We start from the raw sequence: 121,896 nt of genomic DNA on the forward strand, positions 1-121,896 counted from the left end.
CATCCAGCCCCCCTTCTTTGTTCATTCACTCTCCAATCTGGTCTGGAGCTGGGAAATAGCGTCTCGATCTGCCTTGCTTCCCCAGAGGGCTGCTTGTCTGGCCCCAGATCTATAGAGGGCCGGCCTGCCGTAGTGGCAGCATAGGAACTGCAGGACTGGCGGATGTCGCAAGGTCCTGCAGGTTCTCGGCCCCGCCCCCTCCCCATACGCTGTCCCTGTCTAGTATGGGATGGACTGAAGGGGTTGAAGGACGACAAAACCCCTCTCCCGTCGGTGGGTCCAGAAGGAAGACAATTGGCATCAGGGGAGGCAGGGGCTCCAGGTCAAGAGCTGGTGGCATGGCCTGGGCTTGAGGCCAGGGCTTACCCGGGGCTTACCGGGATCCGGCGCCTGGGAACCATAGGGGGCGGCCGGCTAATGGGTTCTTCCTGCTCTCCCTGAAGGACCGGGGGAGCCTTTCCCTTCTGGGGCCCAGCCTAAAAGAATTGTCTGTCTCTGTCCCAATTTTTCCCTCGGGAGGCAAGCCCTCATTTACCGGGGTTTCTTGGACAATATGTCAACCTAAACTTGAATATAAGGAATTTGATTAGGATGCCCTGGGCGGCCGTGTATGACATAATGGACCTGGCAGGCAGTGGTCAGATCAAAAGACCCTGCATCCGGCCACCCCTCCTGGAAAGTGGGCCACTCCCATTCACAGAATCGCTGTAAATCAAAAGCATTAACATTATAACCTTTAAATCTACCCTAGAACTTCAGTTTAATACAGTAAATTACAACCTAGGTAAGAGCAGCTGATATACAGAAATCTTTATTAACTAAGTGAGCTGATTCTCCTTAACAGTGAGCAAAAGACTCTGAGAAAAATAATTCTCGCAGCTGCCGAGAAACTATTTGCAGACTGCCAAGGGGCCAGCCCAAACGTTCAGCCAATCGTATCAACAGAAAGCAGAATAAATCAAAGTAGTTTTTACTTCATACAGACCAGTAATGATTTACACTTTCTTAATAGACCGGCCCAGGCTGGAGCTGTATCCAGTCTCCCTTCTCTGTAGTAATTTGGCCAGTCCCACACAAACAAACTTTGTCCCGACCCCATGATGATCGGTGGTGAGAGACAGACAAGGGAGGGGGTGACCTGTTTTCACAGATCCTCACTCAGATGCCTGCCTGGCCGCGTCCCTTGGGAGCTTAGATTCGTCGTAGCTAAGGTGCACCCGTATAAACCCCGGGCCTGGTCACCTCCACATGGGGGTGAGTCACCGTTATGCCATATGACGAATCGCGGAACCGCAGGTTGGGGCCCACTCGGACTCCGTAACCGAAGTTATGGAGCCACATAAAGGAGAGGAGAGGGCAGGGCCCCTCCCTCCACACTCACACACTTTCACCAGACATTCACTCAGAGTTTAAACAATCCACCCAATTCCTAACAAATTCCTAATTCCTGAGGGAGCTCTATAGCTTCCTGGGAGGTGATCAAGCTCCCCTTCCACTCACCCAGAGTGGGCCTGACCGATAGGGGGTCGACAAAGATGACTGACCCTATCCCATTTGACAAAGACAAAGACAACAAAGAACAAAGACAAAATAAATCAGCCAAATGCAACCTAAGGTTGCCCGGAACCTGCAGCTTGCTCCTTGAAGTCCTGAAAATTTTTCAAAAAACATTGCAGCAGGGTATACACAGAAGCAGACAACTTTTTGACAACAAATACCAGACAGACAAACCCAGTGCAGCCTACAGCCGCACGAACCAGGGACCCCGGCCACCGTCGTGGCCACGGGTCAGGACCAGGAGTACCGCTGCGTCCAGCCCTCCGTATAGGTCCTTCCGTGGGACGTCCCAATTCCTGTTTAACGACCGGTCCTTACCTCTCTCGAGAGTCCAGGTGGCTCGGTTTCCGAATTGAAAGTTTTGGGTGGACTGGAGGCCTCCTTGGTAGTCGTTCTCCACAGGTGTGGGGTATCTCGCTGAGTGCCCGGCGACAAGTGGGGGAGAGCCTCCTGCCTTGAATAGGGGGTCCCTCTTACTCCTGCTGGGGGAGAGCCTCCTGCCCTAAACAAGGGGTCCCTCTCACCCCTGCCGGGTATCTCGCTGCGGGCCTCCAAATGTTATGGGTTGGCTCAACGAGATAGACCACCGACTCAGAATTTAAATTTGAAAGCCTTTTATTAAGCTGGCCAGCTGACCACAGCCCATACCTTCCCCCTCTGGGAAGCCTCGCAGCATGTGGCAGAGACCAAGGGTACAGTATGATCCTTTATAGCAAAACAGTGTTACCTTAGAAGCTCACAGAAAGTTCATAAGCACAAAAGCGGGGGTAAACAGAGTCACACCTGACTGGTCTAAGACAATCTAGCAATTTTTCTTCCATGGTTCCTAACCCTGCAACCCCCCTCCATACGTCAGTCCCTCCTCCCAGCACATACACAATCCTTCTTCATATCCTGGCAACACAATTCTTCCTCCTACATCCCCCTCCCTCCGAGCACATTCAATTTCTCATGTCTTATTTCCTCCCCTTAGCACATTCTGTAACCTTCTGTAACCCTTCCATGCCGCAGTCCCTCCCCCTAGCACACTCCTATGTGGCTTTCTGGGCAAATACATTGATTGCTACAGTGGGAGCCAACTTGGGGGCACCTCTTTCATTTTATTTATTTTTAAAATATATTTTTACTTATTTCAGAGAGGAAGGGAGAGGGAGATAAAAACACCAATGATGAGAGAGAATCATGGATTGGCTGCCTCCTGCACGCCCCCCACTGGGGATCAAGCCTGCAATCAGGGCATGTGCCCTGACCCGGAGTCAAACCATGACCTCCTGGTTCACGGGTTGACACTCGACCACCAGAACCACACCAGCTGGGCTCAGCATACATTTCTGATCACTAACCCAACCTCTCCTTCTGGAATGCCCGTCCCATGGCCTCCTATTCTCCAAAACTCCGGTCAGAGTTCCTTCTTTTCCAGGAACCCTTTCCAGGCCTGATTTGAATCACTCTTTGCAGCTGATTCATGTTAATGTCTGCAGTGTCATTGTTATAATATGGGTGTGTTTTATTTTGAAATATTAACTCATTCTAGGAATAGATAAGATTGTGTATGTGGTTCAAAATTCAGAAGATCCCAAAGGGTATTTAGGGAAATCTCCTTCCCATTCCTGATCCCCAGCTACCCCATTCTCCCACCCCACCCCTCCCACCTTCCCACCTATCCCACCCCACCCCGCCCCACCACCCCCACCCCTGGCCAGGTGACACTAGAGTTTATTTATTCTTCCAGAGATGCTCCACCATGTGTAAGCATTTCACACAAATAAATTGTTTCCCATTTTTCTCCACAAAGATACACGTTACACACACTGTTCAGGTTTATTTTTATTTTTATTTTTTAAAATATTTTATTGATTTTTTACAGAGAGGAAGGGAGAGGGACAGAGAGTTAGAAACATCGATGAAAGAGGAACATCGATCAACTGCCTCCTGCACATCTCCTCCTGGGTATGTGCCCACAACCCAGGTACATGCCCTTGACCGGAATCGAACCCGGGACCTTTCAGTCCGCAGGCCGACGCTCTATCCACTGAGCCAAACCGGTTTCGGCGGGTTTATTTTTCTTAGAACTGTTTTATGTCAACCACTCAGCCACGCCAGATGGGCTTTGGGCCAGTTCTTCGTGGGGTCACCCTAAGGCAGTGGTTCTCAACCTGTGGGTCGCGACCCCTTTGGCGGTCGAACGACCCTTTCACAGGGGTCGCCTAAGACCATCCTGCATATCAGATATTTACATTACGATTCATAACAGTAGCAACATTACAGTTCTGAAGTAGCAACGAAAATAATTTTATGGTTGGGTCACAACATGAGGAACTGTATTTAAAGGGCCGGAAGGTTGAGAACACTGATAGACACAGTTGTTCCGGACAGTGCTGTGTCGGCACCCAGCTGAAGGACCGACAGCAGTGTGCTTAACCTCTGACACAGCACTTCCGCTGCTAGGAATTGATCTTCAGGAAATAATTAAGGATGTGCTCCAAGATTTAACTACCACGATGTTCTTATCAGCATTGCTGATTACTGTGAAATCTTGGCAATCACTAAATTTAACCAGGGGACTGGTAAATACTGGAACAGTAATACGATGGAATCCTATTTTGACCCCCAAAATCATGTTTTAGAAAAATATTGAATGCCGTGAGAAGTTGCTTACAAGATAGTGTTAAGTGAAAAATAACAGTTTTCAAACAGATCCAGAGACAAATGGCAGGGGAGGCGGGGCGTTAGAGAGCAAGCAAAGGACTTGTATGCATGCATACTAGCATAACCAATGGACACAGACACTGGGGCGGTGGGGGCTTGCCCAGGGTGGGACTGGCTGGGGGGGGGGAGGCATCAATCGGGGAAAAAGGAGACATGTGTAAAACTTTAGACAATAAAAAAAGAAAGAAAAATAACAGTTTTCAAAGCAGTGTACATAAATATAAAAATGCACATTTAGCCCTAACCGGTTTGGCTCAGTGGATAGAGCGTCGAAAGGTCCCAGGTTCGATTCTGGTCAAGGGCATGTACCCGGGTTGCAGGCACATCCCCAGTAGGAGGTGTGCAGGAGGCAGCTGATCGATGTTTCTCTCTCATCGATGTTTCTAACTCTCTATCCCTCTCCCTTCCTCTCTGTAAAAAATCAATAAAACATATTAAAAATATTAAATTTAAAAAATGCACATTTAAACATTTTGTATATGTGATATAGATACTTATATGTGTGTGTATGTGTGTAACAATGGTCTAGAAGACTGTACAACTGGGCATTCAGTTTTTTGGGTTGTGGATTTTTATCTCTTAGTTAATCTTTTTCTTTTTCTTTCTAATGATCTTTCTACAAGGACCAACTGTTGCTTTTGTAAAGAAAATTTCCACATTTATATTCTAAGTTCTGGGATTTACTACTCTAAATCCTTTTTTTTTCTTTTCTTAATCCCCTCTTTCTTTCCAGCATCAATTAGTGCAGCCCTAACCTTAATTCATTAGGTAGCACTTAATAAATGTTATTCACATATTTTTATTGAGCACCTACTATGTGCTGTGCCCTATGCCAGGCACTGGGGTAGAGCAGTGAACAAGACAGATAGGGTCTTTGCCTTTCTGAAGTCTAAAGTCTAGTAGAAGAACACCCTAGCTGGTTTGGCTCAGTGGATAGAGTGTAGGCCTGCGGACTGAAGGGTCCTGGGTTCAATTCCAGTCAAGGGCACATGCCCAGGTTTTGGGCTCGATCACCAGTAGGGGGCCTGTAGGAGGCAGTCAATCAATGATTCTTTCTCATCATTGATGTTTCTCTCTCTCCCTCTCCCTCTCCCTTCCTCTCTAATATATATATATGAAAGTCTAGTTGAAGATGAGCAGAGGCAAACAACACATGCATAAGAATTATTTAATTGTAATTATGACAAGTGCTTCAGGTTGCTAAATAAAGATCTTAATAATAGGAGCCCTGACATAGCCTAGCAGGTTAGGAAATGATTTTCTGAGGAAATAGCTTTTAGGTTGAAACCGCCCAAAACAGTGGTGCCAGATAACATTTCAAACTGTCCAATGTGGTAACCACTAGCCACATGTGGCTACTTCGCACTTGGAACGTGGCTAGTCAAACTGAGAAATGCTCTAAGTGTCCGACACACACCAAATTTCAAAGACCTGGTATGAAAAAAATAAGTGAGTAACATCATTGAATTAGATAAAATATATTTACATTAATCTTTCCTGTTTCTTTTTCCCTTTTATAAAATGTGGCTACTACATATGTAATTTGTGTTTTGTTTCTAGTGGATAGCAATGAGTCAAGAATGCTTATTAGTGACAAGGATTATTCTAAGTCCTAAATGCATAGCATCTCCTTTTCTCCTATGTGAGAGGTGGCTTTTATTAATCTTTTTTCTACAGAGGAGGAAATTGAAGCATAGAGAGTAACCAGCCTGAAATTTACCACCAGCAAGGAGTGTAGTTGGGACTTGAACCTGGGTGGAGTCAGTCCAACATTCTGTGTACTCAACCTCTACCCCACACTTTAAAATATATATATATTTTTATTGATTTCAGAGAGGAAGGGAGAGGGAGAGATAGAAACATCAATGATGAGAGAGGCTCATTGATCAGCTGCCTCCTGCATGCCCCCTACTGGGGATCAAGCCCGCAACCCAGACATATGCCCTTGACTGGAATCCAACCTGGGACCCTTCAGTCTGCAGGCCGACCCGACCCTCTATCCACTGAGCCAAAGTGGCCAGGGCTGGGCTCTTGAACGTTAATATAAGAGGATGTGGCAGCTACAGAGCTGAACCTCTTGGTTCTGCCTTCGGAAAAGAGCTTGTTGTCCAGCTGGAGGAATGACAGTTTCCAGGCACAAGACCACACTCCTCCGGGCGTCCCCAGCCAATGGCGGGACCTGGTGGGGACTTGCGGCCTGGACACTCCTGCTCATGGGGACTCCGCTCATGAATTGCTTTCTGGAGCTCCCAGCTGTGCTGGCCTGTCTGTCAGCTCTGAGTCTCTCGTTACTCAGTCCTGCTTCTTCCCCTTTCTCATTCACAGGCAGTAAGGCAGCTCTCTCAACATCTGCTTCCTGGAGGGTCTGGCCTGACACAGAGGGTCTTGGGGGCTGGATTCTTGGGGGAAGGGGAGCTGGAAGCTGTGTTTGCAGAGTCTTTTTTTTTTTTAATCCTCACCCAAGGATATTTTTCCATTGATTTTTAGAGAGAGTGGAAGGGAGAGGGAAAGACAGAGAGAACTATCAATGTGAGAGAAACACATCGATTGGTTGCCTCCTGCATGAACCCTGATTAGGGCTTGGGCCAGGGAGGAGCCTGCAACCAAGGTATGTGTCCTTGACCGGAATGGAACCCCAGACCCTTTGGTCTGCAAGGCTAATGCTCTATCCACTGAGCCAAACTGGCTAGGGCTGCAGAGTATCTCTCTCTCTCTATATATATATCTCCCTAATATGCAAATAGACCAAACAGTGGAACAACCGAACAACTGAGTAACCGGTTGCTACGACATGTGCTGACCACCAGGGGGCGCATGCAGAACATGGCGGGCATCGACCATGGCGGGATGGTGGAGCAGGTGAGCAGGGGTGCCAGACCAAGGCAGGGCGCTGGTTGCTATCATGGGGCAAGCCTCTGGTGGTTACTGAAAATTCTTTGCTGTCATGCACTGCAGTCCCGCCTGGTGCTTGCACCTGCTGCCGGCACCAGCCCCACTCGCACCCGCTGCCGGCGCCCAGCGCCTGCCCCGATCGCCTGGCACCGACAGCGGGTGTGAGCAGCGGCTTCTGGCTCCAATGGCCCCTGAGGGCTTCTTCACCTCCCCCTGCACCTGAGGGGCGATTGGGGCAGCAGCTGCCACTCGCACCCGCTGCTGGTGCCAGCCCCAATGGCTCCACGTCATCAGCGGGTGTGAGCGGGGCTGGAGCAGTCAGCTCCTGGGAGCTGCTGTGGTGGGAGAGGGGCTGCCAGCTGACAGGGGACCGGGCCACGGTGGGAGGGGCTGGGTGGGGGCACGGAGGATGGGCCGAGACCCGCCCCTGTGCCCACTGCAGCCTTGAGGCCCACAGCTCCTTTCAAGGTGCACGAATTCGTGCACTGGGCCCCTAGTTTTTATATAAAATTGACAAGATGTGGGGAAGGGCTGATAGTAATAACTACCTTTATGAGGATTAATTTAGATAATAGCCATATAGTATTTGTCACTTAATAAACAGCAGTTGTCATTATTACTCGATGTCCGAGTCTGTGGGAGAGAGCCCTCTGGGGTGGCAGTGGGGTGTCCCGGACACTGTGCCTGGCACTGGGTGTAATGTCCTTGTAGTTTTTCTCTTAATGTCTAAGGTGGGGTCCCTTCTGCTCCATGCAGAGTTCAGAAGTCTCCCCTGGGAGAGTGGGCATGTGGGAGATGGAGATACAGAACCTGCAAAGCATTGAATCTGCCCCAAAGGCTGGGCTGTGAGTTACAAGGTCGTGGGCCCAGAGGGCGACCCCAGGAAAGGTCCTCCAAAGGTCCCTGCTTCCTTGCCTGGTATGGATTCAGGGCTCTCCTGGGAGGGGACCTACTGGGAGACAGACAGGCAGACAAATCTGACTCTCCAGTGGACAGACATGTGATGAGTGTCTGGTGGATGGATAGACACAGATCAGACTGAGATAGCAAGACAGGCGATGGGCATGTGACTCTAAAGACTGACAGGAGGCTCTTTTCTGGCTGGAACCATGGAGGGTGCAGAAGAGAAGAAGAAGGTTCCTGCTGTGCCAGAAACCCTCAAGAAAAAGCGAAGGAATTGCACAGAGCTGGAGATCAAGCGCCTGAGAAAGAAGTTTGCCCAAAAGATGCTTCGAAAGGCAAGAAGGAAGCTCATCTATGAGAAAGCTAAGCACCATCACCAGGAACACAGACAGATGTACAGAACAGAGATTCGAATGGCCAGGACGGCAAGAAAAGCTGGCAACGTCTACGTACCTGCCCAACCCAAATTGGCATTTGTCATCAGGATTAGAGGTATCCATGGGGTGAGCCCAAAGGTCCAAAAGGTGCTGCCGCTTCTTCGCCTTCGCCAGATCTTCAACGGCACCTCTGTTAAGCTCCACAAGGCTTCCGTGAGCATGCTGCGGATGGTGGAGTCATACATCGCATGGGGGTACTCAAACCTGGAGTCAGTCAATGAATTGATCTCCAAGCGTGGTTATGGCAAAATCAACAAACAAAAGAATTGCCCCGACAGATAGCTCATGGGTTGCTCGACCTCTTGGTAAAGGTGGCATCATCTGCAGGGAAGATCTGACTCACGAGATCTACACTGAGGGAAAGGCTTCGAAGAAGGGAACTTCCTGCGGCCCTTCCAGCTCTCTCCTCCGCGAGGGGAGGAAGGAGACCACCCGTGCGTAGAAGGTGGAGATCTGGGACAGGGCGGACCAGATCAATGGTGAGGGGAAGGAGAGCTAAGGTATCTTCCATGCTTATTCTGTAATCTGCTCAGTTACTAAACCGAATCCTTCAAAACTGAAAAGAAAAAAAAAAGACTGACAGGAGGGTCTGAGGCCGGGGAGTCACGCACCTGTCGCCTGGGCCGCGAGGGGGCGCCGCCGCCCCGCCCAGCGTCGCCCCCCGTCCCGGCTGGGCGCGCGCTCGCGGGCCGCGGAGGGGGCGGGGCCGGGGCGCACGGGGCGGGGCCAGGGCGCGGGGGCGGGGCGCGCGTGTCCGCGAAGACGGCCGGGCGCGGGCGCGCGCGGCGGCGGCGCGTTCCGTTCCGGGCCGAGGCTCGCGGCGGAAAAGTTGCGGGCGGAGAGCGGCGGCCCCGGGACGGGCAGCGAGCGCGACGTCGAGCCGGTTCCCGGAGCTCGCGGCCCCGCCATGGACGACCTGGGTGAGTGAGCGGGGCCAGGGCGGAGGCGGCGGGGGGCGCGCGGCCCCGGGCCGGGCGGGCGCGGGCGAGCGGCGGGCCCGGGGATCCCACCCCCGGTGGCCGGATCCCCGCTGGGTCCCCGCCGGCCGCCGCTCCGCGGGGCGGGGATCTCGGGCCGGGCCTGAGTCCCGACCAGGCCGGCCCCGCGCCGCCTTCGCAGCCGCCACCCCAGCCTCGGGGACGACCCCACCTCCGGCCCCCGGCCCCCGGCCCCCGGCTCCGGCCCTCGGGGACTCGCCCCCATCTCCCAGACCAGCCCCAGGGACCGGCTTGCACCTCTAGGACCCGCCCCGCCCGGAGCCGACCCCCCCCCAGCTAGGGACCCTCGCTGCACAGACCGCCCCCACCCCACGCACCGCACAGATCCACCGCCCACTCGGGGAGCAGCTGCCGGGTCCACACAGGCTGGTCCCTCCATTCCAGGGCTGCCCCACCCCCGGAGGACCGCTCCCGCTCCAGGGGTAGCCTCTCCGCGCCCAGCCCGTTCATGTCAGATCCACAAGTTAGAGAGGGGCCTCCCCGACAAAGACAAGTTTCCCCTGCGTCCCACTGGCCCCCACTTCGGGTCTGGCCGCCCTGTTTCATGGACCGGTCACTCCATTTCACCGACTGCCGAGGTCTCCCCTCTGGGTCCCAGCCGTCCCCTTCCTGTCACAACCAGCCTAATCTTCGAAGAGTAAACTGGGGGGACAGAATCAGCACCCCACTCCCAGACGCTGGGGAAATGCCAGGGGCAGAGGAGGGAAGTGGGCCTCCAGGTATGGCCATCTTTGAACTTGTCCTGGCTGGCGGAGTCCGTCCCCCCCTCCTAGCCTCAGACAGGATGCCGGGGACAGTCTCCCTGTGTTCATGCTCCTGGAGCCCCAGAGCTCCTCTTCCACGACAGTCAAGGCCGGAGAGAGTGTCTCCTGGAACCAGACACTCAGCCCAAGGGGGTTGGGGCCAGGGTTCTAGGAATGAATGCCTCGAGTGGCCTGAACCCTGGCTGGGAGGGTTCACGCTTCCTCCCCTTCTCGCCTGAGGCTGCAGGGCCTCTGAGCCGGGAGGTGAGGAGGGGAAAGTTTCTCTGTGTAGGAGCCTTGTCTTCCCTCTCTGGACTGTGGGTGCCTTGTATGGCCATTGCTGCTTTCTCTGCCCCAGGCTGTGAGGAGTGGATTCACCCACCCCTTGAAGTGACGTCCCCCCCCACCCCCCTCAAGTGCACAGGCCACTCAGACTGGCTGTTTGTAGGCACTGCACTTCCAAGGGGACAGGGAGCAGGACTGGGACCTCACTACTTGCTGGCAGCTTCTTTTGGGATTGTTCCCCCACCCCCGTCCGGAGCTGGGGGAGCTGGGGGTGGTGTACGGTCCTGCCTGTTGTGCAGGGTGCGATGGCTGCCAGGCATAGTTCTGCCCTTGGGTCAGACTTGGCACCCATTTTCCCACACACTCAAGGTTGGCATGGCCTCCAGACAGGTATTTTTTTCACATAAAAATAAGTAAACTTTAAAGGAGGCTGGAGGGGGCGGTCCTTTTTTAATCGGGCTCTGAAAGCCTCCAGGCTCTCCCGGTGGGAACGGGGAGCAGTTACAGCTTCTAACATGCTCATGTGGCTCTGCTGCTTCTGCACATCCCCCCGAGCTGTTCGAAGGACTGAGAAGGTCTTTGTCGAGTTTGCAGTCCTGAGGTCCTGTCTTCTGAGAATCTTCCATGCGGGGCCAGGAAACTGAGTTTGAGTCTCTGAAAGGAAAGAGCGTGCACTAGCAGATTGCAGGGCTGTCAGTTTGCTGTGTGTGGAGGTCTTCCCGACTTCAGCCAGTCCTGCCTCCCAGCAGCCCTTTATAAAGAGCCTCTTCGGGCCTCTGTTGGCATCACTACCTGCCTTTTCCAAAGTGAGGAGACTAAGAGAGGCTGAGTCACCTGCCCAAGGCTGCACAGCCACTGAATTGACAAAGCCAGGACTGGAGCCCAGCCCCAGCTCTAGACCCGCAGCTCTAGTACGGGAGGCCTTTCCTCCTGAGCAGGGCTGAGCTGGGGGAAGGGAGGGTCGCGGCAGGGTGCTGGCTGCCACCTGTAACTTCTGCCGCCTTCCACCCCAGGCTCCCCGTTGTTTGGATCCTGGCTGCCCAACTTCCTTGGCCTCAGCTCCCAGGGGGCCAGCCGCGCCTGGCTGACCAGAGCCTGGGCGGGAGGAGTGGGGCGTGCAGGAGGGGAGAGGAATTTGCCTCTGTGCTCAGGCCCGTCAGCTGTCTGGCTGACTGCTCTGCACCCTGCCCGTCAGCTGTTTCCTTAGTTAGCGCAGACACAGAGGCCAGGCCTCGTTTTTATTTTTCTCCTGAGCGTGCCCTCAGCCGTGAGCCTCCTGGCCCCCGGAACAGGGGAGAGCGGAATAGGGGAGAACGTACGGTCTGCCCCATGGTGAGCCTGGAGGGGCAGGGGTCTGGGCTGGGACTTTGTTTTTTGGGTCTTAAAGAATGGGGAACTCTCCCCTCCCCATAGCTGCTAGTGACAGACTCACCATGTGCTATTTAATAAGTTACCAATCGCTCTTTGGGCAGGAAAACATAAACACAGCCTTTCCCTGTGTGTGCTCTCGGCCTGTGCTGTGGGGTGGCTGCTGGTGGCTTTTCTCATTACTGTTTAGATGCTGGTTTGGCCGGGAGTTGCCCTGTTCTCTGGCCGGAGTTTCCTGGACAGAGTTCCCCAGCACGGAGGAGCGCTCTGATTACGTTTTCTGACCTGACCCCTTGCTTTCCCCCTGTTCCCCTTCCTAGTGCGTGGCGGGGGTGGGGGTGGGGGATAGGGGGTTGGGGGGGTGAGAGGGGCTGTGACCACTAAGGATCACTCCTGCTTGATGGGAGACAGGCACTGGCTCAGCACTTGGTGCGCGTCCTCACGGCCATCCCGAGGGAGGGGTTTTATCTCTGCTCGCAGATGTGGAAACCCGAGCTCTGGAAACGTCCGCTGGGGGAGCTGGGATTGGAGCCTAGACTGACCCAGTTCTGGATCTGGTCATTTTATTTTATTTTATTTATTTTTTCAGAAAGGAGGGGAGAGGGAGAGAGAGATAGAAACATCAGTGATGAGAGAGAATCATCGATCGGCTGCCTCCTGTATACCACCCCCCGACTGGGGATTGAGCCTGCAAACCAGGCATGTGCCCTGACCAGGAATCAAACCACGACTTCCTGACTCTCAACCACTGGTCTGGATCTGGTCATTTTAATCATAACCAGGTAATAGGTGTGATCTGTGACTGACCAGGGGGCCTGCTGAGTGTTGCTAGTTACCTTTAAAAGTTGCGCCCGGAGGCCACCCCAGGACATGCCTCTGTGGTGAGGGCGGGTCCAGCACAGGCCTCCATAGCTTTGCCTGCCCCTCTCCCAGGGGAGCAGCCAGCTGTTGGCAATGCCCAGTTGCCGCTGGAATCTGGACATGTCTTCGTTCAGCTTCTCAGCAGTCTTGACCCTCTGGAAAACAGTGCCTCATTGTCTGTCCTTGGAGGGGTACTGGGGGGGAGTTGCCTGGGGCATTTGGGGCTGTGGAGCCTCCCTGTTCCCATGGAAAGTCTGGACTTTGGGCTTGGCTGTCTGTGGTGCCTCTGTGTTAGGCCGGGGTCAGGGCGCCCAGCTGCTGGGCCTGTGCAGGGCATCCTGGAGCGACATGCCCTCAGGGGGCCCTGAGTCAGTGCCAGGGCTTCTCTGGGGCTGTGCGCTGGTGAAGGCAGAGCTGGGCTTTAAACCCTGGGTGTCTGATTCTGAGCAGGTGCCCTTTCTGCTGTGCTGAGGGGTCTGCTGCCTGGGCAGCCACGGCTTAGGGTGGAAAGGCTGGGGCTTCTGGCGGCCATAGCCCCACCAGGATGGGTTTGGGGTCTTCCGCGGGAACAGCTCAGTCTTCCTTCCTTCCCGGGCCCGGTGATCCCCATGCACCAGTGAGGCTGGGTGGGCCCTTCGCTGAGGGGCCGATGGGAGGCCGGAGTTACCGCTAATGCGCTGAGCAGACCTCTGCCTCCGTTTATGCATGAGGTGTGTGACCCTCCAGATGGAGGATGTTGAGAGAACTTCCTCCAGCTTCACTCTCCTCCCAGCCCTTCCCTGGGCTGCTCTGGTCTCCTTGCCTTCGCTAATGATCACAAACCTCTGCGAACACTTCTGTTTTCACAGTGTCTGCAGAACTCTTACCCGTAACATTGAGCATGTACTATGTGCGGGCACTGTGCTGGGCGCCTTACATACGTGGCTTTGTTGAATCATGTGGGCCACATGAGGTGCAGGTTCTGTTATTGCTGCTACCCATTTATAGATGATGAAATAGGCACAGAGCGGGTGAGCTTTAACTAGCAAGTGCCAGGGCTGGGGTTTAATGCAGAGTGAGCTTGTAACCAGTCTTTACACTTCAGTTCATGATCCTGGATCCCATCCTGATTGCCTGTTGGTTTGCTTGCTTTCCATTCTCTGTTCCGTCTCCGACATCTGTGCTTTTCCTCTTCTCTGTGGCTTCTTCCTCCTCCTTCGTTCTTTCCTGGGGACTCAGGATGGGACGCTGGGCACCTGTAGCAATATCTCCGCCTCTGTGAGGGCTCCACTTCTCCACCTGTCCCCAGTCCCGTCACCTGTTACCTGCAAGACAGACTGGGGGCTTCCTGCACAGGGCTGTCCTCGGAGGCCTCTGTGCGCCCTGCCCCGTACACTCTCCTGTCTGTTCATGGCTGCCTTTGGAGCCAGCCCATGTCGAGGAGGAAGTTGTTGACACCTTTTCAGGTGGAGAACTGAGGGTGTCTTGTGGGAGGAAGAGAGTGAGCGAAAGAATTAGGAGGCTGAGTGTTCCCAGAAATCTCGACAAAGCACCTGATGGAAGGGGCATCCAAGATCATCTCCTCACCGGGGATGGGCCCGAGGCTCCACAGCCTCCAGCCCACAATGCCTTTCCAGTTGTGGTCTTGTTGGGAGTCTCGCTGGCCTCAAGCCTGCATCTGCGTCCGGATAAGTCTTCCAGCTCCCGAACCGATTGCCTAACCAGTGGGGCTCAGGGCCGGCCTCTCCAGGGAGGCCTTGGACGGGCCAGTGGCAGGCAGAATGTGTGGTTGGCCAGACTCGGCAGAGCCCTGGTGGCCAATTTTTCCCTTAAAGACGGCCTCTTAATGCTTATTTCTTGTGTGATTGTGGTATTGTGGTTTTATGGGAGAACATTGTTATTGTTAGGTGCATACTGAACTATTCGGGAGTAAAATGTCATCTCTGTAGCTTAGTTTTAAAGAATATAGTAACAAAAAGTAGGTGTGTGTGTGTGTGTGTGTATGGGGGATGCACACATTTTTTTAATACAAAATGGCAAAATGTTAACGATTGAATATAGGTAGAAGGTATATGTGCACTCATTGTAATGCCTTTCAGTTTCTCTATATGTTTAGGTATTTCCATGATAAAAAGTTGGAATAAGCCATAGTGGGCTCCGAGTCATTTGGCCAGGGCGCCCTGAGTGTCCACCTGTGATTGACTTGAGTGACCCTCGGCCTCCTGTGACTGCACAGATGGCGTAAAGCGTGGGTGGGCAGAGAAGGGAGCCACGCAGGCCTGGCTGGAGACGGGCGCCCACAGCCACCATGACCTGTGCAAAAAAAGTCAGGGTCAGCCCTGGCCAAAGAGCTTCAGGGATTGGAGGCAGACTCCGGCTTCCGTGGGTGTGGGTGTGGGTGTGGTGAGCAGGCCGGGGAGGGAGGCGCTGGGCTTGGAGGGGTGGCGGGTGGGTTGCAGAAGGAAGCTTCACAAAGGCAGAGAACAGCCTCCGGGCAGCTGGAGCCTGGGGGAGGGGATGAGATGCCATTCAGGCTACGTCAGGAGCCTCTTATCTGTGGCCCTGGGAGCACCACGGGCCTATGGCAGCAGCGGGCAGCAGGGGCCGGAGTGGCCCCAGGCTCTTGCTATCAGCTGAAATCTGGTCTCCAGTTCTCCCACTTGAGGCTCCCTCTCCTGGAATCCCCACTCGTAGGTCCCTCTTGTCTTGTTTTGTGCTGACTCAAAGCCGGGCGCTGGGTCTCCCATCTGAGAGAAATAGCTGGATTCCAACACCAGGGGCCCCTGGGCAATGGGGGTCCCGGCGCCTCCAGCAGGCCTTGTCAGGAGAGGGCCTCATGCGAAGGCCTCCGAGCCGCACATCTGTCCTCAGCGAGCCAGGACGCAGAGGCTGGCCGCTGTAGGGCTCATGGGATCGTCCTGTGTGATCTCGGATGGGGTGTCAGGCCTCACTCTGCCTGTTTGAAAAGCATGATGTGGGGTTCATGGGGGAGGGGTGGTGCCGGGAGGAAGCTTTATGTAATTCTTGGCTGGGACTCAGGTAATTGTTTTAATGAAATGGAATGCAGCTTATTCAGAACTCACTTGGCAGAGCAGCCATGTTCTGTTCCGTTTTCTTGTGGGGGGAGCGGGTCACACATTTCCAGCTGTTGCGAATAGTAGGACCCTGGGCCCTGGGCGAGCAAGAGCAAGTGGGGGAAGCCTCCGGGAGCTGCTTGCAGTGTCTTAGGGAGCCAGTTAGCTCCGGACCCTCAGGCACGTATCGCCTTCTCCTCTGGCCCCGAGTCTGTGTGTCTTTTTTGTTTTTGTTAAGGAGGATATTTTTTCCATTGATTTTTAGGGAAAGTGGGAGGGGGAGAGACAGAGAGAAACATGGATGTGAGAGAAACACATTGATTGGTTGCCTCCTGCACGAGCCCCGGAGGAGCCTGCAACCAAGGTACGTGCCCTTGACCAGAATTGAACCTGGGACCCTTTGGTCTGTCTGCAGGCTGATGCTCTGTCCACTGAGCCAAACCGGCTAGGGCTGTGTCTTTTGAATGAGGCATGGAGAATTGGGCCTCTTACAGAAATTAAAAACAACAAACACCTGTTGAAAGCAGGCTGTCAAATGGGCCCAAATCCGCCTTTTTTGATTGGGAGGCCCCACGGGATGAGGGCCACGGAGGTGTCTACACACGGCAGACAGACCTCCACGAGGCCCTCTGTCTTCATCCACTCTTTTTTTTTTTTTTAATAATTAAATCTTTATTGTTCAGATTATTACAGTTGTTTCTCTTTTTTCCCTCCATAGCTCCCCTCCACCTGGTTCCCACCCCGCCCTCTGCCCTCACTCCCCCCGCACTGTCCTCATCCATAGGTGCACGATTTTTGTCCAATCTCTTCCCACATCCCTCCCACCCCTTTTATCACCACCAAACCAGTCTTATATGAAATGCTGAACGGTATCCTTTAAGAAGAGGAAGAAGAAGAAAAAGGTAAAGATACAAATTATGAACAACAAATACACATCTATCAACAAGTGAATCTAAAAATCAAGTGAATAAATAATCTGACGAACAGAATAAACTGGTGATTATAATAGAATCAGGGGCATAGAAAGGGAATGGACTAACTATTCTTCATCCACTCTTTACTCCACCCCACATGTCTTTCTCCACCTCAGCACCTTTTATAACTCCCAGTGCCCTCCCACCCCATATCTCCCATCAGTGCAGGTTGTTTTTTTAAAATATATTTTTATTAATTTCAGAGAGGAAGGGAGAGGGCTAGAGAGATAGAAACATCAATGATGAGAGAGAATCATCGATTGGCTGCCTCCTGCACACCCCACACTGGGGATCGAGCCCGAAATCTGGGCATGTGCCCTGACCGGGAATCGAATCGTGACCTCCTGGTTCATAGGTCGACGCTCAACCACTGAGCCACGCCGGCCGGGCCAGTGCAGGTTGATCTTTCCCCCTTTTCTTCTGGTGTTTTTACCTTTCTGTTCTTCCTAATCTCTTGTTTGCCTCTTTTCTGTGTTTTTGGTTGCTGTTGTAATCTTCACCCAAGGATATTTTTGCCTCTGGCATATGCCCTGACTGGGGGCAAGGGGAGCGAACCCACAACCCAGGTATGTGCCCTTGACTGGGAATCGAACTCATGACCCAAGGGCCAGCACTCTAACCACTGAGCAACCAGTCAGGGCTCCTTTTCTGTTTTTTGTTTTTTTAATTTCTAAAAAGAATATATTTTTGTTGATTTCAGAGAGGAAGGGAGAGGGAGAGAGAGAGATAGAAACATCAATGATGAGAATCATTGATTGGCTGCATCCTGCACGCCCCCTACTGGGGATTGAGCCCAAAACCCAGGCATGTGCCCTTGACCAGAATCGAACCCGGGACTCTTCAGCTCCTAGGCCAACACTCTACCCACGAAGCCACACCAGCTAGGGCATCCTTTTCTGTTTTTAACTCAGCCTGGGCCGTTCTTTTCTTTTGCTAGGCACACCTCCCACGCTTTAGTGGCCATATTTCTCTTCCTTAAGATCCGCTTCTTTTGTGTTTTCCCAAAGTTTTCGCTGGGCTCCCTGTTTCTCTCCCAGATTCCTAGGTCAGTTTATCTACTTGCGTGACCTCTTCTCTCACTGTGTGTTGGCGACTCCTAAATTTATTTTTCCACCCTTGACGTGGATGCCATTGTCCAGATCCTTCCGGCCTGAACCCAACTCATTTCCTTCTCACTCTCTCCTCGTGGCCGCATCTATTGTCTGCTCCCTCTGTTGCTGTCCCCACTCTTCCTTGGCCTGTGAAGTCATGGGCTCTTCGAGGTTAGGCAACATTTTCACATGCTTTGTCTTTTTTTTTAATGCCTGGTGACTTTTATTAATAATAATAATTATTATTTTAAATCCTCACCCAAGAATATTTTTCCATTGATTTTTATTTTTTAAATATTTTTCCTTTTTAATATATTTTTATTGATTTCAGAGAGGAAGGGAGAGGGAGAGAGAGAGAAACATCAATGATGAGAGAGAACCATTGATCGGCTGCCTCCTGCACGCCCCCCACTGGGGATCGAGCCCGCAACCCTGGCATGTGCCCTTGACTGGAATCAAACCCAGGACCCTTCAGTTCTGCAGGCCATTGCTCTATCCACTGAGCCAAACCAGCTAGGGCTCCATTGATTTTTAAAGAGAGTGGAAGGGCAGGAGAGGGGGGGCAGAGAGAGAAACATCGATGTCACATCCATTGGTTGCCTCCCACATGTGCCCTGACCCTGACCCCTGCCGGGGATCTAGCCTGCAACCGAGATATGTGCCTTTCACTGGGAATTGAACCCGAGACCCTTTGGTCCGTGGGCCTACACCCCTAACCACTGAGCAAAATCAGCCTGGGCTGCTGTGTCATTTTTATATGACTGTGACAACAACCCTTCGGGGCAGATTGGAGTTTTTCCGTTTACAGATGAGGAAGGAAAACTGAAACCCAGGGGGCTGAGAGGAAGGGGACACACCCACTGTCGCAACAGATGATGTTGCAAGAACTTGATCTTGGGTCTGCAGCTCCCAGCCCATTCTCTCTTTGGTTCTTCACACTGACACCCGTAGGCAGAGATGGGAAGTCACAGGTTGGCCTGCAGACCCCTGTTGCTTGCCTTCATGGCATTTAAAAATATTCCAACTTGTCAGGCCAGCGAGGCTCAGTGGTCGAGCATAAACCTATGAACCAGGAAGTCAGGGTTCGATGCCCAGTCGGGGCACATGCAGGCTCGATCCACAGTGTGGGGTGTGCAGGAGGCAGCCCATCAACGATTCTTTCTTACCATTGATGTTTCTATCTCTCCCTCTCCCTCTCCCTTCCCCTCTGAAATCAATAAAAACATATTTTAAAAAAATTCCAAGTTATTCATTAACATTTAAAGCATCGGGAGCTCACACCTACCCAATCCCTATGTCGTTTCTTTAGGAAAGTCAGAGTTGGCTCCACCAGTCGCCTGTCTTCGTGGCGGCACCTGGAGGACCTGAGGCCCAGCCCTCGCCTAGGGCTCTCTGTCGCCTGCAGAGGCCCAGCTCCCCGGAGCACGTTCCCACCTGGCCCTGATGGGGGGTTCTCGGATGCTCTCTTTCCGTCCTGTATTACAGCAAACATACAGTTGGGGGTCTGGGATTTCTGGTGCTGTGTCCTCTGAGTTAGATTAGATTCCGACTGCTCCAGGCGCTTGCCTCTGCCTGGAGGCTGGGTGTTTGTCCACGTCGCAGACAATAGCCTCCGCCCGTCCAACTCCCTTCACCCTCCACCTTTGGGATCTCAGCTGCAGCCTCCTTCTGCAGAAGACTTGTTCCGGTTAAAACCCGCGACCTCTTGGCCCTCCCACTCTGGTAAAACTTCCCAGATTTTATAAATCAGGCTTCTTGCCTTTTGTCTCTCCCCAGCCCTGTAAGCCCCTTGAAGACAGGGCTCTCACCTGCCTTTCAGGTGTCTCTGACCGTCAAGTACGGCTCGGTTCTCTCTGCAGTTGCTTAATGAATGTTTGATGGTGGTTGATGATGAAATGGGCATGAACTGTGATGCCTAACCTCCAGCCAACCACTTCCTCCACCGGGAAGTCTGAGCGAGAAACCCTCTGCTTCCAGGCAGTTGGGGAGGCAGCTGGGGGCCCAGACAGGACACAGGCCCCGCTGTCGGCCACTCCTGGGCCTGGATCGATGCTGTCTGTCCCTTGCCGGCTGTGACCTCGGCGGATCTTACACCTGGGACTCAGGCCCCTGATCTGTAAGCAGGTGCATTTCCTGAAATGCTTCGAAGTGCTTGGTCAAGGGTAACGGTTATCATGGTTCATCCTTGGAGTAATCTGGAAATTGCTGTGGGGCTCTGGCTGTCTGTCACCTCTCCACTGCACAGACCTGCTGCTTGTGTTTGCCGCGGCCTTGGTGGTGGGCGTTTAATGCAGATGAACCTGGTTGGCCGGTCAGCTGGGCCCAGGGAAGGAATCTGACCTTGATTATCTTCCGAGTGTGATTTGGGACCCCTCGTGGCCCTGTGGGTTAGAGTGTTGGGCCTCTGATTTGCAGGGGATGCGGTGGTACCCCAGGGCCGGGTGTATTCATTGGTCATTTTCCTTGAGCCTCTTCGGTGGGTTTGAGGAGGAAGCGGCTGGGGGAGGAGGTGGTTTGGTGGCTTGGTTTATAGTAGTCGCTCACCTAAGACTAACAGTAAAGCTGCCGCAGAAGCCACTCCCAGAACCCTCAGGCCTCCTGGGGTCCAGGAGGCTGTGAAGGCTGCTCCGTGACATCTGTGAAGCTCACAGGGTGGACCTGGGCCAGCAAGGCTCCTAGTAGCAGCAGAAAAAGGGAGGGATGGTTTTCTAGACCATGAACTGTGGTTTTTGTCAGTTGAGCGGGCACAGCCATTAGCTAGAAGCCCACCCAGTGATGGGCAGCTCTGCCACCTCTGTACCCTTCTAGGGGCAGTCAATCTGTTTTTGTTTTTAAAATATATTTTTATTGATTCCAGAGAGGAAGGGAGAGGGAGAGAGAGAGAGAAACATCAATAATGAGAGAGACTCATTGATCGGCTGCCTCCTGCATGCCCCCACCAGGGACCAAGCCTGCAACTCTGGCACATGCTCTGACTGGGAATTGAGCTGTGACCCTGTGGTTCATAGGTCGGTGCTCAACCACTGAGCCATACTGGCCAGGCAGCAGTCCATCTGTTGGGCCAGCCCTGGCCCCGTTGGGGGTTTGAAGTGGCTTTGAGAGTCCTGGCCAGGCTTTTCCTTGCTCTGCTTCCAGGACCGTTCCTCTTCCTTCGGTGGGAATGGGTGTGTCCCTGCCCTTGCTTTCCTCTGTATCTGTCATCTCCCCATGGACTCAGCTCGCTGGCCCTCTGGGCGCTTTCTCTTCACGGTGAGCTCCAGGGCAGTGGGTCGGTGGCTCCTTGAGGCGGATGTGAGGGAGTGGCTGCGGCGCCTGGGGACTGCACTGTCCTGGGGACCGCCTGGGCTCACGAGTGGCCCTGCAGTCGCCTGGCTGCATCTTGGGGCGAGGTAGCTGCTGGGATGGCCGGTGGCCTCGTTACCTCAGGTGGCCTCTTCTGCTGTGTCCTGAGCTTCCCGTGAATTCCTGCCCTTCCCGCTCTTGGGAAGTGGGCACTTGAGGTCTCTTTCGCCTGGTCTGCTGAGAGGCGCCCGGAAGCAAGGGGGGAGGGAGGAGTGCTACCTGGAGGCGGTGTCATGGCTTCCTGTGGTCACTTCTGGTAATCTGCTCCAAACATCCTGTTTGTGCTCCCAGAGCAGCAGGACACTGACCGGGGACAGCTGTTACCTGCCTGACCTCCACAGCGCTGGGGGCCGGGCTGTCACAGTCCACCTGCCCCGGGACCCTTGGCTGCCTGGCCCCTGGCTGTCGATGGCCTGGCTGGTAGCAGCTCCTTGCGGTGTCGCTGGCTGGGGCTTCACCCAGCTCTGCCCTTCCTCTTCTCCCCGCTCCGACGGCCGGGGAGGGTTTTCCTCCGAATGTTCTGTCGGGAGTGATCAGTCACCACTCCCTTCTCTGTGGTTCTGGTCTGATTCTGGCTTCCTTAGGCCGCCCCCCCCCCCCCCCCCCCCGCCACTTCCAGAGCTTGGAGGAGCTTTAGGATGTCACCTGCTCCTGCGGTTCAGGTGTGGGGGTGTCTCCAATCATCACCTTCTTCATCAGTGCTGCTCATTTTTTATCTGTTTATATATTGGGTTTCCATTGAGGATTACAATTGCAAAAGGGGTTTTGTGGGTTTTTAAAAATCTGAAAACAACCCTGGCCCACATTTCTCAGTGGTCAGAGCGTTGGCCCATGCACCATATGGTTGTGGGTTCGATTCCTGGTCAAGGGCACGTACCTGGGTGGCAGGTTCAACCCAAGTTATGGCATGTGCAGGAGGCAACCAATCAAAGTGTGTCTCTCACATTGATGTTTCTCTTGCTCTCACTCCTCCTCCTCCCTCCCTCTCTTCCACTCTCTGTAAATATCAATGGCAAACATATCCTCAGGTGAGGATTAACAACAACAACAAAAATCTGAAAATAAACAATATAAAAACATTTATAAATCACTTAGGAGTTTCTACTCACCCATTTTACAGATGGACAAACTAAAGCCCTCTGAGGAGAAAGCACTTGCCCAGGACACTTAATAGCAGAGCAGGCCTGTGCTTTTCTTTCTAGCCCAAGCATGTCAAACTCAAAGGCTAACACGGGCCAAATAAACGAGGCTTAAGTTTCTGTGGGCTGCAAAAAAACAAAAGCTTCAATTTTCATAGAAACGTAGGTTTATTTCGCTAGAGACATGCTGAATACAAAGGGCTGAAATAAATGAGTTAACATACAATAATAGAACACTTTAATAAAAATTAATATTTTTTTCTTGAACATTAACTTACCAAACACTGAATTAACTGCACAAATTAATAAGCGTAACACAAATAAACCTATTTTTCTTGTTCTCCAAAAGCGAAATATTTCCTGTTGCACACACCAAACAAGTCAGTCCAAGACTAATGATGTCGCAATTGGCAGCTAAAATATTTGCTGCTAGTATTAGTGGAGAGAAATGGTGCGCCTGCACATAAGTCGCATAAGGGAAATGAATGCAACATGATTATAGTAATCAGTCATTAGTGAATGTTGTAGTTCGTTATTTTATTTTAATTTTTTTTAAAGTGGTAAAGTCATTTTAATTCCGATTCTTTTTTTTTTTTTAATATATTTTATTGATTTTTTACAGAAAGGAAGGGAGAGAGATAGAGAGTTAGAAACATCGATGAGAGAAACATCGATTAGCTGCCTCCTGCACATCTCCTACTGGGGGTGTGCCCGCAACCCAGGTACATGCCCTTGACCAGAATCGAACCTGGGACCTTTAAGTCCACAGGCCGACGCTCTATCCACTGAGCTAAACCGGTTTTGGCTGTAGTTCGTTATTAATAACTAGAGGCCCAGTGCATGAGATTCATGCATGGGTAGGGTCCCTAGGCCTGGCCAGCGATCAGGGCTGATTTGTGGGGCAACTGGCAGGGTGATCGGGGCCCCTGCTGGCACCTGCCTTGGCCAGCCTACGGGCTGGGGGCAGCTCCTGCGTTGAGCATCTGCTCCCCCCCTCAGTGGTCAGTGCGCATCATAGCGACTGGTTGTTCCACTGGTTGTTCTGCAGTTCGGTCGATTTGCATATTAGGCTTTTATTATATAGGATTATGTATAACAGGATATTGTAAAAATTAAGTTATGAAATTTTTATTAAGATGTTTCTTGTTTAAAAAAATATATTTTATTGAATTTTTACAGAGAGGAAGGGAGAGGGATAGAGAGTGATCAGCTTCCTCCTGCACACCTCTTACTGGTGATGTGCCCGCAACCAAGGTAGATGCTCTTGACCTGAATCGAACCTGGGACCTTTCAGTCTGCAGGCCGATGCTCTATCCACTGAGCCAAACCGGTTAGGGCTTAAGATGTTTCTTACATATTGTTATATTGGCTGGCCGCAAAAATATTCGTTGTGGGCCACATACGGGCTGTGAGTTTGACATGCTTGTTCTTGCCCTTTCTGGTGAATATCTGGGGTCCTAGTTTTCCTCATTTTTAGGACTACACATCTGCCACAGTGTAGCCTCAAGCCTTGTTTTTCTTTCCTAGAGACTTTTTAAAAATATATATATATTTTTATTGATTTCAGAGAGGAAGGGAGAGGGAAATAGAAACATCAATGATGAGAGAGAATCACTGATTGGCTGCCTCCTGCACAGCCCCCAATGGGGATCGAGCCCACAACCTGGGCATGTGCCCTGGACAGGAATTGAACCTGGGAGCCTTCAGTCCTGAGGCCAATGCTCTATCCACTGACCCAAACCGGCTAGGGCTTTCCTAGAAACCTTTACATGTCATTTTGTATCTGATATTATTTACTTTTGTTAAAGTCTTTATGTCAATGAAGATACATGCTCAGTTTAAGAAGGAAAGACAAAGGGACAGAAATGAAAGTCCTTCCTTCCTCATCAGGGGTAACTATTGTTAATTGTGTACCTTTTCTATTTATAAACATAGAACATGCATATGATATACATATCCTTAATTTAAAAAAAAAAATATCTTTACTAGAGGCCTGGTGCACGGATTTGTGCACTGGATGGGTCCTTCTGTGCCCTCTCGCAATCTGGGACCCCTCGGGGAATGTTGGGCTGCCAGTTTCGGCCCGATCCCCACAGGCCAGGCTGAGGGACCCCACCAGTGCACGAATCTGTGCACCGGGCTGCTAGAATGCATATAAGATCTTTGGTTAATCTTTCCCTCTGTTCCATGTTTCCATGCCTGTGTGTTGAGCGTCTGCCTGCTGGTGGTCAGTGCACGCCATTGCTACTGGTCAAACGGTTGCTTAGGCTTAGATTGCCAGTGATTTCCTTAGATTATAGATTGATTTCAGAGAGGAAGGGAGTGGGAAAGAGAGATAGGAACATCAATGATGAGAGAAAATCATTGATTGGCTGCCTCCTGCATGTCCCCTACTGGGGATCAAGCCCACAACCCAGGCATGTGCCCTTGACCAGAACTGAACCTGGGACCCTTCAGTCCGAAGGCTGACGCTCTATCCACTGAACCAAACCAGCTAGGGCCATATCCTTAATTTTTTAACTAAGATGAAATTCACAATGAACTGTTTTCCTCTATCTAGTTGCAGGCCATTTCTATCACCACCAAAGGAGACCCTGTACCCAGTAAGCAGTCTCTTCCCCTTATCCTTCCCCTAACCCCTGGCAACCACTAGTCAGCTTTCTGTCTCTATGGATTTGTCTGTTTTGTACATTTTATGTAAATGGAATCATACCATACATGGACTTTTGTGACTGGCTTCTTTCAGTTAGCATTTTCAAGGTTCATGTGTGTTGTAGCATGTCAGTGCCTCATTCCTTTTTATGGCCGCATAATATTCCATTGTAGGGACAGATCACATTTTGTCTCTCCATTCATCTGTTGATGGACATTGGGTTGTTTCTACCTTTTGGCCTTTGGGACCAGTGTTGCTGTGAACGTTTATGTTCAAACATTTATTTGAACACCTGTTTTCAGTTCTTTTGGGTTTATATCTTCATTGTTTTTAAATTTTATTTTTCTATATTATAAATGTCTGCTAAAAGGACTAAATATCTTCAAGTTCCTTTTAATAGTTAACTTTTTTAACTGATAACAATGTTATACATGTTCATTGTAGAAAATTTGAAAACTACAAAGGTGTACAAAAAAGGAACTAATAAAAAAACTCTTAGAGCTAATCATCCATTCATAACTACAATTATCATCTTAATGTATTTCTATGAAGTCTTTTCAGTGCACATATAGTTACATAGTTGGAATAATAATTGCTGCATTATATAATTTGCGCTAGGCACTATTTTAGGTGCCTCACTGCATTACTTTTTAAAAATATTTATTTATTTATTTATATGCTTAGGGAGAGATGGGAGAGAGAAACATCGATTGATTGCCTTCCTTACGCTCCCTGACTGGGGATCAAACCTGCAACCCAGGGATGTGCCCTGACTGGGAATTGAACCGGCAACTGTTTGATGCATGGGATGATCCTTTTTTTTTTTTTTTTTTTTTCATGGGATGATCCTTAATCAACTGAGCCACTCCGGCTGGTCACATTCCCTTATTTTTTCCTCACAACAACCCTGTGAAGTAGGTATTTTTTAAAATTGATTTTAGAGATAGAGGAAAGGGGGAGGGGGGAGAGAAACATTGACTTGTCATTCCATCTATGAATGCATTCATTGGTTGATTCTTTTATCAAACAATGACTGGGAATCGAACCCATAACCTTGGTGTATTGGGATGATGATGGCCCTGGGCCATCTTGACCTTTTATTATTATGAAATTTCCCTCTTTATCCCTAGTAATATTCCTGTCTGGAAGTCTGCCTTGTCTGATATTGACAGAACCACTCCATCTTCTTTGATATTAGTGGTCTGTGTTCTCCATCGTTTTACACATAGTAAACCAGTAGGTACTGTCTATCTGTGTCTTTGTATTTAAAGTGTTTCTTATAGACAGCATATATTTAGTCATTATCAGTATGATTGAGTGTGTCTAACATCTTAAAATTTGTTTTCTAATTGTACCATCTGTCTTTATTCTTTTTTATTTTTCTGCCTTATTTTGGATTCATTAAAAAAAATTTTAGGATTCCATTTTATCTCCACCACTTACTTATTTAGCTATACTTTATTGGTTTACCTTTTTTAGTGGTTGCTGTATGGGGTTTTAAAATTTTTTTAATTGAATTTATTGTGGTGACATTGGTTAATTAAATTATATAGATTTCAGTGTACAATTCTATAATGTATCTTCTGTATTTTTTATTGTGTTCACCACCCCCAAATCGTTGCTATATGTTTGACGGGTTTAACTTAGCATAGTCTATCTTCAAATTATATCATACTACTTCATGTATAGTGTAAGAACCTTACAACAGTATACAATCAAACCTCGGTTTCTCGAACGTCTCCGTCTCTCTTGAACAGTTCAGTTCTCTACCAAGTTGTTCACGGAAAAAATGTCTCGGTTGTCGAAAAAACGTTGGTTCTCGACCTGACAGCCCTTTCATGCCAATACCTGTATGAGCAGCCACACGTCTCAGGCCCAAACAAAGGAGAGAATGCGAAGCATGAGTCAGTTCGCAGCTAAACCTCCCATTGTTAACATCTCAGGAAATTGTGCTGTGAATATTTTCGTGGGTTTTTGTTTTATTTTTGCTTTTGTTGTTGCTTATTATTAAATACATACAGTAAGTCACCATGAGTCCTAAGAAGCAAAGTGAAAATAAAGTTGTGAGAGCAACAACAGAGATTTAAAAAATACTTGCAGAGTGTGATTGAGGTGTTCGCATGTCCGATCTGGCTACTGAGCGTGGCCCGGCCAAACTGACGATCAGCACAGTTTTAACGCGTGAAGAGCGCTAATGTTGCTGAGGGATGTAATCGCTCATGGAACAATGATCAAGGCAATTGAGAAAGGTTAAAACAGGGACTCGTTTGGGGGTCTGGAACAGATTAACTCAATTTACATGATTTCTAATGAGAAAAACTGATTCGGGTTTTAAACAAATCACTTCTTGAACAGCCTTCCGGAATGAATTAAGTTCTAGAACTGAGGTTCTCCTGTATTTGCACCCTCTGGTCCTCTGTCACTGTGACATACTTTTTATGTCTACATGGATTGTAAAACCACACTGCGTTTTCAGTCTTTTATATTCACCCGTAAATTTACTCTTTCTGGCAAAACATTATTTTTTCCCCTTCTCGTTGCTTCCAAAATCTTGTCTTCCTCTTTCTTTCCCTGCCATGGAGCTTCCCTCAGCACCTAATCCTCAGAGCGCTGTGGTTCATCCTGGGCCTAGTCACGGTAATCAATGATTCGATCAGCCACTCCCAGCTACGGGAGCCGGGAGCCGTGGCTGGTGTCGGTAACACATTCCAGTGACACAATTCCAGCTCCCTCTCCTGCCTCCTCTGCCCCCTGGGAGAGGTGTGACCGGATGAGATGGCAGGAGACGGAGCTCGCCATTCGCCTCCTCTTGCTAATGCTGCCTCCTCCAGCACCAAGTGGAAGTGCCACCCCGTCCCAGGGCCTGACTCTGCTGGGACCCCACCCCCTCCCAGCTGCCTCACTCCTGTGAGCCTAGCCCACCTCGCTGACTCTCACCCGCCCCCCCCTCCTGCCTCAGGAAGCCAGACAGGCCACACAGTGAGGTTCCACCTTCAGTACCCACAAGGGGCTGCGATGCTGTGGCCACAACGCCTTGTGGAGTGTTCCTGTGATGTTTTTTAGGTTCGGGTTGCTGCAGGCTGGGGAGGCATGCAGTAACTGGATCACAGCAGAGGGGGATTTCCTGGGCTAGAAGGGTAGGGGGCACTTGGGCCTGTTGGTGCACATGTGTTGCTGTCCCCCATGTGCTTTGCTTTGCATGTGAGCACCACGGAGACAGAGGTGGCACGGGCTGAAGTGGTGGCAGGCCACGGTAGCACATGGGCTTGGGGGAGGCATTCGCTCAGTAGTTGTCCATGGAGCACCTGTTATGCTAGGTACTGCCCTGTGCGAGGAGGTGACGATAGATGATAAAGCCACATCCCCGCCCTTGCTGAGCTGTCACAGGCTGGGGGGAAGGAGGCACGCAGGCAGACAGTTCCTACCAGTTTGATACGTGCTCTCAGAGGAAGTGCACAGTACTTTGGGAACTCAAAGGAGAGGGGTCTTGAACCCTGTGCAGGGAATGTGGTCAGGGAGGGCTTCCTGGAGGAAATGGTACCCTAAACTGTTGTGCATCTTTTTTTTTTTTAGAAGATATTTTTTTAAATTCTTTTATAAAAAAATATAATAAGTATTACAAACGGTATTACATATGTGTCCTCCCCCCCCCCCCCCCGCCGCCCTTGACAATCCCCTGCCCTCCCTTACCCCCCAGTGTCTTATGTTCATTAGTTATGCTTATATGCATGCATACAAGTCCTTCGGTTGATCTCTTACTCCCCTCCCTTCTGCCCCCCAACCCTCTCTGGCCTTCCCACTGTTGTGCATCTTAAGTGGAACCTTGACATTTAGAAAAAGCCCTAAACGTTCATCTTTTATATGTGATTAAGGATTTCCTTACTAAGATTTGGGATTTTCTTACAGAAGAGGCCCCTAGCATAAAATCTACACATTCCCTTTAGGTAGGCATGGCGGATCTTTTTATCCCTATGTTGCAGGAGAGGAAACTGAGCTGTGATAAGTCTCAAGGGTAAGAGGACAGGAGGGTGGTCTAGGCAGAGGGAACGGCATGTGCACAGGCGGAGGGAGGAGGCTTTTGTGTGTGTGTGCTAAGTTCATTGGCTAAGATTTGTACCTGTGACCTCCCAATTGGATTTACAGTCAGACCCAGCCTGAGCCCAAGGCCAAGGACGTCGGCAGCCTTGGCTTCCTCAGCAGAATGACCTTTTGGGGTGGCCTTGGTGTGACACTGAGGTGGAGCCAGCTTCTGGGGCTTCTGTTATCCTCCGGTCAGATGTTGAGCTCCGTCTGTGCAAACTTCCTGGACCCAGCAGGGCCGGGACCTGGGCCAGTTCTGAAGGGCATTTCCACGAGAGTTGGGGGCCCCCAGGGAAGACCCTGGGTTACCCCTTCTGGAGGAGGGCTGTGAGTGATGGGGGACTTTAGCACCTCGCTGGAGGGGGCGGAGGGAGGGAGCCCGTGCTAATCCCGGACGCTGAGACTTCCTGGAGCCAACAGCAGGAAGTTCACAGCTCCCCCACGGCCGCTGGAGGAACTACTCGTACTTGTTTTAGAGGAAGAGCAGACTGGAGTGGCAACCTGTTATCATTTCCCCCACTGCTGCTTTCTGGGCCCGCAGGAGATTCATCGGTGATGTGTGGGCCACGGGGTGGGGGTGGGGGGAGGGGAAGCAGGTCCTGGCTCGTGCTGCCCTGTGGCTCTGCCTGCCCCATGGCCGCCCTTGTCACCTGACCCTCCCATGCACTTCTTTCCTGCTCGCCCTCCTGTCCTCCCTGTTCCATCCTCTCACAGGAAACCAATGTGGGAGGCATCCTGCACGCCTCGCTCTCTCCACAGCCACTCGGTGCCCCGGTCTTGTTGATTTTACCTCTTTCATTTGGAGCACAGGGAGCTGGGTCTGCCTTGGGCCAAGCCCCGCCCCTCTCCAGCTCTCCAGCAAACTGCCCGAGTGACCTAACACACAAGCCTGGTCCTGCCGGCCGGCCGCTCTCCGGGGCTTGCCCTTGTAAGTCCAGACCGCAGCAGGCCCTGGGTCCTTCCCTCCCCTTCCACCAAGCTGGGACTTGCCCCCTGAGCTCCATCCCCTCTGCCTCTGCTCCTTCCTGAGGCTTCTGCCCCGAAAGCCCTGCCTTGCGGCCCCCCTGCCCAGTTTATGACGTCTCCCTGGTGAGTGCTTCCTGGGGAGACGGTGTGTCTTTGTCTCCCTCATGCCCAACACGGTGCCTGTGTCCAGGACTGTTGGGGCCGCCCCTGGCAGAGGATGCAGCCCCAGAGAGAGCGGGTTGGAAGGACGGAGGAAGCAGGGAGGGCAGGTATGCGGCGCTTGCGCTGTTTTTCAAGGTTGGCCTTGGATGCCTGAGTGCGTCGGTGCCGCCTGCTTGTGCTGTCTGTGCTGGAGAGGCGTGTGCTGCCTGCAGGGGTCGGTGCCCAGCAGGGCCCATTTCAGAAACTTCAGTCCCCTGGGGTCCCGGGGAGATGAGGCTGCTTCACCATCCCCCCCCACCCCCCCCACCAGTGGGTTCCGAGGTGCAGGGCAGCCACTGTTCGCTGCTGTCCCGGCAGTGGCCTCACCTTTGCGGATTCCCAGTTTCCTGGGCCGTGAACAGCATGGACCGTTCCCCAGCACAGTGTTGTAGGGAGATGTGTGCACCGTTTTGTGCGGCCCTCACAGTCCCTAGAGGGCCATCCCTGGATGCCAGGGTTAGGCCTCTGGTGTAAGGTTCCTTTGTCTCCGCCTCTTGCTCTGGAGCAGGGTGAGGAACCCTTTTGCCCCTGGGAGGGAGCCCAGCTGATCCGCAGAGGGAGGGGGATTGTTTACCAGATGCAACAGGCGCTTGTCATGCCTGACAGTCAGAGCCTCTGGAGTAAGTCCAGGGTGGCCCAGGTCAATGCTGCCCCAAAGGGTGGGCCCTCTGGCAGAGTCAGGAGTTAGAGACCTCAGACGGGCAGGTGCCGCAAGGACTCCCCTGGCCGCTCGCTGGACTCCTTCCTCGGAGCTTGGATTGTCAGAGCCAATAGCACTGGGGGCTGGGAGGTTGGCCTTTGAACCGGACTCGGGCAAGATGAGCAGTGCCCTTCCTCCCACTGGCTTGTGTACGGAGCTCCCCACGCCCCGAGCACAGGGGCCTCTGGATCTTCCGCTTGGCCAGTCTTGGGAGGTTGGGATGGCTTTGAAGCCGGGGAGAGAGATCAGTGGTCGCCCTGGTTCACTAGCAAACGGAGCTGGGGGCAGAGTGGCGGAGGTGGGCTGCCCACCGGGCACCTCTCAGAGCACTTTCTCTGCAGTAGCTCGGGTTTGTGCTGGGTGCTCTTTTACACCTGCTGGGGGGGGCAGTCAGGGATGGCACCTGGTGAAGTGGGCACTAATCACGTGTGCTTGGCACATGCCAGGCTGCCTCATGCCCGTTACCTTCCTGTTCCTCCAGATGGCGTGAGCGAGGCGTGGGAATCGCACTGTCCCTGTGGTGCCCGGGCTGTTGTTACATGTTCTGTGGGTGAGGGAACTGAGCTCAAAGAGGCGCAGTGTTAGCAAGTTCAACTACCAAGTCCACGCCGCGTTACGTTGCAAACTCATGGGCCTGCAGAGGCCAGGCAGCTGCTGTGAATGGAGGAGGTGGGCAGGAAGGAAAGGGACCTAGATTTCATGCTTCAGCCAGTGGTTGCCCTGCAGGGATGCAGGTCAGTATCGCTAGCTCTCCTGGGAAACCCCTGGATTTCTTAAGTCTAACCCAAACATGTCCGTGGGGTTCAGTCTGCAGGGCGAGGCTGGTGACCGCTGCCTGGCGACCTCTTTCACATTCGCTGTTGCCTCCCTCACCCGCTCCTGGTTCTGCTGCCTGTGGAATTCCCTCGGGGAGAACCAGAGTTCATTGCTGAAAGAGGTCTCGGAGGATTTATCTGGGCTAACCCATAGCCATTTACCATTCCTGTTTCACCAAAAAGATAGGGAGGGTGGGTGAAAGCAGACGGGAGGATGAAACGGGCGCTGGCATCGCTGCTTCCGGTTCTGAGCCCTCTGGGCTCTGCCACCAGGTCCCCGGGGCACCTCTGGAGGCCGTGGGCACCTTCTGCTCTGTCACTCCACACTGAGCTGCCCTGGCTCTGAGGGTGGCACGCGGCCTGCGTCTTCCCTCCGAGGACTGGACGCTGGGGAGAGTGCCGGGACAGCGTGGTGGCTGCGTTTTGAAATGTGTCCCCAGCAGCCACGGTTCACAGTCAGTGAGATCTGCCTCCTCTTATCCCAGCTCCTCCCTCGCCTAGGTGTGGGGTCAAACAGTGGAGGGTGAGGCACCCCCTTTGCTTGCAGGCCACCCCTCTCAAGGGACGGTGCCCCCAGAAGAAGACATTGGAGTGGGGGCACAGCAGGGAGGGGTGGACAGGGACAGAGACTTCCACTTTACAAAGGAGAAAAGTGGTGTCAGAGAGGGCAGGAGCCGGTGGCCCCGGCTGACTTCTTTGGTGACCACTTCCTGTCTGGTGTAGAGATAGGCAGGAGGAGAGGCAGCAGCCCAACAGGCAGTTTGGTTCAGATCAGAGGTTGCCGAGGTAACCACAGGCTCCCTGATTTCCGTGTAGCTGTTTGGGGACAGAAACACAGGATTTCTGGTCCTGTCTGTTGCCGGGCACAGAGCAGGCACTGAGTGCAGAGGGATGGGGTCCATGCTCCTGACCTTTTTTATTTTTATTGATTTCTGAGAGGAAGGGAGAGGGAGGGAGAGAAACATCAACAATGAGAGAGCATCATTGATTGCTGCCTCCTGCACGCCCCCTAGTGGGGGAATTGAGCCCACAACCCTGGCATGTGCCCTTGGCCAGAATCGAACCTGGGACCCTTTAGTCCGCAGGCTGATGCTCTATCCACTGAGCCAAACCGGCTCGGGCCATGCTCCTGACTTTTGCTGGCCTGCGCCTGCCCCCGTGGCCCTCCTCGGCCCCTCAGAGCGAGAAGGCATTCCATGTAGGCGCTGCAGAACCCAGGGGCCAGGGGAAGTCACCCGGCCCCCCTCTGAGCATTGCTTCTGTTAGAAGGGAGTCCCCACTGTTCAAAATCTACCGTCCTAACCGATTTGGGGGTATTCTGTGTGTGTGCACTGGGGACTCCCTGTGACGTTTTTGGCGTCAGGCCGGGCACTGCTCTTGCCATCTGCCCTGGCTCTGCTGGGGTGAATTCCGAGCTCCAGTGTCTCCTCCAGGAAAATCCAAATCAGGACTGAGGTGGGCCCCTCCCCCGCCCCTCTGTCTCCTGGTGTAACCACCTGGCCGCGCCAGGCTGGAGCCTGGGGACCCTCTGCCGCGGGAGCCCCAGGGCACAGGGCGCTGGCGAGGTTCTCCCGTGAGGCTGGCCACCTGCTTGGCTCTGCCTCAGCTCTGGGCTTGGTGGGCTTCTTGTAGGGAGATTACAGGGTCTTTTGGTTCTGTGCCCACCGTGTCCTCCTGCACTGTGATGCCCCTCCATGTGAGCCCTGCTGGCAAGACTGACTGGCAGCCCAGGTCTCTCTGGATCCTTTTTGTTTCAGGAAAGTCTGTCTTTCCTCCTTTTTTTCTCTTGTGGTTTCCTCGTGTGACTCTGGTTAGCCAAGGCCATGAGGACTGCGGCCTCCATCTGCTCCCTCCCTGCCAGCAAGAGGCCGGTTTCCCATGGGGAGAGTTGGCAAGGTCTGGGCTTCGAGAGAAATTTGTGTCATCAGGACAGTGGCTATAGGCACCCTCCTTTGTAGATCAGTGATACCATCCCACCAGGGCCTCGGTCAGTCAGCCTGCGGCCTGGGGACGAGCCTGCAGCCTGGGGACAAGCCTGCGGCCTGGGGACGAGCCTGCGGGGTGGGGACAAGCCTGCAGCCTGGGGACCAGCCTGCGGCCTGGGGAATGAGGGGAGCTCAGGAAGGCCTGGGAGAAGGCTTGGGGCTCCCGTGCATATGACCAGCCCTTCTTGGACCACCCCTTTCTCAGGAGGTGCTGAGTCAGTCGTGGCCCCAGGAGAACTTCGTCTTACCCAGAGCTGAGCAGATGGCTTCCAGAACGTGTGGGGCCGAGAAGCCCGGGGCTGGTGGTGTAGATGTGTCTAGGGAAGCGAAAGTGTCACTGGGGGTCAGCTGTGGGGTGAGAGGGCAGCTGGCTCTGGCTCTGGCCTCCCGCCTGCCTTTCCTTCTCAGAGCTCCTGACTGTCCAACTTGTGACCCACAGTGACATACCCTCCCGATGGCCTCGTGGCGGATAAGGCTCGTCTGCCGCCATCCCTCTTCCTGGCACACCTGGGTCTGTGCACTCGCGCTCCTTCTCTCACGCGAGGAAGCACGGGGGAGCCCTTGTGGCTGGGCCAGTGGGCCTGGTTACTCTTGAACTTGCTTCAGTCCATTTTCTATTTTTTTTTTTTTAATATTTTTATTGATTTTTTACAGAGAGGAAGGGAGAGAGATAGAGAGCCAGAAACATCGATGAGAGAGAAACATCGATCAGCTGCCTCCTGCACATCTCCCACTAGGGATGTGCCCGCAACCCAAGTACATGCCCTTGACCGGAATCGAACCTGGGACCCCTCACTCCGAAGGCCAACGCTCTATCCACTGAGCCAAACCGGCTTCGGCATCAGTCCATTTTCTAAAATGAAAAGCAAATGAGTTGCAGCTGCCAATACTTCATGACTTTGGCCAAGGACGGGCGGCGATGCCTCACAGCCGACTGCTCCTCAGGCTCGAGGCTCTGTCCCGCCCGCAGGTGGCTGCTTGGTGCTTTCAGAGGAGCCCTGACCACCTGTCGCCTCTGCCCGTTTCTGAGGGCCAAGGAGCCACGGATCTCTCCGTGCCCAGTCCCCTCCTCCGTCCACATAAGAAAGCTGCCTGGCAGTAAGAGGGGGTGAAGGTCAGTGTCTGGGGCAGCCCCATCTTGCATCATGCTGCTCAGATGAGGCCGCTGGCCATAGGGCACAGGAAGGAAACACTCCTGCAAATCGACCTGTGCAGCAGCGAGTTAGCCCAGAACAGGGAGCTCCGGTGCCACCAGCAGGGGCTCCGAGCAGTCAGGACCCTGCCTCAGGCCGAGGGTGAAGAAGAGAGGAGGGAGATGAGACCAAGGGCTCCGGGCAGTGGTAGGAAGGCACCCAGTGGCCAGGCTTTTTGGATTGCTCTAGGGACTCCGGGGATGGGTGCTTTGAAAGCTGGAGAGTGGTGGCAGGCAGAATGAGGACGGCTGACAGCCTCCCTGTAGGGTGTCATGGAAGAAGCGGATGGGCTCAGCCAGGCAGAGCGGTCCTGTGCGGACTCCGCCTGCCTGCAGAGCGCACTCATCCGGCACCCGTGAGCCTCGTTCTTCTCTGTAAAATGGGGGTGCCGCCAGGGTCCTGTCCTGTAGATGCTCGGAAGGATGACTTCCCTCCTCTCCCCGTCCCCTGGTCTGAGCTCTCTGCGCTGCAGCCCTGGCTCTGGCCCCCTTTGTAGCACTGCCGGGCCGAGCCTCCGTGGCAGGAGCAGAGGCTGCTTCCTCCTGGGCTTTCTCCACAGCGGCCACCAAGGCTGAGAGCCTTCCTAGCTTGGGCAGCTCCTCCTATTGTTCTCATTCCAGGTTCAAAGCCACAGGGCTCTCAGGCAGTGGTGACAGGCAGGAGCGCTGTGGTGAGGGCTGGGGCGCTGTGGTGAGGGCAAGAGCGCTGTGGTGAGGGCTGGGGCGCTGGGGTGAGGGGTGAGGGTATGGGGTGAGGGCAGGAGTGCTGGGGTGAGGGGGGGGCACTGGAGCCGACATTCTCTCTCCTGCCTCTGTCCTTGCTGGAGTTGGAGGCCTCTGGACTCAGTGATGTTCTCTGAGAAGGACTTGGCATGAACCCGAGGCAGGAGGGGCGAGGCCAGGGGTGTGCTCAGCAAGGAGGCCCGAGTTAGTGGCAGGCCTGTCACAGCTCCCAAGAGTTTTGGCCTCTGTCCCTGGCTCCACTTCCTCCTGCTCCTGTCCTTACGGGAGAGGAACGTCAGCGCCATCAGTGCCGGGACTTATTTACCCAGAGGCTCCCGTGTCACAGTGGGAGGGCACAGGCGTCTCCCAGCCTTCACGGTGGCTTGCGAACACTTTTTCATCGATTGCTCGTTGTGTGCTCTGTGAGGTGTCTGAGTAACTCGGTCTCCGAGGTGTTAGTGCTGGGGATCCAGCGAGGGGGCCGGGTCCCTGTCCACAGAGGGCCTGCAGCCCAGAGGGAGAAGCGAGAGTGATGTGTGGACCCACACAAAACAGATGGGCTTCCAAGACGTTCAAACTGCTGGTGTCTGCTTACAGTATCCGAGTGTGGGTTCTGATGCAGGTCCAAGTGGTCGCCTGCCTGTTATGAAAAGAAAGGGAGGAAAGTAATGGGGAGAAGGCCGATGGAGGAAGAATTGATGCGACTTGGTGACCAGTGAAATGTGGCGGCTGTTAGGTTCTATAGGCGAACCGGGAGAGGCAGGCAAGACAGAGCCAAGGCAGGGACGGGCTGCCTGAGACCGGGAAGCACCTTGGGCTGTGCTCATCGGTCAGAGCCTGACTGAGAGGGGTAATGAGTGCTGTGAAGTCGATAAACATGGTGCAAGGCTTCAGCTCATTCCTGGAACAGGCAAACTTCTGAATTCTCTTTTCCAGTCTCTGCAGGGAGGATGACTCCCTTCTGAGCCCCTCCGACCTCTGCTGGTGATGATCGGCGTGAGAGGCCAAGGAGCCCCTGTTGCTCGGCAGCAGATGGACTTGCCCAGAGGGGCCCAGGTCGCAGGACTGGACTGGACGGGTTTGCCAGAGCTGAATGTCCAGCACCTGAGCCTTCTGGGTTCTAGGCTGTCACCTGAGCCTTCTGGGTTCGAGGCTGTCACCTGAGCCTTCTGGGTTCTAGGCGGTCATCTGAGCCTTCTGGGTTCTAGGCTGTCACTTGAGCCTTCTGGGTTCTAGGCTGTCACCTGAGCCTTCTGGGTTCTAGGCTGTCATCTGAGCCTTCTGGGTTCTAGGCTGTCACCTGAGCCTTCTGGGTTCTAGGCTGTCACCTGAGCCTTCTGGGTTTGAGGCTGTCACCTGAGCCTTCTGGGTTCTAGGCTGTCACCTGAGCCTTCTGGGTTCGAGGCTGTCACCTGAGCCTTCTGGGTTCTAGGCGGTCATCTGAGCCTTCTGGGTTCTAGGCTGTCACTTGAGCCTTCTGGGTTCTAGGCTGTCACTTGAGCCTTCTGGGTTCTAGGCTGTCACCTGAGCCTTCTGGGTTCTAGGCTGTCACCTGAGCCTTCTGGGTTCTAGGCTGTCACCTGAGCCTTCTGGGTTTGAGGCTGTCACCTGAGCCTTCTGGGTTCGAGGCTGTCACCTGAGCCTTCTGGGTTCTAGGCTGTCATCTGAGCCTTCTGGGTTCTAGGCTGTCACCTGAGCTTCTGGGTTCTAGGCTGTCACCTGAGCCTTCTGGGTTTGAGGCTGTCACCTGAGCCTTCTGGGTTCGAGGCTGTCACCTGAGCCTTCTGGGTTCGAGGCGGTCATCTTTTTGTATGTAAAGCCGCACTTTACCCTTTGAAGGAACTGTGGGACGGGCCTGGAGATGCGCCCTAGACTCGACCTTAAAGTCTGGAGTCTCTGGGTGACCTGAAGAGGCAGATGAAATCTGACCAATGAAATGTGTTCACAGTTGTTCTGGGACCTCTGGGGGAGGGTGGGCCCGCTGGTCTTGGACCAGAGATGAGTTATTTACGACAGAAAAGAGACTGCGCTCCTGCCAGCCTGGACCTGCTCCCTTGCTGTGAGGTGGGGGCTCCTCCCACCTGCTGCTGCTGACCCTCCTGGGACCCCCTCAGATTGGGAAGCTGATCAGTGGGGGCCCTGGGTGGGGGCCTGGCGCGCAGGGTGACCTCTGGCGTTGCCTTTCTGCCTTTATTCTCTGAGCCTCTGGTTACTTGTGCTCTGTGACCTTGGGCACAAGCCAGGCACCCAATAAAGAAACCCAGCTTGCTGGCACACCCACCTGGCGGCAGCCCTGCCGGGAAGGGCTCCTTAGCAATGGCAGCACCTCCCGTGGCCACCCCACCTCTCCTGGCAGCAGATTGGAAGACACCTTCCCCTGTTTCCGGTGTCACCCCAGCCCACACTTCCTCCGGGCGGTGAGAGTAGAATGGCAGTTCCTGGTGAGTGAGGCATGAGTCAGCCACGGAGAATAGTGGCTGAGTCTTCATACCCTCCAGGCCTGGTTTTTAAATATTAGATGACACGACAGTATTGATCGGTTCTTACCCAGCCCCGAGGGAGAGCAGTTTCTGTCTGGGGCAGCGATGTCTTGGATATAGACAAACTCTGAAGAGCTCAAAGGTGCTGTCTCCAGGGGTTGGCAAAAGTAGGTTTATAGTTGTGAGTATAGGAAACACAGAGTTTATTCTTTTTTTTTTTAAATATATTTTATTGATTTTTTACATAGAGGAAGGGAGAGAGATAGTTAGAAACATCGATGAGAGAGAAACATCCATCAGCTGCCTCCTGCACATCTCCCACTAGGGATGTGCCCGCAACCCAGGCACATGCCCCCGACCGGAATCGAACCTGGGACCCCTCAGTCCGCAGGCCGACGCTCCATCCACTGAGCCAAACCGGTTTTGGCGAGTTTATTCTTGATTAATTATTGTATTACAGCTGTAAACCTACTGTTGCCCACCCCTGTAAATGTCACCCAAAATTATATGATCTCCTCCCCAGAACTTGCTACCAGCTGTGGGGACACACTGGGTTCTGCCCATTTTACAGATGAAGAAGAGGACCCAGAGGGTGGTGCGACCTGTTGACAGGCACCCAGCAGGCGGGACCTCCTGGCTATGGCTCGCACTGGCTGTTTGCCAGCTCATTGCTCCTTCCCGTCTTCTCCTCACGGTCCCTGTCAGCCCGCCATTCACTCTAGCTGCGGGGGATGTGGCATGGAGCAAGACAAGGCCCCTGCTCTCTAGAGCTGAATTCTTGGAGGGGAGACAGATTGGCAGGGCAGGCCTCACCAGGAGATTGAGTTCCTAGTCAGTGTCCAGGCCCTGGGTCCGGGCTGGGTGGGGGAGAGCAGATCTGGCCTAATTGTGGATTGGCCCTACCTGTCACAGATCTGTCTTTCCCTCCCAGGACAGTTATCGGGATAAATATACCAGCTCCCCATTCCTGGGGAGTTACTCACTGAGCAAAAGTACCCCACCGCTGCGGATTGGGTTACCTCTGCTCTCACCGTGAGTGCTCAGGGCTGGGGGAGGGGAGACCTGCCTTTTTGTTCTGCTCTCCTTCCTAATCTGGAAGAGTTTCAGGAAGGGGCCGAGAGGAGGCCATCCGCAGGCGCTGGGCCTGCTGTTGACATAGCTCCTTCCTTCGGAAGGCCCAGCCTGCTCACTGTGCTGTCCCTGAGCTCAGGCAGCCGCAGGAGGTGTTCAGCAGGGGGACCCCAAACCTCCTGGGGCCCACAAGGTAGGCCATAAGGCTGGGCCTCTCCAGGACCTGTGGGGAAGGGACGTGCTGAGCTGATGCCGCCTCTGAGTCCGGTCTCGTATTAAAAAGCAGGACGTACAGCTGGCCCTGGCCGCTGGGAGGGCCCTTGTGCGCTGGCAGCCCCTCTGCCTGTGCGGCAGCTCTCAGCGCTGTTGCTGCTCCTTCCCTCCGCTGTCAGCTCCTAGGAACTGCCCACCCCCCGGGCGCTGAGCGCTGACTTAAACTGGCCCATGACCGAGTATTGGTGTGTCTTGTCCTGTGGGCCTCTCGTAGCCTGTGAGGTGGTGTCTTCCTGATGGCCCTTGTCTCTTCTAGTTCTGCCTGGGGCTGCCGAGCGGAGAAGTGTGGAGGGGCCCAGCACTGGGGCAGGTGTGGCAGTGTGGGCTCTGGTACCCGATGGCGCCCCACATTCACCTGTTCCATCCTGGAGACCTGTTGGGAGGCTTCTCCAGGGTGACTTTGGTTCCCCCAGAATGGTGCCCCTAACTACTGACCCAGGATCCGGAAGCAGCCTTTGCCCCAGGAGTGGGATGGGTTGGGAAGGCCGCCTCTCTCCCCTCCAGGGTTAACCACCTCTCTGGCAGGGAGCTCCGGGCTGCTTTGCAGCTCCCAAGTCCTGAGCATGTGCTCTGTTCCAGGACGGTGCTAAGCAAGCACTGTATCTCCATTTTCTCTTGTAATCCTTATTCCTCTGAGTTAAGGGGTGGAATTCCCATCTGACAGACAAGAAAACCAAGGCCCAAGAACAGCTAAGCAGCCTGGCTGGGCAGCTCAGCCACTAAGCAGTCGGTGTGACTCAGAAACCCCTCCCCGGTGCAAGCTCCAACAGCTAGTGGCTTAGAGCCTGGGAGGAGGGAACGGCTCAGAGTCCTCCCCGCCCCACCACTCCCCGCGTTTATCTCACCCTCTTGGTGTCTGTTCAGCTCTAGGGCTCGATAGTCTTATCGCTACTGAGGAGTGGCTGGGGCCTGGGTCGGAGGAAGAAGCTCTTGTGAAAGAGCCCGGACTGGTTTTATGCACTAGTTGGGGTTAAAGATGGAAACTTGCTGGGTGCCATGTGTCAGTAGGTCAGCCTGAGTCTCCAGAGCCAGTCTGGGGGCGCCCCCTACCTTGGGAGGATGAGGGGTTCTGGGGCTCCCTCCTCTGCCCTGCACCCCTAGGCTGGTTAGCCCCGGAATGCCGGCAGACCGGCCCGTGGGTCCCCTCCCTCCAGGGGCAGCAGCCCCAGGCGCTTGAGTCTTACTTAACCCCCTGGGGGCTGCAGATCCGGCCGCTCCCAGCAGGTCCTCGGGTCAGATGACGCTCCATGGCGCGTGGCTGGGGCTGGGGTGCGGCCTGGTTCAGAGCTCCCTGCACCCAGCCGCCTGCCCAGGTGGCCTCTTGGCGAAGCCGCGACGGCTCTGCGCATGGCTTGGGCCCGGGCACGGCCTCGGGATGGGGTCCGGCACCTGCGCGTGGTCCGTCTGCGGAGGGCGTGGCACCCGGGAGTGGTCACTCTGGGGTCGCACCTGCAAATGGCACGGCCGAGGCTGGGCGCCCTGTTCCTCCACCTCAGCCCGGCTTCCCGGCATTGAAATCTACCTTGTGCATCCGCGGCGGGGCTCCCGGGCCTTCGCGGCCGAATCCCTGTTCGCGCGAGGTTACCCGTGGTTACTCCCGGCAGCGGGGAGCCGGTGGGCCGGTAGCGCCCTCTGGCGGGGAGTGGGAAGGTCTGCACCCTTCGTCGCCAGAGCCTAGCCGAGTGGCCTTCGCTGGGCTGGAGACTTGGCACTCCGCGCTGGGCTCGAGAGGCGAGAACCGCTCAGGATCTAGGGTGGTTTCCCCGAAAGGGGCTGGGAAGCCCATGCCCCGGGGCTGCCTTGTTGGGAGGGTCTCCGGCCTGGGGAGAGCGGAGGAAGGCGGAGGCCTGCCTGATCCTGCACGAGCGCGCCCTGACTGCTTCCGTTCCTGCTTCTTTGCCCGGTCAACCCCATTTTCTCTGGCACCTTCTTTGGGGTGTGAGTAGGAGGGATCTCTGAGCACCCCCCTAGGGTGCATAGAGCTGGGTGCCAGGCGGTAGATGCAGCTGCAAACTGGGGACCCTTTCCTCTGGGCACTGCCTGCAGATGAACGCCTCCGTGCAGTCCTCGCAGGGCCACTCTGTTTACTCCAGCAGGGAGGAGTCAGGGAACTTGCAAGGGAACTTTGGCCTGTAACCACTGTGCCCATAGGAACCCACCGCCGGGGCCAGCGTGCCCTCCAGGGCTGCTCAGAGTCCTGGCTCTTCCCTGAGGTGTTTGTGGAGGTTTGGGGGGCGGCGACACCAAGCCCCGTCTAGTCCCTGAACAGAGACGGAGGGAGGAGAGGGGGAAGTGCACCACAGACGCTGTGACTGCGTGTCCTCGCCGGGGTTCCCTCATCAGGAGTTTGGAAAACGATGTCTGTTCTTTCTCCCTGACATCCAGTGTTTCACTTGGAATGTTACTTTACCACTTTAGCTTCCTTTCATGTCCTGCCCAGATTCTGCCCATGGAAGACTTAGGAGAGGCCAGTACTTAGCATCACACCCTGAGCGCCTTCGAGGAAGATCTTTTTCTGAATTTCACAAAGCAACTAAGATCTGATGTTTGCAGCTGCCCATGTGTACGATGGCATCTATCTATCCCGTGTACACCCCCAGCTGGCTGAGGACACTGGGGCTCAGGGAGGCTAAGTGGTTTTGCTGTGTGGCCATGGACAATGGAGAGGGCAGCTGGGGCTTGAACTCAGCTCTGGCTCGACTCCAGAGCCTAAGATCTTTTGTCTCTGTACTCGGGACTGCGCCTTCCGGCCAACTGATGTATCTGTTGAAAGAGCCCATTGAAATCGTAAACCAGAATCCAGTCCATAAACCAGTAAGCCAGACTTAGAGTCAGATCATGAGTGCCAAGGAGGGGTGTTTGATGCAGAGGGCAGTGGTTTGACAGGGAAGGTTAACCGTCTGTCTTGTATTGAGTGTTTGGGGCCCAAGAAACCCAAGTTCATATCCCAGCTGGGCCCCTTCAGCTGGCTTTGGCCGTGTGAGGTTGTGCCTCTGCCTCTGCCTCAGTTTACCACCTGAACTAGTGTCATTGTGCGGAGGTGACGCAGCTGAAGCTCCTGGCACGTGGTGGGTGTTCAAGCACAGCAGCTGCTCCTGTTACCCTCGGGGTTGCACTTGTTGCCTGCTCCGGGGAGCCCTCTGGGCTTTCTCCATGATGAGGGAGAAACCCCACCCTTGCTGGATTGGGCCCAGAGGAAGTGGGGACTCTGCGTGAAGCCGGCACAGCAGGTGGGGCTGCGGAGAGGCCACTGGGATTGGCCTGGACGCGGTTCCTTTTCTGCTGTTACCTAGACACACACTGACTTGTTCTAGTTCCGGTTTGCTAGAGACAGGAAGCCAGATCCTTCCAAAGGACCTGGAGTGGGAGGAGTGCAGGAGCTGACCTTCCTCGGACGTCAGGGGACCTGTCCTGGGCTGCGGGGCCTGGGATTCCCTCTGAACCACTGGGTAGAAGCCAGGGTAGGTGTGGCTGGCCTTGGGGGAAGGAGACCCGGCAGGCAGCGGGAGAAGGTGTGGGCCCACAGAGCCGGCCCGGCCCGGAGGGCATTGCTTCCTTCTCTCTTTCTCTGAGCCGGGGTGGGGTTGAGGACAGGGCCACAAGGAGGGATCCGCCTGGCAGCCCTGAGAGCTGGGCCCGTCCTTCAGGAAGCGGTACCGTTTAAATATGGCATCAGCTAGTGATCACAGCGCCTCTTGCAGGCCAGGTTTTGGGGCTTCTGAGGAGTCAGACCACCTGTCACTTACTGGCTTGGTGATCGGGGATGAGTCCCACCACCTCCCAAAGCTGGTTTGCCGTCTGTAAAGGAAGCATCAGAATCCCACTTTGTGGGGCGATAGGAGGGTTAACTGAGACCAGGAGTGCGCAGTCCCACACTGCGCCTGCCACTAGGAAATGCCAGTAGTGCAGCCACTGCTTTCTCAGGAGTTTGTCCCAAGGGCCGGGGACTGTGTCCCGAGCAGGCCAGTCGCAGGAGAGGTGAGAGTGAGCAAGTCCCTGAGTGGCAGGAATGAGGGTGTGGCGTGTGGGGCCGGGCTCTCTGGGTTGTGGGGCGGGTGACGGTCCAGGAGGGGAGGGACGAGGGGGGAGATCAGCAGTTCCTACTCCGACCCGCCTGCTGTCCTCCTCTTGTCTGGAGGCGGCGATCCAGGGCCCTCTGTTGTCGGCCTGGTGCTGAGTAATGGAAGCTTGCACTCAAGGGCCCATTCGGCTCCCTTGCTGCTGGTAAAAGCAGAATAGTGGGGCCCTGGAGCCTGTGGGGCCAGGCTGCTTGCCAGGCTTCTGCAGAAACAGCCTACGGAGTAGGCCTGCCATCCCCTCCGCTCCAACCCCCCCCCCCCCGGTCCCCCCCCCCCCCAGGCTTGGCCCAGGAGGTAGGGAACACTGCACCAGCCTAGTCCCAGCCCCCACCTCCCCGCACACCTCGCCCCATAGCCTGAGAGGAGCTCTCGGAGCCTGGGGTTCTGCTTCAGGAAGTCAGGTTTCACCCGGGGGTCCCTCCAATGTGGGGGCAGAGAACGCTTTAGCTCTTGGAAAGTAAGTGGGACCTGGCCCTGTCGGCCCCTCCCCGTGACGTGGGCCCCGCCCACCGTTCTCTCCGCCTGGCCCTGCGGAGTCAGAGCACCGAGTTCTAGGCGGGCATTGCTGACTCCCAGCCAGCCGGCTGCACAGCCTGTCCCCAGGGAACAAAGGTGCCGACCCAGAGGTAGGAGAGCTGCAGGGGCAGCCCCGGGAGCCTCCCCAGCACCCCCAGTCTGGGGCTGGGCTGAGGAGGTCAGCTTTGGGAGCTGGTTCCTAGGCAGGCTGGCTGACCTGAGGCGGGGCAGGTGCTCAGATCATTAACTCCTGGAGCAGGCAGGGCGGTTGCTGCCAGTGGGGAGTTCCCAGCGCCCCGGCTTCTCACCCTCTCCCCGGCCTTCTCCGCAGACGCCCTGCTGGAGGACTTGGAGTCCACCACCTCCCACATCTCCAAACGGCCCGTGTTCTTGTCGGAGGAGACGCCCTATTCCTACCCAACTGGAAACCACACGTACCAGGAGATTGCGGTGCCGCCCCCGGTCCCTCCACCCCCGTCCAGCGAGGCCCTCAATGGCGCGCTCCTTGACCCCTTAGACCAGTGGCAGACCAGCGCCCCCCGATTCATCCACCAGCAGGTGAGGCTTTGGGGCTAAAGGAGCGTGTCTGGCAGCGGCCTGGGAGCCAAGGGAGGAATGGGCTCCGGGGAAGGGGAGAGGGGCTCTCCTCACCAGACGCCACCAGACGCCACGTGAGGGGCGGTGACCCAGTGTTACTCACCTGTCTCCAGCCGGAGCATGGAAATTCCCTGGTGAGACGGGCTGTGAGCAGCAGCCTCCTGGGGGTGACTCGGACTGTTCCTTTTCCTCCCGGGAGGCTCTGATCATTCTCCTTCCCACAGCCCCAGCCCCTGCCGCCCGCCTACGGCTCCAGTGCCAAACCGTGCAGCGCCTCCACCCCCCAGGACGGCCTGGGCCCTCCGTGCGCTCGGGCCGGTGAGGAAGAGCACGTCTACAGGTATGGCCCCAGCCCTGCTGCTCACCGCCCCCCCTGCTTGGGAATCCTGGGACCAGCCAGGCCTGGAGGCAGCCGAGGCCAGGGATGAGGCCTGGCCAGGGCCCGTGAGGGTTCTGCCTTGGGTCACTGGGCCAAGTCACAGAAGGCCCGAGGCCCCCAGCCAGCTCATGGTGCCTCCTGATGGCCTGATCAGGGCCATCTCCATTCTCCATGCTAAGCCCGCCGCCACGTCACGTCACCCGTGTCACTGAGGAGTGGAGAGGCAGGCCTTCCTCCCTCCCCTCTTCTTACCACACCCCTCCCCACTCTCAGTCCTCTTGCTGTGGGAGACCTCGTCCCCTGCTGCCTATTCTCCGGGAGAATCGGGGGTGGCCAAAGCTGGGAGTGTCTCTCAATGTGATCTTCCCTTTGTCTCTCAAAGCTTCCCCAACAAGCAGAAGTCGTCTGAGCCTTCACCTACCGTGATGAGCTCCTCTCTGGGCAGCAACCTTTCGGAACTGGACCGCCTGCTGCTGGAGCTGAACGCTGTGCAGCACGGCCCCTCGGGCTTCCCCACAGGTGGGGCTGGGCCCCTCCCTGGGAAGGCCTGCCTCATCCCGAGAGGGCTCAGGGCTGAGCAGTCTTTCTCTCTCCCTCTCCCAAGATGAGGCCAACTCGAGCCCCCCGCTGCCTCGGGCTCTGAGCCCTCACTATGGCACCCCGGAGAATAACAGCCTGCTGGCGGGCAGCGCCGGGCCCCAGATGAAAGAGAAGCCCAAGCGGAACGGGGCCCGGGGCCTGGAGGACGTGCGGCCCAGCGTGGAGAGTCTCCTGGACGAGCTGGAGAGCTCCGTGCCCAGCCCCGTGTGAGTGCCCCGGGCTTGCCAGGGAGGCTCGCTCATCAGTGCCCATGCTCCATGCCTGCCCACGTAGCCCCATGTCACCTGTTCCCTCCATGAGAGCCTGTGGTCTGCCAGGCCCTGCACCAGGCTCTGGGGGGATAGTGACGAGTCACACAGACACCATTCCTGCCTTCCTCGAGCCACCACCCATCAGAAAGGATGGACATCACGCATGCTGAGGGCCCCTGTAGCTTAGTGGCCGTCAGCACAGGTTTTGGAGCCACATAATGGGGTTCAGACCTTGGCTCTACCCTTACAAAGTATCTCAAGCCTTTGTGTTTCCATCTGTAAAATGGGATTAGGGGGTGTGGATAATGGGGATAGGGCTGCCTGCCTCCATGGGGTCGACCCAATCGTACATGTAAAGCCAGTGGAGTGGTTTCTGGCTCATAGCAGGTGATGTACATGGTGAGTGCTTTCTAAGTGTTCGCTCTTCTCGCACATGTACATGCAGTGCTGTGGAGACTACACGGCTCGGGCTGATGTCACGGGCTTGGGGGAAGGAGCTTGAACTTGGGCTGGAGGACTAGAGGTGTCTTCCTGGGAAAGTTGCTGTTGAGCGGCCCTCCCTTCTCCCATGTCATCAGCGCACCTCAGCTCTGTCCCCCTGGCCCAGTGGTCAGCAAACCGCGGCTCACGAGCCACATGCGGCTCTTTGGCCCCTTGAGTGTGGCTCTTCCACAAAATACCGACTTCTGCGTAGGGGCCAGTTTGAATTGCACTGTACGTGCTCGCCTTCACGTGGTATTTTGTGGAAGAGCCACACTCAAGGGGCCAGAGAGCTGCATGTGGCTCTCGAGCAGCGGTTTGCCGACCACGGCCCTGGCTGACAGCAGCCTCCTCCCCCAGAAGAGATCGGGAGCTAGTGGGCTTCCCTGGGGTTGGGGGGGTGGGACCCCAATGTCAGAGCTGACATGTTGATCTCCTAAGGAGGGCCTCGTGGGGGGAGCCTGGGGCTGGGCTTGGGGCTCCCTCTGACTCGTGCCTGCCTGCAGCCCCGCCATCACTGTGAGCCATGGTGAGATGAGCAGCCCCCAGCGCGTCACCTCCAGCCAGCAGCAGACACGGATCTCGGCCTCCTCTGCCACCAGGGAGCTGGACGAGCTGATGGCCTCCCTGTCGGATTTTAAGGTGCTCGAAGCCCCTTCTTCCCTGCCCGTGTCTCCCATCCTTCTCTTTCCATACCTCAGTATGAGTAGCTGGAACTCGGCCCCTCCGTTTGGGTGCCTCGCCCTGAGCCAGGGGCCCCACAGTGCCCTGGCCTGGCCAGGATGTGGGGGAGGGCGGGCTCAGCCAGGCGGTGGGCACTGAGCTGCCTTGCAGCCTGTGAAGGCCGAGACATTCCTTCCTCCCGGGACGAGGAGGTAAAACAAAGGGCCCTGTGTCGACGCTGCTCTTGGTGGGGGAGGGCCTTCTCCGCTGGCCACGGGGGCCTCGCGAGCTTGTGCCTGAGCGGTCATTGCCCTGGAGCTCATCTCCCACGTTGGCGTCCTCAGCACGTCCTCTTTCTTCCTGCCTCTGCCTTCTGAACCCAAGGCCTCCTTTGCCAGCCTCCCGTCCTGCCCTGCTTTCTCCACGGGCCTCTGGATCCCTCAAGTTCTGTGTGTGGGAAACCTAATGTGGAGCAACTGGGCCAGTCCACACGCGGCCCTTCCTCCCCTCCGAGCGCCCCCCGCCTGCCAGGCCAGGTGTTTTATCGAAAGATGCGGTGCCTTGGGGGCTGATATTGACCGAACTCTCCTGCAATTGCTGAGAACACGTTTCCATGCGGGTCGAACTTTGGCGTCTGACTTGGGGAATCTGAGAAGGGGAGCAAGTGGTCCATGCGCTCTTGGCCCTGATGGTGCCTCCAAACCTCCCTTCGCTGGGGTTTTTGGTGGGAGATGCGAGTGGGGCTTGGGCGGGGGGAAGAGCTACGGGCCGTTCTGAGCAGCCAAAGCCAGGCGCAAGTCTGCTGGACCAGGCATTGGCCCGAGGAAGCCCTGCTCCAGCGCCCTTTCGAATGTGGCTTTCTGAGAGCCAGCATCGTGGTGCCTGTGGGAAGCTGAGCTGGTTCTAGTTGCGCGCCTAGAGCAAGGTCTCGGGGATGTAGGGAAGATGGGTTTGTCTGGGAGAAACCAAGCCGAGAATCTGGTTGGTCTCTGGTTTGGAGGCACCAGAGCAGCTGCCTGTGGCTGACTGTCCCTTGATGGTGCCTGGACTGACCTCCCTGGTCACTCTCCCCAACGGCCACCACACTGAGCCTTCTCTCCCTTGTGCCTACTCTGATTGGGGTGGCTCCCAGGCCTTGCTCAGAGGCGTGCCCTGCTGCCTGGGTTTGATGGGGCCAAGGACACATTGCCCAGGAACACCGTGTTGGGTGTCGGGGTCTCCTGAGAGGCCCAGTCCTCATACGTCAGCTCTGCGGCCACCCCGCCAGTATAGACGGTGGCTCTCAGAGTTAATGTCGAGCCCACCCCTTGCAGGGAGCGTCCGTCCTCACCTCTCCTGTTTCTCTCTCTTCTTCCCTCTGCCTTTTGTCTTTCTCCTCCAGACCAGCTCCTCTGCTGTGGCCTTGAACTCCCTGGGGCTGCCGCCCAGCTCAGCTCCATCCTCACACCACATACGTCCTTCTCCTCCTTCTCCTCCTCCTCCTCCTCTTCCTCCTCCCGGGCCCTCTATACTCTTGCCACCCACTATTAAACCCTCCGCTGGAGGCCACGGTCTCACCACAGAGGCCCTCTGCTGTGAGGATGATGAGGAAGGGCAGGGCCTCTTACCTCCTGTGGCCCCCAGCTGGCTTGATTTGGCTGGCCTCGGGGTGACACCTGACACCCCCAACTCAAGGTCTCCCTCTGCGGAGGGCTCTCTGGGGCCATTTGGTGCAGAGAGCCAGGCTCAAGGCTGGAGGGACGCACTAAACCTCAAGAGTGAGCTCTCCAGGGCTCCCCCAGGCCACACTCAACCCCAAGCTGGGTGTGCAGGTCCCCAGGAGCCTGGAGACCCCCAAGGGCTGTCAGCCAGCCCTGCGTACCCAGAGGAGGCCTTGGCTGCCACGTGGGAGCAGCCGTGGGCTTTGGAGGCGCTCAGGCCAGAGACTCCCCACAGAGCTACGCCCAGCTTCCAGGAAGTAACGGAGCCAGCTGTCGTGGCCATAGACCGTCAGGTCATCTTCCCAGATACCTGGAGTCCCACGAAGGAACGTGGACAGCTGCAGGAGGGGACCAGGCCAGAGCTCGCGGGGCCAGAGGGCAGCCGCCCGGCTCCTGTGAACCAGGAGCAGTTGGGTGGAGAGATGCCCATGCGGCGAAACCCGATCCGGCCAACCCAGGGACCCGAGACAGCCCGGAGGCCAGCGGGCACCACGGAAGCTGCTGCCGAGGCCCTGAGGGCACAGCCGGAGCTTCCACAGGCCATGGTCACGGACACACCCACAACCGAGAGGATTTCCACCTCTGGCCAGGCAGGCGCGAGCTTGCACGGCGGCTGGGCCTGGTCCTCGCGGCCTGAGTGGGCCGCTCTGGCTAACTGCATGCCGCCTCCCACTGCGCATGTCTGCTTGGGCAGCGAGTCCTGAGCTAGCGTGGCCTGTGACCCGACGACCAGCTCTCGCCTGGGCACTGTGGGGCCAGTGCAGCTCCCGGCCTGGGAATCACTTTGAGTGACAACCCGCTTCTTGCTTGTTTAAGGCCGTTTCCTTTCGATGAACCCCCCTGACATCCGGAGGTGACATTGAGTGTTCGAGAAATGGTTGAAAGCATGAGCTTTGGGACCAGATAGAACTGAATACAAACCCTGCCTCCAACACTCGCTACCTCTGTGACCTTGGGCAACCTCCCGCCAGCCTCAGTTTCTCATCTTTGAAATGGGGGTAAAGGTAGACCTTTCCCTGCAAGGTTGTCCAGAGGATTCCATGAACTCACGCCTGGAGGCGCTCAGAGTGCAGCACGTGCCTCAGTGAGCATGGCTGCTGTCACTTGCTTCTTGCTTTATAGAAACAAAACAAAACAAAAAACCAAAACCACTACAAACCAGTAGGTTATAATATAAACAAAAAAATTTGGTTAGAAGATTTGGAAGGAATGACTACATTTTTTATTACAAATTTTTAAAAAGAAAGAAAAAGCCTTATGTCTTTTTAAGAGTGCTCACTTACATGCTCTCAAATAAATAATCCTCATAGTAATAATAACCCTCTAAGGCAGCCAGGAAAGTACGAACCCATTTCAAGGATGGAGGAGCCGAGGCCCCTGGAAGTGAAGTGTCTTGCCCAAGGTCAGAGCTGAAACCTGCCTCCGCCCCGCCTCAGCTCTTTGGCCGTTTTGTTGAGCTCTCCCTTGCCCGGGCACCCGAGTGTGGACTGAGCAGCGTTGGCAGAGCCCAGAGTGGGGCTGTGACAGCTTCCCCTCCCCCCTCAGATCCGCTCCGTGATCAGGAGGAGCCGGGAGACAGGCCACGCGCACCCCATGTCCCGGGAGCCCTCCCCTCGCCGCCGGCTGGACCCCGCCACCATGAGCAGGACCCCATCCCAGGAGCGGCTCATCGCAGAGCTGCAGGGGCGGCTGGGCATCCAGCCGGAGGCAGAGGCAGAGGCGGCGGCCGGGGCGGCGGGGGCCTCCACCGAGGACTGGATGACGGAGGGCGTCGTCATCACTGTGCAGCCTCGAGGGAGGCGGGCTGAGGGGCAGCTGGTAGAGAAGGTAGCAGGGAGATGCCCAGGCTCGGCCAGGACCAGGGCTGCGGGCATCCTGGCCAGAGGGGAGCTTGGCGTGTGGGGGTCCTGCATCCTGTGGCCCGGGAGAGACGGGGCAGAGTGGGGAGGCCCGGGAGCTGGGGACGTGGCTTCTGGTGCCCTTGCTGGCTGGGCTGGTGCTTCCTCGCCTTCCTCATCGCTCTCCTTCCTCTCTTCTCCCCAGGTGGTTTTCCCTCCCGGCTCTCCCGTCCCCCTGAGAAGAACCTTCTCTGTTCTGCCTTCTCCTCCTGTCCCTTTCCTCCAGCATCACAGAGAGGCCGCGGCCAGCAGCCCTTCTCCCCCGCCCAGCCTGCCTGCCCCCTCCACCCTGGGGCCCTCAGTTCTTCCCTGTGGGTCACCTGGGGCCCGGAGTGCTGGGCCAGGGCCGCAGGAGGATGTGCAGGGGCCCACCTCGCCCCTTCCTGCACCTCCCACTGTGAGGTCCGTGGGCTGCCAGACCGACGAGGACCCGATGTTCCCCCCGATGCAGGCAGGCCCTGGGCCCCGGCATGAGCCCTACCTCTTCCCCCTGCACACACACACACCTGGTCTCTGTCCATAAGCCCAGCAGGACCGTGTCCTTCCTGAGACCTGGCCTTGACCCTGGATCTCGTTTAACCTGACATCCACACTCCCGCCCCAGCATGTCAGCTGTCCTTTTGCCTGCCTGTGGGCTCCCTTCTGCCTGCCCCTCCCACTGCCCCTCCATCCTGTCCCAGCTCCACCGAGAAAGCTAGGCCCAGAAGAGACCCCAGTACGTCCCTCCCCTGCAGCCCAGGCCCAGCACGTGGGAAGCCTCTGCTCTTGGGCCTCGGGCCCCTTTCCCCCGGGACCCTGCCTGTGGTTGGCTCACCTTCCCTTCTCTCTCCTCACCCTGAGATGCTCTAGACTTTCTGTAGACCTTTCCTCCTGATGTCGGTACTGCCGGTGGGGAGAAAAGCCCTCTCACCCTAAATTCCCTTTGTGAAATGGTCCAACAACAGGGTCTCTTTTTGTTTCTTCCTTAATTAGAACTTTTTTTTTTTTTTATCCTCGTTTTCTCCCCTATTTAAGATCCAGGGCCTGGAACAAAGAGCAGAGGGAGAGCTGTGCTGGGCGGCTGGCTGGCCTCCGAGTGGCAGGCAGAGCAGCCCTGAAGGGCAGGACGAGGGAGGGGTCAGTGCCAAGGCTGGGCTCAGTGTCGTGCGTGCCGTGTTTCCCATGTTTCCCGGGTCAGGCCAGTGGGGTGCCAGGTGTCCCTGACACCAGGAAGTCTTGCGATGTCACTCCCACCTGAAGGGCTCGTGAGGCCCCTGGAGGAGGTTGCACTTCTTGCCTCCATCGGCCCAGGTTCAGGAGGGAGAAAAGCCCCAACCCTGACCTGCCCCTCTCTCTCCACAGTTCATGGCCCAGGGGAAGACAGGGAGCAGCTCTCCTCCCGGGGAGCCCCCAAAGCCCGGGAGCCAGCTGGACAGCATGCTGGGGAGCCTGCAGTCCGACCTGAACAAACTGGGGGTTGCCACAGTCGCCAAGGGAGTCTGCGGGGCCTGCAAGAAGCCCATCGCCGGGCAGGTGATGAGGGGTGGGGGGTGGGGGGGAGAGCGGCAGGTGGGCACAGGGACCTGGCTCCTTAGAAGGGGGCTCCGTAGCAGGCCAGGGCCTTGAGCCACAGCCTGCCTCCCTCCTCAGGTGGTGACGGCCATGGGGAGGACATGGCACCCCGAGCACTTCGTCTGCACCCACTGCCAGGAGGAGATCGGATCCCGCAACTTCTTTGAGCGGGACGGGCAGCCCTACTGTGAAAAGGACTACCACACCCTCTTCTCCCCGCGCTGCTACTACTGCAACGGCCCCATCCTGGATGTGAGTTCCGGGCACGGCGGGGCGGGCAGCGCTGGCTCGTCACCCTCCGAGGGGCAGGGTGTGCCCTCTGAGGCTCGGAGGTTCTGTCACAGGCCCGAGCTCACAGCTGGGATTCAGACCCAGGCCTGGTGCACTGGCACCGCCCTAGTGACCGCGGCCTCCCCCCTCCATCCCAGAACCCTCTGCGGAGACTCCGAGGTGTGGTGGGAGGTGCCGGCTCCCTCTCCCCCCGTGTGACGTCAGGGAAACGCCTCTGAGCCCAAGTCTCTTCCTGTGAAATGGGAGTCCCAGTCCCAGTAGAACCTGTGACCTCAGCCGCACTGAGGATCAAAGGAGAGGGTCTAGCATGTCACCTCCTTCAGGGCATCAGAATCCTCGTGGTGCTCAGAGCACAGTGAAGGGAGACCCCATCCTGGCAGCCTCTGCGGTGCCCTTGGCCGGGGCCGGGCCGGGGGGGAAGGACAGCTCTCGTTGGGGGGACCTGTCCCGTGGGCGCAACTCGGCTCTGACCCCGCACTCGCTTTCACAGAAAGTGGTGACAGCCCTCGACCGGACGTGGCACCCCGAGCACTTCTTCTGTGCCCAGTGCGGCGCCTTCTTCGGGCCTGAAGGTACGGCAGCAGGCTCACTGGCCGCCCCGGGTGCGCCGGGGAGGGGGCTTTGCTGATGTTGGAGTCAGGGCTCCACCTCTGGAGGCCCTCACTCTGCCCCACAAAACCCGCTCCTCAGGGTTCCACGAGAAAGATGGCAAAGCCTATTGCCGGAAGGATTACTTCGACATGTTCGCGCCCAAGTGTGGCGGCTGCGCCCGGGCCATCCTGGAGAACTACATCTCGGCCCTCAACACCCTCTGGCACCCTGAGTGCTTCGTGTGCCGGGTAAGGAGCCCCTTGCGCCCGCTTCTGCGGGGCACCGACCCGGCTGGTGTGGCTCAGTGGTTGAGCATTGATTTGTGAACTAGGAGGTCACGGTTCAATTCCTGGTCAGGGCACATGCCCAGGTTGTGGGCTCAGTCCCCAGTTGGGGGCGTGCAGGAGGCAGCGATCAGTGATTCTCTCATCATTGATGTTTCTGTCTCTCTCCCTCTCCCTTCCTCTTTGAAATCAATAAAAATATATTTAAAAGGGGGGGGGCACTGGTAAGCCAGGAGAGAAGGGCCTCCCTCACTGCGCTCTCTGGATGCAACTTGGAGGCTTTGTTCGCGGTTATTAACGGGGTGAGCAGCAGGGGGACACTTCCTCAAGCCCAGTGGTCCTGGGCCAGGCCTTGTACTGAGGGGGGAGAAACCAGGAGCAAGCCCATGTGTCTCCAGCCTCGTCCTGTGTGGCGGCCCCTCCCGTTCGGGAGAAGGGCACGTGGGGGATTCAATGTGAGAATGCAAACTTTTCGCAGCTCCAAGGAATTGGCCGTTGGTTTTTAAGCTTTAATCTGGGGGGGAGCCCATACCTGTTACTGGGGATCAGCAAGGGCCCTCCGACCAAATAAGTTTGGGAAACATTGTTCATTTCAGCGCCAGGGTTTCGGGGCACACAGTACAGCCTCCTGGGTAAGTGCCCAGGCGTCAGACCTGTGTTTAACTCCAGGCTCTGCCACTTCGTGGCGGCATGACCGTGGGCAAGTCACTTAGCTCTCATGCCTCATCCCGTCTCTATTGGGAATTCAGTTGCGTTTCGCACAGCACTTGGCACGTAGGAAATGCTCAGCCAGTGGGAGTGTGGTGACCCCGACTGTCTCCTGCCCATCGTCCCGAAGCGGCCTCAGCCCCCTGCCCCAGCTGAGCCCCCTTTCCTCCGCCTCACCCCCTCTTCCGCCGGCAGGAATGCTTCACGCCGTTTATCAACGGCAGCTTCTTCGAGCACGACGGGCAGCCCTACTGCGAGGTGCACTACCACGAGCGGCGCGGCTCGCTGTGCTCCGGCTGCCAGAAGCCCATCACCGGCCGCTGCATCACCGCCATGGCCAAGAAGTTCCACCCGGAGCACTTCGTCTGTGCCTTCTGCCTCAAGCAGCTCAACAAGGGCACCTTCAAGGAGCAGAATGACAAGCCTTACTGTCAGAACTGCTTCCTCAAGCTCTTCTGCTAGAGCCCTCGTCCCTCCAGCTGCCCTGTCCCCTGGCCCAGCCTCCCCAACCGCTACTGTGACCCAGAGGCCTCGCCCAGGGCTGCAGGGCCAAGCCCGACTGAAACTGGAACCTGTGTCCTGGCTGTGCAGGGTGGCAAGAGGGCTCAAAGGGTGCCCCCTGCTTTTCATCCTCTGCCAGGGCCTCTGGGCCTCCCCCTCCTCCTGCAGCTGTCCCCAGGCTGCCAGCTCCTCATCCTCCCCGGAGGGGGGCTGGGGGCCCCACCCCACGAACCCGCCTGGCCTGGCCAGCACCCCACACTGGAGCCATCTCTTACTCATTTCAGCAGTGGAGCAGGGCGCGGGCAGGCAGGGTCAGATGGGGTCTCTTTTTATCTTTATTTCCGTCCGACCAAATTATCCTTGTTCTGAGAATCCTGGGGGACACCCTCCCTCCAGACAAAACCAGCATCAACCCATCCACCCGAGGGCCGCAGTGCCCAGGGGCCACGGAAGGTTCCTGGTGCTCCTCCTGCCCTTCCAGTTGCCCCAGGTCGGGACCACTGCCCTGCCCATCTCTGCTCTGATTCTACTGAGACAGACTCTCCAGCAATAATGTTTATAGTCACTTCCTCCGTCTCGGACGGTGGGAGGGGGGCGTTTCACCTCGAGCCTGGACACTGTGCCGACTTTGATAGATTTCTACACTGAGGTTTGAATTCCTATCATTGGAGTTGCTTTTACTTCTCTGTACAAAATGATTTTGAAGAGATTTTAAAGACATCCCCTTTTGTACTCCTCCTTGTCCACCGCCACCGGTCCTGTGGGGCAGTGGCCGTGGGACAGGGTTCGCCTTGTACTGAGGGCTAGGGGTGGGGAAGCCATTTGTATTTTATTTTTTCTTAGCATAAGCAGGTGAAGTGGGAGCAGCTCTGAGACTCCCCTTCTTTCCTTCACGGCTCCCAGGACTGTTTTATAAACTGCTGTATTTTGAAATCCCTTCCTTACTACCCAGGCCAGCAAGCTCTTAACTGAAATGGCCTACGGGTGTCTCGCCCCTTTGGGCCTAGGATTCTGAACCTCATCCGTCCTGTTCCCTAGTGAGGAGAAGGGGAAAGGATGCTTTGGGGGTGCTGTTTCCTGTCTAAGCCATTAGGAGCATCTGCTCCCCTGTGAACTCTTTGGCACCCAAGAGAACCCCCCGAACACTCTCGCCTCCTCACTGCTTCTCTGGGCTCCTTCTGCCTCCTCAGGAAAGCTGGGATCTGGTTTTGACCGTTGGTCTTGTTGATTCCACTGGGCGCATCACTTCCCCAATCCCTGCCCTCCTTGGAAACGAGGTCTGGGGGAAGGGCCCGGCTTGTTGCAAGGCAGTCTGGGCGGAGGGACGGATCTGCTGAAGCCATGGAAAGGCCCCAGAGCTTTGCTTTCTCCCCCAAGGATGACACAGGAGCAGGCAGGCCCGGGTTCATGGCCAGCAGAGGGGGCCCCAGTGGATCTACAGGGGGTGAGATCCTAGCAGAGGCTCAGCGCGCTGGGGTTTCAGATGAAGGTCCCTCCTTCAAGGCAGGGCTGGGAGCAGCCAGGTCTGGGCAGGTCAAAGGTATGACGTCCCTACTTGCACCCATAGGCCTTATTGCTCTGTTTACAGTGACCCGCCCTAGACCCCACTCCTAGAGGGAAGGGTTTCTGGGGTCCATCCTCTGGGTCAATGGTTATTTGATGAATTGATTTTAATTTTTTTCTCTGTAAACTTTTTTAACCTGGCTTTTCCTCATTTCAGTTCCTGTGATTTATGCCAATAAAGTTTGCCATTATTTTGACCTGTGCTGGAGCGTTTTCTTTGTGGTCTGAGATAACAACTTAGTCCCAGAAGAGAGACCAAACCCTCCTAGACTCACAAGGACCACAGTTTGAGGATAGATCATCCATGCTCCCTTACGTGAGGCAAAAAGCCCTGGGGGTGGGGCCCTTGCCCCACAGGATTCTGGTCCGTGAGCACTGGTCCTCCTGGCTTCCCATGTGAGCTTGGTTGGCCAGGGCAGGCTGGGGAGCAGCCTTATTGGGCCCTGCCTAGGTCAGGGCCTGCGCTAAGTTTTGTCCTGGATTCCCCACGGGCATCCTCACGTTGGCCTGTGGCTGGCTTTACACTCATTTGCAGATGGGGAAAGAGGTTCAGAGAGGTGAACGGACATGCAGAAGGCAACCTGAGTGCAGACAGGATGTATGAACTCAAGGCTTGCCTCTGCCAGTGTTCCTGCACTGACCAACCCCCGCCCCCTAACCCCCCATGTACTGACACAACACTGCGTGTCAACTGAAGGGGGCGGACTGATAGTTGGCGATTGGTCTCTACTTCCCCCTGGTGGTCATGTTCCTATTTGCAGGCTACCTCACTTTTGTCAGCCAGAACTTCAGTCCTGCTCCCGACCCCAGTTCTCCCCACGACCTACACCCGTCTTCCGGCCTCAGTTCCCCTTTGTTTGGAATGGCCCTCCAAAGCCGCATGTTGAATTCTAGTCTGAACCCTGCCCATTTCACAGTGAGCTCAGAAGTGAAAATTACCTTCAACCCTCACCCAAAGATAATTACTTGGTTTATCCTTCCCGCTCATGTTTGATTTATTTTACTTATAGAAATGGATATAGTACACTACCTTGTAATTTGCTTCCTCACTCAAGTGTACTCTCTATTTCCCCATGTCAATAAATATAGATCTGCATCATTTTTTAATGGTTTCATGGTATTCCATTATATTGATGTTCTATAATTAGAAATATTTATGTCATCAGAGCCAGGATGTCTTGGGAAGGTAACTGTATGTATATCTTTGGGAAAGTGTGTTTAGGGGGAGACTCTCAGGGTTTGGAAGGAACTACAGCATAGTGAGGCCCATGGGCTATGACTTTCTGTAGATTTCAGTTCTGACGCCATCGTTAACTGGCTGAGGGACTTGGGGAAAATATTTAACCTCTGAATTTTCTCATCGATAAAACGGAAATACTAAGACGGTGTTGATATTGTTGCAAATGTCAACAGTGCTAATGTGCGCAAAGTACTCAGCACAACGCTGAGCAGGCAGCAGTAATACCTTGTCATGACACAGCAATACCTTGTCATGACACAGCGACCTTAGCAGTAATCAGCTCCAGCATTTCTCTAAACTGGGTCATCATCAGAGGCACTAGGAAGCTTTAAAACAAAATATAGAGGTTTCTAACTTGGTCAAGTGCAAAGGGTAAAGGTAGGGAGAAACACCTCTTCTGCTGTAGGATCTAAGCTCATTCATTAAAAAACACACGAGAGTACAATCGTTCAAATAAGTGTTGAATGAATGTATAATAAAAGAAACTAGCATTTGTAGTAAATTCCTCCTGCATTCCAGGAACTGTGTTAAGTCTTCACAAATAGCTCAGGTAATCCTCATAACAAGTCTAGAATGTGGATACTCTTACCCCATTTTACAGGTATGGAATGAGAAACAGTGTCAACAAGGTGAAATCATTTCCAAGAACAAGAAGGTCAGGTCATCTGACTGCAAACCCTGCATTCATACGTTCAACAAATACTTTTTATGAGCCCGGGCTGGTGCAGCTCAGTTGGTGGGGTGCTGTCCTGTGCACTGAGAGACCACTGGTTAGCTTTCTGGTCAGGGCACACGCCCAGGTTGCCACTCCATTTCTGGTAGGGAGTGTGCAGGAGGCAGCTGACAGATGTTTCTCTTTCTTTCATCGATGTTTCTATCTCCCTCGCAGTTCCTTTCTCCCTAAAATCAATAAAAACATATTAAAAAACAAATATTTATGATATGCCTACTATGTGCTAGGCACAAAGCAAAAATTTCTGCCTTGCAGAGCTTGTATTCTTGCAGGGAGAGACAGACAAATAACTATATATATAAAAGTCTAATATGCAAAGTGTCCCCTCAGGAGTTCAACTGGGAGACTGGGAGTTCAATCACTTGCTATGACATGCGGTGATCACCAGGGGGTGGCGCTGAATGAAGGAAGGCCCCGGCCAGCAGCCCAATGCCCTGATTGGCTCTGATTGCTGGCCAGGCCTAGGGACCCTACCTGTGCACAAATTTCATGCACCAGGCCTCTAGTGTAATAAGTAAACTACATAATGTGTTACAAAGTGTAAGTGCTACCAAAAAAAAAAACAAAAACAAAAAACAGAGTAAGGGAGAAGTGGGAGTGATTATTTGAAACTATTTTTTTTGGTAGTAATTTTAAAAAAAGCAAATCAGAGTAGGCCTGTTTTAGCAGGTGATATTTGAGCCAAACTGTGATGGAGGTGTCACACATGTGGATATAGACAAGGAGCCTTCCAGGAAGAGGAAACAGTTGGTGTAAGAACCCTCAAGGGGCACATTGTCTGGCTGGAAGGGAATGAGTCAGTAGAAAAATAGGGGATATGATTGTAGGAGTAGAGGTGGAGAGCAGATGATGTAGCCCAAGCATGTCAAACTCAAAGGCTAACACGAGCCAAATAAGCAAGGTTTAAGTTTATGTGGGCTGCAAAAAAACAAAAGTTTCAATTTTCATAGAAACATAGGTTTATTTCGCTGGAGACATGCTGAATAAAAGGGCTGAAATAAATGAGTAACCATTAACGTAAAATAATAGAACATTTTAATAAATATTTTTTCTTGAACATGAACTTACCAGACACTGAATAACTGAACAAATTAATAAGTGTAACGCAGATAAACCTATTTTCTTGTTCTCCGAAAGCGAAATATTTCCTGTTGCGCACACCAAACAAGTCAGTCCAAGACTAATGAGGTGGCCATCGGCTGCTAAAATATTCGCTGATAGTATCAGTGGACAGAAATGGTGCGCCTGCGCGTAAGGCAGGGAAATGAATGCAACACGATGATAGTAATCAGTCATTAGCGAACGTTGTAGTTCGTTATTAATAACTAAATATAACAGGATATTAAGTTATGAAATTTTTATTAAAACGTTTCTTACATACCGTTATATTGGCTGGGCTGCAAAAATATTCGTTGTAGGCTGCAAACCGCCCGCGGGCCGCGAGTTTGACATGCTTGATGTAGGGTCTTGTAGGCCAGTTAAGTTTTAATCTTTTTACTTTGCGGGAAATGGGAAGCCTTTGAAGAATTTTGAACGGATGAGGAAATGATCCGACTGTTCTATTTACTTATTTTTTGATCCGACTGTTTTAAGTGATCCCTCTGTTTGGTAGGGGAAGGGCACACTATAGAGGGGACAGGGACCATTCTGTTTCTAAGGCCTGTGCAACGTCATCCTCTAGTTTGCGACCTGCCAGGGGGCGGGGAAACGGGACCGGACCGGACCGAGTCCACAGATTCTAGCGCCTTCGCAAAGCAGCTCCAGCCCAGCAGAGGGAAGCAGCTCGCAGAGAGCGCCTCCAACCCCAGGCAGCGCTTCCTTAACTTCCTATTTGAAGGCGGCTTCCTGCAGGCTGGAGTGGCAGCTGTGTCACCCAATGGCTGCGTGCGTTCCTTCTGCTTCGCCAGACAGGCGTCGGCGCCAGCCAATAGGTGGGGGTGCTGTCTAAGGCTTCTGATTGGCTGCTTCGTTTCCTTATAAAAGGGGCGCGCCGGCGCACGGCCTTCCTCTCGCCAGGCGTCCTCGTGGGAGGTTCGTGTGGCTGCCGAGTGGCGCCGGGGACGGGCGGCGGGAAGGATGGGCGTCTTTGCGGGGCAGCTGGGAGGCCGCGGGGTCCAGGCTTATGCGGCCCGGGGCTGCGGCCGAGGCTCGCGCTCTGCCCGCGGTGGCCGCGCAGCCAGGCCAGGCCGGCGGGCTCCGCGCGCGGCCTGCTCCGTAGATAGGCCTCGGGTTTGAGGCCGGCGGGCGGTGGGCGCGGCGTGCTTGAGCCTCCTCTCTCTTCCCAGTGACATCGTCTTTAAACCCTGCGTGGCAATCCCTGACGCACCGCCGTGATGCCCAGGGAAGACAGGGCGACCTGGAAGTCCAACTACTTCCTTAAGATCATCGTAAGTGCGGGGTGGATCGCGGCCGCCATCGTGCTCCTCGGCCGCGGGCTAAGAGGGCCGTCAGCTCCCAGGTGCCGGGCTGCTGAATCGGGCCATTTCAGGCAAATCTCACTGAACCTTTCAGGATTTCCAAAGGTCTGCGTGCCACCCCCACCTGTTGCAGATACACAGGCTCGGGCACTTACTGGCTCCCAAGAGCTAAGTGGCGTTAATTCATTCCCAGGTCTGTCTGGCATTCAGACGGCGCTCATCATACTCTCACTTCTCTGCTCCCATCTTTGGGAAGGCGAGAGGCAGTGAGTGACTCATAAAAAGTCAAGTTGGTGCACATTCAGGTCCTGCCAGTCAAGAAACCCAATGTCTAAGTGAATGCTCCCATTACGAAGGCCTTGGGGTGGGTCCTCCCTGCTTAACAGGATGGTACAATGATCCCACACCCACAACCCAGATTTTACAAGTAGGGTTTTGTTGTATTTGCTTTATGTCGTGTTTTGAGCGCTGTAAATCCAGCCTTATGTGGAATGTTTTTTGCTGTTAAGTCATTTTAGTGAGTCAGAAACATACCTCATAACTGGGAAATGTTAAAAAATGAGAGCTAAAATTAAAATTTTTCTGATTGAATGTACCAACCCAGTTTTTACTATCCATACTCAGCAAGCAAATCTTTGACAAATCTGGCAGTGTTACCACCCAGGTGGCTCCTGAGGGAGGAGTTGGCCCAATGTGAGTCACTTCAAAAGCATAGAAGAAAGGGAGTGAGATGGAAACCAGCCATTGTGGGGTTGCTTTCTCTTGATTTTTAAAAATTTTTGTTAATTAATTGATTTTTAGAGAGAGAAGCATCAGTTTGCTCTTCTACTTATTGATGCATTCATTGGTTGATTCTTGTATGTGCCCTGACTGGGAATTGAACTCAAAACCCTGGCATATCGGGACAATGATCTATCTCCTGATGTTCCCCCCCCCCTCCCCCCCCTTCTTTCCTCCTGTTAAACTTGGCTTGTTTCTGCCTGGTTTTTGTAGCAACTTCTGGATGATTATCCAAAATGTTTCATCGTGGGAGCAGACAATGTGGGCTCCAAGCAGATGCAGCAGATCCGCATGTCCCTCCGAGGGAAGGCTGTGGTGCTGATGGGCAAGAACACCATGATGCGCAAGGCCATCCGAGGGCACCTGGAGAACAACCCGGCTCTGGAGAAGTCAGTCAGTCCTCTGGGCATCTTTGTCTTTCCTCCTCTGTGGCCTTCTCCCCTTTCCTGGAGAAGAATGGTGCTGAAAGGTGACCACTCTAACCTTCTCTTTGCAGACTGCTGCCTCATATCCGGGGGAATGTGGGCTTTGTGTTCACCAAGGAGGACCTCACTGAGATCCGGGACATGCTGCTGGCCAATAAGGTAAGAGGAGAGTCAGGTTGGCTAAAGAGACCTTATCAATTTTGGTTCCTTAAAAGCCAAATTCTCAGGTTATATCTGTGGAGGGAGAACTCATATTTCTTATTTTTGTTCAGGTGCCAGCTGCTGCCCGTGCTGGTGCCATTGCCCCGTGTGAAGTCACTGTGCCAGCCCAGAATACTGGTCTCGGGCCAGAGAAGACCTCCTTCTTCCAGGCTCTGGGCATCACCACTAAAATCTCCAGGGGCACCATTGAAATCCTGGTGAGTGGACCTGGCTTGCCGGTACTAGCCAGGCCAGTGGTGGGGGCCCCTTGGCTGTCAACCTGCTGAATGTTCAGGTGTTAACTTGTTACCTTGTCCTACAGAGTGATGTCCAACTGATTAAGACTGGAGACAAAGTGGGAGCCAGCGAAGCCACACTGCTGAACATGCTGAACATCTCCCCCTTCTCCTTTGGGCTGATCATCCAGCAGGTGTTTGACAATGGCAGCATCTACAACCCGGAAGTGCTTGACATCACAGAGGAAACTCTGCATTCCCGCTTCCTGGAGGTACATGTTGCCCTTTCCAGGCTCGTACATTAATGGTTGAGAGTATGCCTAGCTTCAGACTGAATCCTGGCCACTCCTTTGAAACCAAGTGTGTAACCAAGGACAGTTTAATGTCTGGCCTCAGTTTCCTCATCTGTGAAATGGCAGTAATGATACGATATAAGATTGTTGAGAATGAATGAATTAATGAGTATAAAGCCTTAGAACAGTGCTGGATAAATAGGGCTATTCTAGGGCTTGGAATAACGTATGACTCACTCTAGCTATTTTTTGGAAGTCTCACTAGTGGATGCAAAGTTCTCATCTAGCATTATTTAAACATTTTTCTCTCATGGAACTCAATGGTTATGTTAATAGTTTATATTTTTTACAAAATAGTGGCTTTTGTAGTAATCATCATCATGGTACAGTAATACCAATGATGGGAATAAGGGTAAAAAGCATTTATGAATTTCTGGGTTTGAATTGCCCTGCCAGAAGCATTTGGTGTGAAGTATCCCTGTGTGAGACTAAGATGCTAGTCCAGCAAGTCTTACCTGCCATTGAGCTTTGCTTGGACTTCACTATCTTCTCTTTTCTCTAAGATATCTCACCTAAAATATAATTTTCCCTTCCCTCCACAGGGTGTCCGCAATGTTGCCAGCGTATGCCTTCACATTGGTTACCCAACTGTTGCATCAGTACCCCATTCTATCATCAATGGGTACAAGCGAGTTCTGGCTTTGTCTGTGGAGACTGATTACACCTTCCCACTTGCTGAAAAGGTAAAAGAACCTACTGGGACCGTGTGGGTCTGACAGCAGGGGGATAAATGGCAGCCTGCTGAGTGATCGCTTTTATGATCATATTTTAGTAGCAAGATAATGTTTTTAGATATATTTTTATTGATTTCAGAGAGGGTGAGAAAGATAGAAACATCAGTGATGAGAGAATCATTGATTGGCTGCCTCCTACATGCTCCCAACTGGGGATCGAGCCTGCAACCTGGGCATGTGCCCTTGACCGTAATCGAACCCAGGACCCTTCAGTCCGCAGGCCGATGCTCTAGCCACTGAGCCAAACTGGCTAGGGTGCAGATAACATTTTTTGACTATACTTGAGAGGTCGGGGCATGGGATGTGTGTCCTTGACTTTAGAAATAACAAGAGACACTAGATCCTAAGAGGGTTAGTTAATGGGTAAGAGCTGGGCTTAAGCTCACAAGGTCATGCCCAAGCTGTCATCCTGTCTGGTCACTTTCAGGGAAGGCTTGGAAATTTGTTGTTCCTTAATCTAGAGCTCTACAAAGGCTGATAGGTTGTGGATGACCATTTTGACTGCACTTTTCCCCTTGCTTTAGGTCAAGGCCTTCTTGGCTGATCCATCTGCTTTTGTGGCTGCTGCCCCTGTGGCCGCTGCCACCACTGCTGCTCCTGCTGCTGCTGCAGCCCCAGCCAAGGTTGAAGCAAAGGAAGAGTCGGAGGAGTCGGACGAGGATATGGGATTTGGTCTCTTTGATTAATTACCAAAAAGCAACCAGCTCAGCCAACTCTATTTGAGAAACAAGGAAATAAAGCTTACTTCTCTTAAAAGCCTCTGGACTCTTCATTTTGTGTGTTTTGAGGTTTATAGTATTGTATACTAGAAACTAAAACCATACAGCTTTATTTAGAGTTGACATTTGGGAATCCTCTTTATAAATGAAATGCTGGTCTCCTAACATCCAATACTTTTTCAGGCCCAGCCAACTTTAACTATTTGTTTTTCTTTTAATAACAAATTTATTGGGACATTATAATACTAGAATTATTACCATGGCCATGGGCTACTAGTCTGGGTTCCTCTTAAGATTTTTCTTTAATATTTCTATTGATTTCAGAGAGGGAGAAACATCAATGTTATAGAATCATTGATCAGCTGCCTCCTGCACGCCCCACAATGGGGATGAGCCCTGGCATGTGCCCTGACCAGGAATTGAACTGTGATCTGGTTCATAGGTTGACCCTCAACCACAAGCCACGCTGGCTGGGCTCTAAGATTCTTCGAGTAGGTTTAATGTCAGGCACTTCAAACTGGTGATTATTTTAAAGATAAAAACGTGCTGCTTGTTGAAAGGGTAGGTGTGAGTCTGACCATTGCTAGTTAGAGGGCCAATACCAGATGTGCAGCACCCCGTTCTCTCTAGTTGGCAGATGGGCGGGCTGAGTAAGGGGCAACTATCAGAACCTTGAGGCCTGGCCTCCCGCCTGCAGCCTTGGCTCAAGTGCCCAGCCCGGGGCCTTCATTTCCCCTCGGGCATCCTTCCCTGGCCGCCACAGCCACCTTTGTTCTCTAACTCTGATCTGTCCACCAGGGCTACAGCGGACAGGACACCAGTTTCCGGTCTCCCTTTTACCTACTTCAGTTCTTGCCATGCAGGAAACACGTTTCCCTAAAGACCTGCGGGTCAAGTGGGCGGGAGGCTGCGGGGCGGTCTCACCGAGGTACAAACCCCCTGGTCCCCGAGGCCAGACCGACAAGGGCGCCGGGACCGGGGCCGGGAGGCCGCTGTCATCGGTCACCGGTGGCGGGCCCTCCGCCCTCCTGACTTCCAAGCCCGGGCGGTACAGCGGCGACGAACTCCCAGCCTCGCCCTGCCGCGTGGGCCGCGCCGTGACCCGGAAGCGCTCCGGAAGCAGTTCCGGAGTCAGCGCCGGTAGGATGGCGGCGGACACGCAGGTGAGGCGGGTGTCTGCGGGGCCAACGCGGCCAGCGACTGGGCGTGCATGGCGGCCCCCGGGCGGGACCGCTCGTGTCGCCAGTCCAGGGGTCCCGGGGGCGGCGGCAGCGAAGGGCGCGGCCCAGGGGCCCCCTCGGTCCGGCTTCTCACGGCTCCGGGTCCGGGCCGGGCGGCGCAGACTGAACCCGGACTCGAAGAGTCAGGGGCTCCGGCCCCGGTTTCGGCAGCTGGACCCGGGCGGGCGCGGGCTCTCCCCGACCCTGACGTGGCAGAAGTTCACCTCTGGGAGGCTCGACTCCATTTCCCGGAAGCCCCCCTGAGCCCGGCCGGGGCCAGCTGTCCTTAAGCTTACCATTCAGCGGATGTTTCTGGGGCACCTACTGCGTGCAGGGCCTCACAGCAGGGTCTCTGCGTTCAGACCCGGCTAAGTTTGGAGCCCCAGCTCGTCGATTTCTAGGAGGCGCTCGGCAAGTGACTTAACCCCACCAAGTCTCAGTCTTTTCATCTATCAAAAGCGGCTAAAAATAATACCGATCGACACCCTATACTGTAGGGTGTCGTGAGGACGCGGTGAGATGAGGCAGAGCGCCTTATGTGTTGGTTTTTATTAGGTTGAGGGTTAGATTAAAAAATCACCGAGGAAGAGCCCTGTCACCCGTGAGTGTTGTCAGCGTTGGCTGCCTTGTAGTCCAGGGAAGGACTTGGGAAAACGCTTTCATTCCACCCCAGCCTCGTTTGTAGTTGTGTTTTCGAGTAAGAAGGCAATATTAAGGGGAAAAGAAGCAGGTGTCTAAGGAACAGCTTGGCCCACTCGGGTCTCCAGGGTGAGGACATTAATCGATTATGATATGGCGACCACTTAACCTAAACATTCAAGAGATACTTGGAGTCTCCTGTGCAAGGGGCAGGAACTTCGTTTCAAGGTGAAATATTTTGAAAGCCTCTGAGTCTTGGGTATTTTTAAAGGGGTTAGAGTTAGACTCTCAACCTGTGGGTTGCGACCCCTTTGGCGGTCAAACGACCCTTTCACAGGGGTCGCCTAAGACCATCCTGCATATCAGATATTTACATTACGATTCATAACAGTAGCAACAATACAGTTATGAAGCAGCAACGAAAATAATTTTATGGTTGGGTCACAACATGAGGAACTGTATTTAAAGGGCCAGAAGGTTGAGAACCATTGGGTTAGAGGAACACATGTTGAATGTTTAATATTCTCGAAAGCGCAAAAAACCCCACTAGAGCTGTATTGTTCACGTGGCTAATTAATTGCCAAGTAGTTACTTGAGTTAGTTAAAATTAAAAATAAGATCTTTAGTTGTACTAGCACCGTGGTTGGCAAACTGCGGCTCGCGAGTCACATGCGGCTCTTTGGCCCCTTGAGTGTGGCTCTTCCTAAGCCTTAGCAGTACCCTAATTAAGTTAATAACAATGTACCTACCTATATAGTTTAAGTTTAAAAAGTTTGGCTCTCAAAAGACATTTCAATCGTTGTACTGTTGATATTTGGCTCTGTTGACTAATGAGTTTGCCGACCACTGTACTAGCACATTTCAGTGCATGGGTAGCCACGTGTGGCCAGTGGCTACTGCATTGGACAGTGCAAAAGACCATGGCCATCATCACAGAAGGTTCTAGTGGACAGTGCTACTCAGAGAAGCTGTGAACTTGAAAGCTGTTTGCCTCTGATCTCACCAGCCAGTGACTTTTTGAAGGGTCTTAGTGTGCCTGCCCCAGGTTTGTTCTGACAGGGTCTCAAGTGGGTAACAAGGCAGACCGAGATGAGGTGAGAAAGCACAATTATGAACTTGAGGGTTAATTTAAAAAGCTGTGCAGGATAGTAAAAAGTTTATTAAATGGAAGTTAATACTGTTTACATATACTGTTAACATTGACTACTGAGCTAGCCCATATTATGAAACTGAGAAATTGTGTGGGGAACATGTGTGTGGTGAGCTATGGTAGAAAGACAAAACTGAAAAAATGAAGAAGTAACAGCACAAGCAAGTTATTTAAAACAATTTTTTAAAAAATTTTTGTTAATTCTCACCCAAGGATATTTTTCCCATTGATTTTCAGAGAGAGTTGAAGGGATGGGGAGAGATGGGGAGAGAGAGAAACATCAATGTGAGAGAGACACATTGATTGGTTACCTCTCCGCACACGCCCTGACCAGGGCCAGGGATCAAGCCTGCAATTGACTTACGTGCCCTTAACTGGAGTCGAACCCGTGACCTTTCTGTCAGTGGGTTGACACTTTAACCACTGAACCAAAACGGCTAGGGCACAAACAAGTTATTAAGCGATATGGAGACAACTACCAAAATAATCAGCCAGAATTGGTGAGACTGGTCTTTATAGCAAACCTCCCAGAATTCTTCGACTTAGACTTTTTAATTATATGCATATATGACTATAAAGACAAAAGGCAATATTAAAACAAATCATTTATGCAGAAGACAGTTTTGGACACAAGTTTACTCATTGCCAATAGAATTATAGAAGGAGAGAAGTATAAGGAAAACAGCATTTTATTTCTTTGCACCCTTGAATCTTATTTTACTGGGAAGGCCTGTCTGTGAAATACACTTGGAAAGATGATGGCACCAGGGTGTTAGTTACTTGGGCATTATGCCCTGGTTCACCGCCTGCCCTCTGTATAGAGCGTTTCTCAGGAGCACAGTGAGGAATGTGTGCATACCATCCTCTTCTCTGAGGCTTAGGCCGTGTCCCTGTGCAGCTGATGCAGCTGTGGTGACTAGGATGGGGGTTGAAAGCTAAGGACTTGTTAGCATCAGTTTATAGACCTATTGGTTTCAGGTTTAGTTTTAAAAATGCAGGTGCTGTGGTTCTCAACTCCAGTTGGGCAACGATTTCCTTCTCGGAGTTAGTTCCTTTGCCACCTGTAAAATGGGGATGCTGCTGCCTGCCTCGAAGGCTGGTTGGTAGTAGTAGCCAGCTCCGGGCTCGGGATGAGAGTAAATGCTCTCATTCATTATCTCACATGGATGTAGTCATATGAGCCATAACAATCATGAGGTAGATGCTATTACCTGTGTTGTATAGATGGAAAACTGATGACATAATTTGACTTAAGTATCCACAGCTAGTGAGAGGCAGAGCTGGGATTCAATCTTTTAATCTTTCTTCACCCCTTAGCTATTGTGCTATGCCCTGCTGCTGACTTGCCAAGGTACTGATGTGCTCCTTGTGGGAGGTTTAAGTGAGATAATATAAAGGGGACATACATGGCACATAGTAGGTCCTCACTAGAATTTGCATGATTCTGAACAGATATTTTCTGTCCTGAGGTTTTTGCCTTTTGTCTACCTCTTTTGGTTCAAGTGTAAGTTACATTGACCAGTTGGCTGGTTGGGTTAAAGCAATACATCTCAACTCGGGATGATTTGAGACATTTGACAACATCTGGAGGCCATTTGGATTGTTAGACCTGGGGTGGAAGGAGTGGACTGCTAGTGGGTGGAGGCCAGGAGTGCTGATAAAGATAGGTGCCCACCACAAAGAGTTATCCACCCAAAGTGTCAGTAGAAGTGTCTGAGAAGCCCGGGGTAAGAGCTGTTCCCTGAATTCTGCACATACACACTCACTGTTTGGGGTCTGACTGGTGAAACTTTCTCTGTGGGTTTGGTCTTCACAGGTTTCTGAGACACTAAAGCGTTTTGCAGGGAAGGTGACAACAGCCAGTGTGAAGGAACGGAGAGAAATCCTCAGTGAACTGGGGAAATGTGTTGCTGGAAAAGGTATTTATTTCCCATCCATATGGCCTAGAAATGCTTCCATTTCCAAATAAATTGTGTTCTCTGTTTAGAACCAAGGCCTTCTTTCCCCTCCTTGTAATAAGTTCTGCTTTGACTTTGTGTATTTACTTGTTGTAATATGCATTGAAACAGTAGGGTTAGTAGAGAGTTTATTCATTTAGATAACGAAACTTTTTACAGTTTTAAGCGTTTTTGATTAGAAATGGTTCTAAAAGATACAAACAATCCTTCTTAAGTAAGTTACCAGAGGCAAAAACATTTCTCCAGTCGGTCTTCTGTGGGACTCAGCAAGATGGTAGCAGGTGGTTGGCCAGTGAAGGATCCCCAAATCCATTACGTGTGGGACATGTCACATTTTCTAATGCCCACTGGGAGATGCACAACACATTCCAGGGAGGTGCTTTAATTTTATTAATCTTTCTTTAATCCCATATTTTCCTTAAACACCCACCCCCTTTTTTCTAAACCTGTTCAGGGTGTGGGGACCACATTTTAGGAAATGCTAAGCACATACAGTCATCCTGATTTTGTACCATAATGGAGGGCTATCCCTGCAACCTATTGGGGTATGTAAGACTAGTTTGCCTTCATCCAGTCAATCCTAATTAGTTTTGAGTTTCCTTTGATGTTTTTGCAATTCAGCAGTGGTTTTCAAAGTGTGGTCCCCAGGAGAGCAGCAGCAGCAGCATCACCTCAGAACTTGTTTGAGATACAAATTCTCAGCTCCACCCCAGCAACACCAATTCAGAAACTGTAGATTGGGGAGTGGGTGGGGGAAGGGGGGAATCCCAGCATCTGTGTTTTAACAAGCCTGCACGGTGATTCTTGTGTTTGCTGAAGTTTGAGAACTGTGGTTGTAGCATGTTGAATCTCCCTTTGTGTCAGTTTTTACTTCTTACGAGAGGCCCGGTGCACGAAATTTGTGCACTGGGGGGGTGGGGGGGAGGGCCTCAGCCTGGCCTGTGCTCTCTTGCAGTCCGGGAGCCCTCGGGGAATGTCCGACTGATGGCTTAGGCCCGCTTCCCAGAGGGAGCAGGCCTAAGCCATCAGTCAGACATCCTTAGCGCTGCCCTGGAGGCGGGAGAGGCTCCTGCCACTGCCGTTGCGCTCACCAGCCGTGAGCCCAGCTCAGGGCTTCTGGCTGAGTGGCACTCCCCCTGTGGGAGCACACTGACCACGGGGCAGCTCCTGCCTTGAGCGTCTGCCCCCTGCTGGTCAGTACGTGTCATAGTGACCAGTCATTCTGCTGTTCAGTCGATTTGCATATTAGCCTTTTATTATATAGGATAGGATAGGGTTAGTCAGGAGCCCACTTTTTACCACTCTTTCACCCAAGTTCTCATTGGCTGCTTCTGCTGTCTCCTGGTAACATACCCAAGCTTGTTAAAATGGTGTGTAAGTGAAGTAAATTGCTGTTTGTGAGCATCTAAGAGAGTCTCCCATATCTTAACGCTTCAGTGTGTGACTTTTATGGCACCTTCAAAAGTCTTCCACCTTCAACTTTTCTCAACAAGGTTGTAGTTAAAAAAGGCTGTCGTGTGACAAGTTGCTATCTGTACACATCTTCTGAACTCTCATGGCTGCCCCCACTGCTGGCTGACTGCTGAATACTGCACTTTCCCATTTTATGGAGTAAGGAGTTCGATGGGTATGGGTGAAGTTCATGAACTTATAAGATCTTTTAGGGAGATTTTACTCTTCATTCACCCTGAAATTCTATTGTTCAGGGTGAATTATATTTGTAAAATGTTTTCTAGTCCTTGATATGCAAGCTGATTGTGGGACGTTAACTACTCCCACACAAAATCGTTAGTTCTCAATTTTCTAATTTTCTGAGTATAAGCAGGAGCCATTGCAAAGTGGTCATTATTCTGGCCTCTCCTTGTGTTAGGGTAGCAGGTAACAAGTGAGTTAACTAAAGGTAGGTGAGGGTATTTCCAGCCAGGCGGAGGAGTTGAAGACTTTCTCAGAGCAGTCTGACTCTAGATGCCGTTGGTCAGCATGGCTCAGCCCAGCCTGCCCCGAGGCCCCTGATACTCACCTCAGTCCTGCCTTCTTGTACTTGAACCCTGACACTCGCTGATGCAGCCTCTCCTCTGCCTGATCTTTCCAGTCACGGGCCTCTAGTGCAGCGGCCAGTGATGGAAGGGCTCGGCTCTGGGGTTAGACGGGTTCATCCACTTACAGGCTGTGTGACCTGGTTCAAGCTACTCAACCCGTCTGAGCCTGACTCCCTGCTTTGAGCCTGGCAATAGCAGTAGTGCCTCCCTCACAGGGTTGGTGTGAGGCATGAGTGGATGGTGCTTAACACAGTGCCTGGCCAGCCTCGGTAAGGTCCCGGTGTATAGTAGCTGTTATTACTGTTCTCTTAGCGGCAGCCTGTCTCTGACCCCTGTTATTCTTTTCCTCAGTTACTGAAATAGCCCCAAATCCAGTGGCACAGTACAGTGTTCTGGGCCAGGGGCCTGGGCTCCGCCCCTTCATTTCCCCTTCATCATGCGGGTCCCTGAAGTGTGGGGCACTGCGCCAGCCCTTTGTGGGCCTCCTGCTCTCGGTGCCTTCCACGTTAGCCTGTCTTACACTGCAGCTCACACTCCCCCTCCTCTACACCCCCTTCTCCTTCTCGTCTGCGTGCTTCAGTCTGGTCAGCTTTCCATTAGTGAGCACTAGTGTTCAACCAAAGTCTCTCTTTCACTCAGCTGGCCTGCTTGGTTTCCTGTGTCTTGGTTTCTTCGTCTTAAAATCACAGTACCCATCTCATGGGGGTTAAACAGGTTAATGTGTGGGAAGTGCTTAGAGCAGGACCTGGCACTTTGAAGTGTTGGGTGTTGTTATTTCTCCTCCTGTGTCCGGAACAGGCACTGTGCATTCTTACCCCTGTGCTTAACTCCACTCAGCACAGACATCCCTTTCCATTTCCCCATAGCCTCCTAATCTATTAGGCCAAGCGTCTGTGTCCTTCAAACCTTCAGAAACCACTCCAGGTACAGATGTTCCCTTTTCTATCCCTCCTGGTACGTTAATTTTTGTGCCAGGTTATAAAACTGTGTGTTAGAATATACCTAAAGAAAAGTGCACTTAGCATAAGCGAACAGCTCACTGAGTGGTCGCAAACGAAACACACCGTGTAACCAGCATCCCGATGGAGAAGCACACTAGTCCCAGCACGCTAGCACCTCCACTCAATAGCATGGTCACTTCGAGGCTACTGTATTGCCTTAGTTTTATTCATTTAACGAGTGTCCACCTGCGAGCTTTTCTGTACCATGTGTTTTCCTAACGTCCTATTTGTCATTGTTTTTTCCTCTTGGGAATTCTCTTTCCAATGAACAGGGAGTGTCCAGTGAGCAGAGATCATGTCTGACAATGCTTGGCTCAAGCAGGTGTTCACGAAGTAGTTTTCATTGACTGGGCTGTGTAATCTTTGGTTTCAGATCTGCCAGAGGGAGCAGTGAAAGGGCTCTGCAAGTTATTCTGCTTGACTCTGCATCGATACAGGTGAATCCCAGCCAAAGGCCCCGTGTCCGGAGCACTTTGTGCAGAGAGGTGGTGATGGAGGGTAGTGGTTAGAGCCCAGGCTGTAAAGCCTGATTGCCTGGGTCCAATCTGGGCTGTGTCACATCCTAGCTGTTGGATCCCAGGCAAGTTACTTAACCTCTCTATGCCTCAGTTTCCTCATCTGCGGATGGGATGATGCTATTACCAACCTCATAGGTGGTGGTTAGAAAGTGTGAAGTGCCTGCCATGCTATGAGTGCATCCGTCATGCACACAAAAGCCTTGGCCTCGTTTGAGGCCCATAGTGTTTCTTAAATGTAGGTGTTGCCCTTACAGCTTTAGTGGCTCATTTGCCCTTATTAGCTACTTCCAGAATTCCTGGAGGTGGTAGATTTATCTAGTTATTTCCTTATCCCATCATCTGTGATCCTCTGGAATACAGTGCAACCTGATTTTCCTGAGAAAGACCAGTGCTGGGCCTAAGCTGCCTTGCCCGCCTCCCTCCCCCAATCCACATACTCACTCATCACCTCATTCCTCCCCTAGAGATGCAGCCTCCCGCAGAGCCCTGCAGGCAGCCATCCAGCAGTTGGCTGAGGCCCAGCCGGAAGCCACTGCTAAGAACCTTCTGCACTCTCTGCAATCTTCAGGGATTGGCTCCAAGGCCGGTGTCCCCAGGTAAGTTTTAAAGTTGATGGCCCGCAGGGGGTTGATGGAGTCCTATTCGAGAGAATCTAGTGCTGGTGAGCTGCATTGAGCAGGTGTCAGCATGCCTGTCCCTTTCTCCTTTGCAGCTCTGAATGGTGCCGGCAGTCTGCCTTCTGAATGGAGGGAGGAGCCAGGCTGGCAGGAGGGGAAACCAGGTGCCCAGCAGGCAGGGAATGGGGGAAACCATCTTTTTCTTTTTGTTTTATAGTTGTGTGTGCAAAAAGATGGTCGTTTGGCTGAGGAGGCCTGCACTCTGTCCTGAATTGTCACAGATGGTTTCTGGGGAGCTGGTTTCAAGCTCTGCCCAGTTGTAGATCAAGGGAGGATCCTACATGCCTAGCAGGGCCTTGTGGTGGCCATTTGTCCTTAAGATGGAGGCTGCTCTGCACTCACCTCTTGCCTGCCTCTCCTCCCCTCTGTAGTAAGAGCAGCGGCTCGGCCGCCCTGCTGGCCCTGTCCTGGACCTGCCTTCTGGTGCGCATCGTCTTTCCCTCGAGAGCCAAGCGGCAGGGGGACGTCTGGAACAAGCTGGTAGGTTCCTCCTCTTTGGAGTCGTGGTCAGCTCTGCACAGAGTTGGGGCATGTTCAGGCACACTCTCTGTACAACGTGCTCTTGGTGCTGGTGACCAGGCACGTGGAATTGTCCTGAGGTGTGTGACCTTGGTGGATGGACATGAGAGCAACATAATAACCTTCATCTATTTGGATCATTTTGTTTTTAAGCATTCCTTTCCCTGTGTTTGGATTTCAGTGTTGAACTGGCTAATAGAATGGAATTCTTGCCAAGTGTTTTGGTCCTTAAATTCTCTCCTTTCTTCTTCTTCTTTTTTTTTGGTTAATCCTCACCCAAGGTTTTTTTTCCATTGATTTTTTTAGAGAGAGTGGAAGGGAGAGAGTGGAAGGTAAGGGGGAGAGAGAGAGAGAGAGAGAGAGAGAGAGAGAGAGAATCGATGAAAGAGAAACATCAACATTGACTGGCCGCCTCCTGCATCCCCCACAACCACCCCTACCCCACCGTTGGGGATTGAGCCCACAGCCCGGGCATGTGCCCTGACTGGGAATTGAACTGGCGACCTCCTGGTGCATAGGTCAGCACTCAGTCACTGAGCCACACCAGCTGGGCTGGGCGGTTCTTTTGAATGTCTAGCTATTCTTAGAAGGAGGCAAGAGGAATGGACTTACAGTTTAGTGAAAAGGAGTCTGAGAAGCGTGGTGTGGATCTCATTCTTGACCATGAGATTTGGCCAAGTACTTCTAAGCTTGTTTCCTCACCTGCAAAATGGGAAAAAGTACCACCCGCCCCATCCATCTCCAAGAATTGTCATGAAGATGGGCTCAGACCAGGTGTGGAGAAACTTAGGGCCATGCACATAAAGGCGAAGTGGCCTCAGTAGTGAGACATATTGACGGCCTTGTCCTTGGAGGTTCCCAGCACACTGCTGGGGTGACCATGGAATGGCCGTCGGTAAGGATTCAAGGATAGGAACACTGAAGCCTCTCAGGTGGTGGATGTGCTGGACTTGAACTCCCTTCAGAATTTGGGTTTCATTGTTAACGAAAGGCCTCCTTACAAGATGGTTCATCATGGGCTCCCTCCTTGGCTCATCTGCAGTGAGACTTATAACCATTATCTAAGGTGAGTATGCCCGTGAGTTAGTCAGTGGGAGAGGTTAACCCGGAATGTTGTGTTTATGGGGCAGAATGTGTCAGGAGCTTGAGTCCATGTTTAATTTTTCAGTGTCTTGAATCCTTTGCTCATTGCCGATATTGACAAATTGTAATTCATTCAGTTGCTCAGCTCCTTGGGGGCCTCCTAGGGGGCCTCATGGACCACCAGTGGTCCATGGACCACCGGTTGGCGACCGCTGTCCTAGGGGCTGGGTACTTGGGATGCAGCAGGGGATGTGACAGAGGACCTTGCTCTCTTAGAATTCTGCTCTTGTGGAGAAAGCAGATGACGTGTAAAGTCATGCAGCAGAAAAGTAGGTAGGAGGAGACAGTATGGTGGGGGGTGATGGTGGGAGGAGGCCTCTCAGAAGAGGTGTCATTTGAGCAGAGACCCTAAGGCTATGAGAGACAAACCAAGCCCAGGTCCAGGTTAGAGCATTCCAGGAAGAGGGAACAGCAATACAGTTCTGAATGCAATATCAGCAAGCTTATTATTTTAATTAAAATTCTTTTAAATTAAAGCAATAAATGGTTCAAAGTTCAACAAGCATAAAAGGATATACTGGTTTCATTTCCAGCTCTTTTCCCTGCCACCTGGGACCCCTCTATTAAGAGTTTTTTATGTTCCAATGTCAAAGTTAACAGAAAAAAAAGAGTTCTTTGTGTGTGTAGATATATTCTTTTTTTTCAAACCTCACCTGAGGATATTTTTCCATTGATTTTCAGAGCGAGTGAAAGAAATATCGATGTGAGAGAAACACATCGATTGGTTGCCTCCTGCACGTACCCCAACCAGGGCCTGTGCCGGGGAGGCGCCTGCAACCTAGGTACATGCCCTTGACTGGAATCGAACCTGGGACCCTTCGGTCTGCAGGCTGATGCTCTATCCACTGAGCTGAACCGGCTGGGGCATGTAGATATATTCTTTGTATATATGACCAAATAGATTTTATACCACTGGTAATGTAGATCACTTGTTTCTTCTCTTTAATCAATCTTGGAATTTGTTTCAGAGTAGTACATAGTTTTTACATCCAGAGTTCTTTGTTCTGTATGACTGTTTATTAATCCTTTCTATAAGTAGACCTATGAATGCCCTCTTGATGGGCATTTATGTTGTTTACAGTCTTTCACTGTTATAAAAACACGTTGCAGTGAATAACCTTGTACAGATGCCATTTTGTACACATGCGCGTGGAATTGGCACACTTCTTAAGCATGCCCTTTTCCTCAGGGTGGCAGGTCACGCTGCTCACCAGTGTCCTTGGCATTTGAGGCACATGAAGTCTCTTTGAGGTGTTTTTAGTTGAGTACGTATTCTGTGCTTCATTCTGGATTGTCCAGTGAGCTCCACACTGGCTGGATCATCTTACTGGTGGGTCTTCCTCTTCTGTATCCACAGTGCCTAGCATAGTGCCTGCCATTTAGTCAATGTTCAGTAAGTATTTGTGGAATAAATAAAGTAGAAGTTGAGGCAGATAAATATATAAAAGAGGATGCTTGTTCTTTTCCTCCATGGCACTTAACTTCTCTGGAATTATATATTCATTTGTGTATTTATTTGTTTAATACTCTTTTCTTCCTCTTGACTATAAGGTACATGAAAGCAAGGGACCATGCCTGGCTTGGTCTCTATGTATTTTCGTTGTTTGACTCATAGTGGGTGCTCAACAAATATTTATCAAGGAAGTACTTAAGTGAACAGATGTAATTCCAGAGGGGTGGAGGGCTGGAGGCCAGTGGAAGAGGCCTAGTGGAGAGGAGCCAGGATTTGGCAGGCCTGACGAAGGTCTTGGCCAAGCTGGGAGGCCGTGAGACCTCCATCCCGTTTCACATCCTGACCTGAGCCCCTCCTGTCCTGGCAGGTGGAGGTGCAGTGCCTGCTCCTGCTGGAGGTGCTGGGTGGCTCCCACAAGCACGCCGTGGATGGTGCCGTGAAAATGCTCACCAAGCTGTGGAAGGAGGTGACAGGAGGCAGCAGGGGGTGGTGGGCATTGCTTCTTCTGTGCCACCCCCAGGCCCTCATCACCATCATTACCTGCTTTACACCTTTCCTCCTCAGAACCCCAGCCTGGTGGAACAGTACTTATCAGCCATTCTCAGCCTAGAACCCAACCAGAGCTATGCAGGCATGCTGGGGCTGCTGGTGCAGTTCTGCACGAGCCACAAGGAGATGGACGTGGTCAACCAGCACAAGGCAAGTGGACTCACTGGAAGGGAGGCGTGGGAACTGGATTGGTGCTGTTGGCCCCAGCTGCTCGCCTTGTCTGGAGCTTGTTGGCTTTCTCACTCAGGACCCTGGCCACTCGCCATGATATGTGAACTTTGAGAAGTCGGAAAGTTTTTGCTCCATGTCTGGTTTGGGGAGAAATCCCGGCATAGTTTTGAGATGATAGCCAGTTCATGCAGTCATTCATTCTCCCACAGCTGAGCAGCTGCCATGTGCCAAACACTGTGCCAGGTGTTGGGGATGCAGTGGTGAGCACGGAGCTGTGATCCCTGTCCTGGTTATATCTGTGATAAACACTACAGAGGGAAAAGCAGGAAGCCATGATACTCTGTAACTGGGGACCTTACTTAGGTTATGGGTCAGGGAACACATCTCTAATGAAGGAACCTAAGCAGTGAATAAGCCTTAGCAAGGTCGAGAGGTGAGAAAGAGCATTTTGGGCAGAGAAAGCAGTCTGTGGGAGGAGGCCAGTGGGGTTGGAGAGTCTTGAGTGGGGTAGGGAGTTGTGAGATAAAGCCGGTCGGCTGGGTAGCAGGCAGGGCTTGTGAGCCATGCCAAGGACTTGGAACTTGTGGTACCTCTTTGCTTGACACTGAAATTTGGGGCACCGATTTGTATCATTTTTGGAGACACTCCCACTAGAGGGATCTCACAGGCCAGGGATGAGATACTCAGAGTGTCAGGGTCTCACCAGGTCTTTGTATTCTCTAGAGTGCCCTGCTGGATTTTTATGTGAAGAACATCCTGATGAGCAAAGTGAAGCCTCAGAAATATCTATTGGTGAGTGAGAGGTGGGGCTTACTCACCTGGACAAGCTCAACCCCACTTTCAGTTCTGTGGTTCAGAGCTGTCCTGGATTCTTGGTCTGTTCACGTGAGGGCTGCGCCTGACTCCTTCTCCTCCTAGGATAACTGTGCCCCTCTGCTCCGATACATGTCCCACTCGGAATTTAAGGATCTGATACTGCCCACCATCCAGAAGTCCCTACTGAGGAGTCCAGAGAATGTTATTGAAAGTAGGTTGTTGCCAGACGGGGCAGTGGGAGGGAGACGGTGCCTGATGAGCAGCACCCCTGACACTTGGCAGCAGGAAGCGTTGGGAGTGGGGTGAGGGATGTGGTCACTGTTTTCCTCATTGGGACTTTGGGAGAGAAATCAGGGACCCTTTCAGAATATGTTCAAAGTCACGGTCCTCTTCTAGAAGAAAGCTCAAAAGTGTATCGGCTTCGAATACTGCAAACAGTTTTAGAAGTCCAAGAACCTTCTGGAGACCATTCAGGTTAAGAACCTCTGCTCTAGGTAGTTTGAACTTGGTGTGGAGGTGGCACTTGAAACCATAGGAGATGAGGGTTGAGTCTCTGTCTTTATTTATCTTGCTAAGGTGTAGGTTGAATGCTAGAGGGACACTTTTTTGCTGATTGGGATGGGGCAGTGTACAGCTTTGCAGCAGAGCTTTGGGGGCAAAGGTGTGACCACTCAGGTGGCCATAAAGAGATGAAGAGTAGTCATAGTTCTGTGTGTCTAGACAGCAGGCCGGGTGGTATTTGTGGGGAGCAGGCCAAAAATGGGTGTTATATCTGTGACTGACATGGTCAGTACTTCCTGTCCCCCTAAGCTATCTCCAGTCTGCTGGCATCAGTGACTCTCGACCTCAGCCAGTATGCCCTGGACATCGTGAAAGGACTGGCTGGTGAGTATCCCGACCCCTCCCAGCCCCTAGAAGGGCACCTGGGGTTTTGGTTGTACTTGTCCCAGTTATGATAGAAACAGGTAAGGGGACAGCTCAGGTTAGAAATGAGGCTTTACCTTAAACTGCACTTGCATAGTTTCTTCCCTGAGATCCTTTGTGAGAGCTAGAGCTAGGAGTGAAGAGTCGGGAACATGGGGAAGACAAAGTTAAAAGCCTGGATCCTCAGCAGCTTCTGAGCAGCGGCTGTCTGTGTGTCCAGGTCAGCTGAGGTCCAACAGTCCCCGCCTCATGGACGAGGCGGTGCTGGCGCTGCGGAACCTGGCCCGTCAGTGCAGTGACTCCTCCGCGATGGAAGCCGTGACCAGGCACCTGTTCGCTATCCTCGGAGGTGAGCAAGTCTTTGTGGCCATGGGGTGATTTTTAAATGTTTTTCTTGACATTTTTTCTGTTTCTCAGATTTTCTCTAAGAATCTTTTTTAGGGGGAAAAAGCTAGTAAATATTTTTTTTTTATTTTTCTAAATATATTTTATTGATTTTTTTACAGAGAGGAAGGGAGAGGGATAGAGAGTTAAAAACATCGATGAGAGAGAAACATCGATCAGCTGCCTCCTGCACACCTCCTACTGGGGATGTGCCCACAACCAAGGTACATGCCCTTGACTGGAATCGAACCTGGGACCCTTGAGTCTGCAGGCCAACGCTCTATCCACTGAGCCAAACTGGTTAGGGCAGTAAATATTATTTAAAACCCAGCTTCACAATAGGCTACTTCTGGAATCAAAGGGTACATCTTTTTTTAAACAATATTTTTATTTTTATTTATTTCAGAGAGGAAGGGAGAGAGAGGGAGAGAGAGAGAGAAACATCAATGATAAGAGAGAATCATTGATCGGCTGCCTTCTGCATGCCCCCTACTGGGGATCGAGCCTGCAACCCAGGCATGTGCCCTTGACTGGAATTGAAGCTGGAACTCTTCAGTCTGCAGGCCGATGCTCTGTCCACTGAGCCAACCCAGCTAGGGCCAGAAGCTGCATCTTGATATCACGCACATGGTCCCCTTGGGAAAGGTGGCAGATGTGAATTTTGAATCTTTGCCATCTCTCCTCTCAGGCTCGGAGGGAAAGCTAACTGTTGTAGCCCAGAAGACCAGCGTCCTCTCAGGTACAGAATTTCTCCACAGGTCCTGGGAGGTGTGGTGGGAGATGAGGTGTAAGTAACTGTTAGGGGAGGTGAGTCCTTTTTTGGATCTTGACTCCTCTGACATCCTGGGACATCCCAGTGTGGCTCCCAGGACTGCTGCCTGCCTGCCTGGCATGTGGGCCCTGTTGAAGTCCAGCGGGAGGCCTGGCTTCTGCAGGGGGCATGGAAGGAGGGGCAGTGATGGCCAGAGGAGAGGCATGGCTGCTGGGGAGGAGGGCAGCGGCAGGAAGGCTCCTGTGTTGGTGGTTTTGCGGTGGCGAGGAGTTGAGCGGGAGGTCTCCTGCCTTCTAGGGATCGGGAGCGTCAGTCATCATGCGGTGTCTGGGCCTTCCAGTCAAGTCCTGAATGGGACCGTGGCTGAGCTGTTCATCCCGTTCCTCCAGCAAGAAGGTAATTCTGTGCAGTATGGTGAGGATTGGTGTGGACCGTGCTTGACCCGCTGTTCACAGTCAGAGCTGCCATGAGCCCCTCCTGAAGGCACACCTGCCCGCAGCGCCGCTGCTCCCGCTCCCTGGTACTCCTGCTTGCTTCCTGCGCTGCCAGCCATGCTCTGATGCAGGTCTGAGATGGTGGACTGACTGGACTTCTGCTTGCCCTAGTTCACGAAGGCACCTTGGTGCATGCCGTCTCTGTCCTGGCTCTCTGGTGTAATCGCTTCACCACGGAGGTGCCCAAGAAGCTCACCGAATGGTTCAAGAAAGCCTTCAGCCTTAAAACCTCCACCTCCGCAGTGAGGCACGCCTACCTGCAGTGTATGCTGGCCTGCTTCCGAGGTGAGATGCTCCCCGTCCCCGCAGGCAGGTGACCTAGTTTTTAGGGCATCATTACTGCTTCAGGCTTTCCCTTCGGTCCAGCTTATGTTTGTGTTATTTCTTCCTGAGCCTCTGGGAGCACCAGCTCAATCTGCATAACAAATTCTGGCTTCTCCCTCCTATTAGACCTTTTTTTAAAAAAAATAATATATTTTATTGATTTTTTTACAGAGAGGAAGGGAAAGGGATAGTGAGTCAGAAACATCGATCAGCTGCCTCCTGCACACCTCCTACTGGGGATGTGCCCGCAACCAAGGTACATACCCTTGACCGGAATTGAACCTGGGACCCTTCAGTCCGCAGGCTGACACTCTATCCACTGAGCCAAACCGGTCAGGGCCCTCCTATTAGATCTTTAAAGACAAAGTTTTATTCCGGGAGGACCCAGAACCAGAACCTGACACTATATTTCTGAAATCATGGAGGAATGATTTTGATGGGACTGCTTTAAAAGGTGCAGTTTATATAAACTTTACTCTTTACCCACAAGCCCTGCCCTTGCTTCAGTGCTGACCAACCTGTCATTGGGCACGGGCAGCCACCTCCTTCCCAAACAGCCAGGGGAAGCTTTCCAATCTGTATAGGAGCTTGATCTCCAGGTAAAAATCTCTAATATTGGTTTCCGCCTCTAAGATAGGCTTATATTTCTTTTTTTGAAAGTTTGAACAGGGGTGAGCTGTGTTTAAAGAAACGTCTGGGAGCCTTAGCAGATTTTGCTCAGTGGATACAGCATTGGCCTGCGGACTGAAGGGTCTCTGGTTCGATTCCAGTCAAGGGCACATGACCGGGTTGTGGGCTTGATCCCCAGTAGGGTGTGTGCAGGAGGCAGCAATCAATGATTCTGTCTCATCATTGATGTTTCTATCTCTCTCCCTCTCCCTTCCTCTCTTGAAATCAATAAAAATATATTAAAAAAAGAAACATCTGGGAGATTCCAGAGCCACCTCTAGAGAGGGGATGTTCATTTGTCAGTTGCAATTTTGCTGCATTGATCAGCCTTGATTTGAGATTGAGCAGAGACTTGTTTAGCTTAGTCTCTTCAGCTTGAGCTAGTTCTGCTCTATGCTTTTAAAATAAACATAATGAACCTTTGAAATAAACATTTCTTGGATTCAAGTCCATGACATCATCTGGATGAAACACTTGTTTCATTATGAAATGTTCAGATATACCAGTTTAGTACTTACATGGGTTTAGCTATAGGTTTTACAGATTTCTACTTTTTTTTTAAGTGGGCTTAGTTCACTTGTCAATAGTTTGGTTCTAGTTTTGGAATTTGGGTCCAAGGGTTGACTGGTATGGGGGAAGAGCCCCGGAAACAAATCGGTAGGCTTGAGGTTGGCCCTGGCTCTCTCTCAGACCAGCTGTGCGGCTTTGGGCAACTCACTTAACCTCTCTCGGTCTGTTTCTTTATACGTCAAATAAATAGCTGCACTGTTGGGTTAGTAAGGATCCTCTTAGCTCTAAATCGATGTTTGTGGAGTTTGATTTAAGCCCAGGTTCTGATCCCAGTTCTTCCTGGTATTTCACAAGGTAGCTGAGGGGTTTCGTTAGCCACTTCAGACCTGGGTGGGTGACTCCTTCCTGGAGTAGCTTGTCATTCCCAAGAGTTAGGGTGCTCCGTAAGGTGCTTGTGCTCTCTCCACAGGTGACACGCTGCTGCAGGCCCTGGACTTACTACCCTTGCTCATCCAGACAGTGGAGAAGGTAGCTTCCCAAAGCACTCAGGTTCCCACAGTCACCGAAGGTGTTGCCGCAGCCTTGCTGCTCTCGAAGCTTTCAGTGGCCGACTCCCAGGCTGGTAAGAGTCAAGAGATGTCCAGGAAGGTCGCAGACAGTGGCCTCTTTCTGAGTCCTAGGGAGGAGTGTTTTGATGTTTAGGATTTTATAGGCTCAGTTTGGCCACTTACTGAATTGGGTCAGCCACACGGCAACTTGTCATCTGCTGGGAAGAGCCTAAGAGTCACACTGGGTGATGGGAATTCAGCCAGGGCCTCTGTCACTGTCCTCCAAGCTGTGGCCCCAATGCTCTGGGACAGGCTCTTGTAGATAATGCCCAGGCTAACCTGGGTTTAGTAGTGGGACTTTTTTTTTTAATTGGTTCTACATTCATATGGTGAACCATGGAAAGCTTCCCTCTAGCTAGCCCGTCTTCCAGCCACTAAGTTTCCCTCGCTGGGCAGTATTACCAGTTTCATCTTGTCAATTTGTCATTGATCAAACACGCTGGGTAACATGCTGTACTAGTATATGCCATGTGATGTACTAACCATAACTTGGAAAAATTTGCAAATGAGTAAACAAAAAGAGCCTTCCCATTCTTTTTTGGGCTACATGGTATTCCGTGCTTTCTTTAGTTTACCTTCTACTCTGCATGCAGACATGCCTGAACTTACTCCTGTGGTTGGGAACGGAGCTCGTCTCTCTTCTTACAGTGTTGTGTGCCATCTGTGTGCATGCCAAGGCACTGGGCTCCCTGGGGGGACGACCTCGCTTCAGCAAATATCAGGCTGTTCACTCAGGTGGAAGAGAGGAGATGCAAAAAGATGTCTGTCATTTCAAGCAAAATGTGGCATTAATGCTGTTTTGAAGGAGGGATTGCTTTTAGTTTAGGACTGGGTATCAGAAAAGGCTTCATAAAGGAGGGAGCATTTGAACTAGGGCCTGGAAGGCCAGGAGGGACTTCACCCGCTGGATGGGAATAGTCCAGTGTGGGTTCAGACCAGCCCTAGTCAGGGAAGGGCAAGGAAAGCCCCATTTGTGAACCTCAAGCCTTTCACCTGGTGCAGACAAGGTGGGAATTCCAGATGGGAGGCAGCTCCCCTGGGCTCCCCTGGGCCACAGGCAGCCATGGAAGGCTTTCATGCGGGCGGCGATACCGGAAGGACTGGTCTGTTATCAGGCCAGGGAGGGCAGAGAGCCTCGCTGTGACCTGTCCCTGCAGTGGAGGGCCTGTTAGCCAAGCAGCCCGGCAGCTTCAGGATGGAGGGGACTAGCCCTGGGGAACTGGTAAGTTGTGCCAACAGGTGACCTTTTGTTCCTGGCAGAGACCAAGCTGAGCAATTTCTGGCAGCTGATTGTGGATGAGAAGAAGCAGATTTTCACTTCTGAGAAGTTCCTGCTCCTGGCTTCAGAGGATGGTGAGTTCCTACCCCTGTGTGGACTCAAGGCTGGGACTGAATCTCTCTCTCACTGGAGGGTCCTCAGTGAAGACTCCTCCCTGGCTGCCTGTTGTGACCAGTCAGCTTTGCAGAAACGTGGACCAAAGTGGTCTGTCCAGGACCTTGGCTGTGCTGTCCTGGGAATGCATGCATTCCTGTAAGGGCGGAGGGGGGCGGGGGGGGCGGTTTAGGGAAATAGGGAGAAGTGGGAGATTTGTGGAGACAGCACTGGAGGCTGCGGAGCTGAGATATTAGGTGTAATTATAGCTGATTGGGTAATTGGTGCTGTCTCAGAGGTTTTCCTGCATTAAGAAGCAGTGCGAAGCTCTGGTTGGCTTCATGCCCCTCCAGGAGACACAGAAACTACTGGTTTCTATCCTGGAAGAGAGGGAACAGTTGATCTTTAAATGTATGTTTAAAATTCTGGGTCGCCTTGCGGGGCTCTGTTGCTAATTGGTGATTTGAAAAGTCTTTTGACTCATAAATCACAACATCCTATTAGTGAGCTATAATTGTTAGTCACTTCTTGATTTAAAAAGGTTTTATATAGGAAATACATTCACATAATTCAAAACAAAAGATCCAAGAGGATCTACAATGAAATTTATATTCCCTACTTTGCTCTCTGGCCGCCCAGTTTCCTGGCCATAGAGAGAACCAATTTTATTAGCTTCTGTGCATCCTTGATATTTTATTTCTGTACCAGTAAATAAATATCTTTTATATGTTAGTTCTCTACTTTTTTGCACAAGTGGTTGCTTGCCTACTATAAACAATGTGCTGTCTAGACTTGGAAATCACTCCACGTCAGCATATAGTGAGTGTCCTCATTCATTTTTAGAGGTGCATAGTCATTTTTATTTTTTTTAATTTATTTTAATATATTTTTATTGATTTCAGAGAGGAAGGGAGAGGGAGAGAGAGAGATAGAAACAATGGGAGAGAATCATTGATCAGCTGCCTCCTGCCAACCCCCTACTAGGAATCGAGCCTGCAACCCGGGCATGTGCTCTTGACCGGAATTGAACTTAGGACCCTTCAGTCTGCAGGCTGATGCTCTATCCACTGAGCCAAACCAACTAGGGCTGCATATTCATTTTTAATTAATTTAAAGAAAGTGTATATTTTTCCTACTCTACACACATGTTCATAGTAAGCCAAAAGAGGAAACCCTAATGAGCTGTCATCCCACAGCCAGTGGTAATCGCATTTACATTTGGGTGTTCATTGTCCAGCTCTTTCTGGATGTGTCCTCTGTTTTAAAAACACATTTGCTGTTTCTCTCCCCTTCTAGCCCTGTGTACCGTGCTGCATCTGACCGAGAGGCTTTTCCTTGACCACCCGCACAGACTCGCCGGCAGTAAAGTCCAGTATGTGAGGCTTGCCTCCCTGTCCCCTGGGGCCAGCGGAGGGGAACCTGGCAGGAGCCTGAGAAACGGGGATGGGGCGTAGCAAGGCTGGCTGTGGAGCACCTCCTCCCGGCCTTCTAAAGCCAGGACGGTCTGTCCCTGTCCTTGCAGGCAGTACCACCGGGCTCTGGTGGCCGTGCTCCTGAGCCGTACCTGGCACGTGCGCAGGCAGGCCCAGCAGACGGTTCGGAAGCTGCTGTCTTCCCCCGGGGGCTTTAAGCTGGCGTATGGACTCCTGGAGGAGCTGAAGGCTGTCCTCAGTTCTCACAGGGTGAGGCTCTCAGACTTACCTCACCAACCCTGCTCCTGCCATGGATTTTGGATGGGCTGCTCCTGGGCTGTTCTCACTCACTCACTCACTCACTCACTCAGACTCTGTGATGCCAGAATCTTCTCTCCTGCCCTTAAGCTCCAGTGACACCTGGTTCATACACAGTTGACTCTTCAACAGGGTGGGGGTTAGGTCTCTGACCTCCCTCACAGCTGAAAATTGGAGTATCATTGCAGTCAGTCCTCTGCATATGTGGATTCCCATATGTGGAGTTGGCCCTTGAACAACTGAACAGCATGGTTTGAACTGTGTGGGCAGTCAAACTGCCTGAGTCCACTTGCATGTGAGTGGACCCGTGCAGTTCAAACCCATGCTCCTCAAGGGTCCACTGCAATTCTTTTCCTTTTCAGACTCTTTCTTCCCATGCCTTTTCATATGTAGCTCAACCTTTTTATTCTTGAGTTATTGAATAACACTATTTTTAAGGTACTTTATAATTTTTAAAGCATTTTCTATTCATCCTTCCCTTTGATTTTTCACAATGCCTTTATAAGGCCAACAGGCTTACCGCCTTTTTAAAAATATATATATTTTATTGATTTTTTACAGAGAGGAAGGGAGAGGGATAGAGAGTTAGAAACATTGATGAGAGAGAAACATCGATCAGCTGCCTCCTGCACACCCCCTACTGGGGATGTGCCCGCAACCAAGGTATATGCCCTTGACCGGAATTGAACCTGGGACCCTTCAGTCCTCAGGCTGACGCTCTATCCACTGAGCCAAACCGGTTAGGGCATTACTGCCCTTTTTTATGTGAGTTGTCTAGGGTTCCAGGAGCTGAAATGACTGGCCTACGGTCACAGCTGGTGGCTGGCAGACTTGACTCCCACTTCAGTGCATGTTGTGCCCTGCTTCCCTCCCTTCTGAGTCTGCTTGAGGTAGTTGTGCCATGATAGACTTGTGGTCATGGGCTGGGTCTCATGGACCAATTTCTGTTTCCTTTCCCAACCGCTGAGCTTTTTATGTGTGAAGTCACAGGTGCTTCCTCCTTCCAGGCACATCTCATAGCCTGCAGGTCCCCATGCAGGAGCTGGGCTTGTTTCCACTTTAGCACGGACCCCTGAGAACAACATGAGCGAGAGGCAGCTTTGTCCCTGGGTGCAAGGCCTGCACAGGGCTCTGAGCCGTGGGGGCTCATGTGTTGTCTTCACGCAGGTGCTGCCTTTAGAGGCTCTGGTGACTGATGCTGGGGAGGTGACTGAGGCCGGCAAGGCCTACGTGCCTCCACGAGTCCTGCAGGAGGCTCTGTGCATCATCTCCAAGGTGCCAGGGCTGGAGGGTGACATCAGCAACACTGAACAGCTGGCCCAGGAGATGCTGATCATCTCCCATCACCCATCTTTAGGTCTGTGGCTGTACCAGGTATGGGAGGGGCGGGGCTGTATTGGGCAGGTACCAGCGGGCTGAGCAGAAGGCCTCAATTTGCCCCCCTCCCCTTCAGTGGCAGTGCAGTCTGGACTCTGGCCAGCACTTCTAGCTAGAATGAAGATTGATCCCGAAGCCTTTATCACCAGGCACCTGGATCAGATCATTCCCAGGATCACCACACAGAGTCCCCTGAACCAGGTGATTGACGCGTGAGTTGGTTCTGGCCTCAGGTCACAATTCAGGAAGGGGAATTCAAAGAAACGGGTGGAGGTGTGAGGAAATGTGGGTTTGGACCCTTGGGTTGCCAGTGATAGAAAATGCAAACTAGTTTGAGCACAAAAGGGAATTTACTGTCTCATTTAACTGCTAAATCCCAGGGTCTGACTGGACAGGAACTCAGATGTCATCCTCAGGACATCGTAGGTGGTGCCTCTTTTACTCTCTGTCTGTGTCTTCATTTGTGTCTTGTATCTGCTTCCCATGATGTGGGCTCCATTCTCCAGTAGTTTTCCCCTTTTTGGTGGTAGGACAGCTGCTAGAGTTCCAGGCTTACAGCGTGTCCTCCATTAGCTCCAGTGGAAGGAGCTTTCCCAGTCATTTCAACTGGCATGGGGCCTCACTGCCCTGGTCAGCCTGATTGGGTGCTGTGTTCATCCTGGGCCGGTCCTTTTGGTCGGGGTTACATGCTCACCCTGGAAAGCAGTAATGCTTGCTGAGAAGGCAGGCACCTGCGGCAGCTCTCCTCTCCCGTGGGTATCGCTCAGAAAGCCGGCAGGGACAAGAAGAAGCAGAGTCAGTTGCCAGGGGCACTTAGGGCAGGTGGGACACCTTTCCAGTGCCAGCCTTGGCACATGCTGACTGTCTGTGTTTGTCTGGCAGTCTTCCATGAATGCCATGGGCTCCCTCTCCCTCCTGTCCCCGGACCGGGTCCTCCCACAGCTCATCAGCACCATCACCGCCTCTGTGCAGAACCCCGCACTGCACCAGGTGACACGGGAGGAGTTTGCCATCATGCAGACCCCTGCCGGGGAGCTGTACGACAAATCCATCATCCAGAGGTGAGACACCATTAGATACCAGCCTTACTTTTCCTTACCTAGAAGATGGAGACAACACCTCCTCTGTAGGGTTGTTGTGAAGAATGAATGAAACCATCCCTCCATTTCTTGGACAAGTGCCTGCTCTGTTCCAGGCACATGCTTAAGCAAGAGCATGCTGGTATTCAGCACTTTCCTGGTGCATACTTCTTAAAAGCTAGCTGGGATGCCATGGCTGGCGGGAGGCTAAAGGGACTGGCGGCTGTTTTGAAGCTGGCTGATCACTTGCTCTGCTGTTGCAGTGCCCAGCAGGACAGCATTAAAAAGGCCAACATGAAGCGAGAGAACAAAGCTTATTCCTTTAAGGAGCAGATCATAGAGCTGGAGCTGAAGGAGGTGAGTACATGGACGCAGTGCGTGCGGGGTGATGGCCAAGCTTGCTGCCCTGAGGCTGGTGGCATTTCCTGAAGCACATCCACCCTTCCCTTCAGTCATCCCAAGGCCCACGGCACATTTCTCTGATGCCTCCTACCCATGCTGGGTCCTCCTGCCTTGCCCTTTATTTACCTTTTCTCAGTAGCTTTCTCCACCCCAAACTCAAGGAAAATGAATTTCTCTCTGCTGGGTACTGGCAGCAGTTCACACACTTCCCTGGTGCTGCTTGAATTCCTTGATGGCTGGGACCCATCTTTACTCTGAGCAGTGCAGCCTCTGGGAATCGTTCAAGGCTGTAATCAGCTTGTTACACAATGTGTGGTGCACTTTCCTGTCTCAGAGCCTTTGCTCTTCCCTTCGTCTTTATGCGCCTGGCTTCTTCTTGTCTTTCTCAGCCCATGTCTCCACGTCTGCTTCTCATAGAGGTGACCGCCCTGCCCACCTATCCAAAGTGGACCCTGCCCTTCTTGGTTACTGTTCATCGTATTTTCCCTTTTATAACATTTGCCAGGACCTGAAGTCATGTTGTTTACATATGTGGTTACATGTTCATTATCTTTCTTCACCCACTACATTGTGTGCCCCGTGAGGGCAGGGACTTGGGCTTATTCCCCACGGTGTCCCCAGCATCTACAACAGCGCCTGGCACAGTGTAGGTGCCCAGTCCATACTTGTTGAATGAATGAGTGCTTTCTTAGCCTTTTTCAGCTGTAAGCTTATACTGGGGAAGAGAGGGTTTGTAGGGAGGGGTGTGGCAGGAGGGGAGGCTGAAGTTTTGATTCTGAAGCTGTGTGGACCAGAATGCCCTTTTCAGCCCATTGAGGGACTTTTCATTTCTCTAACGTATAAAAGGCCTTCCTTGGTTTATCAGTAGAGAATCCAGTAAGAAATCACTTCTCTACCTGCCGTCTCTGTTCGGTAGGAGCCAGGTGGCTGTGGACTTTGTGGGAGGTGGGGAGACCACATGCTGGGTTTGGGGTACCAGTCACAGACTGAGAGCTGACATGGTACTGACTGTGGAGCCAAGCTCGCCCTCTGGTGGGGAGGGGGGGTCTGTTCCCTGGAGATGGAATTGCTTTGCACATTGCCTTCAGGAGATAAAGAAGAAGAAAGGCATCAAAGAGGAGGTGCAGCTCACCAGCAAGCAGAAGGAGATGCTGCAGGCCCAGCTGGACAAGGAGGCACAGATCCGGAGGCGGCTGCAGGAGGTGAGTGGCTGCTGCCACCACACGTCTGTCCGTGAGTGTGCTGGACAGCCCAGGCCTGCCCCTGGCTGCCCCAGAGCAGGGCACCGCTGACCTGCCTCCTGGGGCGACTCTGCTTGCAGCTGGACGGTGAGCTGGAGGCAGCACTAGGACTGCTGGACACCATCCTGGCCAAGAACCCATCTGGCCTGACCCAGTACATCCCTGTTTTGGTCGACTCTTTCCTGCCCTTGCTGAAATCTCCTCTGGCCGCTCCCCGGATCAAGAACCCTTTCCTGTCCTTGGCTGCCTGTGTCATGCCCCCTCGACTCAAGGCTTTGGGTCAGTCCTTGTTTGCGGGCTGTGAGCATGGCCCCAGGCAGGTCGGGAGGTGGGTGGGGGATGCCCCTCAACACTGGTGGGGTGTCATGTGGTGACTTAGGCTACTGACTTTTGTTCCCATATGGAAGTAGCCTTAGGACCAACATGGTGCCTCTCCTCTCTCCTGTTCTATGTCTGCTATGCTTTCACTCTGAGGCCCAGGGTTTAGATGTTAGTCATTGTGATCTTTTTTTAAAAAAAATACTTTGTTATTGAGAATTATGTTTTAATATGTATTTTTATTGATTTCAGAGAGGAAGGGAGAGAGATAGAAACATCAATAATGAGAGTCATTGATCAGCTGACTTCTGTATGCCCCCCACTGGGGATCAAGCCCGCAACCCGGGCATGTGTCCTGACTGGGAATTGAACCGTGATCTCCTGGTTCATAGGTCAGTGCTCAAGCACTGAGCCACGCCAGCTGGGCAGTCAGTGTGGTCTTTTTATAGCAGTTTTAAAACTAGGAAGCCAAAGTCAGAGGCAGTGGGGGTAGTTTGGTGCCACGTGGCTAGTTAGTGGGGCCTAGAGCTCCTGAGCTGCCATGTGTCAGTGATGAGAGGTCTCTGATTTTCAGCTTTCTGTTTGCTGTGGTGAAACAAAGATCAGGTAGGGTGGCTGGGAATTGAGCAGACTTCCTTCCTATCCTAAAGGGAATGTTCCCATGAGTGAGGCTAGAATAAGAACCGTCTGAGTGAAAATGAGTTCTGGAAAAATGAATCTGAAAGGAAATAGGCTGATGTTTGTCAGAGGGGAGGGGGACTGGGGAACTGGGGGAAAAGGTGAGATTAAGACGTACACATTGGTAATTACAACATAGTCATGGGGATGTAGAGAACAGCATAGGGAATGTAGTCATTAATAGTGTAATAACTGTGTATGGTGCCAGGTGGGTACTGGAAATGTTAGGGGAACACTTTGTAAAGTATGTGAGTGTCTAATGACTATGCCATACGCCTGAAATTAAGACAAAATAATATTGAATGTAAACTGTAATTGAAATCTATATATATAAACGACTAAGCGACTGGCCGACTGGACAGTAAGTATGACACACACTGACCCAGGGGTCATACGCTCAACGCAGGAGCTGCTGAGCGACAGCAACTTTGCAGAGTGCCATCTCACACTCTGGGGCCCCTCAGGGGATGTCAGACTGCCGGTTTCGGCCTGATCCCCGCAGGCCAGGCCAAGGGACCCCACCTGCCGGAGGGACCCCGCTCACTCCACAGACGCTCTTTGAGCCCTGGTGCTGCCCTAGGTGTGGCCAGCTGGGGAGGGACCTCGGGAGGTTGGCTCCAGGGTGTGTCCAGCCCGTCTCGCTCAGTCCCACCCCACAGTCCACCTAATTAATTTCCTTTTAATGTGCACGAATCCGTGCACCGGGCCTCTAGTATAAAATAAAAAAGAGTCTGGAAAAAGGTTCTGAGTTGGTGCATATGGTGCCTGCCAGAACTGTTACCTGCCTGCTGGGCTTGCTGCTTGGAAGGTGGGAGCACCATGCGAATAGAGCTTTGCTCTTGGCTGAATACGCTTGGGTGGCTCATGCCTCCTTTCAGCGTACTTTTAATTTCTTAGTGTCAGGACACCTCCCTGCCTGCCTACCCTTCGGTGCTGTCATGAAGAGGAAATGGAAATTTAGGTTAAGGACTTTTGGGCACAGCAGCATTGATTACTATTAAGTCAGAGGGACGTGGCACCTCTGTGCTGGGCCAGATTCTTCGTGTCTGTGTGGGTCATCCCCGCTGCATCTCTTCTCTTGGGTACAGGCACCTTGGTGAGCCATGTGACTCTGCGCCTGCTGAAGCCAGAGTGTGCCCTGGATAAGTCATGGTGCCAGGAAGAGCTGTCGGTGGCTGTGAAGAGGGCGGTGACCCTGCTGCACAGCCACACCATCACCAGCACGGTGCGCAAGGGTGAGCCAGGTAAGGACGGCACAGAGGATACTCGGTGGCATGAGCTGGTGCAGGGAGTGTGTGAGCTGCCTCATCCCCTGGGCTTCCTGAGGCCGTGGCCATTGGCGAGTCTCCGCCCTCCTTGCCTTGGTTTCCAATCTGAAAAACGGGGTGTGGGGAGTTGGACCAGTGGAGGGTTTCTGAGTCCAGTCCTGGTCTGTGAGCTGCTGCAACCCCATTGAGAAGCAGCTTGTCACTGGAATAGACGTGTCTGTTTTAACTCACGTTCTGGAACAGGGCAGTGTTTGGGGTGGGAGCAGGCTCGGCTTTCATCCCTGCTGTCATACTGTGTGCTTCTGAGTGTCAGAAAGGGCCTCCAGCTTTCCCCCCTGCACACTTGCCCTGAGGATGGAAACAGGCAGCAGTGCCCAGTGCCCTGCCCTGCCTGCAGGATCATGTCTGCTTGTTGCTCACAGATGCTGCACCCCTGTCCGCGCCAGCCTTTTCCTTCGTCTTCCCATTTCTAAAGATGGTGCTGACCGAGATGCCCCACCACAGTGAGGAGGAGGAGGAGCGCATGGCTCAGATTCTTCAGATCCTCACTGTCCACGCCCAGCTGAGGGCCTCACCCAGCAACCCGCCTGGGCACGTGGACGAGGTTGGCAGGACACCTTAGCTCTCCCTTGGGCTGGAGCGGGGTTGGGAGGCAGGGGGCTTTTGACACTTCCTGGCCCGTCAGTGGTTCTGGTGGGCATGGAGAGTGTGCTTAGACAGTAGCAGCTTTTGTTAGGAGAACCCAGATGTTCTTTACAGGTCTCCACACTCCTGTTGAGTTTCTAACCCAAAGAAGTCGAAGGATTTTGAATTAGTTTATTGTGTTTGTTGTATTTCAAGCTCAGAAGATAACACTGGCCACTTTCCCTTTGACTTAGGATTATGAGATTGGATCTTTTTAATAGATGATCTTCTAAAAGTTTGCCAAAATCATGCATATATATTTTTTTAAATACATTTTTATTGATTTCTGAGAGGAAGGGAGAGAGAGATAGAGATCAGTCCGCAGGCTGATGCTCTGTCCACTGAACCAAACCGGCCAAGGCAATCATGCATATTTTAAAAAATTACAACAATACAGAAGCAAAAAAAAAAAAAAAATGCCACTTTCCAGAGGTAACTCCCCCCCCCCCCGCGCCACACACACGCAATAAAGCAGATACTCTGGGTCTCCTTCCATGTCAGTGCCTCTGGGTCTGTTTTATTGATTTTGCAGGCTGCATGGGCTTTAGTGCTGTGGGTGCACTATGTTTTAGTGACGACTCTACCTGTGATGCGTATTTTAAGGCTGTTTCCAACTTTGCCTTATTTTGAACTGCACAGTGGTGTGACCTCTTTATGTATATGCTTCTTGCACACCCATGTGAGCATTTCCATAGGGACAGATTCTTGGGCGTAGAATTGCTCGGTGATGTGGTATGTTCTGAGCTTCATCCTCACTAAGAGTTCCCTTTTCTCCAAAGTGAATGCAGCCTCAGATAATGTTAATCTTGCCAACAATGAGTGAAAGAATGGGACCTCCTTTTATTTTGCGTTTCTTGACTGACTTGTAAAGTTGAGTATCCATATGTTTATGGAACACCTGTATTTCATATCCTGTGAATTTCAAGCAAGTTTCAGAATGAATTTGATTTTGAGTCCCTGAGGCTCATGGTTCACTGGGGTTGGCTAGTGTGGGTTCAGTTGTAAGCCTGATGGGGTTCCTACAGGAGAGTTGGCCAGAAGACCTAGAATGCTCTGCTGTGGCTTCACGTGCCACTGGCCTGGTTACAGCCTTTCCCCTCACCTCACCTGACTTACCTGCTCTTCTCTCCTAGAACGGCCCGGAGCTGCTGCCTCGCGTGGCCATGCTGCGCCTTCTGACTTGGGTGATCGGGACGAGCTCTCCTCGCCTGCAGGTGATCTGGGGTTCAGTTGGCTGTCGCAGTGACTCAGTTTGTGACTCTGACCACAGGTCCCGGTGTTTGGGGTTCGAGTCCTACTTCCCTTTCTCAGCTCTCACCTTTGGACTTGAGGAGAAAGAAGGGCTGCTTTTGAGAGCCAGCCTGACTGCTCAGTTAGTGAAGGGTCCTGCCCCTGGTTTTGACCAGCGCTGGGGGTCTTAGCGCTGTTGTGGCTTGGGGTGGGCATTCTCAATTCAAACCCCTCTCAGTCCCTGGCCTCTGCCTGACTGTAGGAGTAAACAGTTTGCTGAACTGAGCCGAGTGTGTCAATGTTTTCCTTAGGTTCTGGCTTCCAACGCCCTGACCGCCCTGTGTGCCAGCAGCAGTGGCAAGGATGGCTGTGCCTTCGCAGAGCAGGAGGCGGTGGACGTGCTGCTCTGTGCCCTGCAGTCCCCGTGTGACAGCGTGCGGGACACGGCGCTCCGGGTGCGGGCTCACTTCTCCTCGGGGCCACCGTGGCATCCCTAGTGCAAGTGTTTAAGCTGAGGAGATGCCTCAGATTTGTACAGTGTGTTTGGAGGCACAGAGAAGAGGTCACAGGGTGTGGGTCGGCTGGTTCTAGGAATTGGAGCGACGGGACAGTTTTGCTGTGTGGCTGTCTTATTTTTTCTTCACCTGATTTGTAAACTGGAATGTGGATCTTGGTACTTTTATAGGACAGCTATAACTCATCGGATTGGTTCATTTCTTCATCCCACCAGCTTGTACGTGGCTTTTTGGTATTTTTGGACCAAAAACTAAAAGATCCCTCGGGAGCATGAGACAGTGGTTCCCAAATGCCAGTCTGCAGCTCCCTGCTATTGACCGGTGACAGAGTCTTCACTGGTCCTTGGTAGAATCTGGCAAACGATGGCAGTATGGTAAATTGTCCTTAAAGACAAAACAAAGAGATTGTCCTTTTTTTGAGGTTTAATCTGTCTTGCATATTTAGTTAAATATTTAAGTTTTACATTAAGAAAGAGTCTATTATTACATACCATCATTTCACAAAAGAAAAGCCATTTAAAGAGACAGAGATGCTAGTGAGCTGAGCTGATTCACGGCACTCCCTAGACCAGTGATGTCCAGGGGAACGTCCTGCGATGATGGAAATAGGTCTGTGCTGTCCAGTGCTGTAGCTGCTAGCCAATGTGTAGCTATTGAGCACTAGAGATGTGGCTGATACAATAAGGAATTGTAATTAATTTTAATTGATTTAACTTTGAAGACCCACACGTGGCTATAGCCCTAGAGGGAGGCGAGGAGGCAAGTCAGGGCTCCTCTGAAAGGTTGTGCCTCACATGGTTCAATCTTACACCCTCGCAGGGGCTGATAGAACTCCACATGGTATTGCCAACGCCTGATACTGACGAGAAGAATGGCCTAAATCTTCTGCGGAGGCTCTGGGTGGTCAAGTTTGACAAGGAGGAGGAGATCCGGAAGCTGGCTGAGAGGTGAGAGCCCTCTTAGGGAATGACTGAGCCCGGTGTGCTCAGTCTGCAGTGAGAGAAGGGCTGGGTGGTTGGGTTTGCCAGGGCAGGTGCTACAGATCCGTGTCTGACCAGCCCCACCCTTTGGCCTGCGTAGGCTCTGGTCGACGATGGGCCTAGATTTGCAGCCAGACCTCTGCTCCTTGCTGATTGACGATGTCATCTACCACGAGGCAGCTGTGAGGCAGGCCGGGGCTGAAGCCCTCTCCCAGGCCGTGGCGCGGTACCAGCGGCAGGCGGCCGAGGTGATGGGCAGGCTCATGGAGATTTATCAGGAGAAGCTCTATGTGAGTAGCTTATGTGTCGTGGGCAGTCTGGGTGGTGTGAGGGTAGGTCAGACTCTGCTTAGCCTCGGACTTGCTCCAGACAGGAGTCTTGGAGCTCACTGTGGCTCAAGGTGGCTGTGACTGGTCACAGCCTCACACTCGGGTCACTGGCTTGCCCGGCTTGTTGGGGAGAGCACTGCAGCTCATCTGTCAACTGTCTGTTGCAGCGGCCGCCCCCAGTGCTGGATGCTTTGGGACGAGTTATCTCAGAATCTCCTCCAGATCAGTGGGAAGCCAGGTATGACAGCTGTTCAGTCTTGTTCTGTTCAGAGCTGCCTGAGAGGTAGCAGGTTGGCTGCGCTGGTGATGTGAGGAGGCATCACAGATTAATTGAACAGGGGAGGAGAGGATAGGACCTCCCTCAGAGTCAGAGACCGGAATTCAGGTGCTGGCTTCCTCCATGCTGGCCATTGGCCGGGGCCCGTCTCACCTTTCCTCCAGGCCTCCAGGTCCTCAGGGGTCCTTGGGGACCGCCTTACTGCTCTGTAACTAAAGAGAAGAGTAGCACTTTGCTTTTGTAGAATATGTCCATTTCTGAGTGACTTCAGATCCGATTCCTTTACATCTCTTCTCTCATAACCTGCCCTGGAGGTAATGGGGTAGGCATTGCACTCATGGGGGGAAACAGAGCAGAGTTGGTCATCCTGCGGGAGGAAAACTCTGAGCAGATGGCAGGTTTCTATTTGACAGGTGGGCTGCTCCAGATCATTGTGTAGATCAGTGGGTAAGCCCTGGGCAGTGGGATTGTGCTGTGCTCTGCCTTGCAAAGTGGTACTTGCTGTTGGCGACTCCCTCCTTGTGACTAACAGAGCAGATCCCAGCTGCAGAGGCGGCCCCTGGCCAGCCCTCGCCTCCCTGACACGCTCCCATTGCTTTCCCAGGTGTGGCCTGGCTTTGGCCCTGAACAAGCTCTCCCAGTGTTTGGACAGCTCTCAGGTGAAGCCACTCTTTCAGTTTTTTGTCCCTGATGCCCTCAACGACCGAAACCCTGATGTCCGGAAGTGCATGTTAGATGCGGCCCTTGCGACACTCAACGCCCACGGGAAGGTAAAGATTTCCGCCACTGAGGGGCTGGGGAGAAGGCTGAGCTGAGCGATGGTGACAGGGAGGCCGAGTGCCGGAAATCCTGCACATCACTTGCCCATGGAAAATTCAAAATATTTGAACCAAAAACGACCCCAAAAGGGAATTAAGTTCTTACAAGTCTGCTGCAGTCTTGCCAGAAAACTGGGAGGCGCTGGCATTCTTGGTGGGCTTGTCAGGGCAGCTGTTCCAGCAGATTCAGGCTTGGTCCTCGGGCAGACTGTCAGCCCAGACATAGCCTGTGGGGTGGAGGTGAGCCCTGGGTGCTCTCCAGGAAAACGTCAACTCGCTGCTGCCGGTGTTCGAGGAGTTCCTGAAGAATGCGCCCAACGATGCCAGCTATGACGCTGTGCGGCAGAGTGTGGTGGTCCTCATGGGCTCCCTCGCCAAGCACCTGGACAAGAGTGACCCCAAAGTGAAGCCCATCGTTGCCAAGCTCATTGCTGCCCTTTCCACCCCCTCCCAGCAGGTACCTGCCACCCGAGACATGACTGGGGGGAGGCAGTGGGATCCTAGGGAGTTGGGTATCAGGGTCCCAAAGGCCCAGCTCTGCAAGAATTTGTCCCCTCTCTTAGGGGACAGCCTGGCTTAGAATGAAGAGCACCTCCAAGCAGGGAATTACTGTGTTATTTTTTCTGGTAGACATCCTAGATGTTTTGATTTTTTTCTACTCATTTTCTAACTGTTTTTTGGTGTTTTATTTTTTCATTTAGTATAAACTTGGCCTTGGGGATACCAAGATTTAAACAAAACACAGAGCGGCTGCCTCTTGTGTCAAGTTTTTTTCTGACCTTTTCTACATGTTTGTTACATGTTTCAGGGGCCCTTTAATGCAGCCTCCAAGCCACAGTGCAAGACTTTTTTTTATTTTTAAAAACACATTTATACATTTTGCAGCTTACACTTTGGACTACCTAGAATGTCCTCATCAAGTGCAGGCCATACATGCGAAGGTCCCGCCTCAGCCCAGGTAGCACGGCACTTTGCTAAGTTTGACAACTGGGAGACGTGGGCTGTTTTTATGGAGGCGCAGTAGCGTGCTTTTTCCTGGATCTTATTCTGTGAGTGGGTTTAGTCTTCCTGGAGCTTCCCACCCACCCTGACCTAGGTTCTCCCTTTACTTATTTATTTTTATTTTTTATTTTTTAAATATATTTTATTGATTTTTTTACAGAGAGGAGGGGACAGGGATAGAGAGTTAGAAACATCGATGAGAGAGAAACATCGATCAGCTGCCTCCTGCACACCTCCTACTGGGGATGTGCCCGCAACCAAGGTACATGCCCTTGACCGGAATTGAACCTGGGACCTTTCAGTCCGCAGGCCAACGCTCTATCCACTGAACCAAACCGGTTAGGGCAGGTTCTCCCTTTAGACCAGAAAGAGTGCCGTGATGGCTGATGCTGTCGTCACTAACAGATACAGTGTGCACCCTAATGGGGTCCACGTCACACGTGAATGCGTAACACTGTTTGCTTTTCTGACACTCTGTTGTCTGACAGACAGTGGCTAAGATGGGGCTTGGGGCATCTAGTGGGGAGGTGCTAGGACTGTGCCAGCCACCAGGAAAGGCTGTGGTTCCTGACGTGGCAGGCCCCTCCTTTAGGTCCAGGAGTCTGTGGCCAGCTGCTTGCCGCCCCTCGTGCCCGCTGTCAGAGAGGACGCGGGAGCAATGGTCCAGAGGCTTATGCAGCAGCTGCTGGAGTCGGACAAGTACGCCGAGCGCAGGGGGGCCGCGTACGGGCTGGCGGGCCTGGTGAAGGGCCTGGGCATTCTGTCGCTAAAGCAGCAGGAAATGATGGCAGCGCTGACCGATGCCATCCAGGATAAGAAGAATTTCCGCCGGCGAGAGGGTGAGTGTCTCTCGGGCCCCGAGGCTGCCAGAGGGAGGACTCTGGCCTTTCCTTCCCCTCCGATGGGCTGGTGTTTGCACTACAGAGGGACAGCTGTGTGTGACTCATGTTATCTGGGCCTTGCTGTTGTGGCCTGGCCTCGCTTAAGTCAGCAGTATCCTTAGCTGAGAGAGATTTTTCCTTTCTGGCTGTTAGTGCCAAGAAGCCATGGATGGATTTCCTTCCCTTTCTGCTCAGCCATGTCTGTGCTGGTGGGGGAGGCAGAGGGTGCTGCTGCTTCATGGGGCAGCCACGTCAGTCCCACAGCTGCCCTGAGTGTTTCCAGAAGGTGAGGAGGTTGCAGGGACGTTGTCCCAGCTGTCCACCTTCTTCCCCAGGAGCCCTCTTCGCTTTCGAGATGCTCTGCACCATGCTGGGGAAGCTCTTCGAGCCGTACGTGGTTCACGTGCTGCCCCATCTGCTGCTGTGCTTCGGAGATGGGAACCAGTATGTACGTGAGGTAAGTCCTGAGGCTGCGCATGAGACCTGCTGGCCGCGGCTGTGAGACTCAGCAGGGAGCCTGAGGTGGTGTAAAGCCCCACTAACTGATCTAGTGTGCCCCCTGATGGGGTCCACGTCACCGTACCTTGGGCCCCAGTTATTGGTCTGGACTCCCCTGATTCCCTGTAAATTACTGAAGCTTTATGAGATGAGAAACCATGTCGCACAGGGGCTGACACAGGAGACTCCTCAGTAAGTGCTGGTTACCGGGCGGGGGGAAGACTTGGTCTAGAGTCAGGCCTTGATCCTTGGTTGGGTGAGGAGGCCCCTGAATGTTTTTTCTCCTCCTTGAGGCTGCAGATGATTGTGCCAAAGCTGTGATGAGCAACCTGAGTGCTCACGGGGTGAAGCTAGTGCTCCCCTCCTTATTGGCTGCCCTGGAGGAGGAATCCTGGAGGACCAAAGCCGGTGAGGCCACTCTCTTCTGTGCCTTTGTCCTAACTTCCTGTCCCAGACACTGCCCTCAAGGGGTCTCAGGTAGCCATGTGTGTGCTTCCCAGCCCAGAGATGATAAGGCCAAGAGTGCTGTTGGGCAGCCCAGTCCCTCAGAAGCTGGTATGCTTTGCTTACCTGCAAAGAGCAGGCCTCTGACAGAAGATGCAGCCCTAAATCAGGAAATCCCGAGCTTTAAAGCTTGTCTGTGGCTAGTTTAGTGATTTTTAAAGCTTTCTCCCCATTAAACCCTTTTTAAAAATGTAATCTTTTCTGGAACCCTAATATGCAAGAGATTTAAGCAGAGCTACTCTGGTTTGCGGAAGGTCAAGGTCTGGGCCCCTTGCACTTGGTGTCTTTCCCCTGGGTCCCTCAGGCTTTGCCCTGCAGTTTGAAAAATCACAAATCAAAATTAGTTCCCTCATTTGTGGCTGAGGAGACTGAGGCCAGAGAAATGCAGTAAATTGGCCTTGGATCACAGCCAGGACTAAGCCAGGTCTTCCTGATCCTGGGCTCTGCTGGATGCCGTCCTCTGCCCTCTGCCCTCTGCCCTGTGCCCTCTGCCGGGGGACTGCTTGAGCACAGCCTGCAGAGGACCAGGCTGGTTGTCCTTGCCTGGCAGCAGCCAGGTGACTGTTGGCCTGTACTGAGCGATTCTACACCGGACGTGTGTCTGCCTCTGCAGGGTCGGTGGAGTTGCTTGGGGCAATGGCTTACTGTGCTCCCAAGCAGCTGTCCTCCTGTCTGCCCAACATCGTGCCCAAGCTCACGGAGGTGCTGACCGACTCCCACGTCAAAGTGCAGAAGGCCGGACAGCAGGCGCTCAGGCAGATTGGCTCCGTCATCAGGAACCCGGAGATCCTGGGTAGGCCTCTCGCACAGTGGGCAGTGGCCCTGCTCCTCCTCCTGTCCCTGGACACTGCAGGGAACATGCTGAGGATAAGTTCACAGTGAAAGAAACTCTAAATTCTGGAAGCTCTTTTCCTAGACTAAATGGTAGTTAGGAAGTGGTGGGTCTTCCTGCTTGTCTGGAGCAGTTGTCATTGACTGCACAGGTAGGGAAACTGAGTCAGCAGCTCAGAAGCACCTTGACAGAGAGCAACCTGAGTGCTCACGGGGTGAAGCTAGTGCTCCTCTCCTTATTGGCTGCCCTGGAGGAGGAATCCTGGAGGACCAAAGCCGGTGAGGCCACTCTCTTCTGTGCCTTTGTCCTAACTTCCTGTCCCAGACACTGCCCTCAAGGGGTCTCAGGTAGCCATGTGTGTGCTTCCCAGCCCAGAGATGATAAGGCCAAGAGTGCTGTTGGGCAGCCCAGTCCCTCAGTAGCTGGTATGTGTGCTAAGCTGAGTCCGAGGTCAACAGAATTGACTGACAAGCTCTGGACCACCTCAGACCATCTCAGTATCATCCGATGTGTTAGGATCTTCGGGAACTTTCTGATCTCATTCCAGGAGACATGAGATAGAGGGGAAGGTTAGGGACAGTTATTCCCCTTAACTGTGCTCTTAGTGTGGTTGGTTATTGAGTGTTGGGAAGAGGTTGATTTCTAGAAATAAAACCTAGCCAGCTACCTTGTTAAATTTTAAACTTCACATGTTAAATTTTAAGCTTCTGCATTGGAGCCTCAGTGCCATTCAGTGTAGCTCAGCCCAGGTATAACTAGATTTTTCTTTTGTTCAGAAAATTATGGGAATTTTTGTTTTTTAGATTAATAGGTGTACTTGGATTTTGTTGGTTTTTACAATGTCTAACAGCCTTGGGGACTGGCAAGGCCCGGAACAGTCTCATCTCTACTGAATGGGTAGAAGTTCCTTTCTTCTTCTTTTTTAAAATATGTTTTTATTGATTTTAGACAGAGGAAGGGAGAGAGAGAGAGAAACATCAATGATGAGAGAGAATCATAGATCAGCTGCCTCTTGCATGCCCCTTACTGGTGATTGAGCCCACAACCCACCCGGGCATGTGCCCTTGACCGGAATCGAACCTGGGACCCTTGAGTCCTCATGTTGACGCTCTATCCACTGAGCCAAACCTGCTAGGGCTAGAAGTTCCTTTATTCTGTGAATCCAACCTGGTTTTTGTTTTTTTTTTTAAATTGACATATAATTTGCGTAATATAAAGTTCACTTTTTAAGAATGTACAGTTCATGCCAAACCGGTTTGGCTCAGTGGATAGAGTGTCGGCCTGTGGACTGAAAGGTCCCAGGTTCGATTCCGGTCAAGGGCATGTACCTTGGTTGTGGGCACATCCCCAGTAGGAGGTGTGCAGGAGGCAGCTGGTCCTTGTTTCTCTCTCATCGATGTTTCTAACTCTATCCCTCTCCCTTCCTCTCTGTAAAAAATCAATAAACTATATTTAAAAAAAAAAAAAAGAATGTACAGTTCAGTGGTTTTTACATGTGAGCATCACACTTTTTAGTTCCAGGGCATTTTCCATCACGTCCAAAAGAAACCCCATACACATTGGCATTCATTCTTCATTTTCTCCCCTCCCCTAGCCCCAGCCAGATCAATTTATTGTCTCTGTGGGTTTGCCAATTTTGGACGCTTCATGTAAATCATACAATAAGTGGCCTTTTGTGTCTGGCTCCTTAGCATAATGTTTTCAAGATTCACCCATGTTGTACCCTGTATCAGTACTTCATTCCTTTTTATGGCCCAGTGATATTCCGTTGTATATATGGACCACATTTTGTTTATCTGTTTATTCGTTGATGGATATTTGGTTGTTTCCTCTTTTTGCCTATTAAGAACAGTGCTGCTGTGAACCTTTGGGTACACGGTTTTTTTATAGACATGTTTTTAGTTCCCTTGATTAGATACCAGGAATGGGATTGCTGGGTCCTATAGTAACTGTTTATTTGAGTCACTGCTAGACTGTTTTCCAAAGCAGCTGTACCATTTGACAGTCCCAACAGCAGTGTCTGAGAATTCCAGCTGCCGGCACCCTATTGTCTGCAAAACCAGCACTGGTTACAGCCATCTTAGTGGGTATGAAGTGGCATCTCATTGACTTTGATTTGCATTTTCCTAATGACTAATGATGTTGAACATCTTGTGCGTATTGGCCATTTGCATATCTTCTTTGGAGAACTGTGCAAATCCTCTACCTATTTTTAAATTGGATTATTAGTTTTTTTAAATTGTTGACCACCAGCCTGGGGCTTTATAGTGGTTGAATTCCCTGGGCTTATGGAAAAGGTAAACCAGGTTTTCCTCTTGGAATTACTTCTGCGGGGTTGATGGTGGTGAATTTGAGAGCTCATTTTATCTGGGCCTAGCAGCTCTGAGCGTGGGGTGCTTCACTCCCCTCACTGGTTCAGGGGCCTTTGTTTTCCCAGTTTTTCACAAAACCACTTTGGGTTGCTGCTTCCAGAATAGGGATTATGGTGCCAGAGCAGCTCTCTCAGTGGAGGCCCAGCAGCTCAGGACCCATGGAAGCCTGCCCACAGGGACTCCACCAGAGCTCAGCTTTGCAGTGCAGAGAGGTGACAGCTATCGCCTCCAACCAGTCCCTCCTGTTGGAGCAAGGATTGCTCTTCGCAGACAGACTGGCTTCCTAAGCTGGTGACTTGTGAGGCTCCAGGGAGCAGTTGCCCTGACTCCCTTCTCCTCGATCCCTGTCTCTGTTTGGATATGCAGCCATTGCCCCCGTCCTGCTGGATGCCCTGACAGACCCTTCCAGGAAGACCCAGAAGTGCTTGCAGACCCTCCTGGACACCAAGTTTGTCCACTTCATTGATGCCCCGTCCCTGGCCCTCATCATGCCCATCGTCCAGAGAGCCTTCCAGGACCGTTCCACGGACACGCGGAAGATGGCAGCCCAGATTATTGGCAACATGTACTCCCTGACCGACCAGAAGGTAGCAGCCTAGCTGGGGCTGGCACAGGACAGACCAGCAGATGCTGGTTTAGGGCACAGAGTCCTTGCACAGGAGACGCGGGAGTGGAGCACACATGCATTGGGTCCCTGATTGTGTTTGGGGCAGATGTGGACCACTGTGGCGTGGAGAGTGGAAATGTAGGTTCTCTGGGCATCTTGCAGAGTAGCGTTTGGGTCCTCTTTAGCCCAGTTCTTAGGTGAGGCCCCTCCCATTGGGCCCCTTTTACAGGTTGGGGTACAGGAAAGGTCCAACCTCACCTTTGACCTTTCAGGAGTGTGGGGGAAGTGGCTGAGGCTTTGACTGCTTGCAGTGTTTTCTTGTGTCAAGCATTTGCTTCTGTAAGTCTCTCGGGAAATTAGGGGAGATTGATCTTGTTTGTTTGCTTCCTTGTTCCTGAGGCCTTGCTTGTGTGATGTCTCCATCTACCTCACCTCTGCTTGCTTTACTGAGCTGTGGGCACAATAGAGAAAGTGGGAAGGTTATAGCAATCCTAGAAAATCTGGGAAATTGAAAAACTGAAAAAATAAAAAATGTTATCCATAGTCCTCCAACACTAAAACAATTTCTCTTAATGTTCTTTATTACATTTTAAAAATTATATTCCTGAACATCAACTTATTTCCGAGTTATAATGAGTTATTCATAAAACTGATTTTAATAATTGTATAATATTCCAATAAGTTTACATACTGTAACTTATGTAATCCTGTTGTTGGTCATATAGTAACCAGAGTTTTTTGCCATTTTAAATGTTGCTGCTGTGAACATAAGGCTTTTTCTATATTTAAAACTGTTCCCTAAGGCTGACTGCTATATTAAGAGACACAAACCTTTTAAGGTGAAGAAAGGGAAGATGATATTGCAATTCTGAAAGGAAAATGCAGAAATAATTTCCTAAAGATCCCAGAGGCTGGGCCGGCCTTGGTCCTAGGAGAAGGGCAGGAGGGGTAAGAGCACTGCACTAGCTGGTGGCTCTCGCCCTCCTGAAGGCGGCCCGGGTCCCTTGGAGGTTTCCCCTTCCCCCCCCTTGTTCGGAGAGCACCCCTTCCAAGTGCTCCTTGTCAGCAGAATGGCGAGGTCAGGGTCCACAGGAGGACGATCCCGGAGAAGCAGGAGTCAACCCGAGTCACTGCTTGTGTTGTTGCAGGACTTGGCTCCCTACCTGCCAAGCGTGACACCTGGCCTGAAAGCCTCTCTTTTGGACCCTGTACCTGAGGTGAGTCTGGGAGGGGAGGAGGCAAGAGCTTCTTATTTTAGCCCAGTCTCCAGAAAATTCATCCCTGAGAATTTTGTGTTTGTCTGGTGAAGGAAAGGAGACCGAGGGACCCCTCATTGCTCCTGCCTGGTCACCTAGTTTTGAGCCCTCAGCTCTCCCTATCCCTGCTGTTGGTTACCTGACAGGTGCGGACAGTGTCTGCAAAGGCCCTTGGGGCCATGGTGAAGGGCATGGGCGAGTCGTGCTTCGAGGACTTGCTGCCTTGGCTGATGGAGACGTTGACCTATGAGCAGAGCTCCGTGGATCGCTCAGGCGCTGCGCAAGGTGAGGCCAGCGCAGGCCCCAAGGGCCCGCCCAGAAATGCCCTCTGGGGGCCTCAGAGCCAGTGGGTTCATTCTGTTTTTTGTTGCAGGGTTGGCCGAGGTCATGGCTGGCTTAGGGGTGGAGAAGTTGGAGAAGCTGATGCCAGAAATTGTGGCTACAGCCAGCAAAGTGGACATTGCACCCCATGTCCGAGATGGCTACATTATGATGTTCAACTACCTGCCCATCACCTTTGGGGACAAGTTCACTCCTTATGTGGGGCCCATCATCCCCTGTATCCTCAAAGTAGGCACCGCTGACCAGGCCAGGAGAGCGTACTGAGGAGGGTGGGATGCATGTGCCCTGGGGGGTTGCTAGGGCTGCTGGCTGGCGGGGCTGGGTGGGAGGAGTCCTCTTCCTGCTGTCCAGGGAGTCCCATCTCCTTTTGGGTCTGGGTGCCTTGGGAAGGGTGGGGAGGCAGCCCTGGCTGACCCCCGCTCTGTGTGCACAGGCTCTTGCTGATGAGAACGAGTTTGTGCGTGATACCGCGCTGCGTGCGGGCCAGCGGGTCATCTCCATGTATGCCGAGACGGCCATCGCCCTGCTGCTGCCTCAGCTGGAGCAAGGCCTTTTTGACGACCTCTGGAGAATAAGGTGAGAACTCGGGTGGAAAGACCCAGCTTTGCATTTTGGGAACTCTAAGAAATAAAGAGCAAAATGATGCCAAGAACTCTCAACTTTCTCCAGATCCTCACTTTTAACCATTTTGTAACCCTCTAGTTTCCTGTAGCAATGTCTTCATTCTGATTCTCTTTTTAAAAAGGTTCTCTTTAGTCAGTCCTTTAGTTGTATTACAATCTAAGCTTGAATACTTTTTAATCTGGAAATGTTATTTCTATGGTTTTATTCCAAGGACAGATTTGGTTGAGTGCTTAAAGATGTAGGTAGAAGGCTCTCTGTTGCAGTATTGTTTTTACCATTTGAAAAATTGGATGTTGGTTTTAAAAAGTGATGACACATCCATACAGTGAACTTATCAGTCGTTACAAAGAATGGTAAAGAACCTTTATCAGCTGACACAGAAGCTCCTCAACCTCTAGCTGACATCACAGGTAGATTGTGGCCCAGCGCATGTGGTGTGGACTCAGTGCCAACACTGTGTGGGGGAGTGCGTGTCTTTGTAGCGGGCGCCCTATGCAAGGGTGTCACGAGTGTCAGGACGGTTGCCTGAGTAGTGGGGGTTTGAATGATTGTTTTTATTCACATTCTTCATATTATTCTGTATTTTGGAATTTTACGTTTGGATGTGACTATTATTTTTTATGATGATTAAGAACAGCAAACCTCACTTAATTTGAAGAGAAGTTTATCTTTCTAGGCCTCTTCTGATGCCTCCAGTTCTGATGATCAGCATTCCTGATTTCCTGTTAATGCTTCCACTTGTGCTCTCTTTTAAAAAAATTTTTATTATAGAATTTTTCACGCAGTCTTTTCAAAAGTATTTATTCTTTTTCATTATCAAAGTTCATTGGCAAGAAAATAAAGTGGGAAAGTGTAAAGACATGAAAATCGCCTGTAACTTTTCTCCCATTCCAGAATAACCACCTGGAATATTTCTGTTGCGTTTCCTCAGTCTCTTTCCTGCCCGGTGATTGGTTGAGCCCCCAGACTGCCCCTTGCAGCTGTGTGACTCTGTGCTTGGCCCTCTCAGGTTCAGCTCTGTTCAGCTCCTGGGGGACCTCCTGTTCCACATCTCCGGTGTCACTGGAAAGATGACCACGGAAACTGCCTCTGAAGATGATAACTTTGGGACTGCTCAGTCCAACAAGGTGCGTGCCTTGTGTTGGTTGCCTTGTTCTGTGGAGGGCACTCATGCTGTGGGGGCCTCACCTCCCCTTGTTCTCTGTTCCTCTATGCTGGCTGCAGGCTATCATCACTGCCCTGGGGGTGGACCGGCGGAACCGGGTGCTGGCAGGGCTGTACATGGGCCGCTCGGACACCCAGCTGGTTGTGCGGCAAGCATCCCTGCACGTCTGGAAGATCGTGGTCTCCAACACCCCCCGCACCCTGCGTGAGATCCTGCCCACGCTCTTCGGGCTGCTGCTGGGTTTCCTGGCGAGTACCTGTGCAGATAAGAGAACGGTAAGTTGCTTGGCCTTGCTTTTGACCCCGCAGCCCTGATGCCTACTAGTAGAGGCCAGAAAGTCAGGTCTGCAGAGACGGGGAGAGCACTTAGTCATTCAACAAATACTTATTAAGCATCTGCTGGTGTAAGACCTGGCACATAATGGAGAGGAAAGGCAGCCTCAGTGCTTGTCCTCATGGAGCTACACTGGTAGAGGAGATGGATGTGAATCAAATAATCACACAGACAGATGCAGATGCAGCTACTGCAAGTGCACAGGGCACTGCACGTGCTTACCACAGGGCCATGCAACCCAGCTGGGGGCCAGGAAAGGCTTCTCAGGAGAAACGGTGCTTGAAGATGAAAGATGAGTGAGCACCGACCAGGTAAGGAGGCGACAAAGAACTATTTCAGACAGGGGATCGTGCTATAGATACAAGGACGGGGTGTGCAAAGGCCCTGTGATGGGCAAAAACATGGCCCACGGTAGGAATGAGCAAAGGGCAGTGGGTCTGGAGTGAGAAAGCAGAGACCATCGTGGTGTGACATGGCTGATGTGCTGGGCTAGGGGGCTGTGTTCCTGTTGGGAGGAGGGGCCCAGCCTGGGCTGATAGTCACTTCTGCCCATCTCCTTTGGCCCACACCTCTTATCCCTGGCAAACAAACTGAGTATTTGGCTCTAAAGGGTTTGCATGAGGCTTCGGAGCAGATGGGGTTTTTCCTAAAGCATCTGTTCCTAATTCAGTTTGTCCCCTTAGCAGAAGCACAAGTTTAAGTGATTTCTAGGCTGCAGTTTTCAATCCAGGGAAATTGGCCTTTGACCAGGCAGCATTTGCTGCATTTCCTGCATTTCCTGTTCACATGCGAGGTGCCAGCTCTTGCTGTAGGTTGTGTAGGTGCCTAAGGCACACAGCGATAATTTTATTATGCAGTGTTGCAAGCACCCTGGGGGGCTTTGCGGGAGTAAGAACATTTGGGGAAGTTAAGTCAGTGACTCATAAAGTCTAGGAGGTTCCAGGTTCTCATTCTGGAGTTTGCAGGGAGTTGATATCCTGGCCTGATCTCTGCTGACAGATCGCAGCTCGGACATTAGGAGATCTCGTCCGGAAGTTAGGGGAGAAAATCCTACCCGAGATCATTCCCATCCTTGAGGAAGGCCTGAGGTCTCAGAAGAGCGACGAGAGGCAGGGCGTGTGCATTGGGCTGAGCGAGATCATGAAGTCCACCAGCCGGGATGCTGTGAGTATCTCCTAAGCTCCCTGTAGGCCTTGCACCTGCAGGTGACTGACTCAGAGCTGCTGGGGAGGTTGCAGGAGAAGCGGCGCCTCCACGTGAGGACACGCGAATCTCACTCCAGCGGGTGCTGCTGGCGGGGCCACGTGTGGACTGCAGTTCCCTCCTCAGCTTTCCTACCAGATTTTCTGGCTGAGAACTAAGCAAGTTCGAGGCCTTGAGTGGCCTTTGGAAATTGGAGATCTTTTTCTCCCCATTCTTGAGGTTGCTCTAGATTAATCCCTTTTGTGTCTCTGTATCAGTTCAGTTAAAATGTGTGGTGCCCTGAGCAGGGGGTTGGGGGAGGCAAGGAGGGCATGCACGTGTGTGAGTGGTGGGGGCGGCGGGGGCAGGAGGGCCTTGCACTCACTCTTAGATGCTCTGAATGCCATCACCAAGGTCAGGCCTGCTGACCCCACAGCCAGCTTCTGACTGTAGACAATTCAGATGCTTGTAAGACTAGACCCTTAGAAGGAGCAGAGCAGATGAGAGTAAGTGCCCGGTGGGTGGGAATGGATTGTCTCCAGCAGTGGTACTGTTTCCATAGTAGCGAGAACAATCAAGAGGTTTGGAGTCCTTTCCACTGACCTTACTTTCTAGGGTAATTGACCCCCGAAACATTCCTGGGGATAGGTTGAATGTGTATACAGGCTGTCGATTGGGAGGAAAGCAGCACAGCCACAAAGAGGGTGGCCAGTCAGAAATGTAAGCATGTGGCCAGTTACTTAGCCAAGGCACCCTCACCAGATTGACAGGTTCTTTCTCCCGTGTGTATCAGTGTAAGTATTACATTTGGGGTTTATATTTGCATTTGGCAAAGGATACAAACCAGTTCTGTCGCCAGATAGAGTTGTGATTCATTGAGGAGCTACCGAGTCCCCTGAAGGCTGAGGCCTTGCAGGTGGCAAGGCCGACATGTAACCGGCCCTTAGGTTCATAGTGAGCTTTGCTTTGGTGGAATCAGTTACAAGGGGAGCAGAGCTGTCCTTGGCCCCATTGTAGCCCTAGGACTTCATAGAGGAGCAGGCTTTTGAGTTCAGCTTGAAGAACTTGGGGTTTTTCGAGAGGGTAGGCAAAGGAGCGAGTTGGGGGAGGGAGGCCACGTCGGAAGGCCTCGCTGTGGGAAGGAATTTGGATCCTGTAAGAGATGGAGAGTATCAGGAAGACTCACCTTAAAAACCAGGTGCTAGTGGGTCCGTGGGTTTAGACTCTTCGCAAGTAAATTATACATCCTTCCTGCTTCTGTAGACTTGCACGTTTTCACAGAAAGCCATGGGAGTGGTGGTGGCTGGGCTGGGCCGAGGTCCTCGCCGCCCGCCCTCGCCTCCGCTCCCTCCTTGCCTCTGCCGTATCAGGCACAGTGCCCGTGCTGTTGCAGGTGCTGTATTTCTCCGAGTCCCTGGTGCCCACGGCTAGGAAGGCTTTGTGCGACCCACTGGAGGAGGTCAGAGAGGCGGCAGCCAAGACCTTTGAGCAGCTGCACTCCACCATCGGCCACCAGGCGCTGGAGGACATCCTCCCATTCTTACTGAAGCAGCTAGTGAGTGGCTCTGCCGCACACCTACCAATTTGGCTTTACTATCTCTGTAGAACTCGAAACTCGGGGGGCCTTCTCATGCCAAGGCAGCCGCAGTGTGGGCACAGGAAAGTGGGTGCAGTGGTAGCAGATTGAGCTGTTTTCTCCTTGGACAGTCAGTGAATGTGGGTGCAGTGGGAGGAGGGAGCAGCGTGGAGAAGGAAGTCAGTGGTGGCTGGCCCAGACAGCAGAGGTGGGGACAGGAGCCAGCGCCTCAGTGTTGCCCCCGATCGCCCTCTCCAGGATGATGACGAGGTGTCAGAGTTCGCCTTGGACGGTCTGAAGCAAGTCATGGCCATCAAGAGTCGTGTTGTGCTGCCCTACCTTGTACCCAAGGTAAATCCCACCAGCAGCAACTCCCTCTGACCCAGAAGCCACAGGCAGCGCATTCCTGGGGCTGCCGCGAAGACCGATTCTGCGCTCAGATGCTGGGGGAGGCGGGCGGTGGGTGCAGGACGCCCTGAGCGGACACTACGCCCTGAAGAGCGGCCTGGGCTCTGCGGAGCCTGGAGCAGCCAGCACAGGCAGCATTCCTTGCGTTGACGGTGTTCATCATCCCACAGCTGACGACTCCGCCCGTCAATACCCGGGTGCTGGCCTTCCTCTCGTCGGTGGCAGGCGACGCCCTGACCCGTCATCTTGGCGTGATCCTCCCAGCGGTCATGGTGGCCCTGAAGGAGAAGCTGGGGACTCCTGGTGAGCAGCTGGTGAGTGTCATGATCACTCCCGCCGGCTTTCTAACAGCCGCCCGTCCTGCCTCGGAGGAGCCGTGCTCAGCCCAGGTGTCCCCTGTGGTTTCAGGAGATGGCCAACTGCCAGGCCGTGATCCTCTCGGTAGAGGACGACGTCGGGCACCGGATCATCATCGAGGACCTGTTGGAAGCCACCCGCAGCCCTGAGGTGGGCATGAGGCAGGCCGCTGCCATCATCCTCAGCATCTACTGCTCCCGCTCGAAGGCGGACTACACCAGCCACCTGAGGAGCCTGGTCTCGGGCCTGATCCGTCTTTTCAACGACTCCAGCCCCGTGGTTCTGGAGGAGAGCTGGGATGCGCTGAACGCCATCACCAAGGTCAGGCCTGCTGACCCCTCAGCCAGCTTCTGACTGTAGACAGTTCCAGATGATTATAAGACTAGCCCCCCAACATAATCCCTGCGTACCTGTCACCTAGCTTCAGATCTCCTGTTCATGGCCAGTCTCGGTTATACTCCCCCAGACCTCCCTCTGCTGTAATGTTTCCAAGCAGGCTTGAGAGGGCTGTACTTACCTCTGACAGCCTCTCTGCTTTTTCCTGGCTTCCCACAGAAGCTGGATGCTGGCAACCAGCTGGCACTAATTGAAGAACTCCACAAGGAAATCCGGTTCATAGGGAATGAGAGCAAAGGCGAGCACGTGCCAGGGTTCTGCCTCCCAAAGAAGGTAAGTCAGGGCTCATGTGCAGGGTGCTGTGGGCACGCGGCCTTCCTCAGCCTCCCCCTCCGGCCCAGGTCTGCGTGGGGCGCCTGGAGCAGCTGTGTGTCAATCTGACCGTGCTCCAGGTGCTATTCTGCACCTTCACAGACAGCGTGTTTCTTCCCGTGGTGGCCACATGGGGACAGGGTAAAAGCTGGGGATGAGTCACAAAGGTGACAGCAGTGCGTGTGCCTGTGTGATAGGCCAATTGGGGCTCTTATCTTCTGGCCACAGCAAGTCAGGACTATTCCCCAGCCAGCACCCGCTCAGGCTGTGATCCTGGCAGCCGAGTCAGTCTCTCCATGGCACTATGGAGAGGGCGGCTGATAGCACCTGCTTTTGGTGGGCGGACACCTGGGCCCAGTGCCTTGGAGATTTGACTCTCGCATGTGATTCTCTTGCCAGGGAGTTACATCCATCCTTCCAGTGCTGCGGGAGGGAGTCCTGACTGGCAGCCCAGAACAGAAAGAGGAAGCAGCCAAAGCTTTAGGCTTGGTGATCCGCCTGACCTCAGCTGACGCCTTGAGGCCCTCCGTGGTCAGCATCACTGGCCCTCTGATTCGCATCCTGGGGGACCGGTTCAGCTGGAACGTGAAGGCGGCTCTGCTCGAAACACTCAGCCTCTTGCTGGCCAAGGTAAGCGACTGATGGGTTCATCCTCTTCGTCCATGGGGATGTTAGAGACCAGATCTGTCTGCAGGAGGCTGGTCCAGGGTCATGGGCAGAGTGACAGCTTATTCTGGAGAAACAGCAAAGCAGAGGTGCTGAGACCTTGGACTGTAGACTCACTACACTGCTCAGTTACAGGTCCACCGCTTAGTAGCTATGTGGCCGCAATGACCTTGGGCAAGTCATGTAACCTCTGAGCCTGTTTCCTCTCCTATAGTTGGAGATTGCTGATGCCGCCTGCCTGACTTAGGGCTGTGAAATGGGGGACTTCGATGAAATGGCGTCTATCAGCCATTATGGTTTTCGGGGCAATAAATAAGCCTTTAGACTTAAAAAACGGATAGACAGAGTCAAGATTTGTTGTGGGGGAAAAAAGAAGAAAGAAAGAAAAGAATTCTTACTTGAAGTTTGGAAACAAAGGCAAGCTTACAATTTTTAGGTTTTCTTTTCCTTTTTGAAGAAAGGTGTGGGGAGTAACTTCCCAGCTAAATGGGATTGTGAGCACCAGCCTTACTCTGTAGAAAATTGAGTCTTTTTAAAAAAAAAATTACATTGCTTTCTGTGCTATTCTTTTCTGTGGTGATTTTGCAACTCTGCATACAAATGGAGCCTCCCTCGGGGAATGTGTCCCTTACGCCACGGGTCAGATGCCACCTATAGACAGATGGTTCCCACCTCACAGATGTACCAGCCTCGCTCCAGGGAGCCTCCCAGCAGGCAGCCAACTCCTGACCCCAGGGTTCCAGGCAGCTGTTCTGGTTTTCCCTTTTAGTAAAAGTAAACCCTTAGTCCTGGACCTGTCTGTATTTTGTCACGAGTGCGCCTGCTTTTCTGTAGATGGTCAGGGATTAAACTGGATTTTAAAAAATTTTTATATTTTTATTGATTTCGGAGAGGAAGGGAGAGGAAGAGTGAGACAGAAACATCAATGATGAAAGAGAGTCATTGATTGGCTGCTTCCTCCATGTCCCCCACTGGGGATCGAGCCCGCCACCCAGGCATGTGCCCTGACTGGAAATCGAATCGTGACCTCCTGGTTCGTAGGTTGATGTTCAACCACCGAGCCACACCATCTGGGCTAAACTGGATTTTTTTTTTTTTTATTGATTTTTTTACAGAGAGGAAGGGAGAGGGATAGAGAGCCAGAAACATCGATGAGATAGATCAGCTGCCTCCTGCACATCTCCCACTGGGGATGTGCCCGAAACCAAGGTACATGCCCTTGACCGGAGTCGAACCCGGGACCCTTCAGTCCACAGGCCAACGCTCTATCCACTGAGCCAAACCGGTCAGGGCTAAACTGGATTTTTAATGGGAAGGTTGACCATGTGTACAAGGATGACTTTCAGAGGCCACTTGTTTCATAGGGTTGTTCTGGGAGGTAAATGGCAAGTGCTCAGTTGGTGGTACCTGCCCTTATGCACCTAGTTCGCTTCCCTGTCTTGGCACTAGAATCGATCTTCAGTGGTGCTGACAGCCGCTGCCTGCCTGCTGCTTAACGTATTCGGAGTCCGAGGTTCCGAGTCATTGCCCACGTGGACAAGTCTCCACACAGCCAAGCTGGCGGGTCCCTCAGTGAGGGTGCTCCTCCTCCTACTGCTCCTCCCCTTTTTCCTGTGTCGTGAAGGAGGTCAAAGCAGAGGAGGAGGCTGCACATGCCCTGTCTGTGCTTGGCTGTCCTCTCTTACGGGATACCTGTTCTAGCCTGTGAGAGAGCTGGGCCAGGGGCCAGTTCATGGTGGTCTGCCTTCATGTCTGTGGTGATGAGCTGCTTTCATGCCTGTGGCACACTTGGACTCCACCTCACTGTGCTCTTGGGTGTGGGTTTTTCTCACAGGTTGGGATAGCCCTGAAGCCCTTCCTGCCCCAGCTGCAGACCACTTTCACCAAAGCCCTGCAGGACTCCAACCGGGGGGTGCGCCTGAAGGCTGCCGATGCGCTGGGCAAGCTCATTTCCATCCACGTCAAGGTGGACCCCCTCTTTACAGAGCTGCTGAACGGGATCCGTGTCATGGAGGACCCGGGTGTCAGGTGAGGTGCCAGCAGGGGAGTGCTGTGGCTGCGAGGAGGCCAGGCAGCTGCTGAAGCAGCCCTGGGCCGGTGGAGGGAGCAGCAGTGAAGGAGAGCCATTGGTTCTGCAGGGACACCATGCTGCAGGCCCTGAGGTTTGTGATCCAGGGAGCAGGGGCCAAAGTGGATGCAGTCATCCGGAAAAACATCGTCTCGCTCCTGCAGAGCATGCTGGGACATGACGAGGTACGGCTGCAGGAGGGCGGGGCTGGTGGGCTCTTCTGTGGTTGGCATCTCCGTTTTGCATTAGAAGAACTTGGTACACTTGCTGACTGGTCAGCAATCATAGTCATTCCTGACATTTGTATCATTCTTTATAGTTTACCAACATTTGGTTGTGAGCACAAGGCAGGTAGTATTGATATTGAGACTCTGTTGGTTTAATATATATATATTTTTTTGATGGATTTCAGAGAGGAAGGGAGAGAGAGATAGAAACATCAATGAGAGTTATTGATCGGCTGCCTCCTGCACGCCCCCTACTGGGGATCGAGCCTCCAACCCGGGCATGTGCCCTGACCTGGAATCGGACCAGGGACCTCCTGGTTCATAGGTCGAGGTCAACCACTGAGCGATACTGGCCTGGCAAGACTCTGTTATAGATAAGAAAAGTAAGGTTTTTAAAGTCCCAGATAGCTCATGAATTTGCTCTCTTAATTTTAAACAAGTCACACTCCCTCTCTGCCCCTCATTTCCCCATTTGTAAAATAAAGCTTCATTTTTTGGTTCTGGAAACACTTGCTGAGCTGAAGGGTGAGCCCAGAGGTAACTAAAGTGTGGTCACAGCCCTCAGGGATCTGTCTGGGGTCTGTCCCAGTGGGAGGTGTTGGCACAGTTGGAGAGCATGAGACTTGCCTGGTCCACGCCTCGCCAGTGGTGGAGTCAGAGCAGAATCGGGGCCCTGTGACTCCTGGTTCTGTCACAGTTCCGTTAGTGTGGTCCGTCCTCACCCAGCCTGGAGGTATTTGTTAACCGTGACAGGCCCAGAGGGGCCGAGTCTATGGATGAGAGATTTCCTTCCCCTTCGACAAACAGCCCTCTGTTGTGTCGTTTGACTCACATCTGTGGGCTGATCTCTGGAGAGAGGCCTTTGGTTCACGCGTCCACTGTGTGTGCCCCACACGGGGCAGCCATTGTTGTACTTGTCACGTCTCCTCCCGTCTGGTCTAATCCCCCGCCGCCTGCTGTCTGAGTACAGCCTGCCTAGGGGTTTAGATGGGAGACTACTTTGTTTTGGTCATAGTCTGCCCAGGTTTTTACAGGGCCAGAAACATTGCAAGCAAAAGTGAGCATTTAAATCAATTTGCATTTCACCACAATGCAGCTTCAAATAGATCCTGTTGGAGAGAGTGGGCGTCAGAAAACCCGTTAGCCTTGCCGGGCACCTGGGCTTCTGCTGGGAACTTATAGGCCCCAAGTGCCTGCAGACCATCTCCTCCCCCTCAGAGCTTCCTCGGGATCGAAGGTGGCAATGCAGGGTGCCGGCCTGGCGTTAGCCTCCCTGTGGCATTGAGTCCCCGGTTGGTTGGGTGGTGTTTTGGGGGAGGCCTAGCAGGTTGGCACTTACTGATAGCACAGAACCTCAAATCCACTCGCTCAGTGTCCCATCACTAGCTGACAGGGAGGAGCCATTTGTGTGTCTGGCTTGGATTTCAACAGAAAATGCTTGACCTTTACTTATCTTCCTTGGGTTGATTAGTGGCTCTAGTGTGACTTCCTGTGAAAACCCTAATAGAATGTAGGTGGCAGTGGCACACCGACATAGGAGAGAGAGAGCACACACGATTGTGGGGGGGAGGGAGCTGAGGGGTTCTCTAGCTGGGTGGGCAGGAGCCTCCCCTCTCTACGCCTCCCCCTGCCTCGTAGGGCTGTTGACAGTAATTGAGATAATAGTGTAAAGCATTCAGACTTTCTAAGGAGAAAGGTGCTATGAAAATACAGTCATTATTGCTATTATGATGGAGATTACCATTTGCCCACACTGGAGTTTCTGTAATTAAGTGGAGTGCTGGGGGTGTAGTTTTTCACTCTGCATCAAGTGGCAGTTGTAGTGAATGGCAGCCCCAGCCTGGAGGAAGGGCTGCAGTTCGAGTGCCCGAGTTGCTTTGTCCTCCTTCTTCCCTGCCCTTTGTCCTGCCCTTTGCCATGGTGATGATGGAGCTGGTGGGACGGCTTGCACCACCTTTCAGTCCCTTCTCTGCTCTGTCAGGACAACACTCGCATCTCCTCGGCCGGATGCCTCGGGGAGCTGTGTGCCTTTCTGACGGAGGAGGAGCTCAGCACAGTCCTCCAGCAGTGCTTGCTGGGTAGGTCTCTCTTGCACGCTGTGGACTTCTCCTGGGGGCTCTCAGCCCTGGGGGAGCTGTGGGTGTGCTTCCCCTTCCCCTCAGAGGGTCTTCTGGCAGCTGCACTAGCCTCTCCAGGGTTCCAGCTGCTAAAACAAAATGGAGTTTCCAGTGCTCCTGTAGCCCTGAGTGTCTGCTCACAGGACACAGCTGAAAGTCTGAAGGGGTTTGTGAGACCCTCTCCTTAACATGCCACTTTGGGCAGGGAGGCCCATGTGCAGTGTGCGCTGGGGTTTCCGCCAGGATGAGTTGGCACTCTAGTCTCAGAGGTGGGGCAGGCCCGAGGGTTTGGGGAGGGCATGCTGTGAAGTGCAGGGCGACCCCCATGTGTCCTTCCACCAGCGGACGTGTCCGGCATTGACTGGATGGTTCGGCACGGACGGAGCCTGGCACTCTCCGTGGCTGTGAATGTGGCTCCTAGCAGACTCTGCGCAGGCAAATACAGCAGCGAAGTTCAGGACATGATCCTCAGCAATGCCATGGCAGACAGGGTAAGGTGTTGGGGCAGCAGGCGGCCTCCCCGCCCCTAGCAAAATTCCTCTGCCAGAGCCTCACTGACAGCGTGGTGTGGGGAGGGACCCAGACTGGCTTGTGGGTAGTCAGAGGCATGGTTCACGTTTTACCGTTTCTGGTAACTTGCTGTGCCCTTAGACCAGAACTTGCTCTCTCTGGGCCCCAGTTTCATCATCTAAACCAGTGGTTCTCAACCTGTGGGTCGCGACCCCTTTGGCGGTCGAACGACCCTTTCACAGGGATCGCCTAAGACCATCCTGCATATCAGATATTTACATGACGATTCATAACAGTAGCAACATGACAGTTATGAAGTAGCAACGAAAATAATTTTATGGTTGGGTCACAACATGAGGAACTGTATTTCAAGGGCCAGAGGTTGAGAACCACTAATCTAAAAAGTGAGGAGTTTGGGTTGAAGCACCTAGAGGTCCCTTCTAAGGAGAAAGTCTCTGATCCCTGTTCCTGGAACCAGTGATGCACGTGTTGTTCATCTGCCTCACAGCCAGGGCAGCCTTGGGTATAGGGCTGAGGAGGCTGGTGGTGCAGAGCAGGATCCCGGCCATTCCTGGGAATGGGGGGGCCTGGCCCCGTTGCCCCAAGGAAGGAGCTGGGTGCCGCCCTGCCTAGCTCTCTCCTCCCTCCACAGGTCCCCATCGCGGTGAGCGGCGTCCGGGGCATGGGCTTCCTGATGAAGTATCACATCGGGACAGGAGGGCAGTTGCCTGCCAAGCTCTCCAGCCTGCTCATTAAGGTGAGGGGCTGGCCTGCTGTGGGACACTGGGCCCCGCCCAGGCCCGTGGTGCTCAGCTGGCGGGGAGAGCTGTGGGAGTGGTTCTGTGTGCGTTTTTCTCTGAAAGCGTGCCCGACTTTTTGTCAGAGTCTCAAATAGACCTGACATCCCAAATCAAATTAAAAACTAGTATTTTAGGCATTTTTTTCCTAGGCATCCCGACTTTATAAAACTAGGGACAGATCTGGGATCACATTTAAATATATCTCTTCCCTTGTCTCCCATTAGCTGGCATGGCACTTACGAGGGTGGCTCTTGTGGGGTGTATAAGCCGGGAAGCCAGATAGTGGGGCGCCTCACGGCCTGTGTAATAAGGCATGCTTCACCAACATGAATGTATACACAAGTCAGAACCAGAACCTGGCCCTGGCCAGGTAGTGCAGTTGGTTAGAGCATCATCCTGATATACCAAGGTTGCAGGTTTGATCCCCAGTCAGGGCACATACAAGAGTCAACCAGTGAATGCATAAGTAAGTGGAACAACAAATCTATGTTTCTCTCTCTTTCTCTCAAATCAGTCAAAAAAAAAAAAAAAAGAACCAGAACTGCCTTTTGAGAGGTGTGGCCAAGCCTGAGACTCTGCCTTTGTAGCCAACTCCCAGGCGTTGACCATGCTGGAGGTGCACGGACCTCGCTTTGAGTAGTGAGGTTCCGCAGGGTGATGGTCCCCACCCTGCAGACTCCCAGAACCCTGCTGAGTTTGCCGCCCGATTAGATAGAGCCCATGTGTGGACGTCACCCTGTTTGCAGCTGTTCATCAGCATTTGTTTACTGAGAACCCGCTGTGCACCCTGCTGGGTTGGACCTGGAGATGTAGAGATAAGTGGGCAGACAAGATCCCTGGAGTTGGAGATGCACAGAAAGCCCGGGGAGGGTCCTAACCTAGTGGGGCTGTCAGGAAAGACCTCTGAAAGCTGACATTTCAGCTGAGACCTGAAGGATGGATGCAAAGGCACCACCAGTGAGGATGTGGGGCAAGCTCCTCCCAGGCAGTGGGACCAGCCAGTGAAAAGGTCCGAGGCAGGAAGGCAAGTGGCATGTTTGAGGAAGTGGAAGCTTAGTGTGGGCAAGAGTAGTGAGCAGGGGGGAGAGTGGCATGAGATGAAGAGGGAGTCGCCCTGTTACCTTCCCATGGGAGGGAAGGCGGCGAACGGGAGCAGTGGGATCAGTTTCCATGATGAAGTGAGTGTCAGGGCGGATGTTTGGGCTTCTTGGAGAAACAGATGGGATGCGCCTGCCTAAAAAGCCTACGTTCCTCTTCATAGTGTCTGCAGAACCCATCCAGTGACATCAGGCTGGTGGCTGAGAAGATGATCTGGTGGGCAAACAAGGACCCGCTGCCTCCCCTGGACCCCCAAGCCATCAAACCCATCCTGAAGGCTCTTCTCGACAACACCAAGGATAAAAACACTGTCGTCAGGGCCTACAGTGACCAGGCGATTGTCAACCTCCTCAAGATGAGACAGGGTGAAGAGGTGTTTCAGGTGGGAGCCCGGGGCTGGAGTGCCTCCCGGGGCATGCTGTGGGCATTCGTCTGCAGATCTTCTGCATGACGGTCTTAAACATCACACTTCCCTGCCCACCTGTATGCATGCGTGTGGAGGGACAGATTGCGATCAGGGACTGGTCTCATGCCTGAAAACCATCCTCTCTTCCCATAGTGTCAGACTTCTCTTAGCAACAGAGCCCTTTCTTCCAGTAAAATCTCACATGGCACCCACATCTATGGAACATGCCAGCCGGGCTGCCTGTTGGAGCCCAGATCCCTGTTCACTCAGTCCCTACCGCCAGGCAACCTTCAAAGCACTGAAAGCTCACCCTGCCTCGCCACGTGGAAAGTGTGGAGTGGTTTCCTTGGATTTCCTCGATGCCCTCAGTGGTTCTAGTTCTGAGGTCACCACTCATTTTTGTCTTTGGTTGGAGAAACCTAAGGCCCTCTTTCTGACTGTCTCCCCGTTCCGTCTTCCCCACAGTCCGTCTCTAGGATCCTGGACGTGGCCAGTTTAGAGGTGCTGAGCGAGTGCAACCGAAGGTCGCTGAAGAAGCTGGCCAGCCAGGCCGACTCCACGGAGCAGGTCGATGACACCATTCTGACATGATGGGCTCTGCGTCAGCATTTTGGCTCCACCTCTTTGTTCAATGTTTTCATTTTTGAAAATACGCTGGTTCCGATGGGGAGCTTAGGAGATGGCATTCCCAGGAAGTATTTTCCTATATCAACAGACCACAGCCAAAGCCTTAAATCAAACCCACACACACCTGAAAATTGCCTCCCATCCTTTTCTTTGGAGAAGAGAAGAAAAAGCACATGTGTGAGCCTCACCAGATGGTAGCCGGTAGCTGGTCCCCAGCTTAGCACGGCTGGTCAGACTTCTGGCTCTCCTGTGCCTGAGCTCTGGTTCCAGAGCCAGCGCTACCAACCGTTTGCCTAGGTCCTGAGTGGGGCGCCGGACTGTAGAGGTTTGCCTCGTGTGGTGTGTCTTGGTGTAGCTTTTCAGTATTGTGTGGCCTGATTAGATCTGACCCCTGTCCAGTGAAAGTGATACTCATGAAGCCTTGCAGTTCACAGGTTGGGGGGGTGGTGGGGGGGTTAAAGGCAGGTTGTTTGAAGGAGGAATGTGTAATAAAGGCTTTGATTTAATCTTTACGTAAGCCGATTTTTAAAAATCCCCAAACATCCAATAAACACACAGCTTCCTCCATCAGAAATAAGGCAAGACTGGCAGCTGTTTTCATAAGCATTGGCCACACTGATTTCTGGGCGTCTCTCCTGCTCTCGGAGTCTCAGAGATACCTACAGACTCTCTGTCCTGAGGTCGGGTCTGGAAAGGGTGCAGCCAGGCCTGTGACTGCACCCGGGGTGGAGGACGCAGGGCTGGCTGAGCCACTTCCCTGCTCTGTCCTGGCTCAGGAAGGTGGGGAGCTGCTGTAGTCAAGTTTTAAGAGCACTCCGCCCGCCCTGTGGAGTGAGAACCACGCTCCTGCAGGCAGAGGACTGGCCAGAGGAAGACAGAGTAGCGGTTTAGCATCTGTCTCCTTTATGAGCAACTTCCTTCCTCCTGTTCTTAGAAGGCTCGTGATCCATGCGTCCTGTCTGAAGGAGCACGCCCCTCTGTGCCCAGTGACGCAAGTTTTTCTGGGCTGTTTCTCTGGTCACAATACGGAATAAACAGCAATCAAAATGACTGGTCAGAGCTGTAAGAGGAAGAAGAGTTAGACATGGTGGTAGCAAACTCCCTTTGTAAAAGATCTCAAGTGCTATACCCCCAAAAGGAAGGCTTTGTGTAACAATGTGTCAGAGGTATCCTTGTGACTCAGCACTTGGGATGAATTCTAAGGTGACTTCTAAGATATTTCTGACTAAATCCTTGCTGTCGGTGCCTGAGGCTTATATGTCACAGCACTTCCTATTTTCTTGTAGCAGACATGGCCTCAGCTGGCTCAATGTAATTGTAGAGTCCCAGGGCTGGAAGGGACCTTGAGAGGTCAGCTGTCTCCATAGCCAAAGCAGCCAACTGTCTCAGCTTTTGGTAGCCATGGTAACTGTAGCTGTTCCCTGCTTCTGGGATTCAGATGGTCATCGCATATGTCCAGCAAGCTGTGTGCATATATGGTCACCTCTCCAGTTAGCTGTGGGGAGGCTGACGAAGTTTCTGGGGGAGGGCCTATAGGCTGGAAACCTTGGTTAAGCACTGAGATGGTTTCAGTGTTTCCTCCAAGATCTTAGAGTTTATATTTAAGTCCACCTCGTATTCAGTCCACAGTCTGAACTTAGAGGTGAGAGATACTCAGCAAAATCTAAAGGAAAATGCCAGCTTCCAGTTCCAGAAACTGTTCAGCATAGATGGGGACTCTGGCTCCAGAGCTTGCTGAGTTACATTCCCTGAGTCTGGAGGGAGGGCGTGAGCTCCCAGGAAGTGAGCTGTGAGGGGCTGTCCCAGACACGACAATGGAGCGGACCAAAAGGACCTGGTCAGCCCAGGTCATAGCACTCCTGAGAACAGCAGCCCAGACGGAACACCCTGGAGGAATGGCGCCCAGCAGCAGG

The 121,896-nt window shown here is 52.8% G+C and overlaps 3 protein-coding genes, 1 long non-coding RNA gene and 1 pseudogene across 9 annotated transcripts; 4 read left to right on the plus strand and 1 right to left on the minus strand.

The window, feature by feature from the left end:
• The first annotated feature begins 8,267 nt into the window (after positions 1-8,267).
• LOC138998051 (large ribosomal subunit protein uL30 pseudogene) lies at positions 8,268-8,981 on the plus strand (annotated as a pseudogene).
• Positions 8,982-9,301: 320 nt separating this feature from the next.
• PXN (paxillin) lies at positions 9,302-56,340 on the plus strand. Of its 4 annotated transcripts, XM_070399874.1 has the most exons (14): positions 9,302-9,418; positions 44,418-44,644; positions 44,908-45,023; positions 45,445-45,581; positions 45,667-45,868; positions 46,900-47,035; positions 48,438-49,346; positions 50,302-51,105; positions 51,669-51,770; positions 51,996-52,166; positions 52,284-52,457; positions 52,987-53,068; positions 53,187-53,335; positions 54,275-56,340. In XM_070399874.1, exons 1-14 carry the CDS (start codon positions 9,406-9,408, stop codon positions 54,539-54,541), a joined length of 3,489 nt encoding a protein of 1,162 aa, XP_070255975.1. In that variant the 5' UTR covers positions 9,302-9,405; the 3' UTR covers positions 54,542-56,340. The 4 variants fall into 4 exon arrangements, with proteins under 4 accessions (XP_070255975.1, XP_070255972.1, XP_070255973.1 ...); XM_070399871.1 differs by lacking the exon at positions 51,669-51,770; XM_070399872.1 differs by lacking the exon at positions 51,669-51,770 and having other exon boundaries at positions 52,284-52,302; positions 53,009-53,068.
• A 1,497-nt stretch (positions 56,341-57,837) lies between these two features.
• On the minus strand, positions 57,838-59,762 carry LOC138997981 (uncharacterized). The gene is made up of 2 exons (XR_011469058.1): positions 59,498-59,762; positions 57,838-58,283 (listed from the first exon to the last, which is right to left on the minus strand). It is a non-coding gene; the product is annotated as an uncharacterized lncRNA (long non-coding RNA).
• Positions 59,763-60,128: 366 nt separating this feature from the next.
• On the plus strand, positions 60,129-64,021 carry RPLP0 (ribosomal protein lateral stalk subunit P0). Its single transcript, XM_070399521.1, has 8 exons — positions 60,129-60,147; positions 60,402-60,503; positions 61,527-61,702; positions 61,810-61,897; positions 62,011-62,157; positions 62,262-62,447; positions 63,071-63,211; positions 63,787-64,021. Exons 2-8 carry the CDS (start codon positions 60,450-60,452, stop codon positions 63,946-63,948), a joined length of 954 nt encoding a protein of 317 aa, XP_070255622.1. The 5' UTR covers positions 60,129-60,147; positions 60,402-60,449; the 3' UTR covers positions 63,949-64,021.
• Positions 64,022-65,117: 1,096 nt separating this feature from the next.
• Positions 65,118-120,560, plus strand: GCN1 (GCN1 activator of EIF2AK4). 3 transcript variants are annotated; one of them, XM_070400071.1, is made up of 59 exons: positions 65,118-65,144; positions 68,807-68,909; positions 72,362-72,425; positions 72,971-73,102; positions 73,555-73,663; positions 76,666-76,764; positions 76,863-76,997; positions 77,742-77,810; positions 77,937-78,045; positions 78,645-78,719; positions 78,979-79,107; positions 79,831-79,881; positions 80,212-80,310; positions 80,520-80,693; positions 82,381-82,533; positions 83,780-83,872; positions 85,188-85,263; positions 85,414-85,573; positions 86,789-86,978; positions 87,075-87,199; positions 87,379-87,420; positions 87,881-88,059; positions 88,341-88,434; positions 89,568-89,681; positions 89,801-89,999; positions 91,805-91,960; positions 92,407-92,588; positions 93,802-93,882; positions 94,210-94,353; positions 95,233-95,360; positions 95,494-95,683; positions 95,890-95,960; positions 96,604-96,769; positions 97,080-97,274; positions 98,412-98,658; positions 99,036-99,157; positions 99,492-99,606; positions 100,316-100,495; positions 103,273-103,493; positions 104,662-104,730; positions 104,916-105,054; positions 105,143-105,339; positions 105,545-105,687; positions 106,745-106,862; positions 106,960-107,175; positions 108,233-108,397; positions 109,809-109,970; positions 110,250-110,342; positions 110,570-110,713; positions 110,808-111,077; positions 111,312-111,425; positions 111,864-112,094; positions 113,965-114,158; positions 114,269-114,383; positions 116,407-116,503; positions 116,885-117,033; positions 117,705-117,809; positions 119,114-119,332; positions 119,822-120,560. In XM_070400071.1, the coding sequence occupies exons 1-59, from the start codon at positions 65,127-65,129 to the stop codon at positions 119,945-119,947; spliced, it is 8,055 nt and encodes a 2,684-aa protein (XP_070256172.1). In that variant the 5' UTR covers positions 65,118-65,126; the 3' UTR covers positions 119,948-120,560. The 3 variants fall into 3 exon arrangements, with proteins under 3 accessions (XP_070256172.1, XP_070256173.1, XP_070256175.1); XM_070400072.1 differs by lacking the exon at positions 87,379-87,420; XM_070400074.1 differs by lacking the exons at positions 65,118-65,144; positions 68,807-68,909; positions 72,362-72,425; positions 72,971-73,102 and adding an exon at positions 73,235-73,287.
• The last annotated feature ends 1,336 nt before the right edge of the window (positions 120,561-121,896 follow it).

The sequence above is a fragment of the Myotis yumanensis genome, unplaced genomic scaffold, assembly GCF_028538775.1.
Source record: "Myotis yumanensis isolate MYYU_CA2020_CCGP unplaced genomic scaffold, mMyoYum1.0.hap1 SCAF_19, whole genome shotgun sequence".
Lineage (NCBI taxonomy): Eukaryota > Metazoa > Chordata > Mammalia > Chiroptera > Vespertilionidae > Myotis > Myotis yumanensis.

Excerpts from the sequence above, each read along its gene's own strand:
- PXN (XM_070399874.1), top strand. Across the intron at positions 51,771-51,995 it reads AAGGGCAGGACGAGGGAGGG|TTCATGGCCCAGGGGAAGAC; the intron begins GTCAGTGCCAAG and ends CTCTCTCCACAG. Across the intron at positions 52,167-52,283 it reads AGAAGCCCATCGCCGGGCAG|GTGGTGACGGCCATGGGGAG; the intron begins GTGATGAGGGGT and ends CTCCCTCCTCAG.
- GCN1 (XM_070400071.1), top strand. Across the intron at positions 83,873-85,187 it reads GCTCCTGGCTTCAGAGGATG|CCCTGTGTACCGTGCTGCAT; the intron begins GTGAGTTCCTAC and ends CTCCCCTTCTAG. Across the intron at positions 106,863-106,959 it reads GGACTGCTCAGTCCAACAAG|GCTATCATCACTGCCCTGGG; the intron begins GTGCGTGCCTTG and ends TGCTGGCTGCAG.
- RPLP0 (XM_070399521.1), top strand. The coding sequence starts at position 60,450 with ATGCCCAGGGAAGACAGGGCGACCTGGAAGTCCAACTACTTCCTTAAG. Across the intron at positions 60,504-61,526 it reads ACTACTTCCTTAAGATCATC|CAACTTCTGGATGATTATCC; the intron begins GTAAGTGCGGGG and ends TGGTTTTTGTAG. Across the intron at positions 62,158-62,261 it reads GGGGCACCATTGAAATCCTG|AGTGATGTCCAACTGATTAA; the intron begins GTGAGTGGACCT and ends CTTGTCCTACAG.